The sequence below is a fragment of the Nymphaea colorata genome, chromosome 10 (assembly GCF_008831285.2).
Source record: "Nymphaea colorata isolate Beijing-Zhang1983 chromosome 10, ASM883128v2, whole genome shotgun sequence".
In the NCBI taxonomy this organism is placed as follows: domain Eukaryota; kingdom Viridiplantae; phylum Streptophyta; class Magnoliopsida; order Nymphaeales; family Nymphaeaceae; genus Nymphaea; species Nymphaea colorata.
In genome coordinates this window covers 8,877,832-9,022,010 of record NC_045147.1, presented here as the reverse complement: position 1 = coordinate 9,022,010, position 144,179 = coordinate 8,877,832, and the positions used below count along the sequence as shown (strand labels likewise).

At 38.8% G+C, this 144,179-nt stretch overlaps 5 protein-coding genes and 1 long non-coding RNA gene across 17 annotated transcripts in view; 2 read left to right on the top strand and 4 right to left on the bottom strand.

Moving 5' to 3' along the window:
* Positions 1-38,473: 38,473 nt before the first annotated feature.
* Positions 38,474-40,557, bottom strand: LOC116261959 (uncharacterized). Its single transcript, XR_004174383.2, has 2 exons — positions 40,309-40,557; positions 38,474-38,645 (listed from the first exon to the last, which is right to left on the bottom strand). It is a non-coding gene; the product is annotated as an uncharacterized LOC116261959 (long non-coding RNA).
* Positions 40,558-43,563: 3,006 nt separating this feature from the next.
* Positions 43,564-46,215, top strand: LOC116262335 (ethylene-responsive transcription factor ERF055-like). The gene has a single exon (XM_031641603.2). It carries the CDS (start codon positions 44,473-44,475, stop codon positions 45,712-45,714), a length of 1,242 nt encoding a protein of 413 aa, XP_031497463.1. The 5' UTR covers positions 43,564-44,472; the 3' UTR covers positions 45,715-46,215.
* Positions 46,216-46,764: 549 nt separating this feature from the next.
* LOC116262336 (probable UDP-3-O-acyl-N-acetylglucosamine deacetylase 1, mitochondrial) lies at positions 46,765-61,536 on the bottom strand. 7 transcript variants are annotated; one of them, XM_031641605.2, is made up of 7 exons: positions 61,164-61,536; positions 60,285-60,584; positions 59,538-59,744; positions 57,778-57,879; positions 49,966-50,030; positions 49,119-49,263; positions 46,765-47,143 (listed from the first exon to the last, which is right to left on the bottom strand). In XM_031641605.2, exons 1-7 carry the CDS (start codon positions 61,311-61,313, stop codon positions 47,087-47,089), a joined length of 1,026 nt encoding a protein of 341 aa, XP_031497465.1. In that variant the 5' UTR covers positions 61,314-61,536; the 3' UTR covers positions 46,765-47,086. The 7 variants fall into 7 exon arrangements, with proteins under 7 accessions (XP_031497465.1, XP_031497466.1, XP_049936003.1 ...); XM_031641606.2 differs by having other exon boundaries at positions 46,765-49,263; XM_050080046.1 differs by lacking the exon at positions 57,778-57,879.
* Positions 60,447-100,888, bottom strand: LOC116262334 (pentatricopeptide repeat-containing protein At4g18520, chloroplastic). Of its 5 annotated transcripts, none has more exons than XM_031641598.2 (3): positions 98,612-100,888; positions 65,566-66,079; positions 60,447-60,584 (listed from the first exon to the last, which is right to left on the bottom strand). In XM_031641598.2, the coding sequence occupies exon 1, from the start codon at positions 100,823-100,825 to the stop codon at positions 98,957-98,959; it is 1,869 nt and encodes a 622-aa protein (XP_031497458.1). In that variant the 5' UTR covers positions 100,826-100,888; the 3' UTR covers positions 60,447-60,584; positions 65,566-66,079; positions 98,612-98,956. The 5 variants fall into 5 exon arrangements, with proteins under 5 accessions (XP_031497458.1, XP_049935999.1, XP_031497460.1 ...); XM_050080042.1 differs by lacking the exon at positions 60,447-60,584 and adding an exon at positions 62,464-62,777 and having other exon boundaries at positions 98,595-100,888; XM_031641600.2 differs by lacking the exon at positions 60,447-60,584 and adding an exon at positions 62,464-62,777.
* LOC126410449 (uncharacterized) lies at positions 72,369-74,418 on the top strand. The gene is made up of 2 exons (XM_050080045.1): positions 72,369-74,044; positions 74,281-74,418. The coding sequence occupies exons 1-2, from the start codon at positions 72,964-72,966 to the stop codon at positions 74,322-74,324; spliced, it is 1,125 nt and encodes a 374-aa protein (XP_049936002.1). The 5' UTR covers positions 72,369-72,963; the 3' UTR covers positions 74,325-74,418.
* Positions 100,889-128,742: 27,854 nt separating the features above from the next.
* Positions 128,743-144,179, bottom strand: part of LOC116263440 (uncharacterized) — a 17,213-nt gene continuing 1,776 nt past the window's right edge. Inside the window, exons 3-7 of one of the 2 annotated variants that reach the window (XM_031643211.2) lie at positions 143,560-143,706; positions 141,848-141,956; positions 139,975-140,098; positions 130,312-130,585; positions 128,743-129,196 (exon numbers count right to left, since the gene is read on the bottom strand). In XM_031643211.2, the coding sequence (XP_031499071.1) occupies positions 129,089-129,196; positions 130,312-130,585; positions 139,975-140,098; positions 141,848-141,956; positions 143,560-143,706 (762 nt within the window). In that variant the 3' untranslated portion in view covers positions 128,743-129,088. Of the gene's footprint in view, positions 129,197-130,039; positions 130,586-139,974; positions 140,099-141,847; positions 141,957-143,559; positions 143,707-144,179 lie in introns of those variants that run through there. The other variant, XM_050080293.1, reaches the window with a different exon arrangement.

The window sequence follows — 144,179 nt, the reverse complement described above, 5'->3', positions numbered from 1 at the left end:
TTTTGACATCTTGCACATGTTTGTATGGAGGGTGCATGGGGAGACAAAATGGTTTGTCTCGGACTATTTTCTCCACCATTCAAGCATGTTTTAATGATTTTCATTACTGGAAGACCAACCCAGTTCATTTCTTGGTAGGGCATTAATTTCTTGCAGAGGGCTGGAAGTTAGGATCGTCCTCATTCTCTCCCAACACCCTAGTGCACAGAATGACATGGGTGTGTAATTTTATCTTTTTGGCTTGTTTGGGAGCCAAAGCAAGTTGTTACTCTCCATGAATCTAACTCAAAACTTGTGATAAATTCATGAATTATTATAATACACTGTCTTATAAACTTTCCCCAATTTCTGGGGCAAGTTCATAGAACAGTAATAACTTGTTCTTATTGCCAAGCGGGCCCTTTGGGCACTTGAATTGATTTGAAGAACAAAATTTATGAATTATCTGTTTGATTTTCATGGGACGTGGGCTTTTATTATCTTCACACAATTGTTTGGCCTTGTGATTTATAAATTCTTTAAGAGCGCTTATAGTTCTGCCGAATCAACGGTGATGGAGGAGTCCTCTTGCTTTTATTTCCAAAAAAGATATTTACGGGCGAAATAGACACAATACGGAAACGAAAGAAGCTATCACGTGAGCATTGCATGGTTTGAAGCATAGAGGCTACATCTAAAGCAGACTTTCAGACATATCCCGCTGTCAGTTGCCCTCCAAGCCTGGCCTCAAGCCATCTCAGTCATTTTCCACTGTTGTCAACCAAGAGTATTCGCCATGCTTGTATGTGGCTAAACAGATATCAGAATCTCAATGAGGACATTAGTCTATGAGTGGTTTCGTGAGCCGTGCTTCCTCAGCTCAAACCAGCTATTATTATTGCCACCATCTGATGCCAAAAGCCGTCATTGTTGTCAATACCTGTAAACCATGAGCACAACTCTTGACACTGAATGGTACATTGGAATACATTTTTTGGTTTTGAATATTTATGAGGTTCTGATATGAATTGTTGATTTATGTTCAGTACCTTGGAATAAATTTTTTGGTTTTGAATATTTATGAGGTTCTGATATGAATTGTTGATTTATGTTCAGCAATGCAGTTCCCTATATAATGCTTGTAGATCTCATTTAATCGAGCTTTATCGAGCTCGAGCTTGTATGAACATGCTTGAGACAAGCTGCATCTTGTTTAAACGAATTCGATGAGTCGAGCTGAAGTTGACGTAAAATACAGTGGTTTATTGAATGGAGCTACGGTTGAGTTCAAGATGAGCTCGAGCTCAAGGTTTTGTGAGTTGAGCCTAGCTGAGCTGAGCTCAAGCTGTGTCAGCTTGGGCTCGGCTCGTTTTCAAACCTAATCATGGTGAGATGTACATGATTATCAAATACTAGAGGCATGTTGATGGGAAAACCTTCTTTTTATGCTGAAGTTGTTGCTCTATGGAGGCCATTTTCATGTCTTTGTGATGTTCATTGATTTTGTTGTGATAGTTCTTAAGGCATTCCCTTTAAATGTGTGACGTTGGGTTTTTCACACAATTTTGTATGGTTCTTTGTTGAATTTGAGCTTTCAATTGTATTATTCTGGGTGGCAAGGCTTCACTGCCCTCATGCTTTACATATATGTATATTTGTTCTAACACTTGCGACAAATTTCTATATTCATGGGGGTGTCACGTACTCTTGATTGCTTCCTTTGGCAATTGGGCAAGTGCTTTGTTTAACTAACCGTAAACCAACTATCAACTATCTTTGCTTAACTAACCATTAACTAACTATCAACTATCATTCAGCTAACTAGAAACCAACTATCAACCATCATTCAGCTGAAATGATTTTTGAAAGTACCTCTAAAGCCCATTTTTGGTTATCCAAACATAAATTGGGTTTTAAAAAGTGCAAACCTGATTTTCAAAACCCCATGAATGCTGCCCTTAGATGACACCCTAGAATGGGGGGTTTCCTTTGAAACCTTGTTTTAGGAATGTTTGGATGACATATGTTGTCCTTGGATGACACCCTAGAATTCGTTTTGTCTTGGAAACCCTGTTTTAGAACTCCAAAACCCTGTTTTAGAAATGTTTGATTGACGGCATATGGTTGAAATGCAAAAAGCTGCCCCCTCCCAGTTTTTTCATCTATTATGGGAAGACAGTCTTTGGTGGATGGGTGTAAGGGTGTAGAGAACAGTTTCATTTGCCATTGCCTTGTAGCAATATGCATGGAAGAACTTCATCTGCAGTAAGGGCAAAAGGAATTCATCTTCTATATTGCACCATAGCAGCATGGACAGCCTAGACCGTGGACCTCAATCGGTAATTTTATTCCACCATAATTTTTTTCATTTTTTGCTTCTTGCTCGATATTGCTGTTTGGAGCTACAAAAGATTTTTGCATGTCACTTGGGGCCATCCATCAATTGGCCTACTGCTGCAAGCAGGTCGTCTAAATCATGAAAGCAGTTATTGCCTGTGGTACAAGTCCATACAACGCAAGTTAGCACCATGCTTGCTTCCTCCTCAATATTCCATTATGCTTCTCATGGGACCGGACCTTTTGCAGAGCCTTTTGGCATTCTGTCTCCCCTCCATGCACTACTGGATTTACCACCTTCTAAACCATCTGAGCTCTTGGAGGCGCACAACATGCCATGAAAGCTCCGCAAGCCATCCCATGCGAAACCCATGTGGTCATCATTGCTAACGTTGTGTTCTGCTTCATGACTTGGAAAATGTTTTGTATGGTCTTATTAATTTTGTCGCTACTTTATGAATTTATGATCAATCTGCAGTTATCTTGGAAGATCTCATGTGGTTCTTTTATGGTAGGTGAAGTTGTAGTTGACTTCTAGTATGTGTCTTACAAAGTGTTAAACGGTTTTTTTGAGGGATATCATTGGTAAAAGGGTATCAGAACACTCAGGCTTGTTGACATGATGCCGAACTGGGGCAATTGTTAGGGACCGGAACTTTTGTGCATCTAAAAGGAAAATCCGGTGTCTAATCAGATGCAAACAGAGGGTGTTTTTTTCCGTAGTCTAAGGTATAAGCTCTGTCTCCAGAGAGAGAGAGAGAGAGAGAGAGAGAGAGAGAGAGAGAGAGAATTCCTCTTTTAAAATTTTTTATTGGCACTTTTCTTTTTAATCATGAAGCTTCTGTGATAATTGGTGGTAGTTCTTGCTGTAGGAGACACTAGAGTTTAGGAATATCCAGCTTGGAGGGCTTGCCATGTTTCAGTTCTCATATGGTATGCCATATCATCTTTAAGGCTTTACGTGAATGTATATCTGTGGATTGTTCAGCTGCTTTGTGAAGCAAGATCAGCAGTGCATGCGTGCGTCTTGGTCTGTCCTCTTATTAAATCTACATTAATATGCATTAGGGAGAGGGAAAAGTTGTGTCAAGGGTGATTAAGCATGACTAAGGCCATGTTGGGCAATCCAGATTGAGAGGTGCAACGATCGCTGATTTAGACCTGTACCCGTCAACTGTTTTAGCAATAGACTGTTTTAGCTAGATCACCCAACAATCGCTTTAAAATTCAATTTTCTGTCATTATTTTTCAAAATCTTTTCTGCCGACGAAACTCAAAAAATTGACCTTGGAATAAAAATTTGAATGTGGAGATAGACGACGATCCTCTAAGAACAACACCCAACCACCGACCGTCGCATATAGGCCATCCAGTACAGGTTTCTCTTCCACAATGAATGCAGTGCAAGCAATTCTCTCATTTTCATATCGCGGCCATCTCCATACTCATATCATGCCGTCCATCATGGAGATGGATGGCGCTGAATATGGATCACGCAATATAATTCTTAAGCTGATGTATTTAAGTTACAGCGAGCCGTGGGCACCTGCGCGCACGGTTCATCGGGCGCTTTTGCGGGTTCTGTTGAGGAAGCATCCATGAGCGGCGTGTTGAAGCCTCTGCGATTATGCTACGCCTCCAATCTTTACCGAGGTAAGCAGCCCCGGTTGGTTCTATTCCCCCTCTCCGTCTGAATTTGTGATTGTGATTCTTTCTCCGATGCAGTTTAAGTCTTGCAGGTGCTCGAATCACCCTGATGCCAAGTTATTGTAAGCTTGTGTAGTCAATGCTTACTAATGCCAAAGAATAGCATCCGATAGCCAGTGAATTACAGGTCTATGTACTTTTGACCAACATACAGAAATATTGGCTTGCATTGCTCATCTTGTTGCAACCTTTGTCACATGGGTACTGCTGTAAACGCAGCGTACCCATATACCAGGCACCGGTATTGGTACTATCCTAGTTACTTCCTGTACCAGAAACGGTCAACATACCTAGGACCGTATTTGTCCCATTTAAGACTCGGTCAAAGTTGACCGGGTCCTTTCCTATCCAAAATTTAGGATTTCAGTTTTTTTCTCTGCACCATTTACACTCTAAACACATATAGATCTGCGCATTCATATTTTGTTCAATAATTTATTCTTTAGAATCTATAAATTTTGAATCATGAATGTGCTATTTTGTTTGAATTATTATTTTATGTTATATATATATATATATATATATACATATATGTATATATATATATATATATCGGCGCACCCCTGTACCCAAGTTTTTGGAAAATAGTCTGAACCCATGCCCGTACCAGCACCCACACTCCTACCTATGTGACATGAGTTACAACATTATTTGCGCTCAGTATGATATCTTGTAGATGAACTAAATGGCAAAGGCATTACTTTTTTGGTTGGCAGGCAAAAATATGTGCTCTTAGAGCCCTGCATTCGATTCTTTGGCCAAGCTAGTGAGGCTTACTAACAACCTATGTCACACGGGCCGCGCGGCTAAAGAGGCCACATACCCGTGTCGACTCGTCACACGGGCCGCGCGGCTAAAGAGGCCACATACCCGTGTCGACTCGCCGACACGGCGATTCTGACACGGGACTCGGCTAGGACACAGTAAAAAATATATATAAAAAAATTAATGTTTTTTTTTTCATTTTATCAATTTTTTGTGATGCATCCAATTATTTCCATGAACAATCCTTTCAAATATTCAGTACTTTTGTGATAAAACACATTTTCTCACAAGATTATAAGAGTGAACTATTAATTTAATGTATTTTTTAATTTTATCATTTTTAAGAATATTTAATGTAGCCGTGTCCACATATCTGAAAATTTTGAAAATTGTTGTATCCGCACCCGTATCCGCACCCATGTTGCATCCGCACCCATGTGACAACTAAATTATACCCTCAAAAATTCATTTTTTTCATATAAACAAAAAGGCAGGTTTTGAAAAGTGAATACTTGGTTTGTGCATTGTGACCCAAACATAGAAACTAGGTTTTAAAAATGGGTTAGAAACCAAGCTTTCACAAAACTTTTTTTTTTAAAGGACCAAGTTTTTTTTGAGGTGTCCTCTAACTTGGTTTTTAGAAACCCAAGCTTTCACAATACTTGGTTTTTAAAAGACCAAGTTTTTTTTGAGGTGTCAACCAAACGGGCCTTAAATATTTCATAGTAAAAAATGACAATAGTAAATTAAAACTTACTCAGCAGGTACAGTTGACATATGTTTGATTCTTGTAGAAACACACACTAAGATGGAGGGAAAGAGAAGGAACACACAATATACGTGGAAAACCTCAAAGAGAGGTGAAAAACCACGGAGAAGCTCTAACCTAGGGGCACAACCGCAACCCTAGGAGAGAGAAAATGTTATTCCACTTAATCAACAATTACACCATAAGTGGGATTAAATAAGAGGGAAAACCGCCTAGGGTACCGAGCCACTCTCGGTACCCGTGCCCATGGGACCGGGTCTGGATCCAGACCCGATTCCCTACACATGATATGTTAACACTCCCCCTCAAGCTTGGCATACATGTCAAACATGCCAAGCTTGCTTACATTTTTCTCGAATTGAGATGTACATAAGGCTTTGGTTAGAACATCTGCAATTTGATCTTCAGACTTCATATAAGGTAGGATCAACTCCTTTGAATCTATGCGTTCCCGTATGAAGTGGCGATCAATCTCCACATGTTTAGTTCTGTCATGCAAAACAGGATTATTCGCAAGATTAATTGCAGACTTGTTGTCGCAGTACATCCTCATCTTCTCTTCTATTTCAACACCAATATCTGCTAGGAGAATCTTTAACCATAACATTTCTGTAACTCCCATAGCCACAACCCTGTATTCAGCCTCAGCACTGGATCTAGAGCAAACTTCCTGCCTCTTACTTCTCCATACAACTAGGTTACCCCCCAGAAAGATGCAGTACCCTGTGGTAGACCTCCTAGTATCAGTACATCCTGCCCAATCTGCGTCAGAGTACCCTTCAATATTAAGTTGGTCTTGCTGAGTATAGAGTAATCCTTTTCCTAGGTCATTCTTTAGGTACCCCAACACTCTTTCTGCACTCTTCCAGTGACAATCAGTAGGAGCATGCATAAACTGACTCAACACATTCACAGCATAAGTAATATCAGGGCGAGTAAGAGTAAGATAGATGAGCTTACCAACCAGCCTCTGATACCGCCCTTTTCCTTCCTCATCTAGGATGTTGCCAGTTTTGATGCTTATCTTTGTACTAGACTCCATTGGAGTTAGAAAGGGTCTGCATCCAAGTTTGCCTGTCTCCTCTAGAAGATCCAGAGTGTATTTCCTTTGGCTCATAACTAGCCTTGTCTCTGACCGAGCAATCTCTATCCCCAGAAAGTACCTTAGTTTACCCAAATCTTTAAGATCAAATTCAGCAGCTAACCTCTCCTTCATCTTCTTTTTCTCTTCTTCATCGTCACCTGTGACTATCATATCATCAACATACACAAGAAGAAGACTCAGGCCATCTCTCTGCTTAATGAATAGGGTGTGATCACCATTTCCTTGTTTGTATCCATTTGTCTTCATCACTATCCTCAGTCTTTCAAACCATGCTCTAGGAGACTGCTTTAATCCATACAAGGCTTTCTTAAGATGACAGCATTTTTCGCTTTGAACATATCCAGGAGGCATACTCATATAGACCTCTTCTTCTAGATGGCAATTCAAGAATGCGTTCTTAACATCAAGTTGATCCATGCTCCACCCCTTTTTCACGGCAAGTGCTAATATGACCCTCACAGTTTTCAGTTTGGCAACAGGGGCAAAGGTTTCAAGATAATCAATACCATATTTCTGGCTGAACCCCTTTGCAACAAGCCGAGCCTTATACCTTTCCACAGTACCATCTGGTTTGTACTTCACATTGAACACCCACTTTGAACCAACTAAATGAGTCCCTTTGGGAATATCCACAACTTCCCAAGTGTCATTCTTTGCCAAGGCATTCATCTCATCTGTCATGGCCTGTAGCCATTTAGGATCCTCTCTAGCATCTTCCACACACCTGGGAATAACATACTTAGACAAGGATGTTATAAAGCACTTGTAATTCTTACTCAATTTCGCATAAGAGACAAATCTCTGAATAGGATGAGAAGTGCAAGACCTGGTGCCTTGCGCAGGGCTATAGGAAGCTCTTCATTGATTAGACTTGGGTCATCCGGGGAGCTCACAGGATTGGGATTGGTTACATCAACATTTTCAATCACATCTGTCTTCTTCCTTCTGTACACCTGGCCAAACAAATGATCACGAGCTGTAGGCTGATTATCAACAAGACCCTCGTCCATGTGACGGTCTCTATCATCTCTGACTTTGTCTGCCACACTGTCACTGGCCTTGTAATCCAAGAAATCCGTAAACTGAATCAACTGATTTGAGGAATACTTTTCACTACTGTGCCCTAAATACTCCCCCTGAAGAGGATTCACTTGAAAGTATGCCTCATGTTCATGGAAGGTGACGTCCCGGGAAACATAGACTTTAGAGGTGGTAGGATCAACACATTTGTATCCCTTCTGAGTGGAGGAATACCCCAGGAAGACAGCCTTGACAGACCGAGGATCAAGTTTCTTGACGGTGGGACTATGGTCATGAACAAAACAGACACACCCGAACACCCGAGGAGTAAGAGGCCAGGGATTCTGAGTAGGCCAAAGCATAGAGTACGGGGAATGGCCCTGCAACACACGGGTAGGCATACGGTTGATAAGGTGGGCACTAGTGAGAAGCGCATCACCCCAGTAGCGCTTGGGAACCTGTTGATGGAACAGAAGAGCCCGGGTGACATCAAGCAAATGGCGATTCTTCCATTCAGCCACGCCATTTTGGGGAGGTGTGTAACTACATGACGTTTCATGAACAATACCCTTGCTCTTCAAGAAATCATCTAGGGATTGAGAGACATACTCTCTAGCATTATCGGTGCGAAAGGCTTGGACAGACGTCTGAAACTGAGTCTCAACAAAGGCCACAAAAGTTTTGACAATAATGGGAACTTCACTACGTTCTTTCAACAGATACACGAACGTACAACGGGAGTAATCATCAATAAGGGTCATAAAGTAATAAAAACCACGACAAGTGGGTACTCCCGAAGGACCCCAAACATCAGAATGAACCAAAGCAAAAGGACGAGTGGTTTTATTGAATGAAATAGGGTACGAGGCCCTAACATGTTTAGCCAACTGACACACTTCACAGGTGAAGGAGTCCATGGAAGGAAACAAACTAGGAAACAACTTCTTAATCAATGGAAACGGAAGATGACCAAGCCGCTCGTGCCATCGCATAATAGTAGATCTGTCTTCCATGCCTGACAACTGTCCACTAGTGGCTGAAATAAGAGCGGACGCAACCTGCACAGGCAGTCTGTAGAGTCCATCAATAGCCGAATCAATCCCAATCTTCTGCCCCGTCACCAAGTCCTGCAGAAAACACCGATCAGCAGAAAAGATCAGATTACAGTTGAGTTCTTTAGTAATAACAGATAACAAATTCACAGGAATATTGGGAACATGAAGAGCATTATGAAGACAGTATTTATTTAACAAGGACAAACTCCCTTTTTCAGCCACAGAGATACAAGAACCATCAGCCATAGATACACGTTGCTGCCCCGAAGACAATTTATATTCTTGGAACATCTTAGGGTCCCCTGTCATATGATGCGTAGCACCACTGTCAACAATCCAATCACCATGTGAGGAATTACCTTGGTCACTAGTGGCCACGAGAGCTTGGGCTAACTTAGCCCCCTCAGACGTGGAAGTATCCTCCTGAGTAGTAGACAGCCGGCTGATATACGCTTGCAGTTCTTTGATTTGATCGGAGGAAAGCTTAGATTTGGCAACATTTGAAGGACTACTCTGACTAGGCTCAGGCACAGAAGGACTCCGGCGGCTAGAAGGAGGACGACCCCGGACAAGCCGCCTCTCAGGATGAAGATCCCAACAAAAATCAACAGAATGTCCTGATTTGTTGCAATGGCTACACCGCCGAACAGGACGCTGTCAAATCCCAGAAGCACGACTAACAAAGGCTGAAGGAGAACTCCCTTGACTGGTGTCAATATGCATCACCTGGCGACGTTGTTCCTCAGATTCCACACGGGCATACACCTCTTCAATTCCGGGGACCTCGTCACAATTGAGAATTTGGCTCCTAATGGATTCAAATTCATCGCGTAAGCCTCCAAGAAAAATAAACGTCCGATCCATCCATTCTTTGTCCCAGTACAAGGCATGATCAGACCCACAGTGCCAGTCATCATTCACATGGTAGTCAAGTTCCTCCCACTTAGTCTTTAGGGCTGCAAAGAAAGCGGCTACAGACAAGTCACCCTGTTTAAGAGAGTATATGCTACGTTTGATTTGGTACGTACGCAATACTCTCTTCTTACGGCCATACATCCGTGCAAGCACAGTCCACATGTCGTAGGCAGTCGATTTACGCAAGATCAAAGACTGAATATCTGCAGAAACAGAACTAATAATCCATACTTTAACCTGACTATCTTCCAACGCCCAAGTAGCCCATCGCGGATCGGTTTTTGAAGGTGCAAGCTTCTCCCCAGTAATGTAGGACAGGCGACCACGACTGGTTATCCCAATTTCTAGGGCAGCCGACCAAGAGAGATAGTTATCCTTGTTCAGCCGGATGGAGGTGACTTGAACAGGCAAGATCTCGCTCTTGGTATTGCTGCCCGAGTCTAGGGCATCATCGATCTTGAGGGACATCTCCTCGGCCATCACAATCACCAAGGAGAAAGAATACCCAGCGCCAGAGACGACAAACAAGATGCAGCGGCGCTAGACGACGGCGGCGCTGGATGGCGGCGGTGCTGAAGAGAGCGACGGCAGTGGGCAGCGGTGGCGCTGGACGGCGGTGGCGCTGGACGGCGGCGGCGCTGAAGTGGGCGACGGCGGCGCTGGACGGTGGCAACGCAGCAGAGAACAACCGCGCTGGACGATGGCGGCGCAGCTGGCAGCGCTGGACGGTGGCGGCGCAGCTGGCAGCGCTGGACGGCGGCGGCGCAGCAGAGAGCGACGGTGCAGCAGCAGCAGAAAAAACCGGCGGAAACAGTAGCGACAAAAAAAACCGGCGGAAACACGACTATCACACCAACAATCTCTCACGCGTTGGCTCTGATACCATGTAGAAACACACACCAAGATGGAGGGAAAGAGAAGGAACACACAATATACATGGAAAACCTCAAAGAGAGGTAAAAAACCACAGAGAAGCTCTAACCTAGGGGCACAACCGCAACCCTAGGAGAGAGAAAATGTTATTCCACTTAATCAACAATTACACCATAAGTGGGATTAAATAAGAGGGAAAACCGCCTAGGGTACCGAGCCACTCTCGGTACCCGTGCCCATGGGACCGGGTCTGGATCCAGACCCGGTTCCCTACACATGATATGTTAACAATTCTCACCTAGTAGGTGGAGTTCTAATGCGAAAAAGCAATTGTTTTTGTTATCAGCTTTGTTAACATTTTCTATTAGGCATTACTCGTGGAACATAGTATATATCAAGAAACCCTATGGCTTGGGGAAGCTCAATAAACCTAGAGCATGTAAACAAGAGCTTGACATTTTTTTTAGAATTTACTAATGAAATGCAAGGTCTTTACTTCTACTCTATTATGTTCTTATTCCTTACGTTAAGCAATTTTCTCTTCTGAGTATCAAATGTTTGAGTTTCCAAACAGGGAAGCAGAAGACTATCATGATTGTTGCAGACAATGGCATTTAAGCAAATGCATCTCAGATCCAGCTAAGTTGAGACCAGTTTTTATTAAGTATGGGAGCACAATTTCTAGTACTCATTTCTTGCTTATCTTTTATTTTCATGGTAGATCATATCTGTAGTGGAGTTTTTAATGTGGAACCTAAAAATAGTCCTGGTTTTATCTCTAGGCACTCTATCTGCTTGGGCACCACAGACATGTCAACATCAGAATTTAAATCATTCATTGAACATCTCGTAGGTAAATTCCAGGGAGACACGTATCATCAAATTGTGAAAGATTGCAACCACTTCATTGATGATGTGTGTATGTGCTTGACTAGAAAGTCTATTCCTGGCTGGGTGAATCGCCTTGTGAAATTAGGTGACTATCTGCCGCTTTTCTTTCTTGTTCACTTACCTTTTGCTAGAACATATTAGATCTTTGTTCTTTAGGCTCTTTGCGCAATTGCCTACTGCCTAAAAGTATTCAGGTTACTGCCGTTAGGCATCTACCAGATGTTCAAGAATATTTGGCTGAACCATATGCACCTCATTTCCACAAGTAATTCATTGAATCAGAGGTATCCTTTTCTTTATTTTTTGCCTCACAAACAGAGCAGTTTTGTTATCAATTATTGTCAATGTTCTGTTGTTACATAATCAATGTTAATATCTTTGCTTTCACCTTTGCAATGAAATGTTGGTAACTCTATTCCATGTTGAGGTCCAAGATCGTCCTGATGCAGAAAAAGTTGTAGCTGCATTGGGGATCAAGCTAGGCTATGTTTGGTGATGCTAGCAGGAGACCATGATTCAAGTGCATGGAGAGTTGCTAAAACTAAATACAGTTGGAACCTTTTCAAGGAATAGTGGTGAGAAAACTGTCATAGAGCTACTGACATGTTTTTCACATTGTATCATTTTCTGTCTATTTAAGTTGCCTAAACTAGATGTTCAACACCATCTGATCTGATCTGTGTCTTCCTTTCATGTGTACACATGCATGTTATATGTGCATGTCAATATGCACGTACATGTGAATGTGCGTGAATATTGATGTCTTCATGCATGCACATGTGAGGGTTGGTTGTGTATAAACTATAAATACTTCTTGGTACCTCTCTATGTCTCTCTTGTAAATTTCCTTCTCTCTCTCTCTCTCTCTCTCTATATATATATATATATATATATATATATATATATATATATATATATTGAAATTAGAGAGTTTATGTTCAAGTTTGGTAGTTTTCTAGTTTTAGAGAGTTAGAGTCCTCTTTAGGCATTTCTTATATTTGTGTAGTTCTCTTATGTAAGGAGGCTTGCAGACCCCTAATCTCTCTTTAGTTAGAGATTAGGATTGCTAAATTATAGCCTTTTGACTCTTTCTCCAATTGTGAGTTCCACCATGGTATCAGAGCCATCGGCCATGACAACAGTGGGCTTCCATTGGTGGTGACCATTTTCTGGCAAACTCTGACGATAGTGGGGAGATTTTGGCCACTGCATCTTTCTGTCAGTATTCTCTAATTGGTTTTTTTATCAGATTCTAATATGATTCAGATCGTCTGACTTTTCTGGAACGTCAGATCTGAGGTTCTTCCTTCTCTACCACAAGGATTATATCTATTTCAGATCTGAAGACATAATGTCCAGATCTGATCAAGTTCTAATCTGCTGATCACCCTTGTGTGTGGAGTCTAATCACGTTTTTTTTTTCTGATGTAGACGTGATGAGACTCTCGATGTGAAAATAAATAACATGAAGTAGGGAGCAGTTTCTTGATGTTTGTGGGATGTGGTTGTGGCATTGGCGACGTAAGTGTGGATTGTGTGATATGTTCATCACTTTGTGCTGGTTTTCTACTTTATTTTGATGAATAGTACCATGTATTGTTGTTGGTCAGAAAATTCCTTGAGATCTGCCTATTGTGGAACTCTATCTAAGTTGTTAGTGGTGTTGCATGTGATATGTCTGGCTTCTGTTTTGTTGATCAGCCTTTTGCGTGACTACTTCATTACAAGTTGGGCGTTCTTTGTGTGTCTACTTACTGCATTTTTGGGTAGTTTCTTTCCCCTTGATATTGCTTACTATTATGTTTAATTATAGATGAAAACAGTTAGTCAAATGGTGGAAATGAATACAAAGTAACCGGCAATCCCTTCTCCTATAGGTCTACGATCATGGTGGATGGACAGAACTATGAATTATGGTCTATATCTTTTATAATGTCAGTTACAAGGCATTGAAAGAGGCATATATTTGAAGCGGATGAACCTATTGCCAAGTCAGGGAAGTACATGACATACATGACATGGAAATAAGACAACAACATGGTTATTATGTCTTGGATTATGAATAACATCCCGCCACAGATTGCTCCCACTATTGCCTACCATACCACTCCTAAGGAGATATGGGAATTCCTTAGGTAGACATACTCAAAGGACAAAAACGTTAGTAAAATTCTTCAAGTTGAAGGAAATTTGCACAATCTTTGACATTGAGATTAGGATTTATCACAATACTTTGCATATGTTAAAGCAACCTATGAGAGGCTGAAATTCCTGCATCCCCCGTGCAAATCTTGTTATAAGTCACACTTTGAATCTACCATAGTTGCAAAGTTTATTGCTGGTCTGTCACATGAGTATGCAGTTAAAGGTTCAGATGCTCACTAAGAATGAAAGCCCTAACCTCTCTAACACATACAATAAATGTAGTCATCTTGCTATTACCTTGTCTAGTTGTCCCAGCTGGTTGGTGAGGCTCTCCCTTCAACTCTTATTGTGGGGGGTGGTCATGGTCAGGGCAGCATTTATAGTGCTAGAAGAAGAAGTACAAGTCATAGAACTGGTGGTCGTGGGAGGTTCCAATGCATCGATTGTGGGAAGATGTGATACTTGGAGGATCATTGCTGGGACAAACATGGTCGTTCATCCTCTGTAGCACAGGGCAAGGGTACCTTGACTAAACATGGGAAGAGCCTTGCCTAGCCTCTTGTGGGCTTGGCCCAGGTAGGCACTCCTACTTTGGACGGCTCTCATTGCTCAGTGTCAAAGACAATTACAGTTAGTATTCACAGATCTAAGTATGAGCAGTTTTTGGCGCACAAAGCCTCACAAGCTTCAGTTTACATAGCTTTGATTGATCGAGCTCTCTCTCTGCGTACATCCACACCTTATTCAGGTTTTCTTGAATTATTGACTCAGGTCATCGAGCCATTTTTATAGTAGGCCTGGTTCTTTCACCTCCTTACAGAGATTTCCCAGCCACGTCATGTCAAAATTCCAGATGGTAGAATGTCTCCTGTTTTTGGGTATGGAGATGTGAAGCTTTCTCAGTCCATGACCATTCCACATGTCTTATATGCTCTTGAGTTTCAATCTCATTTGCTATATATTAAACAGTTGACTACTGGTTTACATTGTCGAGTTATTTTTCATCATGGTTCATGCTCATTTCAGGACTTACAAATTAGGAAGACGGTTGGTGGCGACAATGAGAAAGGGGGCATCTACATCCTATCAAATCCTATGGAGTCTACAGCTATTCTTCTACATCGAAGTCTGCAGTACATCAGAGTCAACATCCTTTGAGTGGCATCTCAGACTTAGTCATCCTTCAGGGTCCAAGCTCCAGTACATCCTACCTCATCTATTAGTCACAAAGTCATTTCAATGTGAGGCCTATCAACTTGGCAAACTTACTCGTAGTAGGTTTCCTTTGAGTCTTAATCTATCGAGTTAAGAGTTGTTTGATCTTCTTCACGTTGATGTGGGGGACCTAGCAGGGTTGCTAGCCAATCTAAATTTAGGTATTTTCTGATTTTTGTCAATGATTACTCTCGAATTAGTTGGGTATTTCTTTGAAAGAAAGGTCTGATTTTGTTTATACTCTCAAAAACCTGATTATTGAAATAAAAACTCAGTTTTGATTTTATAGTCAAGTGTATTCCCACTGATAATACTTTTGAGTTCAAATCATCGATCTCAATAACCTTTTATTCTTAAAATTGCATCTCTCCAATTTACATGCCCCCATACTCGCAACAAAATGGAGTTGCGAAAAGAATTTGCATGTACTATAATGCTACATAATCATGTACATGCTTACTTATGGGGTGATGCAATGCTCATGGCTTGTACTTGACCAATCATTTACCGTCATCCTCAATTGACAACAAAGTCCCTATTAAACTTGTTTACTCTAATCGTCCATTATTTCCCATTGCACCCAAAGTATTTGGTTGTACTTGTTTTGTTCATATTCTTGGTCCTAAATGTGATACACTTGCTGCTCAAGCCATTAAGTGTGTATTCATTGGCTATCCTCAAAACAAAAAAGATTAAAAGTGCTTTGATATGTTAACTCACAAAGAGTTTATTCGTGTGGATGTCACTTTCTTTGAGTACCAGCCCTACTTTAGTGTTCATTTAGTGTCCTCTGAGATGTCTTTTCCTATTCCTTTACCTATTCCTCCAGTCCTAGTATAGTCTTTTCCTTCCTCTACTCTGACTGTGAATCAGTTCCTGGAGCCCTCATTGGTCTATACATGCTGACTTGATCCCTCTCATGATTGACTATCAGAGTCTTCTTAGGGTGTGAACTCTACTGAAATGAGTATACTTGACATTGATCTATCTCTGGACCTACCTATAGCTCTACGCAAAGGTATGAGACTATGTACCATGCATTCTATCTCACAGTTTGTTTCTACTGATCATCTTGGTGACAACTTACAATAGTTCATTCATGCTATGTTAGTTCATACTGTACCGACTAGTCATCAACAAACATTACTAATCTCACAGAGTCCCAGGGCATGGTTCCATAAATTATTTGAAGTTGTTTCATAGTGTGGATTTGAAAGATCTCTTGTGGATCATTCTCTATTCAACAATAAGACCTCCAAAGGTATAGTTTTGGTAGGATACGTTAATGACATTAGCCTAATAGGTTATTGTAATGAAGAGATTTCGACTACGAAAACTTTCCTTTAGAAGCACTTTGTCACATGAGATCTTGGTCACTTGTGATATTTTTTTGAGATTAAGGTTGCCCATAACAAGGAAGGTGTAGTTTTGTCTCAGAGAAAATATGTACTTGACCTATTGCAAGATATATGGATGTTAGGAGCCAAGCCTGCTAATCTTCCTATGAACCCACGTCTTCATCTTCACGATAATCAACCAGAGGTAGTGGATTCATGATCTTACAGATCTCTCATTGGCAAACTTCTTTATGTCATTTTGACTAGACCATACATTAGCTTTGCCATTGGGAAGTTAAGTCAATTTATGGAGAAGCCCAGAAAAGTTCACTGGGATGCTGCATTGATGGTTTTAAAATATCTAATGTCATCCCTAGATAGAGGCTCCTATTCAAGAAAAGTGACTCTCTACAGATTGTTGCTTATAGTGATGCTAACTATGCAGGGTCTGTTGACGATAGAAAATCCACCACAAGCTTCTATGTCTTTGTTGAAGGCAACCTCATATAATGGAGAAGCAAGAAACAAAATGTAGTTTCTAGGTCAAGTGCAAAATCCGAAAGAGAGAATGGCTCAAACGGCTATTGATGACTTGGGCTAAATATATGCTAACAAGTCTAAGTGTTCATGTTCCTCTTCCTATGAAATGTATTGTGATAACAAGGCTGCCACTTACACTGCTAATAATCTAGTGTTTCATGAGAGCACAAAACATATCGAGGTGGATTATCATTATGTTCAGGATCTCATACAAGGAGGTGTTGTTGTCTACTATTCATGTAGCTTCTGAATAAGAGGTAGCAAATATGTTTATGAAGGCCCTTCTTATTGGTGATTTTTCTAGATGTTGTAACAAGCTTAGCATGATTAATATCTGTGCTCAGCTTGAAGGGAAGTGTTGAAACTAGAAAGTTTATGTTCAAGTTTGGTAGTTTTCTAGTTTTTAGAGATAGAGTCCTTTTTAGGCATTTTTTATATGTTGCAGCGGACAAGAAGAGAGTGAGAGAGAGAAGCTGCCGTGAGATTGAACTAAAAGAACATCTTATTACGATAACCCTTATCTCTTTTATAAAAGAGATTAGGGTAAAAAGGGATTTACAAAATAACTCAATGGAAAATAAGGAAAATATTAAAGAGATCTTATAACTCTTTAATATTACAAGGAACCTCCTAAAACATAAAACTTTTTTTATTCAACAATCCCCCTCAAGCTGGAGCATACATATTAAACATGCTCAGCTTGTCACAACTTCTAGAGAAATCACCAATAGGAAGAGCTTTGGTGAAGATATCTGCAGCTTGATCTTCTGAAGGAACATGAACAGTGGCAATAGTTCCTGCTTGAACGAGATCCCGAATGTAATGACAATCCACCTCAATATGTTTAGTTCTTTCATGGAAAACTGGATTGTTTGCAATGTGTGTGGCTGCTTGATTGTCACAATACATCTTCATGGGAAGTGTGATTGACACACTTAGGCTGGATAGCATGGATCTAGCCCACGTCATTTCTGCTGCTGTTTGAGCCATAGCTCTGTACTCGGATTCTGCACTAGATCTTGACACCACACCTTGTTTTTTGCTTCTCCACGATATGAGATTGCCTCCCACAAATACACAAAATCCTGTGGTAGATTTTTTGTCCTCTACTGAGCCAGCATAATCAGCATCACTATAGGCTTCCACTTTCAGAGTCTTGCCTTTTGTGAACAAAAGGCCTTTGCCAGGAGACGATTTCAGATATTTAACCACCATCAAAGCAGCATCCCAATGAACTCTCCTTGGTTTTTCCATAAATTGACTTAGTTTTCCCACTGCAAAACTAATGTCTACTCTTGTCACGGTAACATAGAGAAGTTTTCCAATAAGGGATCTGTAAGATCTAGAATCCACTAATTCTGTTTGGTCATCATGAAGTATGTTCTCTCAATGGAAGTATGTTCTTGATTTATTGTAAGATGTTCTCTCCTATCATCCCTGTGTCCTGCAATAAATCAAGAACATACTTCCATTGAGAGAGAACAACACCCTCCCCATTGCGAGCAACTTCTATTCCCAAGAAGTATCGTAGAGGACCCAGATCTTTCGTCACAAAGTGTTTTTAAAGAAACAGCTTTGCATCAAAAATTTCTTGATCAGAATCACCCGTCAGGATAATATCATCAACATAAACCACAAGAACAGTTATACCTCGGGAAGCCTTCTTGATAAACAAGGAATGATCAAGAGGAGATCTCACAAAGCCACACTGTGAGACTACCTCAGAAAACTTGTGAAACCACGCACGAGGACTCTGTTTGAGTCCATAAATAGCTTTCTTCAGCTTGCACACTTTTCTACACTCCCCCTGTCGTTCAAATCCCGGTGGTTGTTGCATATAGACAGTCTCATCAAGATCACCATACAAAAAGGCGTTTTTGACATTCAGTTGATACATGTGCCAGTCATGGTGGACAGCCACAGAAATAATAAGACGAATGGTTCCCAACCGAGCAACTGGAGAGAAGGTCTCAAAGAAATCAACACCGTAGATCTACGTGTAGCCCTTAGCAACCAATCGAGCTTTGTATCGTTCCAAAGAACCATCAGAATTATACTTAACTGTGAATACCCACTTTGAGCCAACAATATCACATCGAGGAGGAGGATCAACAAGTTCCCAAGTGCCCCTCTGCACTATGGCATCCATCTCATCTTGCATAGCCCGTCTCCATTGGGTGTCTAATAAGGCCTGCTGGTGACACGTAGGAACTGTATGAGCAGCCAAAGCATGAATGAATTGTTGCATATTTTTACCAACCTCATCAGTAGACACAAAATGAGATATAGGATGTAAAGTACATTGCCGTCTGCCTTTGCGAAGAGCAATAGGTAAGTCTTGACAAGGATCAGAATGAGTAGGGTTATGCGCTTCAGATGTACTTACCTCCTGAGAAATGGTTGGCAAAAGATTATGAGAAGGGTCCTGTCGACGTGTGTAGACCAGCGGTGGATCACGAAACTTGGACACAACAGACGAAGGAGATTCAACAGGGAACGACTCCAAAGGAATAGGAGGAATAGGTAGTGGGTCTGGAGACCGTGGCATCTCAGTAGACATAGGAGTGAGGCTATAATAAGGTGGAGACTCAAAGAATGTGACATCCGCACTGATATACTCTTTTTGAGTCAAGGGATCAAAGCATTTGTAGCCTTTATGGTTTCTGGAATAGCCAATGAAAATGCATTTAATGGCTTGGGCTCCCAATTTGTCACGTGTGGGTCCAAGAATATGAACAAAGCATGTGCAACCAAATACTTTGGGAGCCACTGGAAACAAGGATCTTTGTGGGTGCACAAGTTTAATGGGGATCTGGTTATCAATGGAGGATGAGGGTAAACGATTGGTTAAGTAGCAAGCAGTAAGAATAGCATCTCCCCAAAAATATGCAGGGAGATTAGTATGAAGCATAAGGGAACGAGCCACATTTAAAAGTTGATGATGTTTTCGCTCAACTATTCCATTTTGCTGGGAAGTATGGGGACATGTAAACTGAGGAGAAATGCCATTATCTGAGTAAAACTTCATTAAAGTAGATGCCTTAAACTCAAAAGCATTATCAGTGCGAATGTTTTTAACAAGAATACCAAACTGGGTCTTTATTTCAATAATAAGGTTTTTGAGAGTAGATACGACTTCAGACCTTTCCTTCAAAAGGAAAACCCAAGTGACTCGAGAATAATCATCTACGATGACAAGAAAATAACGAAATCTTGACCTACTAGCAACTCTGCTAGGACCCCACACATCAACACGAAGAAGATCAAATAGTCCACAACTGGACGTATTAAGACTCGATGAATAACTACTACGAGTGTGTTTGCCAAGTTGACAAGCTTCACACTGGAACGACTCTGGTAAGGAGAGATGTGGAAGGAGATGACGGAGCTTGGAGACAGATGGATGACCAAGTCTGAGATGCCACTAGAACGAGGAGGACAACGATGTGATCGATGATGCTGCAATACCCACGGGATCCGATAGGAAGTAGATGCCCCCTTTCTCATAGCCTCCACCAATCGTCTTCCCAGTTGGCAAGTCCTGAAATGAACATAAACCAGAATCAAACATAACACGACAATGTAAATCATTAACCAATTGTCCGACAGATAACAAATTTGTGGGAAACTTAGGAGCATATAACACATTGGGAATAGTCATAGATTGAGAGATCTTGATATCTCCATATCCCATAATGGGTGAAAATCTACCATCTGCAAGTCTCACATGATGTATCTGAGGTAGTGAGTGTAGCACAGTAAACATAGAAGGCGTACTACAAAAGTGCCTCGATGCCCCTGAATCAATAATCCAAGTAGTACCTGTATCATGTGAGATAGTGTCAACAGACATAGCGCTGTCAGTCATAACTGTGGAGGCCGATGGCTGAGTAGATCTGTGTGCTAGAATGTCCTCATACTCTGACTTATTGATACTCACAGTCATTGTCTCAGGCTGAGAAGAAGATAAAGACCCATCTACTACTGATGACGCTGCTTGGGCCGCTCCAATAGAAGACTGTAAAGAGTTCTTCCCCAGCTTTGATGTAACATTTCTGCCTAAGGATGGCGCTGCAGTAGGACGACCATGTTTATCCCAACATCTGTCTTCCAAATGACCTATTCTCCCACAATAAGTGCACTGAAATCTCCCCCGACCTCCTCCTGACCCACGGCCCATGCCTCTTCCCCTGAATAAACCGCGTCCACGTCCTCCTGAAGCTGCTAAGGCAGAGGCATGGATATCACTGACAGGTGAAGAGAGGGTCACAGCAAGACGACTAAGCCTGTTGTAGGCTTCAGCTAGATCAGGGATTTCTGCTCCAGTCAGCATCTGAGCCTTTGCTACTGCATATTCAGAGGAGAGACCCTGTAGGAATTTCGCAACCATAGACTGTTCACCATGGGTCTTATAACATGTTGAACATGGAGGACGTAATGCTTTAAGTCGCTCAGAGATGGACTTAAGGGAAGCGAAGTACTGAGCAAGACTTTGGTCACCCTGTTGCAGATTAAGTAGTTTCTCCTCTACCTGCAATATTTTGCTAATATTCTTGTCATTCGAGTAAGTCTGTTTCAAAAAATCCCACATTTGCTTAGCCGAGGTGTAGTATGCAATAGTTGATACAATTTGGGGTTGCACACTATTAATGATCCATGACATGACAATATTATTATCTCCCTTCCATGAACTATATTTTCCACTCTTTTCAACAGGTTCGTTTTCTTCTATAACATGCTCCTTTTGATGTCCAATCACAGACATCATAAACACACGAGACCAAATCTCATAGTTAGATCCATCTAACTTTACAGTAGAACCATACAAAAATGGATTTCCTCCACTTTTAACTTCATGAGAAAAATCAGATTTATTACTTTCAGCCATCATAAATCTGTCCACAAGAGATCAACCACCAATAGCAAGAGAATATATATATATATATATATATTTCTATTGAAAAAGAAACTGATCAACAAGAACAGACGTCCCACACGGCAAAGTTAGATGCGCAGAAACAATCAACCTGCTGTCCAACTGTTGACAGCAATACCACAACAAAGAGGACTGCAATCTGAAGACAGAAAAACGCTGCTATCAGCAAGCCCACAACTGAAAACGAATCCCCACTGTTTGTATTGTTTGCACTGACCAACGACTTATCTATTTATGCATCTAACGCTGCTGTACCACAGTTTATCCTTCACAGATCATGAATAACGACAGCAAATAAAACCATCAACATAAACTTGCCATAGACGTCATAGATAGCAGTCCTCCACTTGGCTGCGTTGATCATATAACATATCAAATCATAGGCGATTAATCAGCGCAGACTCCCACACAGCTGCAATACTATATACACTTCTGAAAAAAAATCCACGGCTGGAGTCTATTCACGCATCTCTCCTAGCGTGAATAGACTCCTCCACACTGTTCTGTTGCTGGAAAACAGCAACTAGAACAAGCGAGAGGTGAAGGAGAAAGAAACGGAGGAAGTAGAAGAGATCAAGCCTGAAAGGAGGCGGAGGATCACCGACGATGTGCGTCACGTCCGCGCGCTGGCTGTGTGCTTCAAGTCTCCAGTCACGTCTGTAGCTCTGATACCATGTTGCAGCGGAGAAGAAGAGAGTGAGAGAGAGAAGCTGCCGTGAGATTGAACTAAAAGAACATCTTATTACGATAACCCTTATCTCTTTTATAAAAGAGATTAGGGTAAAAAGGGATTTACAAAATAACTCAATGGGAAATAAGGAAAATATTAAAGAGATCTTATAACTCTTTAATATTACAAGGAACCTCCTAAAACATAAAACTTTTCTTATTCAACATTATATTTGTGTGGTTCACTTATGTAAGGAGGCTTGTCGACCACTAATCTCTCTAAAGTTAGAGATTAGGGTTATTTAAATGAATAACTTTTTTACTCTCTCTCCAACCGTGAGTTCCAACAATATATATTCTAATATTATATCTTTCCTTGTATGGGAAAGAAAAAATTGATACTTGCTAGAAGTGAAAGGGTTGATTTCTTGGAGATGTTATACATGCTCTATCTCAAAAGAACTCTCATGTACCATTTAGAAACAGTTTGCTTACTCAGATTCTACAAGGTTCTTTAGGTACTATTTGTCAAGCAAGGAGAAAGAGGTAAAAATTTTTTTGCCTGTTAGGGCATTCACCATGCTGCGCCATCCGTATCCACCACTAACTTCTATGAGTGTAATGAGTAACACCAGTGTTGGTAAGTTTCTCTCTCATTTCTTCTTATTCTTCTTCATTGAGGTGAGATGCATTGCTCATGTGGTTTGGTGAGGTTACACCAAATGGCTCTAAGGTGGTTAGGCTTCCAGACACTAGAGAGCACACCAGAAAGGAGATGGAACACACCAAGGTGTTGAACACGAGAGAGAGAGAGAGAGGGAGGGTGGTTTCTTTGTGGTTTAAGACTTTAAGTCACTTTGCATGTTGAATTTGAGGACCAATTTTTTTTCATTTGCTCGGTTCATGTTTAGTATGGATTCAAGTCCTTTGCCATTTTTAAGCTAATTGGATTACAACTAATAATATGGTGATGTTATTAAGCAGGTGGTTGAGGAGGAAGCCTCATGCCAATTCATCATTTTGGGATGGAGTTCTACAAGCAGAACGCTGATCTCCCAAAACTACTGCAGAATGTGTGAGAGATAAGATCAATAAACTTGCAGAGGTAACTCTTTGCTTCTATTTCAATTTTAATCTGCCCCAATAAATTGCATTAGTTCTGCCATTTCAAAAAGTCTTGAACACTATATCAGCAGTAACTGTTTTTTTAACTAGAAACTTTTCACCTGCTCATCACATGTTGACGTTTTTCCATGAAGTTTATTTCTTGCAATCAAACATAGGGTAAAACAAGGTGGAGAATTTGCCTGTTCTATTTTTCTCCAGGTATTTATTTCTTGAAAAAAATTTCTTTGATCATCGATATTAATTTTTTTCTTTTACCAGCTCACATCTCAGGGAGAGAGCAGCTTGATTTAGTGGTTGTTTCTCAAGTGCATGACAGTCAAACAGTTTCTTGAAATTGGGGCAGCTAGTTTGTAATACTTTTCATTATTAGATTGCAGGGCTTTGTCTTTTCCTCAATTTGGTTGCCATTCTAGTAACACTAAGACACCATTTGTTTGTGTATGTATTTTGTTGCATGAAAATATATTTATCTATGTTATTCTATTGTCTTTATAATTCATGCTTAGCATGTGTTTTGTATGATGTGATTTATTTCCAAGGAAAGTCCTTTTACATGGTATTTCACTATATGTTTTGCCAGCTTGTAAAAATGAAAAACTGTTCCAAACTTCTGTTCTATACGTGACAACTGAAGGAGCTAGTTGCAAAGAAGGATGCAGAAATTTGAACAGTTGCAGTCTCTCAAAGATCAGAGGGTATTCTCACCTGGAGTTACCAAGGAAGTCTCAAAGATCATTGTCTTTGTTTCCTAGGTCAACTCTAGGAGGTTCCAGTAGTCGGGTTCAAAGATCTTCCACTGGAAACATAAATAGGCCCTTATCAAGTTCCTCTCCGTGTGATGCAGTGGCAGCAGCAGCACAAACAAAAGCAAGTTTTGATTTGGATAACTATTCTGAGTATAGCGACAAGCATTCAGAGGCTACTTCACAGCAGTCTTTTGATGACTTTAGAGGTCAAAAGGAATATTACCAGCAGCCCAAGCACATTGCCATGGATCAAACCAAATATCTTCAGCTCATATTGATCATTTAGGAATGGGTGATTATTGACTGATATATGGTCTTTTGGCATTTCATTGATATTTTAGGCAGGGCCGTAACGTACAGTTTGATATTCATGTATAGTTACTTTTAAAATTGAAGACCAAGTTCTACAAGGTTGTTTTCTTCAATGTTTATATGGAAATCTCTCTCTCTCTCTGCGTGTATATATATATATATATATATATATATATATATATATATATATATATATATAGGAATGATTGGGGTACCATTTCTAAAAAGTGATTGGATGAAGTATTAGGAATGACTGGTAACTGTTCTTAAATGTAATGAGAAAATGTAATTAAAAATTAAATTGTTAGGAACACATGTAAAAGCAGTCCTAGTGATTAGGAACTGACGTGACTGGTCCTAAAAGTAATTAGGAATGCTACTTTGAGGAATACTTGAAGAACGGTTGCTTGACTGTTGCTAATTATGTTTAGGAACGACCATCCCTACTTTTATGATCGGTTTTTTATTGTTCCTAAACGTATTATTTGTTGTTGTGTTTGGAGTCTAGTCAAGCTAAATTCAGCCTGTGTGCAGCCCTAAGCATTGAGCCTCTTGTGAATTGAGGCGAGACAAAGTGTTAATTGAAGTATAAGCTTAACAGACAAAACTGTGAATCATGTAATATTTATAAGAAAATGACAAATTTAAGAAATAACTAAAATATTAAGCATATCAATAAAGAACCATACAATATATATGCAAACCATAAAATCTTGTAAATTCGAATAGATGCAATGTTTGCTTATGTAATTGGCTTATGGCTCAACCTATCCTAACATGAGTAGTATGAAGAATGCTTGTATAATAGGCGCATAACACCGGTCTAATAGTTAAAATATTCTAATGAGCTATTTGAATAGACAAAATCTTGTTGCACACTACTAACATTCGCAAATGAATAATCAAAGCTAGAGAAACCAAGATTGCAATGATAATATTAACTGAGAGAACAAGTAAATAATGGATATTGGTGGATAATAATATAAACATATTGAAATATGCATATATAAAAAAAAAAGTGCAATTACCAAGTGATTTTTAACAAAGTTCAAATGTCTTTTGAAGACAATTGTTTAATTGTATATTCACCATTTTCTTTAGTGGAGGACAACTCATCTTCATTTAAATAATTCATACATTGAATAAGTTCATCTTCTTCTTAAGTTTCTCCATAATCAAAACTCTCATGTTTTAAATCTTTTAATATTACTTTACCTTTAAAAAAATAACAAATAAAAAAATACAACATTTAGTAAAGGAAAAAGATAGTTTTCTTATCTTTATTTCTTAAAGGAAAGGAAATTTTCTTATCTTTATTTCAAAAATTACAAACAACATTTGTCAACACTTCTCCTTTAAGAAGATTGAATCTTTTTTACGCTTTTTGTAAACCTTGATATATCTTCAAAAGGATGAATGTCAATGTCTTGTATGTCAAAAGAAGAGTCCGACCAAGAATCAACTATTGATTGTCTTATTGAATAACCCATTGATCATATGAATCAATAGTATCAATACATAATGGATCTTGAGTTCTTTTCTCTCTCATTTCTCTTTCATTCAATTTCATATTATACATGATAAAAACTAAATAATCTAGTTTTTTATGTTCAAAGTGACTTATTCTTTTTGTATGTATAATTGCATAAATTAATCATCTAACAATTATAAGAAAAACATTTGAATGGTAGCACAATAAATGATATGAAAGTTCCATTCATTTACCAAAGAAAATGAGCTCTAATTAAAATCACACCCTGATGCACTGCATGTAAGATTGAGATTTCATAGTAAAATTCTTCAATTTTGTTTTGTTTCATCACCAAATATGTCCCACCGTTCAGCTAACAAAAGCAAACCAAAAGAATAGTTTAGATGGCCTCATTTTATCCAATCATAAGTTCATAATATAAATCAAAACAATGAAAACAAAGTGTACTTGGATGTTTTTACTTTCTTGTTCCAATTGCTAATGATCTGCCAAACTCACCAACTCCTTTCTCGCATGAAAAAAGTTGAACTAGATTATCACATTGTTCATCTATAAAATGTTTGTCTATAGTATGAAAAAAGTTGAACTAGATTATCACATTGTTCATCTATAAAATGTTTGTCTATAGTATGAAAAAAGTTGAACTAGATTATCACATTGTAAGTCTATAATATCATCATCATCATAATGAAAATGTAGGTTGCAGTAATACTCTATAGCATGTGGACGATAATATCAATTGATTATCCCACCTATTATCAATTATTTCTTAAATTTTCAAATAATATTTTTTTCAAATTTTACTATATTGTCAGCTATTTCTTCTTTTGCCCTTCTTATATAATTATATAAAAATCCCATAATTGGTTTTCATTTGAATCATCAATTCTAACCACATTTACCAAAATAATGCGGCTTTAATAATATGTGAAATTATCTTCCACAAACTTTCATCTTGAGTAACAGTACACATTACATCTTTACCTTTGGGATTTTTAGTATAACAATTGTTACTTTGAAATTTTGAAAACAGAAACATATACTTCAATGCTCTTTTGTGTGTGTGTGTGTGAAGAATCTACAGAATCAATCAGAAATAAAAAAAATGTAACAAGTCATAAAAGTTTCTCGCCATTTGTACATTTTCTCATCAAATTTAATACCCATGTATGACCGTATATAAAACAATATTTACTTTGTCAATTACTTGTTTATGTATCATGGTGATGTCTTCAAAAATTAAATTTAGGCAATGGGTTGTACAATGTGTCAAAAACATATGTTGAAAGCCATCATTTTTTTTATTTCACACATACAACTTTGTAATTAGCAACCTCTATAACTTCCTACACTATTTTTCTCTCAACTTGTTTAGTTTTTACAATTAATTTTACCAAATGATCAGCTATTTTCTTCACACCACTAATGTCATAAGACTTTAAAAACAACACATATGAAAGAATATTTACAAAAAAAAAACAAATTTCTATTTTTACCATCATTCCAACTATCTACTATTATGATACAACTAGTCATCAATCATGTCTTTTTGTAATCTTCTAATTTCATTTGAACTTTGTCAATTCTTTTTTTAGAATCGAGGTCCACATCTCATTGTAATTTGTTGGTTTCGATTCTCGACCATAATTACCAACAACTTAAATCATTATCTCAAAATATGCATTGTTACATTAGTGAAATGGCAAAACATTTGCAAAAAAGAAACTGACCTATAACTTAATATACTTGCTTTCTTTCCTCTTTCTTGAAGACTCAATTGATTGTTAGATGTCGAGTATTTGAAGTTATAAATTGATCCACTAGGTCTTGTGGACTTTATTTCACTAACATTAGGAAATATAAGTCCACCACTGATTATTCCTTTTCCAAACATTCATTTCTAAGCAATTTAAGATTTTCCCTTTTACTTTGTCTTTCACTTTTTTGTACTTTTAGATAGTTTTTGAAAAATTGTACAACACTTTGTGGTGCTTTGTCACATGCTTTAGCAATTTTTTTTCAGTTTCAGCCAAATGTTGTTTCATTCTGCAAGTGCCACTTCTATAAATTTTCTTACAGTAATTGCATTTCAAGTTCCCTCTTGTCTTTCTATCATCAAGATATTCTACAACACATTGTTTTCTAAAACCTGAATAATGTAGTGCAAATATAATTCAATAATCATCTAATGAGATCAATTACATTATTTGCAAGCTCAAATTACCAAACATATCCAATTATTAACAACATGAAACGTAATACATATTAACGACATATGACAAACTGAAATTATTAACATATTACAAATTCAATGAAAAGAAACTATTGAACAAAAGCTTTTAGATATACATACATATATAATAATAATAATAATAATAATAATAATAATAATAATAATTAATATAATAATAATTCCACAACACTAATTTTTAAAAGAATAATAGGAGTTAGCTCTTAGGATGTGTTGCAATCCCTATGTATATTTTTGAAAACAAAAATATGAGAAGTGCATGACCTTCTGGCTTCCTTTAGGTCAATATGAAAATTAGTATAATTACAAACTGCTTGTTCTCTATTGAGCAATAGCAGGACATGGTGAGCACCTCCTCTTTTTGGTTGATTTTGTTTTCATAATCATCAAACTTCTTTCTTGTAATGCTGGACTGATCTCCAATGGATTTATGGTTTCCAGTGTCTTCTTTGATAAGAAAGAGCAAGGGCAGCCAGCCATGGCCAGAGAGAGAGAGACAGAGAGAGAGAAAAGGAGAGAGAGAGAGAAGGAAACCTGCAAGACATATTGAGAGACAGGGAGATACGTGACATTGAGAACAATGGTCGATTCCTGCTATTAATGATTCCAATGGCAACGAGGGTTGACTTGGTGGCTCCACCAGTAGTAGCTTCAGCCTCCAACTCTAGGTTCGCCGGTTACATATGAAATGAGGATTAGGGATTGAAATGGGGATTAAGGTGCATTTACTATTTATCATAAAGAGAAGGTGAATAGTGAATAATACAAACCATCGGGTGGGACTTTCACCCATCCGACTAGTTTTTTTTTTTTTAATTTGTTAATTTAAAATTATTTAAAAACTATCCCTGAGGTGCACGCCTCAACGCTGATCCATCTATTGAGACATAAAGAGTTTGAGACTCATGAGAGCCAAATCGTGTTAGTTCATCAAATAAGCACCATCCCGCACTTCAACTGTGCTAACTCCCTACTCTCGATTTTGAGGGGGCATTTGGATCACACTCTAATCTAACCTAATTTTATAAAAACTTTGGTTTATGAAGATTCCAAGACTTTTAGTGAGTTCCAAAAAAATTGGTTTGTTTGTTTAGGTGATATGTCCAAAACCTAGTTTTGTATGAATAGCATGAGGGTGTTTTTGAATTGCACAGACCTTATTGTAGAGCATGGATCATAATCCTTCACAATTTGCACTGCACCCCATCATGTGCGGTTAGCGCTCTATATTGAGTTTTCATGGATGTTTGTTTGCCTAAAAAGATCGGACATCAACAAGTCCAATGTTTATATGTGTAAAAAAAGACAAGCTGTTAGGGCTTCGTTCGTCTTCTCCTCTCTGCTTTATATCTCTCTCTCTCTCTCTTCTCTCTCTCTCTCTCTCCCCCTGACACTCATATCTCTTCTTCACCTTGCACCTTTAGATCACCGCCACAGCAAGTGTCGACCACCATTACCATTGCTCGTCTAGCTCCACCAATGTCGCCACTAGTTCCAGGTAATGTGCACCTCTCTCTATCCTCTCATCATGTCTTCCTCTTCATCTGCAGCTGCAACCCGTGCAATCTGACCACTGGCGTAACAAGCATTGACCACCATCACCACAGCCTCGTCAAGCTTCACCACCATTGCCACTCTAGGTTCCATGTAATGTACGTCTCTCTCTCTTTCTCTCTCTCTCTCTCTCTCTCTGTGGGTTGGTTTCTAGGTTTTTTCTTTTCTTCTCCCTCTCCCAACTCGTCTCCTTTTCACCAAGCAATAGCTAGTGCCTTCCAACCATTAGCACAACAAGCTGAACTCAACCTCCACCATTTCTGCCACTGGTCCGTCTCCACCAATGCTGTAAATTTGTTTTTCATGTAGTGCATGCCTCTCTCTTTGTGTTTCAGTGGCTTCCTCTTGTATTTTATGAGACTCGAGTAGAATGTTTAGTTATAGTTAGAAATGCTAAGTACTACAATCAGATTTAAGGCTGATTGGAATTGCGGTAGTGGCTGTTAGTGAAACTTATATGATACACACAACAAAATGGGTTTTTTGGTGTTGGCCGTTGTATTTAGTGCTCATGTGTCTGTTGGTATTGGTGGGAAACAATAGACATCATTTTTGTCACCCAAATTTTATCCTAGCTTTACCAAACAGAAAGAGAAAATCCAATAATATAAGTTGGCTATAAATCATGCACGACTACATTTTTTTGATCCATGAATTTTCATCTGTAGATTTCAATCCTTCAACATTTGTTTATGGCATTCAAACTTCACATGAGGGAAGTCAGGTTTTTCACTTCCTTTTACAAAATAATCCTTTGTTAAAATTGGTTTTTCTCAAACCTATTTTTTATGGCACCCAAACTCTCCAAAGCTTGTTTTTGGAGGCAAAACAAAGTTTTGAAGGGTTTAAAGTTTTCATCTAAACACCCTTGCATTTTTCTCAAAGAGGTCACCAACACCGTCCAACTAGATGAAGAAGAGTGCCATGTGGTAGAAACATGAAATCCAAAGTTGGTGGAGAGGGATAGTCTGGAGAAGATGTGATGGCACCATTTGACGAGCAAGGCAGTGATCCGCTCTTGATAAGTGCAGGTGATGGGGAAGGAGCCAAGCTATGATAGCTAAGGCTGGAACATGTGCAAGGTGGTGAGAGCCGATCAGGGATCGGATGAAGCCTTGCTGGTGCCTCTTTGTGGTGAAGGGCAGATTCTCATTTCTCATGTATCTAAGGATGTTATGGAGAGCGATCAGAGAGCATCCACTTGATGCTCATTCTCATTTATGCTACTTCTATTAATTTTTCATTCATGCGATGTCTCATGTGGATTGTTAAGAGGGGCTGTGAGATTGGAGGCCTAGAGGGATCTTCATCTAATCTTGCAAGAATAAAACCCTAAATTGTTCATGTTGCTGGAGACCTATTTATTTCTTGATCAGTTAGATTAACTGGTAAAACTCACTGCATGATTATGATTTGTCCTCCATTGTTGTTTTGTGCAATTGTGTCACTAGCATCATGTGTGGTTAGAAACCAGATTGCATGAAGTGCACCTGAAAGGTATAAATAGGGGCTGGATTTCCTTGCAACGTACTAAGAGAGATCCCAATTTTCAGTTTGTCGAGTGTGGAGTGTATACACCTTCAAATCTTCTGCTTAGAATTCATGCGCTCCAATAGCTAGGTGAGAAGATGTCTCAAGTATCCCAAACCAATGTTCCTATTAGGAGATATTAATGCTATGAGTAACAAAGAGGCAAGAGCTCCCACCCACGTCTCTTGTGAATCCTTCAACAGATTTGTTCACAATAGTGGTTTATTGATTATAGAAGATGAAAGAAGAAAGTTTACTTTGTGTAACAACAGGTGAGTGGAAGAGAAATTGTAGTGTAGACTAGATTAGGCCCTTGTCAACTAGGTTGGTCTTCCCTAGTTTCACTTCGCATTAAAAGTCTTGGCCAACACAACCTCAAACCATGGCCCACCGAACCTAACTACAAAGAAGGAAATGATTACACCGACCAAGAAAGACATCTTTAGGTTTTACTACTGCTGGACCACATGCCTAGATAGTCAACAATTGCTCCAAAAGGCGTGGGAGAGACCCCAATATGGATGCCACATGGTTTATGTTCTTAAGAAGCTCAAACACTGCCACTACTAGCTCTCTTGGTGGAACTCTAGGCGGTAAAGGAAGCAAGATGAGAAGATTCCCCATCTTAGGTGTGAGCTTGATAAAATTCAGTCATCAAGTCAAGATGATATGCTGGAGTGGACTGTACATAAGGAGATGAAATAAACTTTGTATGAAGACATGTTGAAAGTAGAAATCGAGAGTAACATGACTCTTTGAAGATGACATGAACAACAAAATTTTTCATGCCTTTCTTAACTACTAGAAGAACCAGAACCAAATCACTTCTCTGTTTATTAATGGGCTCATAGCTGATATCCAAGATATGATCCACTTGGAGTGTCCTCAGCTATTTGAGTCCATCTATGTAGATTCATTGGATGGTACCATGTGGGAGGGGTGTGTTAAGGTCCCAAACTTTCTCAAGCATGAGGTGGCCAGCTTAAGGAGGTAGCTTTTTGTTATCATTGAGATAAGGCACCAGATGCTGATGCATTTTTGGTGGGCTTTCACCAATGTTTTAAGACATTGTGGGTCTAGATATGGCTGCTGCCATTAGAGACTACTTTGCAACTGGGAAGATAGTCCATAAAGTGAATAGCGATTGCATTTGCTTTACTTTCCAAATTCCATAGAGTAGTGGATATAAAAGATTTTTGTCTTTTATTACAATAGTCTCTACAGTTCATATAGAAGGTCATGGTTAATGGAATGGGGAAAAACTTGAAGAACTAAATAGCCATGAGTAGGGTGCCCTGGTCCCCACCAAGCTTATCCAAGAGTGCAATGGTTCATGTGTTGCAGTAGATGGTCATAGTCTTGAGTTCAACAATGGCCATCTCTCTTTCTAAAGCTTGATATGTTGAAGCCATATGACATAAAATTGGGCATTCCTCATGAAGGCTATGAAGATCTTGGGGTTTAATCATAGACAGAGAGATTGGGTGATGATTTGTGCCTCCATGGCGTTCATAGGTAGAGTCAAAGCTATATGTGCAAACCAAATCTTTTCCCTTATTTAGAACCACAAGTTTAATATCTAAAAGTTTACATTTCAAGAATTTTACAACAACATTCCATGCTATCATAAGTTTATCCACGACTCTGCACCACGAAAGATATTACCTGCAAAAGATTTACAATAGTTAGTTCACAAATTACATAAATAGAATACTAAACACTACAAATTGAAGGAAATTTATTCTGATAATCATGCATTGGATCAACATTCCTTGTCAGCATTTTGCTCCGCATCATGATAACTATAACACATATTAATTTAAGCACGGTACAATGTTAATATGTAAAATAAATTAGATTGAACTATGAGCTTCTTACATTTTACACAAGTTACATTGATCATGAATCCAACTATGTATGCACATTAATAATTCAACATTTTCAGGAGTGGTTGAACATCGATAATCATTAAGAATTCTTTTTGATATACTAAATGTAGATTTTGAAGCAACTGTAGGTACAGGAATTGCAAATACATCTCGAGCAGTCTTTGTTAAAATTTTATATTAGTTTTCATTTGTCTTCCACCAAGATAATGTGTTGAAGTTTGTAGTATGTGTAATTTCTTTTATTGGATCAATCAAATATTTGTCTAGATCTGTGTCAGCCACTACATGAGATACAGAGCTGAAGTATGCTTTGAGCTCATATCTATCCACACTTCTATACTCTTCAGGTGCAGTCATGGTATTAGTAGATGCATTACTCCTTTGCATATTACTTGTGTTAGTGTAATTATGCATGCTTTTGTACTCAGCATATAATTGATAAAGGATGCTCTCTTTATAAATTTATATTTATCATTGCATCAGGTTTATCCAAATTGTCAAGCTAATACTTCAAATATGACAACTTGAACCTAGGATCTAAAACAACTACAATTGCAAAGAGAATATTGTATCTCTTGAAATATTTGTCAAAATTTTCTTGCATTTTGTACGTCAATGCCCTTATATTTTCATTTGTTGTTTCATGATGCATGCACAAATAATGGTAAGTTGATAAAATTTCTTCAAAAATAAGATTAGATGTTACCAGTTTAGTCGAAGCATTATAGAATAACTTTAAGAATTGACATAAATCAAATGCATAACACCATTTATCCTTAGAAGGCAAACATCCATAATTAGGATCACATGATGTCAAATGTTGGAAGACATCTCTTGAATAACAATGCATCTTTCATCATTATAAATGTAGAGTTTCATCGAGTATGAACATCATAGTTTAAACTTTTTTTCTCATTCAAACCCATTACCTTTATATATTGCTTGAAAGCATGTAGTCGTTTTGGTGATCCCCTTATATATTTGTCACCGTCACGAATATTTGAAATTGTATCATTTGTATCATTCGTACCATCTTTATATATGAAATTTATAATGTGTGCACCACAATGAATATGAAAGTATTCCCCTCATAATGGAAATGAAATATTATTTTTTCTTTCTACGGTCCTTCTTGGTAAACTTATTCCACTATCATTTGCTAAAGAGTTATCAGCAGTAAAAAAAATAACTTCAATTGAATTTTTCAATTAATAGTAATGCACTAAGATAAAATATCACATATACAACTTACATTATGTGGTAGAGACACATATATAAAATTAAGTATATAAAAGTTGCAATTTCAATCTTTATCAATATATTGGTTTGTCAAGCATAAGTATCCTAACGTCTGTCGTGAGGATCACATCAAATGTCAATGAAAAACCCGCTGCACATAATTATTTATAACTACTTAATATCTCATTTTTTCAGTATGGGTTGAACTTCTTTTGCAAGTGTTTTTTTAGAGAATGAAACAAACCTTGAATTGCAAGCCTTTAAATGATTATTATGATATTCATATTCTGCAAAACTGAAATGAAGTGCATGCATTATTATACACTTAGCCATACATTTTTTAAAAGCCTCCATACATAAAGAAGTGACACCAAATTCATTAACTTCAAATGATAAAGTTCGTTGTTTTTTATCAAGAACTTGTTTTTTAGCACATATATCTCTGTGTTGTTTTAAGTGACTAGTACCATTAGAACTATGTCCACTTAATAGTTCACCACAATGCTTGCAATTTGCATACTTTTTTTTCTTAAATTGTACTAATGCGAAGTCATTCCATACTATTGAAGTTCTTTTCATCTTAAATTCAACTTCCTTTTCAGTAGATGAAAAAGATTCATTTTCCTCCATATCTGCCATAGATGATATTCTTCATTCCCAACCCTAGAAGACATAACTTACTATTAGAAATGAAATTCGATCTGAAGAAAAGGCTAACAAGATTCATATGGCATCATGTATATGAAATCATTCAGTAACTATCATATAACATTTAATCACAAACTTATATTCAAAGTAAGTCACTATTTACCTAATTCCTATGTAGTGCCTAACTATTTTTTGTAACTAATACATTAGTTAGAAATCATTCCACAAATGAGATTGGCACGACTTGAAAGTCTTTGAGAAATTTCACAATTTTTGGTGTCTAATAATTGCAACCATGTTATTTTATGAATTTTTTGTAGTGGTTAAGAGAAGAGTTATGGCCACCAAAGCAAGAATACGTAATAAAAAGAGGATATCAAAACTAAATAAGCTAACATGCTATACTTCTAGTTACATTAGAAATCAACCCCTCCCTCATTAAATCAAGAAAAGGCATTCAAAAAGCAACAACGATTAAAAAGTAGTAAAATTATGCTCAGGCTAACTAGATTGTAGGCAGAAGTTGACTATGGTCTATATGACTACTCAAATAGAGAAGCAAAGAACATTTTGAGAAAAATGAGTGCAAACAAAAGGTGGCCTCATGACTAATCAATTAGAGTGAAAAAGGATTTGCAAGAAAAAGGAGAGACCGTGCTGCTCTTAACAACTTGGATGGTCCCAAAACATTCATTCACTATATCAAAATAGAAAGAATAGCAAAGTCAACACATTCAACACACACACAGGGGAGAGAGAAGAGAGAGAGAGAGAGGGAGTGGCCAACATTACTAAATAGTCTAATTAACCAACATGGAAAAGACCTACTTGATATAGCTTGCGTCTAGTAGTTGTTCTTGCCTATTTTCATAGCTGGGAGACAAGGAGTTTTAGGGGAGCGTTTGATGAGGAAAAACATTGTGCTGTTGAAACGCATTTCTAGAACATACACTTCATAACCACTACCTTCTTATATAAGAGAACATAGCGATTATGTCTAGCATCTGTTTGTTGAATTTAAGAATAACATTCATAACCACACGATGTTTCCTCAAATAAGAACATGAACTAGGCATTTAGCAAGAAGAAGACATGTTCTAAGCATTATTTACAAGCCCTAAAATGACCTGCTGCTTAGTCTAGCCGCTGTTTTCATAAGTTCTCTTTGTAAGTTCTTGCTTTCCAACAACACTCGTATGCTCAGCAGAGTTCTACTAACATAGCAAGAGGGCCAATTGTTAATATCACTTTTATCCCAATTCTCAAATTGTGTGCATATCCATTGGCATATTGCTGCACATTGGTCTTTGCTCCTTGGTAGCTAAGGAAGAAGGCCTCTAAGATCTTTACACCAATAAGATCAGCAGTCAGTGAAGTGGCTTTTGCATATGTTATCCAACCAAAAGGAGGAAGGAAAGGTCTCTTTGTAATGTAGTTCCCACTTTACAGATTATGTCACAAGGTATCCCTTGTCTATATGCTTTATAAATGTTGTTATTGCTTCTGTTAGAAAGATATTAAACTGAACATATTCAATGTTTTATCGTGGTCAGATGACAACCCAAAATAACTACTATCGTCTGATCTGACAAATGAAAATCATCATTAATCATAAATTCTTAACCTTATCTAACTCAATCTTGTCCGCATTATTTCAGATTTTTCAAGGCTGTGCCTCCACTACAAAAGAGAAAACTATGGTTTTTATGTGAAATTTGTGAATCTAAGTGTAGTAGTAGCTTTATTTCAAACATACATGCTTAAACAAAAGCCAAAATTTTGGGATACTTAGAAAAGGTAATCTGTATGGGTGCGTCTCCGCATTGAAAAGTTTGGGTCTAAATTGACAACATGCTTCCTTGGTGTGCGGTTCAGATTTTGTAAGAACTTTAAAATGAAATTTCATCTTATAAGATCCAAAAAAGTATGATTATGTACAAAGCTCCTAGCTTTCTTGACATGAGAAAACATTCACACGATTATCCTAATTATCTATTCTTGACTGAATTTGGTAGTGTAAACACAGTAGGAGCCTGGTAGAACACCACACAAAATGAGACAAAACCGGTTGAAAAGCATTACAAAAATTATAACATAAACCATAATAGGAACCATAAGAAGACCCAAAATAGAGTCCCACACCACCTAATCTTTATGTGATCCTCTACATTGAATCACATCACAAACACACCAAACATAATATCAAAGAACGTCTGTCGAACATGAGGTAATCTCAATAGCACAACACAAGCTACCAAAAAAAAAAAGGAAAAACACAAAATCATGTCGCAAATCCACCTCCCTTTCCATATCAATCATCGTTCAAAATTGAAACAGAAGAGGAGGAAACTTCTTAGTAGTGCACGGTAGAAAGCATTTCCAATACAAAAATTATAACCCTAATGTCTTTTTATGCAGCAGTGGTGATGGCAGTTTAGCGGACTCTCAAGTTTAAACCTGCACAACTCTCTCTTTCCAATGAAAAAGAAAAAGTGAAAAACCCTAACCCCTGTCGTGGGCTTACTAGGGCCCTGATGGGCTTGGTTGTTTGCTTTGTACCCGACTTCGATGGGCACTGGGCCTGGTCGTGCCTGTTCGAGCAGGCCTGATCTTGATGCTACAGTACTCGGTAGGGATGTCAACGGATCGGATTCGGATCGGATGTATCTTTTACCATATCCAATTTTTCGGATATTCATATATTCGAATTTGGATATGAATTCGAATTCGGATGAAAAAAACCTTACATCATATCCGAATCCGATTTTTAAGTTATTTTGAATCTGATCCAAATCCGAACTTCAAATTTTTTCCGAATTCAATCCGAATTTTAAATTTATCCGAATCCGATCCGAATTCAACTTTTTATATCCGAATCCGATCCAACTTTTATGCTATACCCGAATCCACCAGAAGGTATCCGAATCCGACTTTTATGTTATATCCGAATTCAAACCATATAAAATCTGATCCAAATCTGATTTATGTATCAAAAATATATATAGTAAACACCAAATAAACTACCAAAATTAACATTGGTGATAATTGTCAAGCTTATTAAGGAGAGAGAATATATATATATATATATATATATATATATATGTATATATCAAAAGCTGTCTTTGGGAGCTCTAGCCAAGTTATCAGCCAAGAGATCAAAAAGTACATAGCAAGAGCAGGTGCTGTCCCTCACGTTCTTGATTTATCAGCCTACATCTCTACCCTCATTAGGAAAAGCAGAGCCGTGATCCTTGAGCGGCTTGTGGCAAACATTGAATTCAATTTCTTGTTGATGCATGTGCTGTTGCTTTAAGCCTGCAACCTATAGTCACCAACTTGCTATGCTTTTTGCAAAATCCAATTTCAAACCATGTGATTAGGAAGCTAGCTTTAGGGGCATTAGTTGATATATGCAATCAACTAGAATTTAAAAAGAAAAGCTCAACTACATAAAAACTAAAAGTCACAATTCCTTTACAAATAAGAACTCTTAACAATAAATACAAGTTACAATTGAATATGCAGTAAACAAAGATAAAATGGTTTCTCTGTCAACAGAATGGCTCCTTCCATTGTCAAGAGATCCTTCACCTATGAACTTCAAAAAACAATTGCAGAACAGGAAAAAATGGTTTCTAAGAAAAAGAGAAATTTGTAAGAAATGGCAGTGTATTCACTTTACTGAATCATGCAAAAACATCCATCAAATGCAGATACGGTCCCTACCCTCATGATAAAGAGGTGAAATTCATGGAAATGGATATGCATTGGCAGAACTGAGTACACAACAACTAGCCATTATTCAAGCATATTCAACTCAATAGTGCTGCATGAGTAAGCATCAAGTCAGAAAACTGGCTTTTAAAAACCAGAAATTCACAGCAGCTTCCCTGACAATTGCTACCAAAGGATTAAAAATATCATAAGCTATAGTAATAAACTAAAAAATTAACACCAGTGAATATTAAAATGGGCAAGATTGAGCAGTTAGAACAAATGAGATAAGCCCATGCATAGGAGAACACATGACATGCATCTACATAGAACGAGAGTAACAACTTGAATCACTTACGGTGGAACATGTTTCAGATTAGCAAAAAGACAGGATGCTCAATTCACGCATGAAAGACTTGACAACTCATTCAAAAGGGGAAAAAAAAAAAGCTAAGGTGAAAAAGAAATTCAGGACGACAGGCAGGCAGTCAACAAGGTGATCCGTGTGATTTCATTAAAATGTCAAAACCAGTTATAGTTCAATTCCCGTTCTTCGAAGTCCCAACAAGGCCAACACACAGCATAAGAGGAAGACATGGCAAGTAAATGCCCGTAAACTAAGAGGAACACACTTAGAATGCATTTTATTGATAGGCTGATCATCTATGACATAACATTTGGAAAGCACCACAGTAAGATGTTAACACGGTCAGGGATACTTTAACAGATGCTCAATTCAGGAAGGCCTGTTTAGTAGTGGAAAAGGAAACTAGAGCCGACACAGACAGAGACATAGAGACACACACACATTCGAAATTGACCTTCAAATGGGAGGACAAGTGGTCATGCTGATCCATTATTTCCGAGCTCATTCGTGGAACAGTACGAAAGCGACAGCAATTTCTCAAGAGTTCCATATAAGAAGAATTAAGGCGTTCAATAGACCGTCCCTCGAATCGTAGATTTCAATTAATTAGTAGAAATGAAGCAGAACGCGGTACAACATTTCACTGGATCATTCTGTCGAATATTTGGTGCCCATTAGGCAATCAAGAAAAACTATTTCTCCCCAACAGAACCAAAAAAAAAACGTAACAGGAACATATCAACTAGAACTCAACCATTGGGCCTGAAACGGATAAGAACCCACCAGAAGAAGCCCTAACCAGAAGACGCGAGAGAGAAACATAAGAAAGGACGCAAGAATGGCAACGAAGGATTTACCGCTTCCCGTGAGAAGAAAGAAATGTATTAGGACTAAGTGATCACACACAGGAATGTATTATACAACTCTCTGAAACTTCCGAAACTAACTCTCACACACAGGAAAAAAAAAAAAAAAACCCCTACGTTACTTCACGAACTGCCCTAGCTCACTGGAACAGTACAAGCTTCGCTCAGTAGAACACAATCAACGATAAACAAGAGTGCAGACATCAAAAAGGCAGATTGCTTGAGCGGATTAAAAAAGGCTCCATTCAAAAGGCCTACTTGGAGAGGGGAACAAGAGAGAGAATGAGAGAGAGAGAGAGAGAGAGAGAGACTACCTTGCGAGAAAGAGAGGAACGGGAGGCTCGCGGCTGCATTGCTCCGGTGGAGTGGAACTCTGATGCGGAGAGGGAGAGGAGAATGGAGACGCGCCTGTTCTGCGTGTGAGACGACGAGAAAGAAGAGGGAGCAGCTGCGGCACAGGAAGGAAGAGAAGGAAGACGGGAACCCGGCGCTCGCGTGCCCTAACGGGCAAAAATAAATGTCCGAAAAAATTTCCGTTCCTCCACGTGGAATTTTCTTTTCGAAAAAAAAAATTCGGAATCGACCGGAAAGGGCCGAATAAATTTTTCTGCGTTTGTTAGAATCAAAAATTTTAAATTTTTGAATTTTTTTCTCAATCAACAGTAGATTTTTGGCGCATCAAACGCCCCCCTTAGCTTGCATTTGGAGGCAAAACAAAGAAATGCAGAAAAAGTTCACATTTGAGACAAAGGGTTTTGAAACCGGTTATTTTAATTAAAAAATGAGTATGTAAAAGTTGTAAACCATTTTACACCTTAATTAACAGTTTAAGTTTAGTGAACTCGAATTCAACTTAATTATTAAAATGAGTTTATCTTTATTTTTTAATTTTTTAAGATATGCTTGATTTCTTAATATTTTTCAACAAGCCGAGTTTTTTTTACTGAATTTGATTATAAATTGCTTTATATTTTGAATTTTTATATTTTTATATTTTCTTTTTATAAGCAAATATTTATTACTTAAATTTGAGATGGTTGGTTAAAATGTTTTAACTGTTAGCTTATTAATTTTCTCAATAAGTTCTTTATGCTCATATCTTATCATATTTGACTTTTATGTCTTTAAGTTGTTTAAGGACGTTTTAAACTATTTTCACATATATTTTTGATAAATTCTTTTTTTTTTTAAATACTTGTTGCAAACAAATTACTATTATGTTTATTGGTCTATTAAACTTTGATTGGTTTATTGAACAACTAGTATGTTTGTATTTTTTTCAAATTAACTATGCATAGTGAACATTGATTGGTCTATTTTAAATAATAGCATATTTTAATTAAGTAAATTATTATTTTGTGATGATTTCTTATTAAGAATTATTAAATCAGGTGATCCATATTATTTCTCATTTAAAAAAAGACATTATTTAATGTTTTTTTTTTCATTTCATTGAGTTAATTGAAATAGTTTGTGTTACATATGTAAAATGAATGTTCATTGATATATCAAATAATTTATTATTCTTCTTACCTCCATCAAAGTATGATTATACAAAGTAATTTACTTGATTGATTAAATAAGTAAATTGATAATTTGATAAATAAAACTTTTTTATAAGTTTAGCAGTTTTTTCATAGTGAGATTATGCACAATGAAGATGCTTTCAACTTAAAATGAATATCATAATGCGTTTAAGATTTCTATTTATTATAAAACATACTTTTTTTAAGTTGCTTTTTTTAAAAATTGTATTTTTTGCTATCAACTTTTTTTTTCATAGGTGAAGTACATGCCAATATTTTTTTTTAAACTTGTTGTTTTTTAAATATATAATATAGCTATTCTTGTAACCAATTTGACATTACGGTCCATTAAAAAAATTGCAGCTGTCTTTTTCATATTTTTTAAAATTCTCATTTTATTGAATTTCTTCATTGAAGTTTTCTTTATTATTTCAATTAAGTAAATAAGATATCATGCTTAATTGATGTCTTAACTATAATAGTTTACTTAATTAAAAAAGAAATTAATTAAACATAGTATTATTTAGTTAATTAATTATATATATTTTAAAATATTTTAAGTTAAATGGTGTACATGATTTCTAGAAAAATATTGTTACATGCAACTCCATGAAAAAATCGGCTCTTAATGAGATTATACCATATATAATATTTATGTTCTAATTCATTCATGGTGTTAAGTTAGTGGGTTTGGCTAGACCATTCAGATATCAGGTTGAAGTTCGGATTCAGATATCAGGTTACAGTTAGTATCCGATCGGATATTTACTTAAAACTGAATCCGAATCCGTATCCGATCGGATGTTATTTCTTAAATCCGATCTGATTTCTCAATCAGATGTCAAATTGGTTACCATATCCGATTTTGTAAGAGCATTTCGGATTATATATCCGATTTGAATTCGATCCGTTGACATCCCTAGTACTTGGGCCTACGCTCAGGTTCGGCCGTGTTTCAAGTACCCGATAGCTGCCCCGATGCCTAGGCCTAGTGTTGGCTAGGTATGTTTGAAATCGATGGAGGGCACTATGGCAGAGAGAGTCAAAGATACGCGAATGCGATGGCCGATGAGAGAGAGAGAGAAGAAATATTACATACGAATGGCGGTCCAGCATTTTAGGTAGCAAACCAAGAGAGAGAGAAGAAATATTACATACGAATGGCGGTCCAGCATTTTAGGTAGCAAACCAAGTCAAAAGTCAGTTTAGACCAGTTGAGTTCTTAGTACTCGAATTTGACGCTGGAGTCTTTTTTTTTTTTTTTTTTTTAGTAAAGTTCTAGCTGGCTTGACTCATTTACTTGTCTTATCACTTTTTAGCCGTCATTTGAGTTGGATTTTAATAAATAATTAGTTTCAACATCATCGGTTTTGTAAGAGGAAGAGAAAACCTTATCCCTCATCGGTTCTTAACAGACAACTAGGTTTATTAATTATGCCTTTCAAAATTCATTAAAAAAAATTATTTTCATAAACGAAACAAAACTGTGTTAAACGAGGGATACCTCTACCATAACCACTTAAGAAAACCCCGAAAAATCACATCAACAGCTAACTACAAGGACCATGAATATTGAATATAATTACATAAAACTTCTACCCTACATACCCAACTAATGAGCTGGACGGACTTGGCCTCCCATTGCGCGGCTTCTCCCCACGTCTGACCAGAAGCAAGTCAAAACAGTCGAACCTTCCATTCAATCTCCTGCCTCGAAGTTGCGCGTTTATTTAAAAAGTTAAAAAACATTTTCACCGGGAAAAGACCAGCCCTTTCCAATTGGAGGACACCACGTTTCAGGGAAACCGTCACGTGTCGGTGTACCAAGGGGCAGGTGTCCGTCGGCATCTGCTCCGTCCGAGAGATGGGCTCTGTGATTGGCTCAGGCTGACGCCATGGACGTTGACAACTCCCCCGCGTTCATTGAGAGTCCAAGCAAAGGAGTTTACTACCGTAGGAGTAAAGAGAGCCAGCGCCTTTAGTGTGAGAAAGAGATGGACGGCCAATAATGGCTGTGGCCATACTGGCTTGCTGTCTGCCTTCCATTCCGACGATGAATCAGATGAGATCTGCCAGCGCTAGCGGCCATAATACTCCTTCCCCTTGGTGTATAAAAGAGATGGGGTAGCAGAAGACTGGACAAATCATTCAAAGAGCCGAAAAAAGTAAGATCCTCCTGTGTCTCCTCTATTTCTCCTTCCTCTTCGCTTGTTGTCTGTGCGTGCGGAGTGAGTGCTGCCAAATCTCTTTCACTCTCCCCCTCCCCTTCTGTGTTCCCGCTTCTCTGAATCCCTATCTGTAATAATCTGTCTTCTAGAAAGGATGTTCTTATGTGAGGGTTTTTGGTGACTGCACTTGATAGAAGATCATATGGAAATCAAAGCTTACCAAAGAGGGAGTTTTCTGGTTGGCAAAAGATCTTTTCTTATGGAGAACAGATGTTTCAGAACAGAGATCCAGGTTTTCTTTAAATTTTTCCCTTCAATTTAACAAGACCGGACCCTTTTTTCTTTTTCTTGCTGGGTTTGCTTGTTTAGGATCAACTGAGGATTCCCCTTTTTTTAAAAAATCCTCGGTTTTCGAATTCATTCCCGGTTTCTTCTCTTTTTTCATCCGCCAAAGCTTAGGTGGGAACGGAGGCCCCTTGCTTTTTTAGTTCATGAGGGCACCTCTTTGATTCCAGGTCAGAAAGAGAAGAAGAAGCAAAAAGGAGGGAAAAAGAAAGTTTTTGTTTCTCTTTTACTCTCAGTTGTAATTATTAAGAATTTTGATTTTTTTAACTTACAACCTGGTAGTTGGTTGTGATGCTTGTTCTTTGCTTTTGATAAGAAACAAGCATACATCTTCTTTTCCTTTTCTTTCTTTTCATTCTTTTCATTTTGTTTTTCCAAGGTTCCAAAAGACTGTTTAGCTTGTTAGGCTGTTTCACTTTTATTTGCTTGTGATTGAAGTATGGCAGCAGCAATAGATCCCTACAGCATTTGGTCTTCAGCTTCAGATCACCCTTCTCCCAAAGGGGAGTTGATGGGAGCACTTGAACCTTTTATTAAAGGTGCTTTACCATCCTCCCCCTCTGTGAACTCATCACAGGGCCTACCCTCCTCTTCCTCCTTCCCCTCCTCTTCATTTAGTTCTTCTTCTCGTTCTTTCACTAGCGGGGGCGGTTCCCCTCAAGCTCCCCTTTTCTCTCCTTCATCTACCACTTGCCTGTGTTTTTCAAATCCTGCTTCTTTCAGTTTGCCCAATACTCCATCAACCCCCATGTTCACCAATGGGGTCGATGCTGCAGAGCCTAATTCCATCCCTTCCTTGCAGAATTCTGTTTCTGCAATTCCTACTCAAAGGGTAGCCTTTCAACAGCTCCCCTCTTACCACATGCAGTGGATCCAGGCCCAGTACCAACAACAGTGCCATAATTTGGCTGCCGTTCCCACCGTTCAGCAGCAGCCACAGCAGTACTTGAACGGAAGGGAGAGCGAGGTCCTCCACTTTCTGGCCCCAAGAATGCAGCCGATGAAGCACGTCGCAGCTCTCAGAGGCGGTGCTGTCGTCCACGCCAACGCCGCCAGTCCCTCAACCAAACCTGCCAAGCTCTACAGGGGAGTGAGGCAGAGGCACTGGGGGAAGTGGGTGGCCGAGATCAGATTGCCTAGGAACCGGACAAGGCTCTGGCTAGGTACCTTCGATACCGCCGAGGAGGCGGCCATGGCTTACGATAGAGCAGCCTACAAGCTCAGAGGGGACTTTGCAAGGCTGAATTTCCCTGGCCTCACTCGCCAGAATTTCAATGATGCAAACATGATCTTGTTGCAATCCTCTATAGACGCCAAGCTTAAGGCAGTATATCAGGGATTGGCTTCTCCGGCGGCAACTCGGGGAGGGCCGTCCTCCACCCCTCCTGCCGATCACAAGTCTATAGCAGAGCAGCCTGCTGCTGATCTCTCTCTTCAGGGTTGTCCTGAAAACAGGAGCAGTGAATCGGCAGCCGCAACGAAGAAGCCTGAGATCTCTTCGCCGTCGCATTCTGGCAGCGACTCCACGGCTTCCGCCTCACGGCATTCTCCGGCCCCGAATACCAACCTGCAGGACGATCCCACCAGTCCATCAGGGAGCGAGTTCGAGAACTTGCTGTTGCAGAAGCTCCCTTCTCTGGACGTAGACGTGAACTGGGAGGCGTTTTTCTCTGACTGTTGATGGTTGACGTTCCTTCCTCGTCTTTTCTTTCATTGCCAGGCCGTGTCATCTTCCTTCTTCTCAGCAGCTACTGCAATGTGTTTTTTGTAATTGCGGAGCTGCTGTATCTCTTCGTTCATCAACCTTTTGTCCCCAACACGTGGAGGTGGTGAAGGTGGAGAAGAAGAGGATGGTGGAATGGTGAACTACTATGTGATGCGGGGGTTCCAGGCTTCCAGCCACTTTTTTCAGAAGAAAGCAATGGGTAAGACCATGCCCGTGCAGCTCTAAAACTGTTCCCATTGGGAAATCCCTTTGTTTAGAGAAGGGTTATTATTCTATTTGTGGTGCTGCTGCTTCTCGTGTGGACCTGGTTTGCTGTTTTTATTTGGCATCACCAGGTCATTGTTTTTTTTCTTTTTATTAGGGTGATTGGGGCTAATCGACGTAGTTACTGTTAGGGATTCATGCTGTGGAAATGTCTATTTATTCGTGTGAATGACAATTGAATTTGTTGTCCAAGGATACTTGCTCTTCTTGCACTTTCAACTTCTTTGAGCAAAGTAGATTGAGATGTTCTTGCCGTATGACGGAGGAGGGGAGGAAGATAGGAAGCAGAAAGAAGGGGAAATGATAATGGCGCTCAATCGATCAAATGGAGGGAAAGGAAAGGAATACCCCAAGGATGGGATTTCCTTGACCTAAACACAATTTTTCAATTTTTTCTGTTTTCACGATGCTGTTGCATCACACTAAGCTCTCTCTATCTGAGAGGCGTGCCATGGACCATCACCAATGTGCAAGTTGCCACCCCGAGATGTACGAGGGGCAAAACGCCTCCTTTTGAAATAAACGTGGGTAGTGGGTTCGTCTGGGCTGAGATCTTTGACCCTGCACTGGCATAAACCCCGCGTAGGTAGTATAACAGGACGGCTGTTTACAACACTTTCGAATAGGATATGAAAGTGTAATTTTTAAATAGAAACTCTGAGTGGCAGGCATGTGTGTGTTTGTGTCTCTCTGCGTGTGAGAGAGAGAGAGAGAGAGAGAGGGAGAGCGAGAGAAGGGCAATTTAGTTCCCAATAATGACAGTTTGAACTTTAGATGATATCGAAGTATAAAACAATTGGAGCTACAGAAATTAGATTCATTCACATTTGATACTTTCACAAGAAATATCACAGCTAAATAAAAACACAGAATTGGAAGGCCCTTATGTCGACTGCAATCTGACGTCTCACCACTTCTGATCCTTAACAAACTCCCACTGATTTGAAAAGGCATGTTGACTAACTCACCATTTCAGATCCTTGACCAACTCACTCTGATTTCGTAAAGGTAGGATTGATGAACATATGCTAGCATGAAATTCGTGAGATGTTTCTGGTACTTGTTATTTCACATGGCCCAGAAGGGCGCAAGAAAGTTTATGATGCAGATCATGGCCACCCTAAAATTCCCACATTATGTCATTTATTTAAATCTCCAAATTTTTAATGAAAAAATAATAAACAAAAGTCACACTGAACAACCAACCGGTCAATAGAGAACGTCATGACAATTAGAGAAGGGGAGCAATAGATGACTTTCAACTTCCCCACAAAAAAAAAAATCCATCTCCAAAGAAAAGAAAGCAGGAAAATGACCGTAAAAACTGAAAGGTGTTCATGAATAAAAGAGTTTAAATATAATAGGCCTAATCACGTATATATTATGTCATGCGTTCACAAGGTCAGAAATAACACAGTGCTAAGACAATCAGAAGCATCATCAAGGAAAGAAAGCAGGTATGCATGCAAGAAATAGCAGAAAATTCCTCACGTTCAGATAGAGCAAGTGTATTAAGGGCATAACTTTCTGACAACTTTTGCCAACAATTTTAAACCTAAAACAATGATCAAGCATATGAAAACTGTATTACTGTAGATGCCAAACTGTCCAAACCATAGCAGGTTCAAATTGGCAATAAGTTTGCCTATGTGGAAATAGACGACGTTGTATCTGTTTACATTTGAAGGTTCAACGTACTGATCTGTAATCTACGGCATGTAAATTGCACATCGTTTATCAAGAATAGCCAATATCTTGATCATGTTTAGCAGGATTTGTTTACTATTTTCATGCATCAAAAATCAATATGATCATGTGAACTACCTTTAAGCACTCCATCTTCATTAATTGTGAACTATTGATTTTCAAAGTCACAATTTTATGATGCATTGGTTTTTGTCCCAATGAATGGCTCCACAGGTATGATGCATTCATTAAAGTTAAGTAAACAAACAAACGTGGTATGTATATGTTATGCTAAATAAACCCACACTGTTCAATAAAAAATTGAATGCCCAAATAAACACAAACAAGAGAGCCCAACGTACCGTATCATGGACCACTTAAAACATAGTAGCACAAGTTCTTGCTTAATCCAACCTTGTCTACGTAATCTTTATTCAATTTTTAGTGACAACCATGCTCTAAATCAGGCATAATTCATGCTTAAGTATGCTTTCTGTGCAGTTTAAGAAATCAATGGTTATATATAATACAAACTTGATGGAAGAAGATCTAAGATTGAATTTTTACTTGAACATAGTCATGGACCAGAATAAATAAGCAATTTTGAGTGCATTAAAATATATTCAGGCAAACTAAAATATAAGGACTACAAATTTTTTGAGGTGCCTGATCCCGAAGTTGCCTGGAAACAGTGTGTCTGTGTGTGCATTGTCTAAAATCATGTCATAGCTGATAGAAATCTAGCACCAATATCTGTAACCAGAAAATAGTACTCACGCAGAAAGATAGAGAGAGAGAGAGAGAGAGAGAGAGAGAGAGAGAGAGAATGAAAACAAGAAGAAACTGAAGAGAAGAAGCCGTAGCCAAAATGGTTTGCACAGCCTCTATTTATAATCCCATTTCCAGAATTCTAAGAGTCTCCAATCGTAGAATCCTAGGAGATTTCACAAGCTCCAAGGACATTAATTACATCATAGAAACCTAAGAGACTTCACATATTACAAGGATATTAACTACAACATAGAATCTTAGGAGACTTCACATATAACAAGGATATTAACTACAACATAGAATCCTAGGAGACTCTTCACATGTTACAAGGATATTAAATATCTTAACACATTTTACAAGGAGGTGGAATCCTAAGAGACTCCTCTTCAACGTGTTGGTGAAGGATTTATATTTTAACAATAGCCATTTCCTAAAATGAACGGATGCAAATGCCATCCATCAATCATGATACAGTATAGAGTTAGAAAGTCTCTTCATAATCAATACCATGCTTTCCAAAGTGCTCATATGTGGTGCATGTTGTCACATAAACAAGATCCATCAGTGTCGTCTAAACTTCCACAAGATGTTGTACTTTCTATATGCTGAAATTGTTAAAATACAAAAAAGTAACCCACCTTATAGACAAGTATATGTGCCACAGGAAGCCCTTGATTGCCATATTGTGCAAGAAGAGAGAGATCCCCTATGAGGTCTAAAACTTTATGTCGGCAAGGTTCATTTTGGAAATGCAAGGGTGGGTTGAGCCAGCCTCTATGTGCACTATAATAAGAGAATGTGCAAGCAACAATTAATTTATTAAAAAAGAAAGGAAAGAAAGAAAGCAAGGGTCAGCATCCACATGTGTGTGAGCGCAGCATGTGTTCCACTAATAAATTATAGGGAAATTTTCATTTTCAGGCCTACCTTTTGCCTATAACTCCAAAAAAAAGGCCACCCTTTCAGCTTTTCCAAAAAAGGACAGCATGCTTCATTTAAATTTTAGACAGTCAAATAGGGGCCTGGAGTGCATTTTAATTTGAAACATAGCAAACATTAGTTGCAATTTCTTTTAGTACTTTCTACAATTACGTTTTTACAATTTTATCATTTTTTTTTTGTTTTGTTTTTCAAGTTACCGAAAGTTCACTCCAGGCTCTTAGCTGACAGTTTCCATGAAATGTATGGCCCTTTTTCAGGAAATCTCAAAATGTGGCCCCAATTTTCAAAATTATGGCGAAAAATTAGGCCCAAATGGAAATATTCTTAAATGATAATGCAAATATACACCATGGTACTGCATGGTTTGCAATGAAAAGCCTTTGTTGTGAGTTCTTCTAGTGAATCACCTTGCAATGAGCTAAGAACAATTGCAGATTTCAGAGAACAAAAGTTGCCCGTGAAAACAAACAGTACCGCACCAAGCATGGCCAACTGACATTGCAAAGACACCATCTGAAAGTTAAGAAAAGAAAGCTAGCTAACCTACAGATCATGGAATTTTGACGTGAACCACCCTTTACAAGGCCATGACTCAACATTCTTTTGATCTGCAATAAGAAGACAAATAAAACCAAAGTGAAACAGTTGAATCACATATCATCTATGTGTGATTCTTTGCCAACAAAGCTTGCACTATAACACGACTCTAATATCTTCTAGTTCAAAGGATTAACATTGCAACCAACAAAAAGAAAAATACTGAATACACACGTTCTGCCTCAAAAATATGCTGATTGAAAGAGCATGGTCTATCTTAATCAAACAGCTTTAGATTTGAATCCCAGAGAATAGACCAGCTTGGACCAAAAAAGACGACTGATTAGAGGCAGAGCTAGGGTTTTTCCCTTAAAGGGGCCAAACAGTCTAGGAACCGACTGCCATTATATATATTTTGAAAATCTTTACAGGGACGAAAACAACACATTTGAAGGGGTTGGGGGGTGGGTTGGGGGTTTATGGGGGTTGGTGTGTGGCGGGGTGGAGGCCATGGCTCCTGCCAACCCCACTTACCCCTTGGCTCCAGCCCTGCTGCAGATATAAGAATTCAACAAGCAAGAAGCAGGACAAGCCAAGGTCCACCTAACCTGGGCTGGCTCAAACTCGGTTCAAGCACTATAAGCCAGAAATCGAGCTTGTCGAGATCAAGTTGGCTAGCTCCAGTTCTGCTCAGCTTGAGCTTAAAAGCTCAAATTCGTCTCGGTTAGGCTTGAGCCGAGGTTTGGCTTGAGCTTAGCCAAGCCGTTCATTAACCTCGGTTGGAGCTGAGCCAAACCATTCATTAAAAAATTGGTTTTAATATGACTGAAGATGCCCATGTTGGAACCTTGAACGTCAAGGTTGTCAGCCACAAGGAAACCCATTGGGGTAACTTTCCACTTGTGACAATATGGTGCAGCGTGTTTTATATATTTTCTTTCTGCAAGCTTAATCAAGCTTAGTCAAGCTGAGCCTGCCTAGCTCGCGCTCAACTTGTTAAGTTAATCGAGCTCATTTTTCAACTCAAACTCAAATCTTTTACTAAACGGGCTGAGCTCAACTTGAGTTTAACTGAGCGGGTTCAAGTTGAGCCCGAGCTGCCTCGAGTCAATGAACATCCTTAACTAGAAATTTACCAAATTAGCAACAATACCAATAATGAGAAAAGACTGGGGACAATGAGAAAAACTTTTATCTCTATGAGAAAAAATAAATTGCAAAAACATAAAAAATGGCAAGTATATGCTATACAACATGCACACTTTCGTTAAACAAAATCAAATTTGACAACTTAAATTACTCCCAATAGTTAAATGGATAGAAAATCAATAGCTCTACATTATGCATGACTTAGTCCTTGACAACTTCTTATAGTCATAAAATTTGCCTTTTTAATTTTTGAAGACAAAAAGGCCCCTTACAAGGAAAACCATGTAAGCTCCCAATTTGTTAAATGGAATCAGCCCTAAATTTTATTTTTTTTTGCTTTAAATGTATAAGAAAGCCTTTCACACAGTAAAGGAAAGACCTTTTTGACATTCTTTTATGTTTCCAAGATGCAACATAAGTTACATCCTGTATCATACCATAAGGTAAGAGACAAGATGGTCTATCAAAAGTTACAACCTATATGGTATAGTTGTACACCCGAAACTAGTTTCAAGGGCACATTGTATTGTTTTTGTTACAGCCGACAATCTTAGAGAGAGAATAACTTGTTATTTACTAACCCAAATCTCAATAATAAAGAGATTAGGGCAGAGGTAGAGGCTTGCAAATATTAACAACAAAAAATATAGAAATGTTTAAAGAGAACTCCTAAATATTAAACATTGCAAAGAACCACCTAGAAACTTAAAGTCTTCTAATTCAGCACTCCCCCTCAAGCTGGAGCATACATATTAATCATCAGCTTGTCACAACATCTAGAGAAATCACCAATAAGAAGAGGTTTGGTGAAGACATCTGCAGTTTGATCTTCAGATGATACACGAATAGTGGCTATGGTTCCTCCTTGAACAAGATCCCAAATGTAATGGAGTTCTCAAATGGAAAATTGGATTGTCTGCAATGTATGTGACTGTTGGATTGTCACAATACATCTTCATGGGAAGAGGAATTGACACACTTAGGCTAGATAGCATGGATTTATCCCAAGTCATTTCAGGGGCAGTTTGAGTCATAGCTCTGTATTCAGATTCTGCACTAGATCTTGACACTACACCTTGCTTTTTGCTTCTCCAGGATATAAGGTTGTCTCCCACAAATACACAGAATCCTGTGGTAGACTTCTTGTCTTCGACTTAGCCACAACATAGTCAGCATCACTATAGGCTTCCACTTCCAAAGTCTTACCTTTTGTAAACAAAAGTCTTTTACCTGGAGACGATTTCAAATATTTGACCACCATTACAGTTGCATCCCAATGAACTTTCCTAAGTCTTTCCATGAATTGACTTAGCTTCCCCACTGCAAAGCTAATGCTTGGTCTGATCATAGTAACATAGAGAAGTTTCCCGATAAGAGATCTGTATGATCGAGAATCTACTAATTCTGATTGGTCATCATGAAGATGTATGCGTGGAATCATAGGTAGATTGGCCAGTTTAGCTCCTAGCATCCCGGTGTGCTGCAATAAATCAAGAACATACTTCCGTTGAGATAGAACTACACCCTCCCTGTTGCGAGCAACCTCTATTCCCAAGAAAATATCATAGTTGACCAAGATCTTTCGTCACAAAGTGTTTTTGAAGAAACAACTTTGTATCAAAAATTTCTTGATCGGAGTCACCTGTCATGATAATATCATCAACATAAACTACTAGAATGGTCATACCCCTGGAATTTTTCTTGATAAACAGAGGATCAAGAGGGGATCTCGCAAAGCCACACTTTGAGACTACTTCAGAGAACTTGTAAAACCACGCACGAGGACTCTGCTTGAGTCTATAAATAGCCTTCTTCAGTTTGCACACTTTTCCACACTCCTCCTGTCGTTCAAACCTGGTGGTTTTTGCATATAGACAGTCTCATCGAGATTACCATACAAAAAGGCATTTTTGATATCAAGTTGATACATGTGTTAGTCATGGTGTACAACCACGGAGATGATAAGACGAATGGTTCTCAATCGGGCAACAAGAAAAAAAGTCTCAAAGAAATCAACGTCGTAAGTCTGCGTGTAGCCCTTAGCAACCAACCAAGCTTTGTATTTTTCCACAGAACCATCAGAATTATATTTCACTGTAAATACCCACTTGGAGCCAACAATGTCACAATCAGGAGGAAGATCAATAAGTTCCAAGGTGCCTCGCTGAACTAAGGCATCCATCTCATCTTACATAGCTTGTCTCCACTGGGTATCTAATAAAGCTTGTTGGCGACAAGTAGGAACTGTATGGACAGTCAGAGCTTGAATAAACTGTTGCATACTTTTACTAACACCGTCAGTAGAGACAAAATGAGATATAGGATGCAGAGTACATTGTCGCTTGCCTTTGCGAAGAGCAATAAGTAAGACCTGACAAGATCAGAGATACCTATAGTGGGCTCAGATGGACTAGGTATACTCACCTTTTGAGAAGAGGTTGGGGAAGGATTATGAGAGGGGTCCTATCAACGTGTGTAGACCAACGGAGGATTATGAAACATGGAAACCACATAAGGAAAATCACTAGAAGGAGACTCACATGGGAATGACTCTAATGGAATGGGAGGAATAGGTAGTGGGTCAGATGATTGTGGCATCTCAGTAGAGGTAGGAGTGAGCCTATAATAAGGCTGAGACTCAAAGAATGATATCCGCACTGATATACTCTTTTTGAATCAAGGGGTCAAAGCATTTGTAATTTTTATGATTTCTGGAGTAGCCAATAAAGATACACTTAATTGTTTGAGCAACCAATTTATCACGTGTGGGTCCAAAGATGTGAACAAAGCATGTGTAACTAAATACTTTGAGAGCTATTGGAAACAAGGGTCGTTGTGGGTGCATAAGTTTAATGAGAACCTGGTTGTCTATGGAGGATAAACAGTTGGTCAAGTAACAGGCAGTAAGGATGGCATTTGCCCGTAGGTAAATGAGTATGAAGCATTAAGGAACACGCCACATTTAAAAGTTTGCGATTTCACTCAGCTACTTCATTTTGCTGGAAGGTATGAGGACAAGTAAACTGAAGGGAAATGTCATTATCAGAGTTAAATTTCATTAAGGTAAATGACTTGAACTCAAAAGCATTATCAGTGCGAATGCTTTTAACAAGAATAGCAAACTGGGTCTTTATTTCAATAATAAGGTTATTGAGAGTACATATGACTTCAGACCTTTCTTTCAAAAGGAAAACCCAAATGACTCGAGAGTAACCATCAACAATGACAAGAAAATAACGAAATCTAGATCTACTAGCAACTCTGCTAGGACCCCACACATCAACATGAAGAAGATCAAATAGTCCACAACTGGACGGACTAAGACTTGATGAATAACTGCTACGGGTGTCCTTGTCAAGTTGACAGGCTTCACACTGGAACAATTCTGGTACTGATAGATGAGGAAGTAGGTGACGGATCTTGGAGACAGATGGATGACCAAGTTTGAGATGCCACTAGAAGGAGGAGGACAATGAAAAAGTCGAGGAAGCTGCAACACCCACAGAATCAGACAGGATGTAGATGCCTCTTTTCTCATAGCCTCCACCAATCATCGTCTTCCCAGTTTGCAAGTCCTGAAATGAACATAAACGAGAGTTAAATGTAACACGACAATGTAAATCATTAGTCAATTGTCCGACTGATAAAAGATTAGTGGAAACTTAGGAGAATATAACACATTAGGAATTGTCATAGACTGAGAAATCTTAATATCTCCATAACTCATAATATGAGACCACCTGCCATCTACAAGTCTCACATGACGTGTCTGAGGTAATGTGTGTAGCACGGTAAACATAAAGGGTCTACTACAAAAGTGTCTCGATGTTCCTGAATCAATAATCCAAGTAGTACCTATATCATGTGGAGCAGTATTGACAAACATAGCATTGTCTATCATAACTGTGGAGGCCGACGACTGAATAGATCTGTGTGAGAAAAACTGTTCATACTCTGACTTGTTGATATTTCATAGTCACAGTCTCAGGATGGGAAGAAGATAAAGACCCTCTACTACTGATCAAGCTGCCTAGACAGATCCAATATGAAACTGCAATGAATTCTTGCCCTTTAGATACAACACCTCTTCCTAGGGATGCAGCGGAAAGACGACCATGTTTATTCTAACATCTGTCTTCCAAATGCCCTATTTTCCCATAGTAGGTGCACTGAAATCTCCCCCGACCTCCTCCTGACCCTCGACCTATGCCCCTCTCCTTGGAGAAACTACGTCCATGACCTCCTGAAGCCACCAAGGTTGAGACATGAACATCACTGGAAGGCGGAAAAAGGGTCACAGCAAGACGACTGAGTCTGTTGTAAGCCTCAGCTAGGTCAGGGATTTCTGCTCCAGCCAACATCTACGCTTTTGCTACTGCATAATTGGGAGAGAGACCCTGAAGAAACTATGCACCCATAGACTGTTCACCATGACCTTTGTGGCATGTTGGACATAGGGAACGTAAAACTTTAAGTCTTTCATAGATTGACTTAATGGAAGCGAAGTACTGAGAAAGACTTTGGTCGCCCTGTTGCAAATTAAGTAATTCCTCCTCCACCTACAAGATCTTGCTAACATTCTTATCATTAGAGTATGTTTGTTTCAAAAAATCTCACATTTGTTTAGCAGAGGTATAGTATGCAATAATAGAGGTAATCTGTGGTTGCACACTATTCATGATCCATGACATGACAATATTATTATCTTCCTTCCATGAACTATATTTTCCACTGTTCTCCATAGGCTCATTTTCTTCTATAACATGCTCCTTCCGATGTCCAATCACAGACATCATAAACACACGGGACCAAATCTCATAGTTCGATCCATCTAACTTTACAGCAGAGCCATAAGAGAATGGATTTCCTCTAATTTTAAACTCATGGGATGAATCAGGTTTGGGATTTTCCGTCATTGTAAATCTGTCCACAAGAGTTCAGCCCAAAAACAAAGAGGAATATATAGAGTAAGACTGATCAGAAATAAACAGTCTGCCAACACCACACAACAGGAGTAAACAATATCATGTAGATGTCTAGCACTTCTTCCAAACAAAATTATAAATAACCAGACAGCAGAAGTAACGATATTGTGTGGATAAAGCAGCACTCCTTCCAAGCAAGTATAAATACCTCCGCAGCAGCAGATTACTGTCCACCTGCTAACAGAACGCGCAACACTCCATAGCAAATTTCTGTCCACCTGCTAACAGCCACACCACGAATAACCGTGACTAATCCACAACCACTTGAGCTATCTCCTCCAACAAAGACTTGCTTTTTAATGCATCTAACACTGCTACATCAGCAGATTATCGTTTCCTATCCTCCACGAATCATCAAATAAGACAAAAAAAATCTACAGCATTGACTACCGCAGCATTCATAGAGAGCAGTCCTCCACTTGGCTGCTTTGATCATAGAACAACGGCAGTCCATAAGATGTTAACCAATGCAGACTCCCACACATCTGCGCCAATATATATTTATGTTGATATCCACGGCTGGAGTCTATTCACACATATTTCAGAGCGTGAACAAACTCCTTCACACAGTTTCCTTGTTGATGGATCTCGACCAGCTCAGACGACAGAGGAGAGGGGGAGAAAGAAGAGAAGAAGGAGAAGAAGAGGAAGAAATATCGCCTGAGAAGAGAAGGATGGTCGCCGGCAGCCTGAGTCACATCGCCCGCTCTGATACCATGTTATAGCCAACAGTCTTAGAGAGGGAATAACTTGTTATTTACTAACCCTAATCTCAATAATAAAGAGATTAGGGCAGAGGTAGAGACTTACAAATAACATCAACCAAAAATAGATGAACGTTTAAAGAGAACTCCTAACGATTGCAAAGAACCACATAGAAACTTAAAGTCTTCTAATTCAACAGTTTCTTTTCATGGTTATGTTACGTAACTTAGTACATCATATTATATGTTGTGTTATGTACCATGCTGCTCATAAGCTGCTTTCTATCATGATTTGCACCAAGGCTGATCCCTATCCATAACAAGACTTAATTGAATAAAAAATTGCAGACTATGAAACGTCTATAAAAATTTGCATGCATGCATTCACCCAAACTGTTCCAACATATCGTCAATATTTTGTTACCATTCCAAGATTTCATAACAAGACATATAGGTTGTAAATCATAGAAGCACACATACATAGAGAACTACATACAACAGAACTATACCAACGTATCCTCAATATTGTGTTACCATCCCCAAATCTCAACAGCATCTATAATTAAAGTATTAACAGCAACCCCCCAACCCAACCCACCCCCACAACAAAAAAAAAAAGAAGAAGAAAAAGAAAACCACACACCCTACTCCAGTAATTATAAATAAATGTAACAAGAATTAGGTATCAACTCATGGAAGCACATGTGTACACACTCACTCATCAATATATGCAACTCATAAACCCTAACGTGAGGCAGTTGAAATGAAACTATCGGCCTCATCACGTTGGGGATGTAAAACACGTTGATGAAAGCATACCCATTTTAAACATCTTGAGAAAGAAAAGGACATAATAAAAAGTATAGATCAACTTAGTAATTGCTGTTACACAGCATGAATTATTTTGTTACAGGAAAATCATAAACTTTTGGATGGATATGATGGCGGAGAAACAGAAGCATAAGCACTAAAATATAAACCTCCTCATAAATGCAAAATGTTCGTGCACTGGAGATGTCTTTCACATAAACAAATTTGTCCATAGGGAAGCAAGAAAACCACTGACAGCCAATAGCAGACACCTGAAACCACAAAATATTGAATGTCTACATAAGCATCATTCAGAATTTCCTTGGTTGCTTGCTAACAAATATGTATACAGCTTTAATCTTTTTACCCTGTTGCAGGCTTTCAAATATCATAAGAAAAGAAATATTAAAATGGTCCAGACAGAAAAAAGAAATGGACTTAATTGAACAAATTAATTTCCTCGACTTGAAAGTAAGTCTGGACATCGGGCCCGGCCAGGCCATATTTAGCTTGGACACAGCCCGACCGGCTGGTTTAATTTTTGGGCTGGGTCAAGTATGGGATTAAATGGGTAGCAGCTGAGACCTTCTGTCGAGTATCCACCCATATAAATTATATAAAAAAACATTATTATTAAGACAATAAAATAATTTAATATTATCTTGCACATGGACAACACATCAGATATTAAATTAATAACAATGTGTACAATAGTTGTTCTTCGCTGAGCATCTCATCCTTTTTATAACTTCTTCAATATATAGGGACCTGGCTTGACCCAATGCAATAACTAATTGGGCCGAGCAAGGCCCCAGTAGTTTGGGCCCATTTGTCACAAAAGTGATAATCCCATGCCAGGATTCACTCACATGACATGGACCATGACAATAGCAGCCACATGTAATGTGGATGAACTGCACGGTTTTGGATAAGAAGTCAGAGGGGCCGTGGCCACTTGTAGTGCATGTCTCTCAGATGGATGTCGCTGATTCTGGGCCGCAGGTTGGAGTGCCAACAGGAAGCATCAACGGCTGGGAATCCCCCAGCTCAACGAGCGAACTGGGATATGCCCCATAATATTCTCCAACACACCTACAGTATTATACTTTATCCCATGGCATCCCTCTTTCTTTGTCCTCTCTTTTTCTCTCTACTGAGATCATATGCTGCCAAGTGCAACCCGGCGTGCTTATCTTGTGATGTATTCTGCACTGTTAATTTAGACTGAGATAGGGTCCTGTGCACCAATTATTCGCATATAGAAGGAAAGCCTATACGGTTGGAATGTTTTCTGCAAATTAGGCTGATCAAGAAAATGCTTCTCCAGCACAACTCAGTGGTGCACAGGAAACCTACATTAAAAAATACATGCTAATAGTGTATGATTAAGTACGAAAATATCCGTGTTAAACTGCCCCTATGATGTAAGACATTTTTTAGTGCTCCAAGTAACTTTGATCTCTGGAGCCCACTTGGTTTTAACTCCTGTGCTCCTAGACTGTTGATATCAGATCAGAAGAAGGAATTATATACAGAAGATTTGGAATCTATACCGAATGTACAAGAAATTTGGATGTCCTGATAAATGGTAACTATATGAAATTTTGGTAGAAGCATCAACAAATTTTCGAATACCTCAACCATCAGCAGGTCTTGTAAAAGCTTCTGAGGTACCTACCTCCCTAGGAGCTTTGTGCATTACCTAGAATCAGGTGCTTGGTTCCTCCCCTCCCCCTAAGGCTATGAAGTCTAGAGTCTATCTATAATATTGTAAAAGGAAGGAATGACCCTTTTGGAATGTACCAAAGTTATTCTTACAATGCTTCAGAAAGATTCTGGAGGAATAATTATAATTATGTATAGCAGAACATCAAATGGAATAAGCCGGCAAATCACAAGCCAATTAATAAGCCAAAAGAAATCACTTTGCCTGTGGAAAATTTATCCCATATGTAATGTGAATCTTTTCTGAAGGATATGCAGCTATGAAGGAATCACCATACAATATGTGAACCGGCTCAACAACAAAGGGTGCCAATTTCTCTATACATCTGCCGTAGTCATCAACAGCATCGCATAGAGTAGCTTCTTCAACTGCATCTACCCATCTTCTTGCTGAACCATCCAATAACGGAACCTGCAAAAAAGATTTACGTTTCTTTTTTTTCCTCTTAAAAAGAAGATAGGCAACCATTATGAATTTCAGTTTAATTGCAGCAAGCAATGGGTATATTATGAATGCTAGCAATCACTATTTCCTCATCTCAGAAAGCATCCAAGACTATATTTGTTGCATGGATCTACAAGGACAACAATTGCTGCAATTTCAAGAAATAGTGGATTATCTTAAACGAAGCATCATTATATTCATATGAATATGCCATTTGCAAACTCCTCATCTGACTCCGTATATACAAAGCTTAAACAATGCATGGACACTTCATAGCAACTCTAACTATACTTTTTCCAAGAAGAACTCGTGTCTACTTTTCTTGCACTCAAGTGCATCACAATCATAAGCTAGTTCTCTAGTTTCAAGTCTGATTTCCATCTCCATAAAAGAAAATATACGAATAGAAGTATTAAAGGTGGCAATAATAGTAGTAACGGCTTCAATACCTGTAACTACTACTTCTCTAAAAAAATGGTAAGCCAAACAACAACATGTCTCCCTTACCTCGTCACCACCCACCATCTCTATCCGACAATTGTCGACTCCCATGGCTTCTAGTGCTGAAAGTAAATGTTCAGTTGTTCTGACTTTCATCCCTTGGCGGGATAAAGTGGTGCAAAGTGCAGACTCCACAGCAAAATTGATGCAGGCCGGAATAACGATAGACAAATTGTCGCCAAGAACGAAGTACTTTCCTTCACCCGCCTTAGCTGGAAATAATCTTACCACCACGTCGACTCCTGAATGTAGACCCTTTCCAGACATAACAATCTCCCTAGCAAGAGTCTTTTGCGTCTTTCCAGTCTATCATCCCCCAAGAACAAAAAAGAAAGAACAAATGTTAAAAGTACCAAATACTTTTAGACTTCAGAAAAGGACTCGGCAGAAGGTCTCATGATTTTGCTTTTGTTTTAAAGGAAGGAGCAGAAAGAGATGAAACTTATACTAGAGAAAAGGACTCCAGCAGAAGGTCTCATGATTATGTATCCATGCTCTAACTAAAGTTTTTCTGGCCTTCGAAGTTCAAGAGGAAACTTATACTAGAGCAAAGTATCTTGACGTTTTCAACAATAAGGATCTCCAAGAACCACTGGAAAAATCAGGAACTGGAAAATGGTCACTCGCAATTTCACCAAGGCTGCCAAATCACGCTAGGAAGATCACCCAAGCTTTGCAACTACAATATAAGTTTTTCGACATTGATCCACAAAAGGCATGCTCATAAGGACCAATGGAATCCCCATAAACTCTCTTGAATGAGCATTGGAACAAAAACAATGAAGATTTAAGTTCTTTAAGGAGACCTTTTCCCCTACTTTTGGGTTATATTCTTATATTGCTTACAGAACGCACGGCACCCCAGTGGCAGAGCTGAAGAAGTACCCGGAGCCACGCGATGGACGATGTCTCGGAAGAGATGGGCACTGGCGAGGATGCTTCTCCGGCGACCGAGGAAAAGTGACAGCCGAAGAAAGTGATAGCATGCCTCACGGAACGAGGCAAGAGAGTGCGGAGACTCTGATTTAGCAGCATCACGAGAATGCTGGCATATCCGGGAAGACCTTGGACCAACTACACGACGAAAATGGCTTCGTGAAAATGAAAGAAAGGATTCATCTCTCAGACTGCAATCCCTTTTTCTCTCCCTCACACCGTCTCTGTCTCTTTGCAAGGCAGGCTTCCTGTAGAGGGCAGGATTTTTTAGTCACCGTCACAGGGTTCGGGGTGAGGACGTTTTGTTGTCCACCACACTACTTCCTTGTTGTCATGTTAGTGGAGTTCTCTATCCATTATTTGATCGTTTTAGAAATGCTGTCCAGTGTTTGTTTCACATCTATTTATTTTTGTCTGTTTCATTCAATGTTCATCGTATATGTTCTATTTGATGTTTGTTTTTTTGTTCTGCTTGTTCTATTCATTGACATTTTTTTTGTATTTTCAACAGTTGCTGTTATTGGCAATTCAATTGAGTTGGCAACGTGGAAGGCAGATATTCTCAATGTGGATTATCGTTGAGAAAAATGTGGAACAAGGCAGTGTGGATTTACAAGAATACTCAATGAGAACAGACTTAGAAATGGCCTACCACCGCACCATGTTGGGTATTAGATAAATCAATGTGAGTGTGCATGTCTATATGTGCATAAGGGTGGGCAACTCACAAAGCATAGTTGGCAAATCCATTGAGGCTACTCCAAAATCACCTGAGTCAACTCGAGATCGAACAAAAATTGGGTCATGATCCAAGCATTGACCTATTTAACCCCGAACTCCAAAAGAGTCGAATTGAATCGTTCAGATCGTTGTTGGCTAGTCGAATCAAATTGGGATCAACGGATTATGGTCCAACCAATTTCTTTGCAGCAGTAAAACTATCAAATTTCTCTATTGGTTCTCTCGATGCAGTAATACGTTGTTGATGCAGCGATAGGGAGGGTTTTCTCCTTCAAATCCCAAATCAACGACGTCTCAAATAATATTGATGAACAATGTTGTAAGCAAGATGTTAAAAAGTCATAAGCAACAAAAAGGAAAAGCCAAATCTCAAAACTAGCTTTCGGATTTCTCTCTCAAAAAATAAACTAAGAAAAACCTAAAACTCCTCGTGAGGCATTTATACTTCAATGTAACAAAAATAAGAAATGGATCCAATAAGGATCCAAACACTCATACTGGATCCAAGACAACCCACTAAGCCCGAGAAGGGCTGAACCTGTGCCTTTGCCCCCTTCGTCGTGCATGCGGACCTCCTCACGTGCACCTCATCTGGTTTAGAGTTTCGACCTATACATGGATTCTCGTTGGAGCGCTCGATTGGCGCACTCGTTGGGGATGGACCCCCAGATCTATCAAGCCAGTCTAGAACTATCGGGTCCTTTTGGGTCTCCCATGCATCATTCTCCATTGGCTGGAAAGAATTAGACTCCAACGAATTTGAAGGCTCATGATATGCCGTGAGATGAGAAACATTAAGGATAAGTGATATATTCCAATCACCTGGCAAATCAATCAAATATGCATTGTGATTGAACTTATGAGGACCTTAATGGACCACTTAAGGAGACTCAATTTATGATACGTGTCGATAGGGAAATGCTAAGGACGTAAGTAGACTATAAGTATATCCCCAACCTCAAAATTCAGGACACAACATGACTGGCCGACTCGAGCCTTGTAAACATTGTACATAGCTTGTAGCTTTCATCTAGAGTCATTTTCACATGGGAATGAATTTCATGCATATACTCAACAATAGAATTGACGGCACGTGGTGGCTGACTAACCTGTGGGGTGAAGGCATGAACAACAACATACACAGGAATTTGACCATAGGCAATTTTCATACCTATTAACACAATTATTATAGGCAAACTTGGCCTGTGACAACATAATATCCCACGTCTTGACATGATCTTCGACAAGGAACGACAAAAGATTCCCCATATGGCGATTAACCACTTCAGTCTGCCCATCCGCCTAGGGATGATAGGCACTAAACCGCAACTTCATTTTCAATAAAACCCACAAAGAATGCCAAAAAGGTAAGTCAGTTGGCCTGATGGGCACTAACCTTGTTTTTACTATTTAAAAATTGTAATGCTTCATAATCAGTATAAAGAACAATCTCTTTGTAAATTAAGTAATATCTCCAATACCAAAAGACTAAACAACAACACAAAACTCAAGGCCATAAGTAAAGTAATTGCGCTTAGCTGCCAATAGCTTCTCACTAAAGCAAGCAATAACCGATGGTTTTGGCTGAAAACTCCACCTATGCCTACATTTTACGCATCACATTCAACTTCAAGGGCTTGAGAAAAATCAGGAAGTGCCAATATGGGCTTGTTCATTTTTCTCTTGATCATGTTAGATGCTCGATCTGCCTCAAAAGTCCAAAGAAACTTAGTACCCTTGAGGCACTCTATAATGGGTTCCATAATAGTACTAAAATTTCGAATAAAGAAATAGTAGAAGGTAGCCAACCCGTGAAAACTTTGAGCTTCCCCTATTGTTTTTTGGGTTGGCCAATCTACAATTGCTTGGACTTTTGAAGGGTCAGCCTGTAGAGCATTTGAGGAAACCATAAAACCAAAAAAACAAGACTAGGAGACAAGAAAGCACACTTATTAGCATTTACAAAAAACTTTTTTTTTTTAGAACTATTAAAACCTATTTTAAATGTACCAAATGTGTCGACTCTATGGGACTATGAACAAAAATGTCATCAAATTACACAACTACAAACTTTCTAAGAAAAAGTCATAAAACTTGTGTCATGACATGCATAAATGTGGTAAGTGCATTGAATAATTTGAAAGACAAAACTAACCACTCATAAATACTGTGTGTAGTTTTAAAAGCAGTTTTACATTCATTCCTTTCTCGAATAAAAATCTGATGGTAATCACTCTTAAGGTCAATCTTAGAAAAGACATGGGAATTGGCTAAATGGTCTAACATGTCATCTAGCTTAGAGATAGGAAACTGGTACTTGATCATGATTTGGTTTATAGTTCTACTATCTACACACGTGCTTTGATTCGTCCATCTTATGGGTAAGGAGGGCAGGCACAAAACAAGGACTGACACTTTCTCTAATAAACTGTTTTCACAATAACTTCACTACCTGATGTTGTATCTTTGCCTTATATGTTGAGTTCAAACGATATGTAAACAAGTTTGGAAGATTAGACCCTAGGATAAAATCTATGGTGTCCTGCACAGACCGTAAGGGAGGGAGGCCATCTAGAAGGGCAGATGGCAAGATATCAGCAAACTCATTAAGGAGCGGCTGGGAACTTGCAGGCACGTCTATAGGAACAATTAAAGTATGCTTTGCCACAAGGGTTAGACAAAAGCCATCATTCATGCAAGAGTCTAAGAACTCTTTCCAGGAAAGACCAGCAAACCCTATTGCCTTAACTAGATTTTTTGAGATGCAGTACCCTAAATCTTTAAAGTGAAGTAGTTTAATATTCGTCCTATGCATCCTAAAGGAGTAGGTATTGTTGCAACCATTATGGATAGTTTTCCTACCATATTGCCATGGTCTCCCTAACAATACATGACACACATCTATAGGAACTACATCACACCATAGACTACTCACAATAGGACACTCGTTCTACTTCTTGAACCATGACATCCTATAGGGATGAAGGTGCTTCTCTACCTTGAGGTCTAACAGCTCAACTAGGGAAGCGACACCATGTTTACACATGCCCCACTATCAATCACCACATCACAAATGTTACCCTCACACTTGTAATGTGTGCGAAATATGACATTTCACAACCACTTGCTATTATCTGGGCACGTGGAGTAGACAAAACAAACTTGATGAAAACTAGATTATTAACATCACTCCTATCAAACTTTAAGAAGGCACCATCTTTCCGCAGGATACTCACTTGCAAACAACAGTGACTGCCTATCCATGTCATGATCTTGTGCATGCTCTTGGTATGCTAAATTGGTAGACTTGACAACTGTAGGACACTGAGAAGCAATATGGCCATACCCATGACAATGGAAACACTTAGTGTCAGAACTCGTACAACAAGTTTTAGACATAATGTTAAATGCAAGATCACTGTCATTCTTGTTCTGACTCTTGGGCTCAGGCTTTTTTCCTAGCTTTAGGGAGCTTGCTATGGCTGGGGAGCTTGACTTATACAACTTTTCATCCACATTCAATGCATATGAGATAGCCTGATTTAGAGACATAATAACATAAGCACAAGCAAATTCATCAAAAATAACAGGGCGAAGTCCAGCGGTATACCTGGTGATCTGCTGCTCTAGCGTCTCATGGATCTGAACCCAAAAAGAGAGTTGGTGGAACTCCTTTATTTTCTCATGCACGGTGCTAGAACCCTAATGCAGATAAATGTACTGGTGATAAGCTCGTTGTGTGTGATCAGAAGGAACAAATTTGGCATTCATCAACCGCTTCATCTCCTCCCAAGGATGATTATTCTGCTGTCCCTACCACTCGTGTGCCTTCTACAGCTTTGTCCACCATATCTGCGCCAATACTCAAAGACGTGTAGCTGCAATCACCACATTCTTCCTCTCTGCCACATCATGTAGCTCAAAGTAGCTCTTTACCGGCTACACCCAACTATAGTAGAGCTCTGCATCCACTCTACTTGTAAACTCAGGGAGATCAATCTTGAGCCCATAAGTGTAGGCTTGGTCTAGTGCCCCGTCATGCTGGTACTCTGCATGGTGGGTGGGTATGCCAAGTTGATGCAGCGACAGGGAGGATTTTCTCCTCCAAATCCCAAATCAATGAACTGTCAAATCATATTGATCAACAAGTGAACAAAGTTGCAACCAAGATGATAAAAAGTCATAAGCAACAAAAGGGAAAAGCCAAATCTCAAACTCAAGTTGGGATTTCTCTCTCAAAAAATGAACTTAAAAAAAAAACCTAAAACTCCACGTGGGGTATTTATACCTCAATGTAACAAAAATAAGGTATGGATCTAATAAAGGTCCAAACACCCACATTGGATCTAAGACCTCCAACTAAGCCCATGAAAACCTGAACCTACACCACCTTTGCCCCTACATCATGCACACAGACCTCCTCATGTGCACCTCCTTTGGTTGGAGCTTCGTCCTGTACATGGATTCTCGTTGAAGCTCTCAATCGACACACTCGTCAAGAACAGATCCTTGGATCTATCAACGAATCTATAAGTACTGGGTCCTTCTGGGTCTGCCCTGCATCAATTGTGTTCATTGTTAGAATATATTGTATTGGGAACCGGGTCCATATATGGACCCGGCCCTATGGGGCACGGATACCGAGGTGGGCTCGGTACCCTAGGCGGCACTCTTTCTCTCCCTCCTATATATTCTTCACTTACATGTAATTGTGGAGTTAAGTGAATATTATTTTCTCTCTCCTAGGGTTGCGGTTTGCCCTTAGGTCAAAGCTTCCCCGTGGTTTTTCACCTCTTTCTGAGGTTTTCCACGTATATTGTGTGTTCTTTCTCTGCTCTCTCCTTGTGGTTCGTGTTTCTACATGGTATCAGAGCCACCGCGTGTGAGATCGTTGGTGTGCAAGTAGTGTTTTTTCTGCCGTTCACGTGCCTCCGTTGCCGTTTCCAGCACCGCCGCCGACACTGTTCCCAGCGCCGCTGCTGTTGCTGTTTGCAGTGCTGACGCCGTCCAGGAACGCCGCCGCAGTCCATCGTTCCCAGCGCCGCCGTCGTTTTTCCGCCGACCAGGAACGCCGCCGCCGTGGTTCCCAGCGCTGCCCTGCCCGGGTGCCGTCGCTGCTCCCAGCGCCGCCGTCGCTGCTCCCAGCACCGCCGTCGCCTGGGTTATCGTCGTTGTTCCCAGTGCTGCCCTGCCGCCGTCGCCTGGGTTAGCTGCGCCGCCGCCGGGTGTCTTGTTTCCGCCGCCGTGGGTTGTGCCCTCTCTGTCGCCGGTTGTGACCTTCTTTGGGGATTGCGATGGCTGATGCAGCGATGCCCAAGCTTGATGATGCCCTCGACACGGGCAGCAATACCAAGGGTGAGAACTTGCCTGTTCATGTCACCTCCATTCGGCTGAATAAGGATAACTATCTCTCGTGGTCTGCTGCCCTAGAAATCGGAATTACTAGTCGTGGTCGCCTGCACTATATCACTGGGGAGAAGCCTGCACCTTCTAAAACTGATTCGCAATGGCCGACCTGGGCGTTGGAGGATAGTCAGGTAAAAGTATGGATTATTAGTTCGGTTTCCGCAGATATTCAGCCTTTGATCTTGCGTAAATCGACGGCGTATGATATGTGGACTGTTCTTGCCCGTATGTATGGTCGTAAGAAGCGTGTTTTACGTGCCTATCAAATCAAACGTAGCATATATGCTCTTAAACAGGGAGATTTATCTGTTGCCTCCTTCTATGCCGCCCTGAAGACCAAATGGGAGGAACTTGACTATCATGTGAATGATGACTGGAAATGTGGTGTAGATCATGCCCTGTATTGGGAAAAGGAATGGATGGACCGCACCATTATCTTCCTTGGAGGCCTGCGTGATGAGTTTGAAACCATTCGAAGCCAGATTCTTAACTGTGATGAGATTCCTGGAATCGAAGAGGTGTATGCCCGTATTGAGTCTGAGGAGCAACGGCGCCAGATTATGCATATTGACTCCCATCAGGGGAGTTCTCCAGCAGCCTTTGTGAGCCATACTTCTGGGACGGGGCAGCGTCCTACTCGACAATGCAACCATTGCAACAAAGTGGGTCATTCTGTTGATTTTTGTTGGGATCTTCATCCTGAGAAGCGTCTCGTCCGCGGTCGTCCTCCTCCTCATCGCCGAGCCTCTTCTGTGCCAGAGCCTAGCCCGGGGTCGTCCAATGTTGTCAAATCCAAGCTCTCCTCAGATCAACTCAGAGAGTTGCAAGCCTACATTAGTCGGTTGTCTACCCAGGATGATGCTTCTACTTCTGAGGGGGCTAAGTTAGCCCAGGCTCTGGTTGCTACTAGTGATCAAGGTAATTCTTCTCTCGGTGATTGGATTGTTGACAGTGGGGCTACTCATCATATGACAGGGGACCCTACGATGTTTCAAGAGTACAAGTTGACCTCTGGGCAGCAGCGTGTGTCTATGGCTGATGGTTCTTCTATCTCTGTGGCTGGAAAAGGGAGTTTATCACTACTGAACAAATATTGTCTTCATAATGCCCTGCATGTTCCCAATATTCCTGTAAATTTGTTATCTGTCAGCAGTATTACGAAAGAGCTAAACTGTAATCTAATTTTCTCTGCTGATTGTTGTTTCCTGCAGGACTTGGGGACGGGGCAGAAGATTGGGATTGGTTCGGCTATTGATGGGCTCTACAGACTGCCCGTTCGAGTTGCTTCTGTTTTGATTTCAGCTACCAGTGGTCAGTTGCCTGGCATGGAGGCCAGATCCGTCATTATGCGTTGGCACGAGAGACTTGGTCATCTTCCCTTCCAGTTGCTTAGAAAGTTGTTTCCTAGGATGTTTCATTCTGTTTCTTTGGACACCTTCGCCTGTGAAGTGTGTCAGTTGTCTAAGCATGTTAGGGCCTCGTACCCTATTTCGTTCAATAAAGCCACCCGTCCTTTTGCTTTGGTTCACTCTGATGTTTGGGGTCCTTCGGGAGTACCCACTTGTCGTGGCTTTCACTATTTTATGACTCTTATTGATGACTACTCCCGGTGTACGTTCGTGTATCTGTTGAAAGAACGTAGTGAAGTTCCCGACATTGTCAAAAACTTTGTGGCATTTGTCGAAACTCAATTCCAGACCACTGTTCAAGCCTTCCGCACTGACAATGCCCGAGAATATGTCTCCCAATCCCTTGATGACTTCTTGCGAAGCAAGGGTATTATTCATGAAACATCCTGTAGCTACACCCCTCCTCAGAATGGCGTGGCTGAAAGAAAAAACCGTCATTTGTTGAATGTTACCCGGGCAATTATGTTTCAACGTCATGTCCCTAAGAGGTACTGGGGGGACGCACTTCTCACTAGTGCCCACCTTATCAACCGTATGCCTACTCGTGTGTTGGATGGTCATTCCCCTTATTCTGTGTTGTGGCCCACTCAGAATCCCTGGCCTCTAACCCCTCGAGTGTTTGGGTGTGTTTGTTTTGTCCATGATCATAGTCCCACTCTCAAGAAACTTGATCATCGGTCCATCAAAGCAGTCTTCTTGGGATATTCCTCCACCCAGAAGGGATACAGGTGTGTTGACCCTAGCACTTCCAGAGTATATGTCTCCAGGGATATGACCTTTCATGAACATGAGGCATACTTTCCTGCGAATCCTCTTCAGGGGGAGTGTTTAGGTGACAGAAGGGAAGAGTATTCTTCGCATCAGTTGATTCAGTTCATGGATTTCTTGGATTATACGGTGAGTTCTCCAAGTGTGGAAAACGTTGTCAGTGAGGACAGAGACAGTCAGATGGAGGGGGCCCTGTGGAAGAACAGTCTCGAGATCACCTATTTGGTCAGGTTTACAGCAGGAAGAAGAAGGATGTGATGGAAGATGTTGATGTTACCAATCCCAATCTTCCCAATCTTGTGACCTCCCCGGATGATCCAAGTCCAATGAATGAAGAACTTCCCATAGCTCTGCGCAAGGGCACCAGGTCATGTACTTCTCATCCTATTCAGAGATTTGTTTCATATGCAAAACTCAGTAAAGACTACAAGTGCTTTGTTACCTCTTTATCTATGGCTGTTATTCCCAGGTCAGTGGAAGATGCAAGGAAGGATCCTAAATGGCTACAGGCCATGACAGAAGAGATGGACGCCCTGGAAAAGAACAATACGTGGGAGGTTGTTGATATCCCCAAGGGAACTCACTTAGTTGGCTCCAAGTAGGTGTTTAATGTGAAGTACAAACCTGATGGCACTGTAGAACGCTATAAAGCTCGTCTTGTTGCTAAAGGGTTTAGCCAGAAATATGGGATTGACTATCTTGAGACGTTTGCTCCCGTGGCGAAACTGAAGACCGTAAGGGTCATCTTAGCTCTTGCAGTGCAAAAGAAGTGGAGCATGGACCAACTTGATGTAAAGAACGCCTTCTTGAATGGTCACCTTGAGGAAGAAGTCTATATGAGCATGCCGCCTGGGTATGCTCGGAACGGGAAGTGTTGCTATCTCAAGAAAGCTTTGTATGGTCTCAAGCAATCCCCTAGAGCTTGGTTTGAAAGACTAAGGGTTGTAATGAAGACTAATGGGTATAAACAGGGAAATGGTGATCACACCCTCTTCATCAAGCAGAGAAATGGTCTGGTGAGCCTTTTACTTGTATATGTTGATGATATGATTGTCACAGGTGACGACGAGGGGGAGAAAAGGAAGATGAAAGAAACGTTAGCTGCAGAATTCGATTTCAAAGATCTGGGTAAACTAAGGTATTTCTTGGGGATTGAGATCGCGCGATCTGAGATTGGGCTTGTTATGAGCCAAAGAAAATACACGTTGGATCTTCTAAAAGAGACAGGTAAACTGGGATGCAGGCCCTTTCTTACCCCAATGGAGTCTGGCACAAGGATAAGTATCAAAACTAGGACTATCTTGGATGAGGAAGGAAAAGGGAGGTATCAGTGTCTGGTTGGTAAACTTATTTATCTCACTCTTACTCGCCCAGATATTACGTATGCTGTGGGTGTGTTAAGTCAGTTTATGCATGCTCCTACTGATTGTCATTGGAAAAGTGCTGAAAGAGTATTGGGATACTTAAAGAATGACCCAGGGAAAGGACTACTCTACACTCGGCAAGATCAACTAAGCATTGAAGGATACTCTGACGCCGACTGGGCATGATGCACAGATACTAGGAGGTCTACCACAGGATACTGCATATTTCTTGGAGGTAACCTTGTGGTATGGAGAAGTAAACGTCAAGAAGTTTGTTCCAGGTCCAGTGCTGAGGCTGAATACAGGGCGGTTGCTATGGGGGTTACAGAGATGTTATGGCTCAAAATTCTTTTAGCAGATATTGGGGTTAAAATGGAAGAGAAGATGAGAATGTATTGTGACAACAAGTCTGCGATTAACTTGGCAAACAATCCAGTCATGCACGACAGGACCAAACATGTGGAGATCGATCGTCACTTCATACGGGAACGCATAGATTCAAAGGAGTTGATTCTGCCCTATATGAAGTCTGAAGATCAAGTTGCAGATGTCTTAACTAAGTCTTTATGTACATCTCAATTTGAGAAAAATGTTAGCAAGCTTGGCATGTTTGACATGTATGCCAAGCTTGAGGGGGAGTGTTAGAATATATTGTATTGGGAACCGGGTCCATATATGGACCCGGCCCTATGGGGCATGGATACTGAGGCGGGCTCGGTACCCTAGGCGGCACTCTTTCTCTCCCTCCTATATATTCTTCACTTACATGTAATTGTGGAGTTAAGTGAATATTATTTTCTCTCTCCTAGGGTTGCGGTTTGCCCCTAGGTCAGAGCTTCCCCGTGGTTTTTCACCTCTTTCTGAGGTTTTCCACGTATATTGTGTGTTCTTTCTCTGCTCTCTCCTTGTGGTTCGTGTTTCTACATTCATTAATGAGTTTTAGCATTCCATACAATCATTGCCAACCTTTTGGATAAAAGTAGATGACGTTTTCATATTGTTAGTTCACTGTAAGCATTTTCTTGAATTATGTTTTGATAGGTTGTGACCTGACCTAGCCAAATCAGCTCGCCGACCTAGTGTCCCGGTCAACAGATGATCCGACTCCAGTTTTTGGGTTTACCAATAGTGTCGATCGTCCGTTTGCTTTGGTTCACTCTGATGTTTGGGGTCCTTCGGGAGTACCCACTTGTCGTGGTTTTTGTTGATAGATTATGTGTTTCGGGTCCGGATCCATACCCGACCCGCCTTGTAGCCCGTTTTTGGGCTCTACTTAAGTCATGTAACCCTAATCCTTATGAGTTAATGATAATCTTAAGAGAGAGAGAGTCTGGCTGCTAGTGGGCACCAACTCCTCCTCATTCGTGGTTTTTTCTCCCTCGTGTTGAGGGTTTTCCACGTTACATCGTGATCATTGTTTCTCTTCTTCTTCGTCTTGTTCGTATTTCTACATGGTATCAGAGCCGTGAAGTTTCGGCGTTTCTGGTTTGTCTTTTGCCCGTGGTGGAGGAGGATTTGCCCGGCACTGTTCATTGACTCGCCAGGCACTGTTCATCGTCTCGCCCGGCACTGTTCATCGCCCGTGCCCGACGCTCGTGCCCGAGCTTCGTCCGTCGCCCCGCTGCCGCCTCCGCCTAGCGCTGCCCTGATCAGCGCCGCTCAGCGTCGACCTGCCCAGCGACGCTCTGTCCAGCCGCCTCCTCCCAGCACTGCCCTGATCAACGCTGCTCAGCGTCGCCCTGTCCAGCGACGCCCAATCCAGCGGCGTTCCTGTTCAGCCGCTTCCGCCCAGCGTCGGCCTGCCCAACGACGACCTGCCAGCGGCGTTCCTCTCTGTCATCCGACGCATCGCCCAGTGCTGCGTTTTTTTTTCCGTCCAGCCCCGTGCCGCTCTGCCTGGTTCTCGCCGTTCTGCCTGTTTCCGCCCAGCGCCGCTCCCTCGTGGTCCTTTTCCGGCGCTGCCTTCTTGCTGTCTCTTCCACCGTGAGGCCTAGGCGTTCTCTGCCTTTTTTGGTGTTGTTTTTTGTGCTGTTTCTCCTTGCTGCCTACTGGTTTGTGATTATGGCAGCCTCTTCCTCGTCCACCGTCAACACTAATCCGACTGAAATAGGGGCTTTTAGAACTGAGAATGTTCCCATGCAGGTCATTACTCTTCGCCTTACCAAGGAGAACTATTTCTCGTGGTCACCGGCTATGACTATGGGGATTGCTGGCCGTGGTCGCATGGCCTATATTGATGGAAGCAACCCTGAACCAGCAAGAACAAGTGATGTGTGGCATACGTGGTTTCTTGAGGATAATCAAGTGAAAACTTGGATTATCAACTCCGTTTCCGCCGATATTCAGCCCCTTATCCTTCGGAAGAAGACTGCTAGAGACATGTGGGTGGTTCTCGAGCAAATGTATGGCCAAAAGAAAACGGCAATTCGTACTTACCAAGTAATGAAGACAGTCTATGGCATTCGACAAGGGAACTCGTCTGTTGCAGAGTACTATGGGGCTTTGAAAGCTAAGTGGGAAGAGCTTGACTATCATTCTGATATTCCTTGGCATTGTCCCCATGATCAGGCGCTCTATGTTGCTCATGAATGGGAAAACAGGGTGTTCCTCTTTTTAGCAGGTTTAAATGATGAGTTTGAAGGTGTTCGAAGCCAGATTCTGAATTCAGGGGAGGTGTCCAGTATTGAAGATGTGTATTCCTGTGTTGAAGCGGAAGAACAGAGAAGGCTTGTTACAAAAGAAGGGAAGAGGGAACTTGTGCCCTATTACGAGAGATCTGCTCTCGTGAGTCGTGGTCCTGACGGCCCGTCTAGATCTCTTCGCCGGTGCACTCACTGCAAGAAGACAGGTCACACCATGGATTATTGCTGGGATCTTCATCCAGAAAAGAAGGGAACCAAAGGGAGATCGTCAATTGGGAGAACACCTGTGTCTGAGGTGCAGGCATCCAGTGGAGAAAAAGTCTCCATTTCTGCTGACCAGCTTCGTGAACTAAGGGCTTATTTGGGCAGGATCGATGTCAACAAGATTGAGACCTCAGAGAGAACTACAGCTAATCAGGCTCTTGCAGTTATTGGCAATCAAGGTAACTCTTCTGTGGGGGAATGGATTGTCGATAGTGGTGCTACTCATCACATGACAGGTAATCCAAAATTGTTTCATGAGTATAAGTTGGCTTCGGGAAAGGAACGTGTTTCTCTTGCAGATGGTTCCTCCACCTGTGTGGCAGGCGAAGGCACTCTGTCCTTGTTGGACAAATTTCATGTGCAGGGCGCTTTACATGTTCCCCAGTTTCCTTTAAATCTCTTATCCGTCAGTAGACTTACTAAAGAATTGAATTGTGAACTTATATTCTCTGCTGATCGTTGTGTTTTGCAGGACTTGGTGACAGGGAAGAGGATTGGGATTGGTTTAGCTTCTGATGGATTATATCGTCTTCCCATACGTGTGGCTACTGCTCTGTTGACAGCGATCCGCAAGACAGATAAGAGAAGAGAAGATTGTCTTCAGTCTTTTATGTACTGGCATGAACGTTTTGGGCATTTACCTTTTGGGATTTTGAAGCATTTGTTTCCAGACTTGTGTTCCTCCTTTGATTTGTCTTCCATTTCTTGTGATGTTTGTCAGTTTGCCAAACATGTGAGGGCTTCGTACCCTCTTTCTTCTAGTTGTGCTAATGAAGCTTTTTCCCTGGTTCACTCTGATGTATGGGGACCCTCGGGCATTCATACCCGTCAAGGGTTCCAGTATTTTATCACTTTCATTGATGATTTCTCTCGTGCTACATTTATATACTTGTTAAAAGACCGCAGCGAGGTTCCTCGCATCATCGAGACATTTATTCTTCTTGTGCATACCCAGTATGGTGCGAATGTTAAAACTTTCAGGTCCGATAATGCCCGTGAGTACATGTGTCAGCCTGTTGAGGAGTTTCTTAGACAACGGGGGATTGTTCACGAGACATCCTGTAGTTACACCCCCCCTCAAAATGGGGTAGCTGAAAGGAAAAATCGTCAACTTCTTAATGTCACCCGGGCTCTTTTGTTTCAGAGAAATCTTCCTAAACACTATTGGGGTGATGCAGTTCTTACTAGTGCCTATCTTATTAACCGCATGCCAAGTCGTGTTTTGAATGGTAGGTCTCCCCACTCGTTGCTTCCTGGCAATCGTCCACCCTTTCCTCTTCCCCCTCGTGTTTTTGGTTGTGTATGTTTTATCCATGATCACAGTCCAAATGTCAAGAAACTTGATCCTCGGTCTATCAAAGGTGTCTTTGTTGGATACTCCCCTACGCAAAAAGGATACAAATGTATTGATCCTATTACTGGTCGAGCTTATGTTACGAGAGATGTTACCTTCTTGGAACATGCCTCTTACTTTGGTGCGAATCCTCTTCAGGGGGAGCAGTCTGTGGGCAGGGAAGAGTATTCTCAGAGACAGGAACTTCAGTTTATAGACTTTTTGGACTACAAGAAAGCAGAATCACTTAATACTGTTGATGTGCCTGAGAAGGAGGAAAGGTGTGACAGACCCATTGAGAAGGAAGGGCCTCAGTTGTTTGGACAGTTTTACTCTAGACGAGGTACTCGGACAGAGATGATGACTGGTGATGCTGGACCTACTTCCAATCCCAATGCCACTCCTTCCCTGGATGAACCAAGTCCTACCGAGGAGACCGTGGAGACTCATGATGAGGTTGAAAAGAAGAATGATGATCTTCCCATTGCCCTGAGAAAGGGTGTCAGGTCATGTACTCAACACCCCATTGGTAATTTTGTTTCTTATTCCAGACTTGGGAAAGATTACAAGTGCTTTGTTTCTACTCTTTCTTTGGCTGTGATTCCCAGGACTGTAGCTGAGGCTCAAAGTGACTCCAAGTGGGCAGATGCAATGAAAGAAGAAATAGATGCCCTAAGAAGAAACTTGACATGGGAAGTGGTGAAGATTCCTGAAGCCGCTCACTTAGTTGGATCCAAATGGGTGTATACCATCAAGTACAAACCAGATGGGAGTGTTGAAAGATATAAAGCTCGACTTGTGGCCAAGGGGTTTAGCCAGAAATATGGAATAGATTACTTGGAAACCTTTGCTCCTGTTGCGAAAATGAAGACTGTGAGGGTGGTTATATCCCTAGCTGTGATGAAGGAATGGAAGATGTATCAACTGGATGTTAAGAATGCATTCCTCAATGGTGACCTCGAAGAAGAAGTATATATGCATATGCCTCCAGGATATGAAGAACCAGAAAAGTGTTGTAAGCTAAAAAAAGCCTTGTATGGCCTTAAGCAATCGCCCAGAGCGTGGTTTGAACGACTGAGAAGAGTGATGATATGTCATGGATACAAACAAGGAAATGGAGATCACACTCTGTTTGTGAAGAAGAAGGAGAGCAGGGTTACTCTCCTGCTCGTCTACGTTGATGACATGATTGTTACTGGAGATGATGAGGTGGAGATTATCAAGCTAAAAGGGTTACTGGCTACAGAATTCGATCTCAAAGATCTTGGCAAGCTAAGGTATTTTCTTGGTATGGAGGTTGCTAGGTCTAGTACTGGACTTGTACTAAACCAAAGGAAATATACTCTAGATCTGCTGGAAGAAACTGGTAAATTGGGATGTAGACCTACTCCTACCCCTTTTGACACTGGGCACAAGTTGAGTCTTAGAGATGGAGAGCCTCTCTGTGAAGAAGACAAGGGGAGATATCAACGTTTGGTTGGGAAGCTAATTTATCTTACCCTCACGAGACCTGATATCACCTTTGCGGTGAATGTTTTGAGCCAATTCATGCATGCGCCAACCGATGCACATCTGAAGGCTGTGGACAGAGTGCTATGCTACCTGAAGAAAAATCCTGGCAAGGGACTCCTGTATGTGAAACAAGAGACTGTGGAAATTGAGGGCTACTCTGATGCGGATTGGGCAGGTTGTGGTGATACCAGACGATCCACTACAGGGTACTGTGTCTACTTGGGAGGAAACCTTGTTGTATGGAGGAGCAAGAGACATGATGTTTGCTCTAGATCCAGTGCAGAGGCAGAATATAGGGCAGTTGCTATGGGAGTGTCAGAGTTATTATGGTTGAAGATATTGTTGACTGACATTGGAATAGAGATTGAAGGACCTATGAAGATGTACTGTGATAACAAGTCTGCAATCAACTTAGCCAACAATCCTGTTCTTCACGACAGAACAAAACATGTTGAAATTGATCGTCACTTCATTCGGGAAAGAATTGATGCGAAAGAGTTGATCTTACCTTACATGAAGTCTGAAGACCAAACTGCTGATGTTCTGACGAAAGCTCTTCCTTCAGCTTCATTTGAGAGGAATGTATCCAAGTTGGGCATGTTTGATATGTATGCCCAACTTGAGGGGGAGTGTTGATAGATTATGTGTTTCGGGTCCGGATCCATACCCGACCCGCCTTGTAGCCCGTTTTTGGGCTCTACTTAAGTCATGTAACCCTAATCCTTATGAGTTAATGATAATCTTAAGAGAGAGAGAGTCTGGCTGCTAGTGGGCACCAACTCCTCCTCATTCGTGGTTTTTTCTCCCTCGTGTTGAGGGTTTTCCACGTTACATCGTGATCATTGTTTCTCTTCTTCTTCGTCTTGTTCGTATTTCTACAGTTTTCATTACTTTATGACTCTTATTGATGACTACTCCTGTTGTACGTTCGTGTACCTGTTGAAAGAACGTAGTGAAGTTCCTGTCATTGTCAAAAATTTTGTTGCATTTGTTGAGACCCAATTTCAGACATCTGTTCAGGCTTTTCGCACTGATAATGCTCGAGAGTATGTCTCTCAATCCCTAGATGACTTCTTGAGGAGCAAGGGTATTGTTCATGAGACGTCTTGTAGTTACACACCTCCCCAAAATGGCGTGGCTGAACGGAAAAATCGCCATTTATTATATGTCACCCGGGCTATTATGTTTCATAGACACGTTCCTAAGCGCTACTGGGGTAATGCTCTTCTCACTAGTGCTCACCTTATTAATCGTATGCCGACTCGTGTGTTGAATGGCCGTTCCCCCCTTATTTTGTGCTCATGCCCACTCATAACCCTTGGCCTCTTACTCCTCGGGTGTTTGGGTGTATTTGTTTTGTCCATGACCATAGTCCTACCCTCAAGAAGCTTGACCCTCGGTCTATCAAAGCTGTCTTCTTGGGGTATTCCTCAACTCAGAAGGGATACAAATGTATTGATCCTGTCACTTCCAAAATTTATGTCTCCCGGGATGTTACCTTTCATGAACATGAGGCGTCCTTTCCTGTGAATCCTCTTCAGGGGGAGTGTACAGGCAACAGTGTGGAAGAGTATTCTTCAAACCAGCTGATTCAGTTTATGGATTTCTTAGACTACAAGGTTAGTCACAGTGTGGCAGACACAGTCAGAGGTGATAGAGACAGTCATGTGGAAGGGGGCTCTGGGGATGAACAACCTACTGCCCGTGATCATTTGTTTGGCCAGGTGTACACCAGGAAGAAGAAAGATGTGCTTGAAGATGTTGATGTAACCAATCCCAATCCTATGAGTTCTCCGAATGAACCAAGTCCACTAAATGAAGATCTTCCCATAGCCTTGCGCAAGGGAACCGGGTCATGTACTTCTCACCCCATTCAGAGATTTGTTTCATATGCAAAACTCAGCAAGGATTACAAATGCTTTATTACTTCCTTGTCTATGTCTGTGATTCCCAGGTGTGTGGAAGATGCTAAAGAGGATCCTAAATGGCTACAGGCCATGACAGATGAGATAGATGCCTTGGCAAAGAACAACACTTGGGAAGTGGTTGATATTCCCAAGGGGACTCACTTAGTTGGTTCCAAGTGGGTGTTTAATGTGAAGTACAAATCTGATGGTACTGTGGAACGGTATAAGGCTCGCCTAGTGGCAAAGGGGTTCAGCCAAAAATATAGAATTGATTATCTTGAAACCTTTGCTCCTGTTGCTAAACTGAAGATAGTGAGGGTCATCTTAGCACTTGCAGTGCAAAAGAAGTGGAGCATGGACCAGCTTGATGTCAAGAATGCATTCCTGAACGGCCATCTAGAGGAAGAGGTCTATATGAGCATGCCTCCTGGGTATGCCCAAAGCGGAAAATGTTGTCATCTCAAGAAAGCCTTGTATGGACTAAAGCAATCTCCTAGAGCATGGTTTGAAAGACTAAGGGTAGTAATGAAGACTAATGGATATAAATAGGGAAACGGTGATCACACCCTATTCATTAAGCAGAGAAATGGTCTGGTGAGCCTTCTTCTTGTATATGTTGATGATATGATTGTCACAGGTGACGATGAAGAAGAGAAAAGGAAGATGAAGGAGAGGTTAGCTGCTGAATTTGATCTTAAAGATCTGGGTAAATTAAGGTACTTTCTGGGAATAGAGATTGCTCGATCAGAGACAGGACTTGTTATGAGCCAAAGGAAGTACACTCTGGATCTTCTAAAGGAGACAATTAAACTGGGATGCAGGCCCTTTTTAACTCCAATGGAGTCTGGTACAAAGATAAGTATCAAAACTGAAAATATCCTGGATGAGGAAGGAAAAGGACGATATCAGAGGCTGGTTGGTAAGCTTATTTATCTTACTCTTACTCGCCCTGATATTACTTATGTTGTAAATGTGTTGAGTCAGTTTATGCATGCTCCTACTGATTGTCACTGGAAAAGTGCAGAAAGAGTGTTGGGGTACCTAAAGAATGACCCAGGGAAAGGGTTAATGTATACTCAGCAGGACCAACTGAATATTGAAGGATACTCTGATGCTGATTGGGCAGGGTGCACAGATACTAGAAGGTCTACCACAGGCTACTGTATCTTTCTGGGGGGTAACCTGGTGGTATGGAGGAGTAAAAGGCAGGAAGTCTGCTCTAGATCCAGCGCTGAGGCCGAATACAGGGCAGTTGCTATGGGGGTTACAGAAATGTTATGGCTAAAGATTCTTCTAGCAGATATTGGGGTTGAAATAAAAGAGAAGATGAAGATGTATTGTGACAACAAGTCTGCAATTAACTTAGCTAATAATCCAGTTCTTCATGACAGAACCAAACATGTGGAGATAGATCGCCATTTCATACGGGAACGCATAGATTCAAAGGAATTGATCATGCCTTATATGAAGTCTGAAAATCAAGTTGCAGATGTCTTAACTAAAGCCCTATGTACATCTCAATTTGAAAAGAATGTTAGCAAGCTTGGCATGTTCGACATGTATGCCAAGCTTGAGGGGGAGTGTTAGAATATCTTGTAATAGGGAACCGGGTCCGGATATGGACCTGGTCCCATGGGCACGGATACCGAGGCTGACTCGGTACCCTAGGCGGGCTCTCTACCTCTCTTATAATCTCCACCTATGTAAATTCGTTGATTAAGTGGATATAATTTTCTCTCTCCTAGGGTTGCGGTTGTGCCCCTAGGTTAGAGCTTCTCCATGGTTTTTCACCTCTTCTTGAGGTTTTCCACGTACATCATGTGTTTCTTCTCTGTTTCTCTCTTCTGTTGCATATTTCTACAGTGGTCAATGGAGGATGATGGCAAATGATTGGTTAGGTAACAAGCCATGAGTATGGCATCACCCCATAAGTATGCAGGTACATGATTATGAAGCATGAGGGTACGAGCAACAGTTAGAAGTTGCCGATGCTTTCGTTCAGCAACTCCATTCTGTTGTGAGGTATGAGGACAAGTAAATTGGGGAGAGATACCATTTTCAGCATAAAAGGTCATTAAGATAGATGATTTGAACTCAAGAGCATTATCAGTACGGATACACTTAACCACAGAACCAAATTGAGTCTTTATTTCAATAATCAAGTTTTTGAGAATACAAATTACTTCAGACCTTTCCTTCAAAAGGAATACCCAACTGACTCGAGAATAATCATCAACAATGACAAGAAAGTACCTAAACTTATTTCGGCTAGCAACCCTGCTAGGCCCCCACACATCAACATGAAGAAGATCAAATAACCCTTGACTAGAAGGATTAAGACTCGAAGGAAAACTACTACGTGTGTGCTTGCCAAGTTGACAAGCCTCACATTGAAAAGACTCTGGAACAGAAAGATTAGGAAGGAGAGAACGGAGCTTGGGTGCTGAAGGGTGGCCAAGTCGGAGATGCCACTGGAAGACTGTAGACTCTGATGTAGAAGAGGTAGCAGCAAGGCCCATAGGAATCGACAGGATGTAGACGCCCCCTTTCTCATAGCCGCCACCAATCGTCTTCCCAGTTTGCAAGTCCTGAAATGAGCATGAACCAGGATAAAAAATAATACGACAGTGTAAATCAGTAGTCAACTGTTTAACCGAGAGTAAATGAGATGGAAATTCAGGAGCATATAAAACATGTGGAATAGTCATAGACTGAGAAAGGTTCACATCTCCATAACCCAATATGGGTAACAGTCTACCATCTGCAATTTTGACATGACGTGGCTGGGGAAATTTATGCAGAGTAGTAAAAGACCCGGGTCTACTGCAGAAATGTCTCGATGCTCCTGAATCAATAATCCACGAAGTACCTGAGTCAGACGTGGAAAGACCCGCTGAGAAGGTTCGATCAATCACCGCTGTAGAAGCTGAAGCCTGTGAGGCATTGTGTGCCAAAAATTGTTCATACTCAACTCTGTCAATGCTAACTATAACTGTCTCTGGTGCTATACTAAGCGAAGAGTCCTCCACTGTAGGAGTGGCAGTCTGTGCAGAACCCATAGACGAGTGAGTAGAGCTCTTACCCTGTTTGGTGACCATATTTCTTCCCTGTGACAAAGAGGATGGGCGACCATGTTTATCCCAACAACGATCCTTTAAATGTCCAATCTTACCACAATAGGTGCATTGGAACCTCCCACGGCCCCCAGTTCCACGACCTATACCTCTTCCTCTTGTACTATAGGAGGAGCGATGACCACGACCACCCCCCACAGCAAGAGCAGAGGCAGGCGTCACACCAGCTGGTTGAGACAAGTTAATAGCAAGACGGCTAAGTCGGTTGTATGCATCAGAGAGGTCAGGAATTTCACGTCCAGTGAGCATCTGATCCTTAGCAGCAGCATATTCAGGAGAGAGACCAGCAAGAAACTTTGCAACCATAGTAGGTTTGAAGTGTGACTTATAACACGATTTGCACGGAGGACGCAAGAATTTCAGACATTCATAAGTAGCTTTAACTGTTGCAAAGTATTGAGATAAATCCTGATTTCCCTGTCGAAGGTTGTGCAACTCTTCTTCAACTTGAAGGATTTTACTCACATTCTTATCTTGAGAATATGTCTGTCTAAGAAATTCTCACATCTCCTTCGCAGTAGTATAGTACGTAATGGTAGAAGCAATTTGAGGTTGGACACTATTCATAATCCAAGACATTACCATGCTGTCGTCCTCTTCCCAGGTTATGTACTTCCTTGACTTGTTAATAGGCTCATCCTCTTCGATTATGTCTCTTTCGATGACCTTTAACTGATAACATAAAGGATCTGGACCACAGTTCATAGTTGTGTCCATCTAATTTAACTGTAGATCCATAGGAGAAGGGATTTCCACCTCCTTTGTGATCGTTACCACCCTCGGAATTTTGGTTCTCAGCCATAATAAATCACAACAAGGATAAGAATACCAAGATAAAATGTATATATGCAACAACTTCACGAGGACAACAGGAATAAAAGAAAAGACAAAGAAACACGCATACGTTTCTTTCACATCCCCAAACAGCAAAGAAAAATAGCCTGCTGAAAACACACTAGAAACGGATAGGGAATAACTTGCTGAAAATAGCCTGCTGAAAACACACCAGAAAAGGACAGGGAATAACTTGCTGAAAAAACCTTACAAACAAGGTTTGCCGCTGCTTCTTCTATTCCCAACCTCAACTCTCAAACAACACGTCCACATCTTGCGTAGACAAATTTTGCAAAAAGTATTCTGCGTCACCAGAACTTCTGATCATACCTTAAACCGCAGCCACTAACAGCATAACAGCTTCAGTTAAATATGTTAAAATATAAATCCTTCACCAGCACGTTGAAGAGGAGTCTCTTAGGATTCCACCTCCTTGTAGAATGTGTTAAAATATTTAATGTCCTTGTAACATGTGAAGAGTCTCCTAGGATTCTATGTTATAGTTAATATCCTTGTTATATGGGAAGTCTCCTAGGATTCTATGTTGTAGTTAATATCCTTGTAATATGTGAAGTCTCTTAGGTTTCTATGATGTAATTAATGTCCTTGGAGCTTGTGAAATCTCCTAGGATTCCACGATTGGAGACTCTTAGAATTCTGAAAATGAGATTATAAATAGAGGCCGTGCAAACCATTTTGGCTACGGCTTCTTCTCCTCAGTTTCTTCTTGTTTTCATTCTCTCTCTCTCTCTCTCCTGCGTGAGTGCTGTTTTCGGGTTACAGATATTGGTGCTACATTTCTATCATGGTATCAGAGCGCCAGGTTACGTTATCTCTACCAAACGAAATGCCCAAACAGGTCTGATCTGGTTAGAACTCTTTTCTCATCTTGTCTCTATCCTGAATTTACTTTTCTCTTGCGCAATTCTTGTTCCTTTTTCTTCTTGCTTACCAAGGACACATCTTGTTATATCGTGTCTTCTTTCCCTCTCATCTTCTACCTATATACAATTCCTTTCTGCTGTCATGGAAAACCTTTCGCATTCTGGCATGTCCTCAAGTTTTCTTCCTCACCTTATTACCGAAAAACTCAACCATGAGAATTATCTGATTTGGAAAAGGCAAATCATGCCTTTCATAAGAAGTCAAGGCCTCTTTGGACATCTCGATGGTTCAACAAAGGCTCCACCAATATCCGTCTTACAGGAAATAAAAAATGAGGCAGGAGAAGTTATTGCTGTTCATGAAGACAACAATCCTGAACATGTTATGTGGATGAGACGTGATCAAAGTCTGGTTGCGTATATTTTGTCCACTTTATCTCAACAAGTGTTACTTTCAGTTTCTGATGATTGTACTGCAGAAGAATTATGGGAAACCCTTGCTAATACCTTTTCCCAAATATCAGAAGCTCGAATTATGTACTTAAAGAAAGAATTTCAGAATTTGAGCAAAGGTTCAACGTCTATCATGGATTATTTGGGGCGTATTAAGGCCGTCGCAGACCAACTTGCTGCCTCAGGGAATAACATTTCTGATAAGGAAAAGGTGCAGCAAACCTTGAATGGACTTGGGCATGATTATCATGCTTTTATTACAGCTCTTGAGGTCCTTCCTGTTCTGCCTTCCTTCAACGAACTACAAGGTAAACTTCTCCAACATGAAATGAATATGAAAAGAGTCATTGAAAGGACTGATCAAGGGAACTCCCAAAATGTGTTGGCTATGAATGTAAAGTTTGGTAAGAGCCATGGGAACTCCAACCATGGTGGTCGTGGCATTCTACCAACACCACATAACCAAGGTATGTCTCCTTTGGATACTTCAAGAAAAATACCAATTTGTTTTCAGTGCAACAAGAAAGGACACATGAAGGCACAATGTTGGTTTAATCCTCAAAATAAAAACAAAGGGGTAAGACATGATTATAAACAAGGAAGACAAAGTTCTAAATCCACCGCTGAAGATATGCAACAGCTATTGATGGCCGCATTCTCAAAGATGACTATAAAGCAAAATGAGCAGGGAGAATGGTTCTTGGATTCAGGTGCAGCTACCCATGTGACAGGAAATGCAGGTAAATTGACTAACTTATCCCCTCATTACGGTAGAAGTTGCATTATAACAGGTGATGGAAAATCTCATCCTATTACACATATTGGAAATGCACATATTCCATTGTCATCCTCGTCTCTATCACTGTCTAATGTTGTTCTTGCTCCCAATATCAAAAAGAACATCATATCCATTTCTAAACTCATTGATGATACAAGCTCTTCTGTTGAATTCACACCTTCTTCTGTCTATGTCAAGGACCTCCAAACGAAGAAAATGTTCGCTAGAGGGGAGCGTCAAGGGAATATGTACGTCCTCAAGGAATGTCTACCCAAGGATTCATCCACTTTTGATATAGGATTGAAGACATTTTCTCTTTCTCATAATGCGTCATCAGTGCCAAGTTCTTGCCATTTTCAATCAAAAGTAAGGGGCCCTAACCAATTTTTGGAGTCTGATTTGTGGCATAGTCGGCTAGGACACTGTGGTCGACATTTCATTGAAAAACTTGTCACAGATAGTCTCATTCCAAGATCAAGTTTACCTCTTACTTCAAGTGTCAAAAAAATGTTCAAGTTGTGGACTTTGTAAGAGTCATGTTTTACCTTTCCATAATATAAATCAAAGGGCTTCCAAACCTTTTGAAACTATTTTTTCTGATGTATGGGGGCCAGCCCCTATTGATTCCATGTCTGGGTCAAGATATTATTATGTCTTATTCATTGACTCTTACTCACGTTTCACTTGGATTTACTTCATGAAACACAAATCAGAAGTACCTCACATATTTCGAAACTTCTATGCCATGATTCAAACTAAATTTTCATCCAATGTGGTGCATTTTCAATGTGATGGAGGGGGAGAATATTCCTCGCTTGATTTTATTGAATTTCTACGTGAAAAAGGGATAACTAGACAAATTTCCTGCCCTTACACACCACAACAAAATGGTGTGGTTGAGCGGAAACATCGACATATAGTTGAAAGCGCCATGAGCATGATGCATGATACTAATGTGCCCATTTCCTTGTGGACTGAAGCCTTCCATACTGCTGTATACATAATAAATTGTTTGCCTATGACACTCTTGATGTCTAAATCGCCATATTTTACACTCTTAGGCAAACAACCTGATTACAAAAACTTGAAGGTTTTTGGTTGTGTATGCTATGTTCACGTTGATGCTGCCTTGAGGAACAAGTTTCAAGACAAAGCTATTCAATGTAGATTCGTTGGATATGCTGATGAATATAAAGGTTTTCGATGCTATGATCCAACAACTAAACGTATCAAAACTTCAAGAAATGTCATTTTTGATGAACATAGTTTTGATAATACAAATGAAATGCCTATGACCATTGAATCTTATGATCCCTGGACCAGTACACAGTTATTCAATGCAGATCCTGTTATAGAAAATGATGTGCCTCAAAGTGAAGATTCAGAGAGAGCAATACAACCGTCGGATATGGCTCAAAGTGAAAATCAAGAAGATCCAACACAGTCATCAAGTCATCACGAAAACAATAATGAACAGAGCAACGATGCACATCGGTATTCGGGTCTTATCTACAGTCGACGACTAAGGGACAGAGATGCTCACAATGAAGAAGACAACATGCCCCACCTTAGAAGATCCCAACGCATTCGTCATCCCATTCACAGGTGGGTTAGCTATGATTCTTTATCACTTGATTTTCAGTTATTCATGGCAAAAATTGGCAAGGAGGAAGAACCTACTTCATTTGATCAAGCATCAAAATCACATCATTGGAGAAAGGCTATGAAAGAAGAAATGGATGCCTTGCATGAATGTGGAACATGGGAGATCGTTCCGAGGCCACACGAAAAGAACGTAGTGGGCTCCAAATGGGTATACAAAATTAAATACAAACCTGACGGCAGCATAGAAAGACACAAAGCAAGGTTAGTAGCAAAAGGGTTTACACAACAATATGGAGAAGATTATGATGAGACATTCAGCCCTGTGATCAAAATGGGAACAATTCGCGTGATTATATCATTGGCAGTTGAATATGGATGGAGACTACATCAAATGGACGTGAAGAATGCTTTTCTTCATGGTGATTTAAGGGAGGAAGTATATATGGAACAACCTCCAGGATACACGAAAGGAGACTCTCATGCATGGGTTTGCAAACTAAGAAAATCTATTTATGGACTTAAACAGGCCTCACGTTCGTGGTTTGACAGTTTCTCTTGCAAGATTCAAGAATGTGGTTTTCGGAGATGTCCTCTAGATCACTCTCTTTTCATTTATCGAAAGGAAAACATATTTACTTTACTTCTTATATATGTTGATGATATTGTTATCACAGGCAATTCAGAAAAACACATAGAAGAAGCTAAAGTTTTGATGATGCAAAACTTCAAAATGAAAGAGCTTGGTGATTTACGATTCTTTCTTGGAGTGGAGATTGATAGGCACAATAATCGCCTCACATTGACACAACAGAAATACACGTTGGATTTGTTGAAAAAGTCAGGTATGTCTGATTGTAAGCCTGTTGGAACTCCTAGTGTTCTAAATCAAAGACTAAGTGCTCAAGATGGGGAGTTATATGAAGATCCTACGCAATATCGAAGTATTGTTGGGGCACTTCAATATCTTACATTTACTAGACCAGATATTATATATGCTGTGAATCAAGTATCCCAATTTATGCATGCACCTAGAGATACTCACATGGATGCTGTCAAAAGAATATTAAGATATCTTAAAGGGACAGCAGGAGATGGCTTAGTTTATGGTAAGAGTGAAAATATAACTACTGGACATCAACTTATGACATTCACAGATGCAGATTGGGCTGGAGATCCCGATCAAAGAAAGTCCATTTCTGGTTTTTGTATTTTCATTGGACGTAATCTTGTGTCTTGGAGTTGTCGAAAGCAAAAGGCAGTAGCAAGATCCAGCACTGAAGCTGAATACAGATGCATGGCTGCAGGTACTGTTGAAGTTACATGGGTTAGACATTTGCTAGAAGACATTGGAGAAAAGATTAAAACATCAATGTTAATGTGCGATAATCAAAGCGCTATTAACATTGCCTTTAATCCCGTACAACATGGTCGAACAAAGCACATTGAGATTGATCAACACTTTGTTAGACAAAAGGTGGAAGACAAGGAAATTCAGCCTATTTATGTTCGTACAGATGAACAAGTTGCAGACTTATTTACAAAAGGATTAACAAAGGAACGATTCTGGTTTCTAAAAGGCAAGTTGTACATGGTGCAAAACCATGCACAACTTGAGGGAGGGTGTTAAAATATAAATCCTTCACCAGCACGTTGAAGAGGAGTCTCTTAGGATTCCACCTCCTTGTAGAATGTGTTAAAATATTTAATGTCCTTGTAACATGTGAAGAGTCTCCTAGGATTCTATGTTATAGTTAATATCCTTGTTATATGGGAAGTCTCCTAGGATTCTATGTTGTAGTTAATATCCTTGTAATATGTGAAGTCTCTTAGGTTTCTATGATGTAATTAATGTCCTTGGAGCTTGTGAAATCTCCTAGGATTCCACGATTGGAGACTCTTAGAATTCTGAAAATGAGATTATAAATAGAGGCCGTGCAAACCATTTTGGCTACGGCTTCTTCTCCTCAGTTTCTTCTTGTTTTCATTCTCTCTCTCTCTCTCTCCTGCGTGAGTGCTGTTTTCGGGTTACAGATATTGGTGCTACATTTCTATCAAAATACTCTCAACAGCGTCCATCAACAGCCCAATACCTTCTCCACACACTCCATTTGAGGATCTGATCACGCCTTCCACATAGGCGAGATCAGGACATCTTCCACGCAGCAAGAAAAATAAGGGAAATCAACGATCACGCCAGCAATAACTTGAGATGCACACGTACGAGAGGTCTGAGACGATACAGCAAGGTTCACACCGGCAGAATGAGTCACTACCGCAAGGAAGGCACGAGAGGATCACGCCAGCAAACTTGAGTCGATCACGCCAGCGGAGGCTTTGATACCATGTTACGTGATGAAGAAGGGGAGAACGAGAGAGAGAGAGAGAGACGGAAAAAATATATTTAATCTCGTGCTCTAATCTCTACTTAAAGGGAGATTAGGGCACGGCTGAGGCAGTTACAAGAGAAGGACAAATAAAACAGTAAAAAGACAAAAAGGAACCCTAACTTTTAAATAGTCAAATAACTACCACATTTAAAACCAAACTTTCTAATTTCAACAATTGTAGAAAGCATTATTTACTCTACAACTACATATGAAGTTTGGGAAGACTTAAAGGAGCATTTCACTCAAAGCTCACCTCTACACAATATCAAACAGTGTCAATTATAAATAAATCATGTGCAGGAATCATCATCTGCAGCAGCTTATTATAGAAAAATTAAATCACATTAGGATGAACCATTGCCATATGATCCATTGCCTATCTACACATGTAGAGCCATAAAAATTTTTTTGATCATCTATAGTTTGATGAGATTGAATTCATATAACTAATTTAGAGGGCAACTATTATTAATCGATCATCTCCCTTCAATAAATAAAACATACTACTATCTAATTCTACAAGAGGAGAAAAAAGGGAAGTAAGACTTGCACCGTTGATCGACAGTATGGGATTAGTAGTAGTCAACTATAATTCACACAATCAGAGAGGTAAGACATTCAAGAGATCTGTTATAGGTCATTTAAAAGGATTGTTGTTTCAAGCTACATAGATGTCTACTTGGATTTAGATGAGCAAATTCAAAACCAACAAGAGCAAATGTTGCAAACTCTACTACTATGGAATACATGCACTCAGTTCTATGATTATTCAATAATTAATTCTGCAACTCATGCTAAGGAACCCAATAAAGATGTTGCTCCAGCATTAACTATGGAAGAATATCAACAGCTTATTCAGCTTTTGAGAGATAAACCATTATCTTCATGTCCTCAAATTGACTTTGCTGATATGTTAAATTCTTACCTGTCCTTGTAGATAGCTACTGCAGAGCTAGTGAACAGATAACGGCTTAGTTTGTGTGACACATAAAGATGAAGTAAAACTGTGTGATTCTATGACTCTTAAACCAGTCTATTTTGTTTAAGCTTTAAGTTTAACTTTCTTTCAATAAGTCAAATTACAAAGTCATCCAATAGTGTTATAACGTTTAATTCAAATGGTTGTACATTGCAGAACTTGAAGCTTAGGAAGCTGATTGGTGTGGGTGATCTAAGAAATGGCTTTTACTACTTTAGAAATCCAAACAAAAGAATTTTGTGCTTTGATTTTAGCTTTACTTGTTGTTTCTTCATCTTGAACATCTATCTATATCTAGAAGAAACTCTTTTCAGCATATGACTCAACCGTGAAAATGAATAGGTGTCATTGTGATGTATGTTTTATCTCCAAACAAAGTCAAATGTCTTTTGGTTTAGCAGAAATTTAAACTAACTCACTGTCTAAATTCATCCATTGTGACATTTGTCGCAATGTTTCATTCAATCATTAACTGGGCCGGGCTCATTAGTATCATGGATGACTATTCTCGAGCTGTATGGGTAAGACCATTTGGTAAGATCCCCTTTGAAAGACCATTTGGTAAGAAATCTTCTTATTCACATGTATTTAGCTATCTATGTTACACCGCAAATTTGACTTCCAAAGACAAGATTGACTAGAGCTCCTAAGTATCTATTTTTAAAGCCTAGACGTTATCTGTAAACGATACCCATAGACTGTTACACAACAGACATTTAATCTTCCAAGAGAATATTTTTCTATTCTAGATAAGAAATGCTCCATTGTCTACTTCTGTGTATCCATTGCTAGTTGAGGATTGTATTGCTGAAAAGACAAGAATACTAGATAATGGAAAAGAAATACCAAAAATGCTTCACTCATCATTTCACCTAAAACTGGCTGTTTTATTCAACTAAAAACCATTGACAATATACCAGACCAAACTAAAAATTATCCAAATGTGATGCCATTAACCTTTGAACCTGCAATATACCTAACCATGTTATTGTACCAAACCTACATCCTTGACACTCTTCAAGACAGCACAAGCTCTTTGTCTTAAATATTTTATACCTTGCCACAGTCAGCCACAACAACAAGGTCAAGTAAATATCATGTAAACAAACACCCTTTAACCAAGTTTCTGTCATTCAAGAAGTTTACTCTGTTAAGATGTGTTTATATTCAGTTTTAGGTTTAAGAGGGTACTTTTGTAATAACTTTTCCTTTAGATGGTTCTCTTGTAACTTTTCTCTCTCCTCTAGTCTATATAAAGAGGAGTTAGGGCAGATTTCGAGGTTAATCAAATATTATTCTTTCTAATCTTATCATGGTATCAGAGCTGCAGCCGTCTCCTCCTCCTCGGCGCGCCGATTGAGCGGCGCAACCCGCTGCCCGACCGCGCCCATCGCTGCGCTTCCTCTGCCCGACGCCTCCGCCAGCCATTGCTGTCATCTTAGCCGCCTGACCACGACCATCATCGCCCTAGCGTCATCGCCTGCCGCCGCTTGCTCGCGTCTCGCCACAGCATCGCCCGCCGCCACCGGCTCGCGTCCTCGCCCGCCGCTGCCTGCTCGCGTCTCGCAGCATCTCCGCCCGTCGCTGCCATCTCCGCCCATCTTCGCCCGTCGTTTCTGCCTGCTCTCGCAGCATCTCTGCACCGCCGCTGCTTCGCTGCTGCCCTGCACCGTAGCTGCTCTCCACCGCTGCTCCGCCGCTGCCTGCCACCGCTGCTTCGCTGTCGTCTCTGGTATCTCTCTTCATTCTTCTTCGTCGGCTTGTGTCTGATCAGCATTGTCAGCTTCGTTCCAGCCGATCAGCCTTATGGATTACTTCGTGCGTTTGACTGCTATTGCTCGATGATCAGCATGTTGTCTTTACATATCTGATTAAATTCCTTGTTGCCTGCACTTCTTATTCCGTGGCTCGGTGTCCTCCTTTGTGTTGAAAGATGTCTGAAATTAGCAGTGGAGCTAATACCTCTTCCTTTGCATCGTCGGGAGAGATGAAGAGTTCCCCATTTTCTAGCATTATCACCAAAATGGAAGGGGGAAATTACGAGATGTGGGCCATGCAAGTAAAAAGAACCTTGATCGCTCATGAGAAGGAACATCTCATATTGGAGCCCGAGCCCGTACAGAAGGTAGGCAAATATACTACTTGGTTTAAAGATAATTTGTTGGTTATGGTATGGATTGTTGGTACTCTTTCTCAAGACATTGCAAATGAAGTCTTGCATAAGGAAAGTGCAAAGGATATGTGGGATTCCCTTGCAGCCACCTATTCACAAGCAAGGAATGAAACAAGAATTATGCAGCTTCATCATGATATTCATCAGATGCGACAAGATGGTCGACCTCTTCATACTTATTATTCTAGTCTCAAGTCCATGTTTGAGAGACTAAATAGCTACTTTCCTGCATGTAAGTGTGAACAACAAAAGGCATATAGAGATATGCTTATGGTAGGGGTATTTCTCTCTGGATTAGACTCTGTTTATGAATCAGCAAAGAATCAGATGCTCACTAGTCCCTCGATTCCTCCTATTGATGAGGCTTATAGTAGGCTAAGCAGAATTCCAATCCCTGCGTCGACTGTTCTTGATACCACTTCTGCTATGCTTGCTACTCGTGGCAGAGGTGGGTCCCTCTTTGCCAGAGGACGAGGATACCGTGGTCGTGGCAATACCACTTCGCGCCCAGTATGTCAGTTTTGTCATCGCATTGGTCACACTGTGGATAAGTGTTGGCAGAAACATGGTCGTCCAGCTGTTGCAAATCAGACTGTATTTACTGATTCTCCAGAGCAGCCTAAGCCTCAGCATACTGTTTCCTCCAGTGATTTACGTGCAGATGATATTATCTCTCAGTTGAGAAACTTGATTGGTGATAGAACTCAACAAGCTCCTGATCCGACCACCTCTACTATCACTACTGCTGCCAGTGCGTCTTCATCTGGTATGTATTCTGACTATACTCCTGCTACTGACACTACAGATTGGCTCATTGATTCGGGTGCATCGACCCATCTCTGTGGAGACAAGGCCCAGTTTACTTCTTATGTCCCTACTCCACCTGGTCGCTCGGTTATTCTAGCAGATGGCAAATATTCTCCAGTTGTTGGACATGGAGAGGTCCAACTTACTTCATCATTGTCGTTGCAACATGTTCTTCATGCACCAGAATTCCCACATAGCCTACTGTCTATCAGTCAGATTACCAGAGATTTAAACTGTCGTGCGATATTTGACTCCTCTTCTCTTGTGTTTCAGGATATACTGACGGGCAGGGTGATTGGCAGTGGCCGTGAACAGGGAGGTCTTTACAGGCTAGTGCATCCCTTTCCCTTTGCTGGGTCTACCTCTGCAGGGTCGTCCTCATCCTCGGCTTATACTTGGCATTTACGTTTTGGACATCTACCGTTTCCGAAACTGCTGCATGTTCTTCCTCAGCTGTCTCCTAAGTCTTCTTTCCAATGCGAGTCTTGTCAGTTGGGCAAGCACCATCGGTCATCCTTTCCTCCGCGGCCCAGTAGAAGTAGCCATTCTGTGTTTGAGTTACTTCATTTTGATGTTTGGGGTCTGAGTCGTACACCTGATCTTCAAGGTCATCGATATTATCTTGTTGCTGTCGATGACCATAGTCGTGTTAGTTGGGTTTTTCTTATGAAGCATAAATCTGAAGTGGGTCATGTAATCAAAAATTTTATCAATGAAATTCTGACTCAGTTTGATACTTGTGTCAAAATTGTGCGCTCTGACAATGCTCTTGAGTTCTGTGCTTCCTCTTTAGAACAATTTTTCAGGGATAAGGGTATCATCCACCAAACCTCTTGTGCCTATACCTCCCAACAAAATGGGGTTGCTGAACGGAAACACCGTCATATTCTTGATGTTGCCAGAACCATTATCATACATAGCCATGTTCCCCATTCTTACTGGGGAGATGCTGTTCTCACAGCATGCTATCTTATTAACCGTATGCCGTCATCTGTGTTGGGAGACCTTATTCCTATCTCTGTCCTCTTTCCTGACAGAGACTTGTTTTCTGTTCCACCTCGTGTTTTTGGATGTGTTGCCTTTGTTCAGTTGCTTGGTCCTGGGCGAGATAAGTTGTCTCCTCGGGCCATCAAAACGATCTTTGTTGGTTATTCCCGCACTCAAAAGGGATATCGATGTTATGATCCTTCTACTCGTCGGTATTACGTGAGTGCTGATGTTACATTTTTTGAATCAACCTCTTTCTTCTCCCCCAATGGAACTCAATTAAGGGCGCCTGAATTGAATGATGAAGTCCATTTTCCTCTACCTCTCATGAGTTGTCCAAAACCAGTAGATCCACGTTTTGGGGCTGTCTACCAACGTCGTACTAAACCTGTTGCGCCTGTTCCATGTGCACCTGTGCCTTCACCCAGCAAGCCCAAGGTAATTCCTGACACAAACTCAACTGACAATTTTTTATGTAATGATGACATAGGAGAATGTCACGAGCATGTTCATGCTCCTCATGAACTTGATATGCCCATTGCTCAAAGGAAAGGCAAACGCAGTTGCACTTTGCATCCTATCTCTGGTCATTTATCCATGGATAGACTCACCCCTATGTACCGACAGTTTGTAAAGGGGTTGTCGGCTATTGCTCTTCCACAGAATCCCATGGATGCTCTCTCTGATCCCAAATGGGCCGCAGCTATGCAAGAAGAGATGGATGCTCTTCAGTCTAGAGGCACCTGGACACTTGTTACTCCTTCAGCTGATGCAGCCATTGTTGGTTGCAGATGGGTCTTTACTATCAAATACAGAGCGGATGGCAGCATTGACAGATATAAGGCTCGTCTGGTTGCAAAAGGCTATACCCAAACTTATGGGGTTTATTATTATGATACCTTCTCTCCTGTGGCACGACATGCTTCTTTACGGATTCTCCTTGCTGTGGCCGTCAGCAAGAATTGGTCTCTATCACAGCTTGATGTCAAAAATGCCTTTCTCTATGGTGACTTACATGAAGAAGTGTATATGCAGCAACCACCAGGGTTTGTTGCTGAGGGGGAGTGTCAGAAAGTGTGCAGATTGCGAAAGGCGATTTATGGTTTGAAACAGAGTCCTCGAGCTTGGTTTCAGAAATTGTCAGAGAATATTGAGAATGAGGGCTTCAGACGCTCTTCGGCCGACCATTCCCTCTTTGTCAAGAAGACTTCTACAGGTACGGTGATAGTTCTTGTCTATGTTGATGATATCATTGTTACAGGGGATGATGATCAGGGGATTTCCAACATCAAGGATGTCCTTGGACAACACTTTGTCACCAAGGACCTTGGTGAACTACGTTATTTCCTCGGTATTGAGTTTGCCAGAAATCAAAAGGGCCTTATCATGTGCCAGAGGAAATACGTTACTGATGTTTTGCAAGAGACAGGGATGCGGGGGTGTCGTCCTGCATCCACGCCTATGGATATCAATACCCGCTTGTATGATGATGATACTGAAGATGTTGATGCGAGACAGTATAGAGGGATTGTTGGGAAGCTCCTATACATCACTGTTACTCGACCTGACATTGCCTATGCTGTTAGCAGAGTGAGTCAATTTATGGATAAGCCCAAGAAAGTTCATTGGGATGCTGCTATGATGATTCTTAGGTATCTAAAGAATTCACCAGGAACGGGACTCTTCTTTCAGAATGGTACCTCACTCACTATATCTGTGTATGTTGATGCCGACTATGCAGGATGCCCCTCGGACAGAAAATCCACTACTGGATTTTGTGTGTTTATTGGATCCAACTTGGTTACATGGAAGAGTAAGAAGCAAACTGTGGTTGCCAGATCAAGTGCAGAATCTGAGTATAGAGCTATGGCTCAGGGTACTGCTGAAGTTATGTGGGTTAGATCTCTGATGTTGGATCTTACTGTCGAAGTGCCTCTTCCTATGCAACTGTTATGTGATAACAAAGCTGCACTGTTTATTGCTAATAATCCGGCTTTTCATGAAAGAACCAAGCATGTTGAAGTAGATTGTCACTATACCAAAGACATGATTCAAAAAGGGTTTGTAAGTACCTCACACATTTCAACTACAGGGCAAACAGCTGATATCTTTACTAAGGCTCTTGCAAGGGGACCATTCCAAAGCTGCTGTTCCAAGTTGAGCCTATTTGACATATACGCTCCAACTTGAGGGGGAGTGTTAAGATGTGTTTATATTCAGTTTTAGGTTTAAGAGGGTACTTTTGTAATAACTTTTCCTTTAGATGGTTCTCTTGTAACTTCTCTCTCTCCTCTAGTCTATATAAAGAGGAGTTAGGGCAGATTTCGAGGTTAAACAAATATTATTCTTTCTAATCTTATCATACTCCATCATATAAATCATTCTCCTCTCAAAATTCTGAACCATCTTCCTATATTGAAGCTAAGCAAAACATTTCTTGGCAACAAGTCAAGGCCAGAGGTGGAGCCGTAGATGGGCTGGTGTGGATAGTTGCCAACACCAGCCCCTCAAGGTTTCTTTATTTTCAAGTTAATATCTTTAAATATTTTCTATGTTGTGTACATGAGTGTCCCATCAAATATGAAAATCAGTGAAGAGTGCCCTCTCCAAAAATTTTTAGTGCTGCCACTACCCAAGGCTATAGAAATTATGGCTCTTGAGCAAAATAAAGTCTGGTCATCATTCAATGCCCTCCTGATGTCGCTCCTATCAACTATAAATGGATTATGAAATCAAGTACATGGTTGATGGCTCAATAGAGAGGTATAATGTGCATCTCATGGAGAAAGGTATGCGCAAATTGAAGGACTAGATTACCACAAAATATTCACTCCAGTTGCAAAACTTGTAACATTAAGATGCTTAATTTCAATTGCCGTATACAATTGGGTTGTGTATCAAATGAATGTATATAATGAATTTTTATGCAGAGATTTACATGAACCAGTGTACATGATTCTTTCACTTGGGCATGATAGTGAGAGGGAGACAAAAGTATGCAAGTTGAATAAATCTTTATAACAAGTGCCTAGAAATTGGTTTCAGAAGTTCTCTACAGCACTAACCAATTATGGATTCAAGGAGTCCAAGGTAGATTACTCTCTTTTCACATACAATGAAGGAAATGTCATCATAGCAGTCATAGACTAATGTTGCTGACCTAATTATGGCACGCAACAAAGAGAGTCACATAGACAAGTTCAATAAATACCTCAACAACACATTTCATATGCAAGACTTAGGTAATCTGAAGTACTTTTTGGATATTCAGTTAGAAAGATCTAAAGAAGGTGTCTATCTTTCTCAGCGTAAATATGTTTTGAATATCATTGAAGAAACATGTTACTTGAACCCGAAACCAACTGAGATGCTAATGGGATAGTATCAAAGCCCCACAAGCTCAGATGGTGAAATGTTGAAAAATCCTTCGAGTTACCATCGTATAGTTGGCCATCTGATCCATCTTACAATAACTCAGCCTGATATCATGTACATTGTTCATATTCTAAACTGATTTATGCAAAAATCCCAGAACCAGTCTCAACATGAATGCTCAATGCGTGTTATAAGATGTCTGAAAAAAAATCCAGGCTAGGGGATAATGTTGTAAAATCAGCTACAAACAAAAGGATCTGCGACGTTGACTGGACAACATGTGAGGAAATTAGGTGGTCAGTACCTGAATATTGCACATACTTAGGGAGGAATTTAATTTCATGGAAGACTAAGAAACAACAAGCAATCTTGAGGTCGTGTCCAAAGGTTGAATATCGTTCAATGGCCAATGCAACATGTGAAATATTATGGTTGAAATCATTCTTGTCAGACTTAAAAAGTTTCTCATTCTGCTCATGTTGAACTGTATTATGATAACAAAGTTACGGTGCATATTGCAGCCAATGCTGCGTTGCATGAGCGTATGGAACACATAGAGATTGACTGCCATGTAATTCAAGACTATATCAAGGCTGCGATCATTCAGGCTGCTCATGTTTCAATAAACTTACAAACTGCAAACCTGCTCGCTAAGGCATTGGCTAAGGACCAATTTTTAATGCTCAAGCACAAACTGGGAATTCTAGTTTTTTGCTCCTAATTTGAGGGGGAGTGTAAGAAAAGAAGTCCAGAAATTTGTAATTAACAATAGAAGCTTCTATTGCACAGAAGTTGGAGTATAGAATCATCATAGAATCGTATTTCAGTCTGTTATACCTTTGGATTATGATTTTATTGAATTTTGTAATATCTATAAATTAAACGGATAAAATATCAGTCATATAAATATATCCATTTATTACTGTCTACTTTTTGAGCCAACATTTTTCTCTGCAACTCTCTGTTGCTCTGTATTCTGTTTCCTCTTTTCTCTATTTGCTCTCGTTCCATATTGCAGTCTTCTACACTTATATTGTCTGATCTTTACCTTTATCCTTGGTAGACTTTCTTGTTTGTAGTCGCTGAACACACCAATCGACCTTTGTCAGTAATTAATGCAAAAAAGAGAATGGGAGCACAATCTAAATTGTGTAGAAAAGAACCTTTCTATTGATAAAATATTTTCTTAATAAGAAATTACCATTTCCAAAGACTTTGGTCGATTCAAGCTACTCTACATAGATTGACTCGCATGACACTTGCTGTTCAAACATCTGAACATTCTTGCAATTTTACATAGTACACGAGATTCAGACAAAATAAAAAGTTTGATCTATTATAGGTACACGAAGTCTCATGATATAGAAGCACAGAAAATCAGTGGCTGATCAGAGATACTTGTCACGGGCATGTGGCTGCAAGTATGGGATTAGATAATCTCTCTCTCTCTCTCGAGTTTCCATTATTGCTAGTATACAGAAGGACAAGCTCCTGACATTATAAATTTAATGTCGGCACATCAATCATAGTAAATAGCTGTCATGTAATCAGAACCAGAGAAGAACATAAAAGAGCACCTGATGTTGTAGCTAAATGAGAGGCATAAGCTATACAATCTCAGAAGTGACAACGGGTTACCAGTATTAGAGGTTTACTTTGTCTTGCAAGCAGAGCAACTTAGATCTTCACCCTCCAAAATGCCGAGTTATGGTGAAGAAATCACTACAAAAAGAGGATATTTGGGAGTAAACACCGTACTTGCAGAAGATATAGCAGTATAATGATGGCTTCAGGACAGATTCTGCTAGCTGCATTATAAGTGGAATGCTCCAACGGTTGAACGAGCGGATTTGTAAGGCTAAACTTTTTTTAATATAAATGAGTATAAAATGAGACAGGACCAAATAGGAACCACATTCAGCACTTGCGATGAAATGTCTCAGCAACTTATTGCTCAAATTACTTTGTAAGCAGACAAAGAAAATGTGGAGATGGAAACCTTATGATAAGCATTGTAATTTATTGCATTCATTTTCCCACTGAGCTTCCCCACATGCATTTAGAACCTCTGAGATGACAAACTCATCTACTTTCATACCTTCTGCTTCCATTCGGTACATGAGTTTCAATGCTTCTTTGCAGAGCCCGTTTCTTGCATATCCCAAAATAAGAGCATTCCAAGATACAACGTTTTTCTTGGGCAATTTGTCAAAGACTTGATACGCATCATTCACGCAACCACATTTGGCATACATGTCAATAAGGGCACTGCCCACAAACACATTTAACAGAGATCCATTCTTGTTCGCTGATGCATGGATCCATTTTCCTTTCCTCAGAGCTTCTATCTTTGTGCATGCTTTGAGTGCAGTTGAATAAGTAAATTGATTTGGCTCTACACCTTCCCATAACATATCATTCAAATATTTTAGAGCTTCAGATCCATAGCCTAGACGGCTGCATCCAGAGATTAATGCAGTCCATGAGATTACATCCCGGGAAGGCATGAGCTCAAGCACCCTTGAACCGTAAACATATTCACCACATCTGCTGTAAAACCAAATAAGTGTGCTGCACACGTATATGTTGCTATGCATTGTATTCTTTAGGATTTGTGCATGAACTTCCTTTCCCTGGTGCAGCAACCCAACTGCCCCACAAGCACTAAGAAGGCTAACAATGGTCAAACTGTTGGCAATTATCCGGCGGCTTTTCATACTCCTGAACAAGCTTATGGCCTCAATTCCAAGCCCATTTTGAGCATATCCAGCAATCATAGAAGTCCATGTAACGGTGTTCCTCTTTGGCATGCCATCGAATATCACTCTAGCATCTGTCACTTGACCACATTTTACATACATAGACACTAATGAACTGCCCACGTAAACATCATATTTAAACATTCCCTTGACCACAGCAGCATGAAGTTGCCTACCACAATCCAAGGCCTTCATATCACCACAAACCTTCAAAATGCTACAAACAGTAAATTCATTTGGTCTTAAACCAGAGGACAGAATGTCATTAAACATTTCCATAGCCTTATCACCATCCCCACTTTGTGCATACGCAACAATCATTGTAGTCCAACAGACAACGTCACGCTTAGACATCCTATCGTACACAGAAACCGCTCCTGCTAGATTGCCACTCTGCGCATAAAAGTAGACCAACGCGCTTTCAACAATCACATTACTCCAATTGCCTTTCACAACACAAGCATGAACCTGACTGCCAAGTTCAAAAGCTGAGCACCTAGCACAAGCATTTAGCACATAAACAAAAGTGGCACCGTTCGGACGAATTCCATTCACCAACATCTCATTAAAAAGCCGAAATGCGTCCTGCAGTCGGCCAATTTTTGTATACCCACCAATGAGCGCAGTCCAGGAAACAACATTTCTTGCGGACATTCCATCAAACACTTTTTGGGCCTCCCACAGTTTGCCAAAATTTACATATAAGGAAATCAAATTGTTCCATATGAACAAAACGGACTTCCCGAATCCCTTCTCAACGAAAGAGTGAATACGTCGACACTCTCTATAGGTAGAACAGGAGCTAAGCAACGAAGCAACAAAATCAACGTCGACATTCGCATCATAATCAGCATCATAGTTATCACTACACTGCTTAAAGGAACAATGAACAACCCGTTTCGGTCGGCAAACGAGGTTCGTATTTGGTTCTTCTGAATATGGTGTCTCCAGCACTGCAACTCTGCGAGAAAATAGCTGACGTCTGCCGAGAACGTTCTTGGTCGCCTCCCATTTACTGCTGCTGGAATTGTGATACAGAAGAGAGAATGGAGATTGTTGCTGCTTGACGGAGATAGGCGCAAAAGAGCTCAGCAAAAGAGAGGCCAGCATAACGAAAAAGATTGGAGAGGCCAACGTTCTTCGAGTACAACGACTCCTAGGATAATCGAGTGCATATCGATATAAAAGGCTGTGAAGTCCCACATTTTTCAAAAAGAAAAAACTTGAATTAAAGTTTGTTTTATATGAAAATAGTTTTGATAAAATCTATTAAGATGTTTATATTTTATTTAAAATAATTTTTAGCAAAAATAAAAGTGTCTGAATCTTGTCCATGGCCCCATTGTTCGGATATTCGTCAGGTGCCAAAGAGTGAATTTTATTTTGTAGAAATTTAATGTCAGTAATTGGTGTGCGACGGCCCCTTTGTTAGGATGTTAGGCAAGTACCAATGAGTGACATTCATTTTTTAAAGAGGTATGAACAGACTAGTTGCGGCATTACTGTTTCAAGGAAGCCAGATCTAATGTTTTTCATGGAAGACTCCACGGAGGCTTCTTTCTTTGTTTTATTGCTTCTTCAAGGCCGTTAATAAGAAGTTGAGTCCAGTTTCATGGACGAAGCTCCTTCTCAAAACCAATTATTGCTTTCGTATTCTTTTTTCATCCATAGCTTTCATTTTTTTTTCTTTTACCTTGCCAGTGGTTGTAGTAGAGAAGTTGAGGATGCCTTCATGAATATTTTCTCCCTCTCAAGACCCAAGATACATGGTCTTAGTCATCTTCATGTTTATTTCCTTTTGTGTTGCATGTTCTTGTTGTCATGGCTATTAAGAGATTGAGACCACCTTAACCGATGTTGCACTCTCTTGGCCTACATGAATTTATTTTGTTTTCCCTCATTGCATTGCATCTTATGCATGGCTCTCGATAGATCTACAAGTTATGATCATTATATGATTAAATTGATTCATTCAATCTGCTTTAGCACATTCATGTTTCCTTTCCTAGTCTTTTATGTGTTATGCTTATGTTATTTTTTGTTTTTTCATGCATACATGCATTGTATTGGTCTATTTCAGGTATAATAGGTTTACACATGTTTATTCCAATGGTTAGAAAGTTTTCTACCTGATTAGTAATAACCTTCATTAGATTTTTCACGTTTTGGGAACCTAGATTCTTTAGTTAAGGTGAAAATCTGTTTTTTGAATAATCCAGATTCTCACATAATTTCAGAAACCTATTTCTCCCAATCCATGTGTTGATTCAATGAACCGTAAAAAGGGCTAGTTTCTTTCATGTGTCTAGTAAATTCCCACCGAATTTTGTGAGAATCTAAGTTATTTTGGTTCTTAATTTGAATGATTTCTTGGAAACTATTTTCTGCCTTTTACAGGTTGTAGAAAATCGATTCTGAAATTTCGTTAACTTGGAAACTCAACAAATCGAGCTCCACAAGTCTTTTTTCTGTTTTGTAAAAGCATTTGTTTTCTAGACATGTCCTGTTTGCAGACACTAATTTTTTTACATCTTAAGACATTCTACTTGATATGACTGCTGCAAACTTATTTACAATAAATTATGATTTTTTGTCATGGCATGCGTCTTCATGTTATGACTTTCTCTGAAGTAATTTGTTGTAATACATAGGCTTGCTTGTCTGATGTATGTAGAGTCTTAGTACCAAATTTTAGGTTAGACCAACCATGTTAGGTAGGCTTTTAGAGGCATCAAAGTAGGTACCCGAGTCATGTTTTCTATTTCTTTGTTTTGCAGAAAAGTATGTTTTTGACATACTGATTCGTCGTCCAATCTTTCTTTAGGTTAGATATGCATTGTTCAATGTGTGAGTATTCTTTGTTCATGTATTTAAAATGTTAACATCAGATTTTGTGGTCCATTAAGCTCGTTCTTCTTGTATTCCAAGTCATTTTCAAATTCAAGTTTCATAATGTTTTGTTTTTGTAACAAGTGGGAAGTACGCCTACTTTCCTTTCTCTATTGCATTTTAGATGTGATTTTCACATGCTATCTTTGGAATTAGTGTCTACAATGTGGGTAAATAGATCTCACCAAGTTTTATGTGGTTTTGAGTTGATTGGTAGGTTGTCTAGACCAATTTTGAAGCATGTTATGCTATGTTCCATCCCAATAGGTTTTGTAACAAGTGTAGCTTGGATTACCTTATTCATCATTGCTTCTAAGTATAATTTTAGTTTGTCATCATTTACTTAAGTATTTCACATCTATTTTGAGGATATTCTTCATGTTTGACATATAATCCTTGATTGGTAGCATGTCGTTTTAAGTTTCTTGCATAATGTTGCATTGCATCTCACATTCATGTAGATATTTGAGGTCTCGTTGGGGAAAATGAATTTGTAATGAACGGACACTTCTCAACTACTTTTTCATATATTCGAACAATTTCGTATTGTGCATATGTTCCAAGTTTTAGTTCTGCTTGTTATGCTCTTGTTTTGAATTAGAATTTAGTGCATATACTTTACTTTCACATTCTATTTGTGTGAATCGTTTGTCATATATGCATACATTTTTTTATTTCTTGTTTCTTCATATGTTGGTTATACACAAATGCCATCACATAACATCATCTTAAAAGCCAATGTGGGTTTGGCACCATGTAGTTATGTGGAGACTTTTACTGGAGAAGATGGAGTACCTTGGCATATTTTTGGGTACTATCTCTAAATGCGGATCATGATTTTCATCATTTTTCAAATTGGCTTTCAACGCCGTTGACTACTTAATTTTCAAATGTCATTTTCGAATTTTGTTCTACGTTCATGTTCAAGCATCCAGTTTCTTTTTCAAGTGATATTTCAAACTTGCATCCTAAATCCGACTTTCATACTTGATTTTCAAGGTTATTACAATTTTCAACTCATGTTTGAAATTGTTTTCTAAAAAATTTGGGTGTAAGCATAATATTTGAAACATTTAGTCATTAAACATGGTTGATTTAGACTTTGGATTGGTTACTTTTAGTAAAGGTGCTAGGAACGACCAATTCTTGTACCAACAGGGCATGTCTTGTCTTTTTTTCATGAAATAGAAGCAAGTATCTATTATTTTTCCACTAAAGTTGCATAAAAGGTTTTTCTCCAAAAATTTTGCATGTAAAAAAGTGGCAACTATGATGGGATGTTCAAAGATGTTTACGACTTGAGCGTAATATTAACAATATTAATGTTTATAGTGATGCTAATTAGGTAAAATGCCCCAATGAACGTCACTTTGCGTCTAGCTATGTGGTGCTTTTAGGGTTTGATACGGTTTCATGGAGTTCGAAAAAGCAGGTTGTAGTGTCTTGATCCGGCGTAGTGGTCGATGTAAAGCTATCACTAATGTTGCCAAGTGTCTTGGCTAGTCATCTTGCTCCACGACCTTGGAATAGAGCCAGGTGTTCCTCCTATGGTATGTTGCAATAATATGATTGCAACCTTCTTAGTTGCCAATTTTATTTTTCATAGCAAGAGCAAACATATTGAGTTTGACATTCATTTTGTGAGGGAGAAAATTGCACAAAGATTATTATATGTCCAACATATATATTCTAAAAAGCAGCATGTTGATGGTCTGACTAAATCCCTCAGTACAAACCCTTGTCATCAAAATTGGGTCAAGCTCAAATGTTGAAGAACCCATGTTCAGCTTGAAGGTCTCCGTTGGAGGTGAAGATAAGAAGGCGAGTCACAATAATGCTGGAGCTGGAATAGGTGGCGATAAAAAGGCAATTTCTCCGGTTAAGAAAAATTTCTCTAGCTTTTAAGAAGGTTATAAAGTTGGCAATTGCACCAACCACTGATATTTCCAGCATGGTCAATTTGGCAGTAGAAAAGAAAACAAAATTTCCAATTTCTTAAGAGATGAAAAATGTGATCTCAATCCAAATCTGTTTATCAAATTTCCGTCTTGTAATCATCATGAAGATCATCAACAATATCTATAACAACTAAAGTTCCTCTTGCGGTGATCAAACAAGTCAAGAGGGTTAGACCTCTATTTGTCGTCATGGACATATATTCTTAGTGATCAAACCATGTTAAGAATGAGCATTTTTTTCTTTATGATTTTGTCAGTAGGCTTCTCAGAACAAGACCTATGGCATATTCATATGCCAAGAGCATTATTTCTGTATACATCCTTGAGGTATGTAAGATAGTCACAAGCAATTATTTGGTGTGGGTTTCTTCAAAAACTTGCTATGATTTTATAAATCAATGACCAAAGCCTATTTGAGAAATAGAGACCCTGAGTTGGAATGGAATGCAAGTCTGAGATCTTTGTCACTTTTGAGAATGGTATAGTTAGAATACAGGTTTGTGACTAAAATGAGATCCCTTCGTTTGCTGGTTCTTTCAAAATAAATTTTGGTGTATTGATCTTTATCTAGAGATCTAGATTTGGAACCAAGCCTTCATCCACATACTGTTGTTTTATATATATATATATATATATATATATATATATATATATATATTAAAATAGTTTAAGAAAACTTATGATTATTTGAAGTCAAGAAAGGATATTTGCTTTGGGTTCAAATTTTGGTTTTTAAAGTTCATTTGAATAGGATTTAGATTTTGTTAGAATTATTCCACCCTCCAGGACTGAGTTCACTGAGCTATGTGAGATGACCTAACCTAATCCAAAAAACTACAGAAGGGTGGCTTGAGATAGTGCATTTCAGCACAGCAAACCAGCTTGGCTTGTGCGAGTTGCGGTTATGTTTAAATTACAGTTTGTCAATTTGTCTAGATCCTAGCATTTGGTCTATATAAAGTAGAATGTATTGAGTCCATAAATTGGAACCGAAACAGACGACGAGTACACCATCTGACGGGATGTGCAACCCATCTGTCTAGACGGTCTACCCACCATCGGCAACCAGCTCTTTTGGTGCAGTGATTATGGATTTTTTTATCTGGATGTTGAGAAATCACATAACTCATGAGGATGATGGTAATCCTAACATAGGCATCGGCGGCACAATACGGGCAGACATAAAAAATATTGTCCATGGATCTTCATGTTCACAGGCATTGAATCATAGGGAGGCGATCTGTTGCTGGTTTGCCTCAGCCATTAGACCAGATCCATGGCCATTACTCAATAACTGGGCCTGTGTAGTTCAGACTGCCATTTTACCATGGAAAAACAGAATGGTTCTTAGGTTGGTGGTCAAGAGCAGAAATGTTGAAACACTCCATTTAGAGAGACATTGCGTCAGTCAAAACCATCATTGGGAAGCAGAACAATTATTGCGATTTATAGTCCACATCTCTCCCTAGAACGAAAGGAAGATTGCTATCGTGGTTGCACTAAATAGATGGAGATCCCTACTCCAACAAGTTGTAAAAACTCATAGTCAGAAAGGATTTGGGTACTTTAAATTATATGACCATGCGATTAGATTTCACTTTCTCTGATGTAATCCATCTTTTCAAAACTTTATGGCTTGACGCCATAAGGTCAAGGAATTAGAAGGCTTTGTATTTTGGGATACTCTGATCGCCTACCATCCTAGACACTTCTGTCTGCTATCCTGGCAATCCATTTTTGTTTAGAATTTCATGTACTGTATCTTTACCTTCTTTTTTTTTGGGTAATAAAAGGGTTAGGGGGCCCTTCTGTATCACAGGTTGCATCGACAGTAGGACTATCTAGAAAAGAGGGAAATCATAAAAGAGACCATTATATTGAAAAATGGTTCTAAAATTTCATGTTTGGTAAGTAGACAAAGCAGAATATGCCTTGTCGCATATTAATATGCCCAGAGCATTATTTCTGTCTATGGCCTTGAGGTATGTAAACTAGGCCAAAGCAATGATGGTGGTTATGTGTTTGAAAAAGGAGTAGTATGGCTTTTATAAATCAGTTGTCAAATGCTTGTTTGAACAGAGACCCTGAGCATGATTTGGATTCCAAAACTGAGATTTTTGTCATATGAGAGAATGATGCAGTTAGATTCTTATGATTAAAGCAAAAAGGATCCATGCATTTGGGGTTTGATAATACTCTGGTCCTGAGCCCCAGATGTATCCAGGGAACTGAGCCTTTATTCACAAGCTATTGTAAAAAAAATAGCTTAGAAAGTTTATGAATGTTTTCAGTCAATGAGGGATTTTGTTTTTTATTCAAATTTTGGTTTTAGGCGTTCATTTGAAATTCTTTTCGAATTTGACACTCTAAGACTGAGTCCAATCAGTTATATGAGATGACTTAACCAATAAAACCATAGAAGGATGTTTGAAAGAGTATATTTTGGCTTCATGAACTGATTTGGCTGGTGGAGACTAAGGAAATATTTAACTTAGTATTTGTTAATTTGTAGGTTTTTGTATTTGGTCTATCTAAAGGTTTCGAAGGGGATCTTGGGCATCCACCAAATAGTTCATGTTTTGAAGCTTTATGATTATATTGGTATAAGTTTTGAGATGACTTTTAGTCATTTGACATACACAAGACCAAGTTTGTTCAAAAAAGATTTTGAAAACATTTTGGGTATAAAGGCACCTCAGAGTAAGCTCGATAGCTAGGGCTGCACATGGAATAGGCTCGAGTTTGACTCGACAAAACAACTTCAAGCTCGAAGTAGACTCACTTAATGCTCAACTTATTTATCTTAAGTTAATGTCTCTCGTTTCTTTTAACTTGTTTAACTCGCTAACTCATTCAGCTGATTTCTTTTAACTAATTCAACTATGAAAGACTATCAAACAGTGAGTGCTAGTCAAGACAAGACAAATTTAAGCGAGTCGATTTTTTATAACTCTAATTCAACTTGTTTAACATTTTGAGCATAAATTCAAACTCAATTTCAACTTGTTTATAAACAAGTCTAGCTCCAGTCAAGTTTGTACGAGAGAGTTTTGAGTTGGGCCCCAGTTGGCTCTGCTTGTTCCGATGCAAGCCTATAGAGATAGGTCTCCTGACCTTTATTAGTCAAAATGAGAGCTGTAGAAATCAGGCCAACCAAAAAATGACAACAATTGCTGCACAAAAGTACAAAACCAGCAAGAAATTGCGTTAAGGGACAGGGCACCTAAGAACCAAGCAAGAGGTGGACACATAAAATGTCAGCCAAGAGATGACAAAGGAGTAACAGCTGTACGGATGGTTACAAAACAAAGTTAGCAAAATGATTGGGGACTTCCTTATGAGATAATCAAATATGAGAGGAAATTGACCAAATAGATTGAAATTGCTGAGAAATTCTCATCCTGCCTTGCCAAAAACGACAAAAAGATCCTCATGCTTGACTGCTATTTAAGGTGAATCTCAACCTGGTAATCATTTTTTGATTGGCTAGCATAAGCATCTTTGATCTCCTATATCTTTGGTTCTCTTTCTTCTTTACCTTGAGATCTAACTTAAAAATCTATTGAAAATTCTTGCTACTAATTTCACTTGAATGTGTAAGTTACTTTGAAAGAGCATTGACATTGTTATGAAAAATGAGGATAGAAAATCATGCATATATTAGAAATAGTTTATGACATGATATAGACTCAATGACAGTAATCCCACCACTCCATGTATACTTTAGACCTAGCAGATTCCCCATATACATAGATCTCTTTCCCCATAGATGACCAGCTTGCAGTAGCCAGACTACGAACGTGGTGCCATACTTTGTTGTCCAAGTCAACATCTACCACTATACTGAAATCTCTCCCAATGGTGTATGTGTTCATATCCCGTTTTGAGAACTAAGTCATGCATCACTCTAGATGATAAGGGGATACAAAAATGGTCTCAAAAGAAGAATGTTTGTCTTCTTATCATGAAATGTATATCAAGCCAAATGTGTCTTCTTGTAGAAGTAATCCTAGATAATAAACTCCTCAGCAAGCACATCCAACTTTTGCCTGTATGAGTGAACGAAAGAATATTGTCACCTATGAACCTGAAAGCTTGACCCTCTTGGATGTTGTGCCTATAGAACCTCTCCTACAAAAAACATAACCAGCCCTCTATCCTATCAGTGTTCATCATGGCAAATAATGTGAGTCCTCTATATAGGAAAGTGAGACCAACAATGGCAAGTGAGAGACATTGGGTTTTATGTTGACCCACATCCTAAAAGGCTGAAAGGGCATGTACGTCCATGGTGCCCTATCCATTGGCAAAGATCGTGAGTCCTCATGTGCAAGCAATCATCACATCTATGGTCCTATGCTGCATCCTTTGGTGATCTGGCTTTTATCTCATCTTCTGAGCCTCAAAATATGCGTGGAAATCAACTAAGTGGATAAAACAATAGTCTCATTCCTTCTTTAAAGTCTAAACAGTAAGTCCTTATAGTTGCAGGCCATGAAATTGGTCACAAACTGATCATCAATAGGATATCTAGGTTGTCCTGCTGGCTTTTGGTAGTCCCAAGATGTACATGAACTCGTCCATGAGTGGCACAATCTCTTTAAAAGGAGAACCAAAAAGTAGATGTGAATGGGTTCTACCTCTCTACTAAGGTATGAATGAGATTGTTGTTCATCAGTTGGACAAAACGAAGTCATCATGTCCAAACCATAGTTATCTAGATGGTGAGTAACATCTGTTCAAACTGAGGGTACCAGCCTGGCATGATTCCATTTGAGGGAATGTGTCTAGTATTTAGGTCACCTTTGAAAATAGAGTAGACAACATAGTTGCAAGGAAACATCCTAATCATGGTGACTAACCAATGACATGGTGGGGGTCTGAATAGGCACATAAATCAACACAAAATCAAGGATGGCTAGACTAGGTGAAGTGACTGTGCCTATCAAGGTTCACCAATTGGAGTTTTAGACATTGTACATGTCAATTTTTTATTTTGATAGGTTGAAGATGATCTAAATGATGGCACAAAGAGCCATGAAAATGTTAGATGGTTTTTTACAAAGGAAATCCCAATTTTTTTTTAAATCCATGATAGTTTTGAATGAAAACATTATACCTTGTGTAGTGCATACACATATTAAATGTTTAAACAGCACTCCCTAATAACAAGGCTCCATCTTGAAATTGTTTGAAAATCCACTTGGTCACCTATGCTGGATATTTGGAGATCTAAGATCATCAGTAGCTCCACACATCAAGCATGCCTATATACTTGGATGAGAGCTCCAATGTATGTGATATAGACTCCTCTAAATATGTTCTGAAGTTTATTGATTCTCCTTGATCATTCACCAATATATCAGGCTACTCCCTTAGTACATGTGAGGGGAGGGCCAACACCTACCTTCAGTAAGCTAGTCCAGCCATTTAACCACTCCAATCTTACAAGAAGTATTCCTCGATGTAATGACCAGGACATGTAGGTGAAGGGAGATTTTAAAATATCTAATAACATGCACGATTAGTTGGCTTTAAAGAAAAGTGGCCTAAGATGGGGGTTAAAATAAAAAGGAGAGACAATCATTGTTATCAAACAGCTCCTAAATTGATAAGGGTAATATGTAATCTTATGTCTATATAAGCATGAAAAGTTTCTCTCAATTCTAAGTCCTAATGCATATGAGAAATATGTACATATCAAGTCATAACTAAGTCCTAATGCATGTGAGAAATATATACATATCAAGTCATAAAGGAACCTAAGTGGCAGTAAGGGTGAGATGACATTAAGAACTTAGAAAATTGGAATACTTGATCTAGTCAGATAGTGACTGGTCCCATCATGATCGCTACTCTTAACCATAGACTGTATAAATGAAATTTGTTGACCCTACTTGCCCCCATTTTTCCATATTCGGGAATCCAAGATATGAGAATTGACTCATTGGTTTGAGGTCTAATCATTCATGTAGTCTTTATTAGGGGTAATCAAACCAAGGACTAGAATAAACGTTCCAATATCTATGCTTAAATGTCATGCAAAGCCTAAGAAGGCAAACAGGCCTTGATTTTATAATGGGACTTATGACTAAAGAGAGAATCAAATTGACAGCAATTCATGTTTGGATCATCATAAATCCATGCAAAATGTTAAACTAGATTTAAAATTATGCATGCAAGATTAGATCATATAGATTTGAAATATGATCTCTAATGGGGTTCAATTAAAGAACATACACTTATATTTGGGGAAAATTGGATCCAGATCCGAATATTTGATCTTAATCCTAGAATTTTAATTCAAACCTTCTTGTTTATATGAGATTATGCTTCTAACTTTGAAATGGGAGATACTAAAAGATCCAAAATATTCCAACTTGACATTGAGGTTGAGATCTATAATCAAAACTTTAAGATCCAAAATCCAATAAATTTGAACTTTCATTCATGCCTGATCTGTTGAGTTCCAAATCTGAATATAGTATATTTGAATCCAACATTTGTTTGACTTGATTTGGAATTCAAATTTGATGCTGTTTAAATTGACTAATATCCATTTGGAAATTTTATGATCAAGATCTGATGATCGAGATTTGAAATCCAAATAGGATAGGAGTAGGCTGATCAAAGGGATTGGACTGTAAGAGATTGAACCTAGCTAGATTGGGTTTGTGCTAGCAATGAACCTAGCTTTTATTAGACCCTTTGTTTATTCTTAAATCAGATATGAATGTCCTATAATTGAACATAAGTAACCTAGAATTGGCCTTAATAGAGGTCGGCTAGAACCTAACTTTTCAGTTCATGGGTGTGAGTTGCTAGCTTTAAGGCGAGTCTAGGTGTGGTTTTAGAGGATAGATCTAGGGTTGGACTTCATGCCTGTATGATCTAAGGTTTTTTAAATTATTTTAAAGAGTTTGATTTTGAAATCACTTTAAGAAAACTATGTTTCTGAAAGTGATCCTGCATTAGACATAAACTGTGTCTAGTTGTTCATATATGAGGGGTACCAACTGAAAACATGCAACTTGAGTTAAACTGAATATTTGGGCGCATGTGTGAGTGGTGACTAATGTGCATGTTTAAGAAATTGTGCTATGTATGATGAATTAAACAATGGAAACCAATTGCATGTGCAAGGCATGATTGATCCAGAAAAAAAGAAATTGCCTAGACCTAAAGATCTGACTAAGTCTGTTCCCACAACCTCCACATAAGTGCTACTATAGCTTGAACTCAAGAACTTAAGCTGAGACTCTTAAGAAAATTCAACTTGAAATGATACAATCTTTTTAAGCAACAAACTGGAATTTTACCAAGTTTATTGGGCCTTTTTAGCAGCTTGAGAATTGTACCATGGAGTGGAGTGTGACCCTTTTTTATAGTGTGTTGGGGGTCGATCCTCTTTGAAAGGATTGATACGTGACTAAACTTTTGTTTAGTCATGCCATCTCAAAAACACAAAACTTAGTATTGAAAATATTTGTTCTGCTTTCAATTCTAATCTGAACTCATTCCATGAAAAGCAATGTGTGTTCGAAGAAATGCTGGTTGGTTCATGATAAAGGATTTTGATTAACATCTAGCATGGAGCACGAATGATGCATGAACATTGGTGGGGGAGAGAAAACACACATTAAAAACATATATTAAAACTAATATTTGAAAGAAAATGCTCAATCTGACTTCATACACCGATTCAGATTTTGTCTATGTTGGCTTGTTCAATGAAGAACATCGCATGATTCATGTCTATTCGTATGAGTTGCCATTAAGCACAAAGTGAGAAATTAACAATGCATTAAATGAATATCTTGTGGATTGTGCTTACATGTGGATTTTGTGTCTAGATTTTATCCTGGGATCTAGATTCAAAATTAGATCTGGAGAAAGTTTTATAAAATAGATCTAGATATGATATGAAGATCTAGATCATGATCTGATAATGAAATCTGAAAATTGAAATAATCGATCTAGATCTATAAAAGGCATATCACATATCTGAAATCCAGATAAAGATCTGGATATGAGATATGAGATCGATGTGCACTGGACCTAGTTGAATCTGGGCTAGGTGGGTTCAAACTCAAGCAACTTGTGCTGGATCTAGAATGGGTTCAGTTTGAAATGGGTTTAGACCTAGGCTGAATGTAGGGTCTACTAGGCTCAAACTGGGGTCTATTTTTTTTAAATCAGCTTCAGCTGAATTTGAAGTGGGCTGAGGATGGGCATGAGCCTACTAGGTTCATGTGGACTTGTATGAAATGCAAACATACATTCATGTGACTCCTCAGTTAAGTGTTATGAAAAATATAAATATATTGGCAAAAACAAGTAGAATACCCTTGGCATGGAAATCAAGCTTGGTGGGTTTTGTGGGCAAGTTGACCACATTGGATGGTTGAACTAAAAATAAAGTTTGAAATACTCAAGTTGGATACAAAAGAATACAATCCTAGCTCCTGCAAGCCAAAATGTCTTAGACTGAGAGAGGTTTATCTTGGACCTACCAAAGCTAGTGAGAGAGTGTCACTCTGATTTTAGGACAATCACCCCAGAACTCAAATCTGAATCCAGAAATTGAAAGTAACTCAGGAAATACTTTGTGGACACTGAGGAGAGCATATGTTGAGCTCAACGAGGTCTGACATGGTTTTGGTGATCTAGAAATGGCAGTGAACGGCCTCAGTGAGCTGATCAGATGAGAATGACCTGGCTTTGTGTTGGGAAAATGATAGCAAGCTGATTCTAATGACTCCTAAGGTCTTGTAAAGGTGAGGATGATCCTAAATTTTTAAAGGTTAGACAATTCTCAGACTTTTGGTGAAAATCTCCAACTAGGTTAGGGTAATAGGATGTAGGGACAAAATGATCATTTTATAGCAATGGTGAATTAGATTATCATGATCTCAATGATTAATGCTAAGACGAAATGTGCTTGTTTGGCCCAGTAACAAAACTTTTTCTTGAGATATGATTTCAAAAGATTGATTTTGAAATCCTTCTAGTGAAGGGTAAAATGGTTGTTTGGACTTATGCAAATTTGGTGTGGTCACAGTTGTCACAGAAGTTCAGTTAGTTCAAGAGAAAGAGAATCTCCACACTCACTCATTTATTCATTTTCTTCACAGAATGTGGGAAATTTTGAGATAACGATAGAGCATGATTCTTTTATTTCTCATGAAGCAAGGAGGGAGAAGCCATTGAATGGTACTTAGAAGTCATTGACTCTATGCAAATGAGAGACCTTAATGGGGTGGTCAATGCATTCATCAAAAAATATGAGCCAAATCTTTCAATCATCCCAACAATTGACACCCTCATGAGTCTTCGACAAGAGCTTGGAGAGTCCTAATGGAAATATATACAAAGATAGCTGTAATCACCCCAATTTTTTCCAAAATTTTTGAAGATTCAAAATTGATCCAAAACCCAAGTTCAGATCCAAATCGAACATTTCATATCCAAAATTTGAATCGCATTCGAAACGACAAAATTTGAGTGTCGCGCGTGCATAGACCTTCTATTTGTTTTAAAAACTCATTTCTCACGCCAAAATGTGTTTTTAAACCCAAGTCGCGCACTCGAACGAGTCGACAAACGACTAAACCAAAATCGGATTTGGAGTGAGTTCGGAGTTGCTCAAAATGGAGTCGACCGCCCATTTTTCTTTAACAAAGAACTTTTCTTTTACATATTTTAAATAAAAATGATCGTTTAAAAAATATATTTTTATTTCATATTTATTTCATTACGTTTTATTAAATTTCATTGAATTTTATTCAAAAAAAAATTATTACGTTTTTGCGCGTCCCGCAATGCGCAGTCGCGCAACACACAATCGCGAGACCGCGCGTCGTGAAACGCTCACACACGCACACAAAAGAGCAACATGCACGATCCCGCAACACGTGAGCGCGACCGTGCGCGACAGCACGGTCGCGAGACCAGCTCTCGTCGCCCGACCGTGCGGTCGGGCAATGGTGCCCCTCGCATGACAGCGCTTGACGCTGTTGCGTTCGGGCATTGTTGTCTCTCCCTTTCACCCCTCCTTTTTGACAAAAAACCTCCCTTTAGGGGGCGGTTTTGGTCTTTTTAGGTGGGCAAAGACCCAACCCACTTCTGAAAATGTTTTTGCAGGCCTAATGGCCTATAAATACTCATTTCAAACCATTTCTTTTTCAAAATAATTCAAAATTATGTGAAATTCTGATGAAAATGTTATAAAATTTAAAAAAAATCAAAATTTGGGTTTTGGCTCCAGAATCCTATATAAATAACCCCACAATCCCCCCTTCTTGGGTAAGAGTTAGCCCTTGGGAGAAACTCTAGAGTATTCTCACTTGAAGACTTAGAGTTTCTCTTGAACTTTCTCTTTCTCACTCTTCCTCTTTCCATTTATCCTATTCCTCTTCAACTTGGAGCAAGCTACAACTCTCTTGGAGGCATCATCTTGGAATTTCACTCAAGGGGATCTTCAAGTGAAGGTGTTCATCTTCCCTAGGTCATTTCTCATTAAAGATATGTAATCATCATCTCTCTCATTTCTCTCTTCATTTTCCTCTCTTCTTCATCTCCTCATGGCCAAAGAAGATAGCACTCAACATCTTTGTAGAGACAAGAAGCTATGCTCAAGTGCACCGAGAGCATGAAAAGATGAGATGATCTTTCATTTCATGATTGAATCATGTTTTTCTTTTATCGAATATAGCATTGTCTTTCTTTCTTTATTTTCTTGTCATCTTCATCTTTCTATGGTAAAAGGAAATAGCACTCAACCTCTTTTTAAAGACAAGAGGCTATGCTCAAGTGCACCGGGAGCATGGAAACATGAGATGACTTTTCATTTCATGATTGAATCATGTTTTCTCTTTTATTGAATATAGCATTTTCTTTCTTTCTTTATTTTTCTCTCTTCTTCATCTCCCCATGGCCAAAGGAGATAGCACTCAATTTTTCTTAGAGACAAGAGGCTATGCTCAAGTGCATCGGGAGCATGGAAAGATGAAATGATATTTCATTTCATGATTGAATCATGTTTTCTTTTTTATTGAATATAGCATTGTCTTTCTTTCTATATTTTCATCTCTTCTTCATCTCCTCATAGTCAAAGGAGATTGCACTCAACTTCCTTTTACAGACAATAGGCTATACTCAAGTGCATCGGGAGCATGAAAAGATGATATGATCTTTCATTTCATGACTGAATCATGTTTTCACTTTTATTGAATATAACATTATCTTTTTTTTATTTTCTTCTCATCTTCATATCCTCATGATCAAAGAAGATAGCACTCAACCTCTTTTTAAAGACAAGAGGCTATGCTCAAGTGCACCGAGAGCATGGAAAGATGAGATGATATTTCATTTCATGATTAAATCGTGTTTTCTTTTTTATTGAATATAGCATTGTCTTTCTTTCTTTATTTTCATCTCTTCTTCATCTCCTCATAGTAAAAAGAGATATCACTCTACCTCTTTTTAAAGACAAGAGACTATGCTCAAGTGCACCGGGAGCATAGAAAGATGAGATGATCTTTCATTACATGATTGAATCATGTTTTCTCTTTTATTGAATATAGCATTGTCTTTCTTTCTTTATTTTTCTCTCATCTTCATCTCTCCATGGCCAAAGAAGATAACACTTAATCTCTTTTTAGAGACAAGAGACTATGCTCAAGTGCACCGGAAGTATGGAAAGATGAGATGATCTTTCATTTAATAATTGAATCATGTTTTCTCTTTTATTGAATACAGCATTGTATTTCTTTCTTTATTTTCCTTTCTTCTTCATCTCCCCATGGCCAAAGGAGATAGCACTCAACCTCCTTTTAGAGACAAGAGATTATACTCAAGTGCACCAGGAGCATGAAAAGATGAGATGATCTTTCATTTCATGATTGAATCATGTTTTCTCTTTTATTGAATAGAGCATTGTCTTTCTTTTTTTATTTTCTTGTCATCTTCATCTCCCCATGATCAAAGGAAATAACACTCAACCTCTTTTTAAAGACAAGAGACTATGCTCAAGTGCACCGGGAGCATGGAAACATGAGATGATCTTTCATTTCATGATTGAATCATGTTTTCTCTTTTATTGAATATAGCATTGTCTTTATTTCTTTGTTTTTCTCTCTTCTTCATCTCCCCATGGCCAAAGGAGATAGCACTCAACCTCTTTTTAAAGACAAGAGGCTATGCTCATGTGCATTGGGAGCATAGCAAGATGAGATGATATTTCATTTCATGATTGAATCATGTTTTCTCTTTTATTGAATATAACATTGTCTTTCTTTCTTTATTTTCTTCTCATCTTCATCTCCCCATGACCAAAGGAGATAACACTCAATTTTTTCTTCGAGACAAGAGGCTATGCTTAAGTGCATCGGGAGCATGGAAATATGAGATGATCTTTCATTTCATAGTTATATCATGTCCTCATTCCTAGTTAAATCTTTCTCTTTCCATCATCCTCTCTCTCTCTTCTTCTTTGAATATTGTCTACGTATTACCCATGCATAGTTGCTTGGTTTTCTATTTATATGTGAATGTATGATGAGAATGAGAGTGTAGTTTGAGGTTCTTTATTTTTATCTTCATATTAATTTTTGAGGTTGGGACTTGTCCAACCCGGGGAAACCTTCACGAATATGTACATATTAAAAATGCATTCTCATGTCATTGCGTATAGTTTCCCTCTTAATCACCCAATTAGAAACCCTAACGAGTGTCTCGTTATGTTGTTTGATTTTCTTCCATACCCAACGGTGGAAGATTTTTCCTTGTAACAATCCAAATAATAACATTCTATGCTTGTATATAAATCATATTTTACAAAAGATTTTTAAAAGCAAATACCATCTCTAATGTGGCTTTGGAGATTTAGCTTAAGCTCTTGCGTGAGTCAAAGCTCCCCTCCGGCCCACATCAAAACTTGAAGTTGGTTATTTTTCATTTCTTGATTTTTAATATCATGAAAACATGTATGTATGTACATGTTATATACATATATGTGTACATGAAGATTTTCTTTTTTCTTTTTCTTTTTATGTTTCCACACTTTATTTTACAATTTTTCATATACATATGAATGCATATATACATGTGTTCCATTTTCTCTCTCTAGAACCTTTTGTTCATCTTTTCAAGATAAATGTCTTATCCTACAAATTTCTTATATATATATATATACACACATATATATATATCTTTTTCTTTCTCTCTTTATTTAAGTTAAGACTTCATTTTTAAAAAGCTTATACAAATATGCATACATACATATGGAGAATATATATATCTCCTTTTATTTCAAAATCATTCATCTAATGATTTTTGAAGTCTTTTTCTCTCTCTCTTTTTCTTTTTATAAGAATGTTGCATACCCTCCATTCCTTTAAACATTTTCTCATGATCTTTTATTTACCGACTTCACTAAGACCAAAAATCAAGTAATGACCTAATATTGGATTCATGCTTGATGGTCTACAACCCCAATCCATTTTCAAAAACTTTTTCTTCTTAGATATGATATTTATCAAAACAAAAATCTTAGATGAATGTTATGATAGGAATGCTCTTAGATGAATGTTATGGTAGGAATGAATGATTTTTCTTTCCAATCATATAGGATCAATGCATTCATGTATTCTCACCCTCTTAATTTCACTTATGATCACAAGCACCTCTCTAAAAGAACTTAAGCAAGATGAAATTGAGCTCTAACTAGGCGGTAACTGAATTAGAGCAAAATCTCAAACTTACTTAAAGTCTTAATAGAACACTAAAGTGATTCGAAAATGATTTTCCAAGCTTATCAAATGATATTTACTAATTCTACTTTTTCCCCAAAACAATTCACATTGTCAAGCAACCCTTCAAGAATCTTTTCAAAAGTTTGAAACAACAAACTTTCAATATTTTTTCTACACCGCATATATAATCAAAAGGATGTTTAAGTTAAAACGAAATGCATCAATGATGAACATAACCCTTGGATTGATTACCCCCGGTAGAGGCACCGGAAATGGTCGATCCTCGTACCGATGGGTGAGTCCCTTTCTTTCCTATTTCAAAACAAAACATTATTTTTCTGGAGCACTCCAAAACCAACCAAAAACTTTGGGATGCAAACTGTGGCAAACCCTCAAGTCTTAAACTTAGAACTCTAATGCTAGAAGTATACACACTCACCATGGTTCTTGGAGGATTTCGAGTGCATTTATATCATCATCTTGTATAGCATGAGTGCAAAAATTCTTATGAAGTGACCGAAAAGGCATAATGTGAAACAACTAGGAAGTGAACATTAGGACTGCTAAATATCCCAAAACGTTGCAAGCTGACACCAACCTGGACCTGGAACAGGAAAAAGAACCTATCCAATTCTTAAAGAACTATAAGGAGCTATTTGCTTGGACATGCAAAGACATGTCAGGCTGGATTCAAAGCAGGTATAATAGAGGTTGATTTTGAAGCTTGAGAGTTTCCCCATTAAGTAGAAATTGAGGAGGCTATACCATTCAAGTTGAAGAACAAGTCAAAGAAGGATCAGAAATTCTACTAAAACCCAAATTCAAGTAAACAATATATTATCCAGAATGTTTAGCCAATATCATTGTAGTACCGAAAAAGAATGGAAAAGCCCAAATATGCATCGATTTTGAAGATCTTAACAATGTCACACCCAATGACAATTATCATTTGCTTAACATTGATCTACTGGTTAATAGCATGACAGAACATGCAATGGTCTCCTTCATGGATGGGTATTTTGGCTACAATCTAATCAAGCTAGCTCCAAAAGATCAACCCAAGACATTTTTCATTATAACTTTAGGAATTTTTTGCTACAAAGTGATGCCTTTCAGGTTAAAAATGTTGGAGCAATGTATCAAAGAGTAATGGCCACCACTTTACACAATCAAATGCACAAGTTTATGGATGCCTATGTAGATGATATTCTTGTAAACTCAAAACTCATTAGGACCATATTGGGGCATTGATAGAAGTTTTCAACCAGTTGCTTTAGTGCAAGCTCAGGTTAAATCCATAGAAGTATATATTTGGCATTGAATCAGGCAAACTCCTAGGGTGTATGTTGAGTAAAAGAGGAATTGAGATGGTTCTTGCCAAAGCCAAAACCATTATAGACATGCCAATCCCGACTAATCTTAAAGAGTTACGGAGTTTGTAAGACAGAATATAAGCAATTTACCATTTTTTTTTTAGCATTACCCTTATGTGTGAACCGTTCAACCAGCTACCTAGAAAATGCATCAAGTTCAACTGGGACTCGAAATGCCAATAAACATTCAATCACATCAAAATATCTATTGAAACCACCAGCCTTGGGATGACACTTGCCGCTCTACTTTTTGGCGAACAACTCCACCTATGGAGGATTTTCAAGGTGAGCATTGGACATGATGGGCCCAATTAACCAATTTGCATCAAATGGACAAAAGTATTTTCTAGCTGCAATAGAATACTTTACCAAGTGGGTGAAAGCTATCACTATGAGAATTGTAGAATGCAAACATGTAATTTCTTTCATCTACAAGAACATTCTATGCAGATTTGGGGTGCCACATGGTATTTTGTTTGACAACAAGACCCATTTCAAGAATGAAATTATGTGTGATTAATGCTTCAAATTCAAGTTCAAAGATCATTTTTCAGCATGATTTTATTATGAGGAAAATGGTCAGACATAAACAACAATCAACATCCAAATCCAAATCATAGAAAGAACCATAGAAACTGACCAAGATTGGCATGAAAAGCTACATGATGCCCTATGGGCTTATAGGATAATGACTAACACACCTACAACTGCCACTCCTGTAGAACTAATACATGGGACAAACATGGTACTTCCCTTGCATGTACAGAAGCCTATCTATAGGTTCACTATCTCTCATTAAATTTTCAATAAATCAATATTAGAAACAACAATTATATTTAGATTTACTAGATGAAAAGAGATTAGAAGCATGTCAACAAAGGGTAGCCCGACACTATGCTAACTAAGTGATAAAATGCAACTTCAAAGTCCATGAACTAGTGTTCAGATCTACAATCCCTTGGAAGCATTCCTCTCATGGAAAGTAGACTCCCAATTGGAATGGACCTTATATCATGAAAGAAGTCTTGTCAGCCAACTCATACCAGTTGATTGACACTAATATGGTTGAACTGTCTAATCCTGTCAATGCCTAACATTTAAAGAAGTTTTATATCATAATCATGTTGTATCCAATATTTTGAATTAAATATAATGATCTTTGATGACCAGACTAGTCTATAATCTCTATTCATGCATTCTCTTAACCACCCTTGGTATTGGAGCATCTTTTTTTAAATAAAAGGAGCAATATAAGCTTCATCCCGACATGGAGGAATGAACGCTAAAGTTCAAAAGAGAATTTCAAAAGCCATAAAAAATCTCAAGTATAAAAGCATAAAACTGTGGGCAATCCAGCATAGAACCCCATAAATTTCAAGACTTTAAGGCCCTCATACATGCCAATCTTTTAAGCTCCATGCCCTTGGCGGACCATTTCACACTCTGCACATGCAAGGGCCTTGAGTTTTCATTCATATGATACATATTTTTGTGCTTAGACACACACAACCACCCATATTTCACACTTTAATGCATACAAGTTTTCTAATAAAAATTTTGAGCTTTGGCACAGTTAAGTTTTCTATCATGCATTTTTAGAGTTCATGCTTTGGCACATGATTTTGTGCTTCAAAACTCGCAAGTTTTCCAATTTTGTCTTTTGGCACAAATTTTATGTTCAGGCACACACAAAGTGCTCAAAGTTTGTGCTCTGGTACATGATTTTGCACTCTCGTGCATACGAGTTTTCAAATTTCATGGTCTTGTAAATGATTTTTCACATCCATGCAACTTTCCGTGCTTCTGCACATGATTTTACCATTTCAATGTGTCTTTTCATACCACATGATTTTGTGCTTTCACACATAATTTTGTAATTCACTACATGATTTTGCACTTCGCCGCACATAAGTTTTACAAGTTCGTGCTTTGGTATACAATGTCACACTTCAGTGCAACTTTTTATGCTTTGGCACATGATTTTGCACTTCGATGCACACTTTTGTAGCTCATCATATGATTTGTGCTTCAGCATACACAAGTTTTCATGCTCATGTGTGTTGACATATGATTTCATGCTCACATCTTTTTGTGCTTTGACACATGATTTCATGCTTCAGTGTACATTTTTTACACATCGACACATGATTTCACACTTCAGTACACATTTTCATGCTTTGGCATGCACAATTTTTAAACCTCTACAAGCACTACAAGCAACAAAAGTTTAACTAAATATAACTGATGATTTACTATGATGTATTCTAAAAGCATTGAAATAATTTTGGTATCCCAAAGAGGATGAACAAGAAACTTTTTAGCCAATAATTTGATAATTGTTGAAAGATAAAAATTGTGACTTAACCACATTATAAGCCATGAAGAAAGTTCGATGGGATATAGAGAATCCAAGTCTAGGAGATGTCACTGATTTCGACCCCTTGATAGCTCATTAAGAATGATCAAAAGAAAGAAAACAAAATTGACAAGAGCAATACAAACATGACACGACAAAATGAGCTTTGAGAGATGGGCTCGGGGCTAGCATAATTGTTCTTATTAGATCAGTGCTCGAGAATACCATGTAGGGGTAAAACTTGATTTATGTTTATTTTATGAAGTTATGTGATCTATGAACATTTGTTTGGTTATATGTTATAAAACCTTATGAATATGAGCAAGTAAGTCCAAAAGGTGTTCCACATTTGACACCCTAAGACCGACATGTCTAAGAGCTACTGACTCAAAACTCATTACAATGTTTTAATAGAATGCCTGATAGATATAACATTATACATGACAATCAAAGTAATGGAGCCTCGTAGTAGCCTGTGGAGTAATGAGGTATTTTTCTTGCAGGTGAATGTCAACCCAAAAGAAAAATCAAAGAAAAGCAAAGAAGGAAAAGACCCAAATGGTCATATTCAAGAGAAGTAGAAGGAAAAGAAAGCAAGAAAAGATGTCTGCCTAAAAAATCGAAGTCTCTCAAGTCAAAAACGCTTTGATGGTAAAAATGTAAGTCTCGTGATTACAAAGAGAGTCAGGATAGCGATGAGTACTAGTCCTATGTGTGAAAGGGAAAATGATTCTTCTAGGCTTATTTTTTTGGAAATCAAAGAATGATTATTTTAGGCAAATCTTTCCTACAAGAGTTTTTGATCTCTAAAGGAACAAAATCATGCGAGTCCTTGTAGAATACAAAATGCAGAAAGGAATCTTTATCAAACAACAAGTTTCACAAGCATTTCCAAGTGATATATATATATATAAGGGTTTTCTTCTTGAAGGCTTGGTTTGAAAATCTCATCATCAAGTTTGGTGTATTTTGTCTTTGCCACTAAACACGACACCCCTAGCTTAGTAGCAAAAAGGGGCATTGTGAACACACCAAATTTGTAAAAGTCTAAATGATTTTATCCTTTACAAGGATATTACAAAATTGACTTCCAAAAACCAGATTTCAAGAATAAGGATCACTACTAGAATTAGGCCAATTCTCACCTTTGCAATACCTCATGTGTTGGTTGATGTTTTCTCAGCTTAGAACCAGCTCACTATAACCAGATCAGCTCACTGAGACTGTCCACTTGCCATTTCTGGATTGCTGCAACCATGTCAAACCTGATCGAGCTCAACATATACTTTCTTTAGTGTCCATAAAGTATTTCTTGAGTTACCGTTAGTTCCAAGATTCAAATTTGAGTTCTGGAGCAGTTGTCCTATAATCAGAGTGACACTCTCTCACCTGTTTTGGCAAGTACAAGCTAAAATTCTCTCATTCATGGCGTGGTAGCGCACACCAAGATAGGATCATGTTCAATAGTGTTCAACCTGAGTATTCCGCCTTCAATTTCAATTCAGTCATACAAATTTATTAATATTTGTGCAGTTCCAGACATCTCCTTTTAGAGCAACTTAATCTTCCAATTTAAATTCTGATCAATTTGGAAATTGTTTTCCCAACTTTGTTGCACTATTGCAATCAGATACTCCTTGGCATACTATTTGCAGCTTCAGATCGGACTGATGTGTTCCAAATTGAAAGTTCTCATTTTGCCCTTGCACACCACTCAAAAAAGGGTCATTTTACATTCTGTAAAATTTGAAAAATTGAGTTTTGGAGGACAAATGAGGTCATTTTTCAAAAGTTTCACAGGTAGATTCTTTGTCACCTTGTGCACCTTTGTGTATGGCCAACCTACCCACATGATCCACCAAGCTCATTTTCCATGTTTGGAGCATTGTTTTTTCCCACTATGTGCATATCATTTTCACAAACCTAAAACAGCTACATGAACCTAAGTTAGTGCATTATTCAAGTCCACATGAACCCAGTAGCCTCACGCGCAACTCGAGCCCACCTTGGAGTTCAGCAAAACCTGGTTTCCAAAAGAGAACCCAGGCTGAACCCAGCTAGACCGTGTGCCTAGCCCAGGTTTGAGCCCATTTCAAATTGAACCTAGCTGAGGTCCAGTACAAGTTGGCTGAGTCTGAACTCACCCAGCTCAGATCAAAATAGGTCCAGGTTCACACCAGTCCAGATCTGTTATTCAAATTTTAGATATGTGATATGCTTTTCATAGATCCGGACCCATTACTTCAAATTTCAGATCTTAGTATCATATCACAGTCCAGACCTTCACACCATATCCAGACCTACTTTCTAGAATCTTCTTCAAATCTAGATCCCAGTATTAAATCTAGATCCAAGATCTACATGTCAGCATAATGCACATTATATTTTTTAATGTGTCATTGATTTGTCACTCTGTACTTAATGTCAATTCATATGGAAGCATGAACTGTGTGTGAAATTGTTCGCTAAACAAGTTGGTACATATGGAATCTGAATAGATATTTGTACAAAGTCGGAAGTCTTCACTATTTTTGGACATTGAGTCATCTTACACAAAGGAAGGATTTCAACTATCACAAAAGACATATATTTTGAACTACTTAAAAGGACAACATATACTTGAAGCGAAGCACATGCCCACACCCATGGCTACTTCCATCATGTTGTATGAGAGATAGTCAAACTATGGATAATGCCCACGAGTACAATTGGAGACATACAATAACAATGGGGAGCTATTAAGTGAATTTTAAGATATTTAAAGGAAACCATCACTCTACCTCTGGATGTGTTACATATCTTGGCCCAAATTTGGTATCGTGGAGCTCTTGCAAACAAATGGTCGTCTCCATATCCAACATAAAAGCTGAATACATAGGTATTGATGATGAAACCACAAAGATTTCTTGGGTTACTGCTCTCTTATCAAAACTGAGAATTAAAATTCTCGACGTCCCAACCATCTGGTGTGACAATTTGTGCGCCATCTTCTTGGCAAATCACCCGGCATTTCACAATAGAAGCAAGCACATCGAAATAGATGTGCACTCTGTTCGAGAGAAAATTGCAAAGATATTCAAGTCTGTCATCTTAGTGCAAAGAACAAATTGCAGATATTCTTACAAAGGACCTTCACACAGTCAATTTGCCAAGTTCTAGTTCAAGCTGAACGTCAGCCCATAGATGCTCTTCTTGCGTCCTGGGGGAGGGGGTGGTTGTGTTGAGGGGTGGGTGTGAAAACAGAAGGTCATGAGATGACACGGAGCAAGGAAGGCTAGCAGATCGGGTTTCCTGAGATCAAGAAAGGTACAGATGACGAGAAGGTGGTCAATCATAATATTGGTGGACCATATCAAAAAGGCAGTCAATTCACCATGCACAACTGACATTCAAAAGGAACTTTTACTGACACGTGTTCTTCCATGCGCCAGTAAATATTTTTTTTTTTATGATCATATATCAAAATCGATTCAATTCTTGAAAGCTTTTTTTGTTGTCTCCATTGCTCTATGATAAAAAAATATGTAAACATAATGAGCAAGGACCAATGCAGTAAGTGGTGAAAGCATTGAGCCATTATTCATGGATGTAGGCTTAATAGCCGAACCACATAATTTTGGTGTGTCTGGCTTTGTACGTGCACTCTTCTTGCTGCATGATTTTTTTATAACACCGAACCTTATTTACCTATGTATTCCTTAATTTGAAGTGGATCTTATCAAAGTCCAAACCTTAGAAGTGCCGTATCTTGTGCTTAATGCTATTAACCCCCATTATTTTTGTAACTTAATGCCATTCAGTTTGCTCCTAACTATTAAGTATTTTTGGTAGGTGCCAGTTTCAACTATATGACAAAAAAAGTTGGCTGCTTAACAACATGAAAGGAACTTTGCTATAGGATGAGTCATAAACCTTGTTTCAGTTTATAGAGTTGCAAAGGGTGGCAAAAGCGAATTTGGGAGCTGTAATTATGCACATTTGAAGTTATTAAATAATATATATAGATGTAGTGTGATAACCACTGGCTTGTTTATGCTCATTCTGGTTTATAACTGAGGCATGATTTTTGTGATCAGACAAATACATTCACTTACGTATACTTGCTTCCATTGGGCAAAGATATCTGTGCATGTATAATGTGGGTATGCATGCGATGTATGCGTTGTTGTTTAATAGTACATATGCACTGGAATTCAGATTATATGTGGTTGCATGAGAAGTATTTGAAATTGAAGATGCTGACATATTTAATGCACACAAATTAAAAAGTGTTTAAGATAACATGTAATCTTGATGATTGCACGTAAACTTTTCTCCAGCACAGGACACACTGGGTGGTATTGAGCACTTTGTTTATGTATGAATTGGTCTAATACCTGAAAGATTGAATATCCTTAATAATAGAATAGATTGATTAGATAGGCCTGTAGAAGGTCCAAACTATTTGGAGGAACAAGGTGAGAATCTGTTGTGAGCAAGAAGAAGTGTTTTTGTGGTGTTGCCCTTTTGATTGGACTTTAGAATGAGCTTGGAGTTATCCAGCTCTTCTGAGGAAAACAGTCTAAAAAGTTACTCTTAGGTAGTGAGCCTGTTAGGAAAAGATCTTTTAGGAATTACTTTCCAACTTATTTTTTGAAGACATATTCAATAGAGGAAGACATTGGTCCTATATGGATCTAGTGAAAGTACTGTTCGATAGATAGTTGAACTAATGTGCAATAAAAATTGAGTATTACATGTATAAGAAACTAAACACTTGAATTTCCTGTCATCTGTGTGCTTGATCGCATGTATGCTGAGATATGCTTACTAAAACTAAAAATTATTTGTGCGCCAATTGATGCACTGCAAAATAGTAAAAGCAATGAATGCAAAATTAATCATTCTCATGCATATATGTATGTATACGTGTGGATAGCATGTAGCAACTGCTTTCCTGTACTGCATGCGCATTTTAGCTATCATTATATCCCAACTTCTGAATGTTTTGATTGTGTACAGTGTATACGTTTAACGTAATAGTTGTTGTATAACTGAACAGCTGAGAGCTTTTAGTTCTCACGCCTTTGGAAATTTATTTCCCGGTCTCGATGTGGTAGAAGTGAAATACTATGGCTTAGTTGGTGGGTTTGGTAGCACCCTAGTCTTTATGAACTCCAAATGTATTAGTTGTCAAGTTTTAAAGTTTTAAAATTAATTGAAGTTCATTTCTTCGATTTAGATGCATGAAATTTTTACTGATATTGAGCAAAGATTTTTGTTCATGTGGTTTGGTGTGTCTGTGATAGATGGCAAAGTGATCTTAGTTTCTCCTTATTAAGAAAATAAAATTTCGAAGGTCGTCACAATCGTGGTCATCATCTTTAGTCCTCCAGTGCTATAACGGCAGCAATGAAAAATATTAGAATAATCTTTGAGAGATCTACCCATAGGAATTTTAATAATTAATGTAACTGCAATATGCTTCAAAATGCTCAGGTGCTATTCTATCCTCCAATGCAGCTTGAAATAACTTGGTAGAATCCTACTCAGCGGATGTCTGCTTAGTGGGAAAATAAAAAGAGCTGATGTACCACAATTAATTAAGTGGAGCACCAAGTTGATGTAATGTCAGATATCCAAACAAAAGCGGGGAAGAGGTCATGGGTGGTTTTACCGAAGCAAAAGCCAGCCCATATGCAGATGATGATAGGGGCTTTTTGTTGGACTACCATTTGGAAAAAACAATTGGCCTACTTTTGTCATTAAAGAATGTTCGCCAGCAGACACGAAGCCTCACGATTCCTCATACGGCGTTACATAATATGAAATGACCTCAGCCTATATACTTTAAGATTCCTTTAAGCAAGTTCTAAACAAGATACATCAAGAAAATAGAAGAATACTGTTATTCATATCGTAAATAGGATGGCCACTCTCGATTGTCTTTAGGGGTTCTTTGAAACAAGGTGCAATGTGCAATGACAAGTACACTCTTGGCTTCGGTATGGGCTCTCTAGAATTTGGAAGTGTCGATGCGACCGATACATTCATCCTAGACAAAGTTACATATGTCTGGGCATCAGGCCGGCACAACACCCAAAACCCGAGCTTGGCCCAATTAAATTATAAAATATATAATATAAAACAATACATAAATATTAAAAAATTATAATAAAAAATTATAATTATATATAAAAATATATTAAAAAACTGCTATCAGGCCCACCCGGGCCGGCCCGGTGCCCTTTTTTCCGAGCTTGAGTTGCGCCAGGTACCTGGCCGCAGCCCGACCAGGTGCCCAGCCTTAGTCACATTGTCCTTAAAGTCCCATAATAAACAGAGTTCTAAATAACAGTCACTGACAATACAATATCTATGTCATGCATGCTTCATGATGATACATCATTGATTCTTAAAGAAGCAAAACTACTTAAAACCAGAAGACGCTTCCACAGCACCTGTGAGGCTGTAATTCCATAAATCTGAATTCATGCTTTACCGATGCACATATTCATGTTCCATCTGAACACGAAGGCCACAAAAGGTCCCTCCACAACATATGTTGGGAAAAACGTGGCAGTTATTTCTGCGAATTCGAATACCATAATCACGCACCACATTCAGCTTATTTACATGTTCAATGCCCTATCCTGCCTTCGTTCCCCCTTAATTTACTACAGATAACTTAGTCCTGCACACAGATGACCAAAGGATGGATGACGGCAAACCCACATGCAAGTGAATTACACAAGTTAACTGTTTGTGATTCATATGTGGCACATTTACAAAAGACAAGCCCATTAAATATCAAACGCACGCTTATCAGACGGGAGCCACTAGATGTGACATTTTTTACATGATTGATTGACACCTTGATAGTATCATTTTAAGCTGTTTCATCAGCTATAAATGGTACCAATGCGACAGATACCATTAGTGATACAGTCACAGATATATCATGCATAAAATATTAGTGCACCTCATGGTCGATCTACAGAACTACACCAGGGTAAGACTTGATTTCCTCGACGAAGAAAGCCTCAAACTGATCATAGTAGGAATTACAGCAATCCAAGTGACTTCAACTGTTGAACATGTTCAGGAGGAAGTGTTGGGGGACACCAATCAGATCCTGTCTGTTCACTGTCTACGTCTTCCACTACATATTCCTGTAGTGCATTTAAAGTAAAAAAATATATATATATCAGAACTTCCCGGCATGCAAAACAATAAGCGCTGTAGCAGGCTCACTTAGAAAGCATAAAGATCAGGAAACCATCTGATCTTTTACATGACACTGATAATATCACTGAAGTAAAACAGAATGGCAAGAAGGTGTTTGCGCAATCACAGGGACATCATGAAGATACTTAAGAATCTGCAAAAAAAAAATTACTTTCCAAATGTAGAATTCTCCACAGTTTCTTCGTGGATCCATATCTGACATACTTGCAATCCTAACAGTGGTACATTTGTGTTACATATATTTGACCTTCGAAAAGGATGACTAACCTTTATTATGGCTATGAGGACCTATCATTATTTTCAGGTCTTAATTAATGTTGAGACAAACATCACTACTTTCATAACCCTCATACTCTTCAATTGGGGGGTGTTAATTCTCACTGTGTCATAGCATTGAAGATAATTAAACCTACAACATTTAAAAGCAAAAACATTGAAACCCACAGACTGAATATTTGATGCCTAGGTCTATGCAAGCAAGAGCATAATGCACCATAGTAGGGTGTGTTTGATTACAAAGATCTCTTTCACTTGAGGATGTGTTAACTCCATTTTTTACCACAAATTAGTCCCTCTCTCTATCTTAAACGTCAGACAAAATGTTGGACCCCAAGGGATCCAATTTTTCAGGATCTCTCTCTCTCTCTCTCTCTCTAGCACATAATATGGCAGAAGGCAACTTTCCCCTTTAAACGCGAACACAAAAAAAGAAATAATAAGTCAGCCACAGATAACTTTTTCAGACATGTAAGCACATCTTAAGGCACCATATGATTTGCTCAGATTTGCAACAACAAAAGAGTTTTACAAATTTCAGCCTTTTGAAGTAAGAGATTTTCCATTGTCAGAAGTCCTGAATAGGGATATCAAGGTCCCAAATGTTGGCCTTAGCAGTCATGGTGCAATGAAACTAACAACTGGCAGGAGGGGCACTGGAAGGAGTTGACTGAAATGAGGACTCACTGCCCATATTTCGCCTATGAATGCAATCAAACAACAAATCAAGAGACACACAGGAGCTTTGATAACCATAACTCACTTTTGTTAGCATTCTTTTGGCTAGTATATGATAGTGACGCTGCCAGATCCTCTGGCCAACCATTGTCGCAACAAGAACACTGTAGAATATGCCAATCACTGTGAATAGTCCTAAAATAATTATTCCCACAATAATCACTATGGGAAGACCAGCTTCACCAGCTCCTCCTAAGCATGTTCCACATTCACCAGCTGTACTTGCACAGCTTTCAAAGCAAGTAGCACAATCAGTCCACATGCACAGCGTACCCGGCAAATGGCAATCTGTACAAACTCTGCACAAGAAGACTTTGTTAGTCAAAGTCCTGAAACATAATAGAAACTACATCACAGGTAATACATTTTACACATCAAAGATGAAATAAAGGGTAAGAATATCACTGCAAATGTATCTAACAAAAAGATAAAGAGAGTGCCACAGGGTCGTTTGACATTCTCATTTGCTAGAAAACTAACCAAAGAACCGTTGCTTTAGTTGAACAACCTAGCCAATAAGAAGGCAAAAAGTGAAAGAGTTGAAATCTTTATAGTAGCTTATGGGAAACAGGAAGATGTTACCACACACAGGAAGATGTTACCACACATCAGCATCAAATGTAGGCAATGTCGGCAGTTGCTTGACATCCGACTTGACTAACCTTTATTTTGCATGATCTTACACAGATTTTGGTGGATGAATGAGTATTTTTTTAATCACATACACAAAATGAAAAAGAGTAACGGGTACAGGTGCCGGCACAGGTATGAGTGTGGGTACGGGTACAGACCATTTTCAAAAAACTTAGGGTGCAAGGTTACAGCCATATATATATATATCAAAAAATTAGAATTCAAACACAGAGAATAACATATTCACAAATCATGATCCAAAATAAATTTATAGATACTACACATAAGTACACAGCATGCACTTATGTGATGCACCTCCAACGATGTTGACTGAAAAACGCACAAATCAGGTTATCTCCAGCAGACCAAAAAAACACACAAATCAGGCGAAAACGGAAAATGGCTTATCTTCACTGTGTGAACCGCAAACAAAGCAGTTCAAATAGAAGGGAAAGTGGCAGAAATAAAGAAGTCGACGAAGGATGAAAATACTTGCTGCCGGTCGATGGGAAATGTTGTCGGAGGTGGAAGAAGCTTAAACGTTGGATAGAGAAAAAAATGGCCAAATCAGGCGATGGAAAAGCAGATGACGTCTGAATACCACAGCAAAGGCATCGCCCTTCACCCGAGAAGTTGCCATTCACTGGAAAACTCGTTCACGTGCCGGAAAATGATGGACGGAGGTTGCCGGAGTTGCCCTTACTGTTCACCTGAGCAGTGGGCACCACTGATCGCTGTGGGAAAAACGCAGATGCTGCGTTTTCTTTAAGTTAAAAATAAATAAATAAATAAATAATAAAAAAAGTTGAAAACATAAACCCTAACCTATGGACAATTTTGGACTCGGTTAACTTTGACCGAGTCCAAAAATTGACGGATACATACTCGGGTACGTTGACCAGACCTAGTACCCTCAATGATGTTGTAAATCAGGCCCAAGTTAGGCAAATACTTCAAGAATATCACTCTTGAATCTCTCACTAACTCAACAAGGCAATACACAAGAATCCTCTAACAAGAGGATAAGGAAAATATATTGATCTTCAGCCAAACAAGGCAAAATACTACAAGATGTGGCTTAACAAGCCATGACCTAAAAGGGGACAACAGTCCCTTATTTATAATACAAGGGAAGAAGAGAGGAGGAGGGGAAATGGCTGTTGGGCCATTTCCAACGGCTAGAATTCTAGCCGTTGGAGAGAGGGCCATAAGCTAGTTTCCCTCTTAAATAATAATAAAGGTGTAAAAAGAAATAGAAAAATACATAAAAGAAAAAGGAAAATTACAAGTATGACCTAGGTACCCTAAAATATACACATATCTATATATGTAAGACATATATTAGCACACTAATATATGTAATGTACATGCACATAGATATATATATATATATATATATAGGAATACATACATTCTAACATCCCCCCTCAAACTTACGGTGTGATAACCGAAAGTTTGCCAAGGAGAAATTGAAACCTGGCAGCAGCAAGAGCCTTGGTAAAGAAATCTCCTAGTTGATATTCAGAGGGAACATAGGAGAGATCTATGTTTTTTTGAAGGAACTCTTCACGAACATAATGACAATCCATCTCTATATGCTTTGTTCTTTCATGAAATGTGTGATTGCTAGCAATATAGATTGCACTTTTGTTGTCGCAACAAAGCTTGACAGGATTCATGATATGAATTCCCATGTCCTTCAATAAGCTTTTAAGTCACACTATCTCCATTGTTGTAGTTGCCATCGCACGATACTCAGCTTCTGTTGATGATAGTGACACCTTATTTTGTTTCTTGCATCGCCAGAAGATCAAGGAATCACCTAAAAACACACAAAAACCAGTGGTGGAGTGCCTATTGTTGGGATCTCCACCCCAATCAGCATCTGTATAAGCAACTAATTCTAATATAGAAGAGGAAGACAGAAATAGTCCTTTGTTGATAGTGTTTTTCACATAACGGACAATCCGCATTGCCGCTCCCATGTGCACTGAGGTGGGTCTTTGTTGAAATTGGCTTATCACATGCACGGCATGAGCAATGTCAGGTATGGTGATAGAGAGATAAGAGAGAGCGCCAACTATTTGCCGAAAAGGAGTGGGATTCTCCAATATCTCTCCATCATCAATTTTCATTTTTACTCCCAGTGCCTCTGGAGTATCAACAACTTTGTCATCTGCAACTAATTCACTGGCAAACTTCATTTGAGAAAGAAGATAACCCTATTTGCTATAAGCAACTTCAATTCCAAGAAAATAAGTTAGTCTTCCCAAATCAGTCATCTGAAAACATTTGTTAAGAAAATGTTTAACCTCTATAATCCTTTTATCATCACTCCCAGTAATAACCATATCATCAACATACAATAATAAAACAATTACACCTACGGAGGTAGTTTTTACAAACATGACAGTGTCAGAGTAACAAAATTGAAAACCTTGATTAAACATGACACTACTAAACTTATCAAACCAGGCCTTGGGAGCTTGTTTTAAACCATAAAGGGCTTTCTTAAGACATAAAACTTTGTTTTGAGGTACATCAAAACCAGGGGGAGCACTCATGAAAACTTCTTCCTGCAGTTGACCATTTAAGAAAGCATTTTTAACATCCATTTGAAAAATAGTCCAATGTTTAACAGAAGCAATGGCAATAAGAGTTCTAACAGAAGTCATGCGAACAACAAGAGCAAAGGTTTCTTCATAATCAATCTCATATTCTTGAGCATATCTCTTGGCAACAAGTTTGGCCTTGTATCTTTCTAAGGTTCCATCACTTCTAGTTTTGATTTTGTAAATCCATCTACAACCAATAGTCTTTTTCCCTGTTGGTAGAGGCACAATATCCCAAGCCTTGTTGCTTTCAAGAGCTTTAAGTTCAAGATTCATGGCTTCAATCCAATTGGGATCTTCCTTAGCTTCAAGGTAAGAAGATGGCTCATAAAAAGAATGATGTGTCATAAGACAAGCTCAAAATTTTGGGGAAAAAGACTCATAAGAGATAAATCTTTGAGGAGGTCTAGTGTGCCTTTGGGATCTCCTAGGGAGAGATTGATTAGTTTCTTGATTTTGGGTATCTCTTCTTCTATAAACTAAGATCTCTTTTGGAGGAATCAAATGAGTAGAATTGTTATTGTTGACTTCTTCAATTGACACTTCTACAACTTTATCGGTTTCATCATCATCAATATCATCATCATCATCAATATCATTAGTCCAAAGAAAAGTATAATCTTCTAGTTTCTTGGGTTCATCTTTGAAACCATCTTCATTTTCTAGAAAGATCACATTTCTTGAAACATAAACTTTATCTTTTTCAATATCATAACATCTATAACCCTTTTGAGTTTCGGAATACCCAATAAAAACACAAGAAATGGCTTTGGAAGAAAGCTTATCATCTTTGTCACTTAACACAAAACATTTGCATCCAAAGACTTTAAGTCTATTGTAATTAGGTTTAACATGGTGAAGTTTCTCAAAAGGAGAAACATGTTTCAAAAGTTTGGTAGGCATTCTATTAATTAAATAGGTTGAAGTCAAAACAGCCTCAGACCAAAAGTTTTTGGGAACATTTTTAGATAAAAGAAGGGCTCTAGTAGTTTCAATAATGTGCCTATGTTTACGCTCGGCCACTCCATTTTGTTGTGGAGTGTTAGGACAAGATCTTTGATGAACAATGTCTTTTTCTTTTAGAAATTGTTGAAATTCATTTGACATAAATTCTCCTCCCGAATCACTTCTAAAGACTTTGATATTTGAGCCAAATTGGGTATAGATCATGTTGTAGAAATTTTTAAAGTTTATGAAAACCTCCGATTTGTGTTTGAGAAAGTAAACCCAAGTATGTCTAGAATAATCATCAATAAAAATCACATAGTACACTAATCCTCCTTTCGACATAATAAAAATCACATAGTACACTAATCCTCCTTTCGACATAATAAGAGCGGGTCCCCACACATCCGAATGCACTAAATCAAAAGATTTTTTGGCAATAAAGTTTCTATTATCAAAAGGTAAGGCTTTCATTTTAGCCTTGATACAATCATTACAACAAAAGTTCTTTTGACAAAAATTCTCCATGAAGGGAAGATGAGACATTTTTTCTATATTGAAATGTCCAAGTCTTTGATGCCAAGTTTGAATGTCACATTCTTTGGAGATATTGCAAGATGGTCTTGAAAGATCCAAAAAGTCTATGTAGTAGAGATCTTTTGTTCTAAAACCTTCCCCAATCGTCTTCTTGGATACTTGGTCATGTATCAGACATTTGAATTGTGAGAAGATTATATCAAAACCAAGGTCGGCTATTTGAGAAACGGACAATAAATTTAAGCTTAATTTAGGAATGTGTCTTACTTGAGGACCTGAGGTACTTTTAAAGTTTTGGATCCAAAATCTAGGTCAAGATTTCCAATAAAATCAATTTCAAGAGAAGTACCATCCGCCGTTTTCACAAAGGAATAAGAATCATTTTTAGTGCATTCGGTGAGAAGGGATCCACAAGGCGTCATATGAAAAGATGCACCCGAATCAATAATCCAAGAATACTTACTTGAAGAAGTAGATGCCCCGGTAGCTCCCAAAGTGGAAGGTGTGCCTCCTCCCTTTAGAAACGGTTGAAGAGCACTTATGAGTTGATCAAGTTGGAATGAGCTTGCTTCTTTTCTTTCTTCTTGGATTGGAGCCGCAACATTGCTTCTTTTGTCAAAAGTTCTAAGTTTTGGACATCTTGACTTGGTATGTCCTTCTTCTTGACAATGATAGCAAATAACTTTTCTTCTTGCTCCTTCATTTGTACGATTGAAGTGAGGAGGTCTATAAGGTCTCAAACGGGCCCCCGGCCTAGATGTGGCAAGCACATTGTTGATTTTCTCTTTATCAAGACAAAGACGATTTTCCTCCATTTGAAGCTCCGCAATAGCCTCATTCATAGATGGTGTTTTAGAACGATGAAGTAAAGCGGTTTTGACACCATCAAATTCCGGTCTAAGACCTATGATAAACTTATAAAACTTCTCACGTTGTATTTGCTTTTCTCTAAGAATAAGATCTTGTGTCCAATGTGGTTCAAAAATACTCAATTCATCATACAATTGATTCATTTCAGCCACATAATCTTTAATGGATCTATCTCCTTGTTGAAGATTGTGAATTTTGAGTTGAACATGATGCATATAAGCAACATCTCTCATGGTATGAGTTTTCTTTAGATATTCCCAAGCTTCTAGGGCAGAATCTAATTTAGAGATTTGCCCGCTAGTAGCATTGTCAACACAAGTCAAGATCCAAGTAATAATTTTGTGATGTTTTGTGATGACCAACACTCCATTCATCCCATTTCTTGTTGTATTCAGCCATTACCTTCTCTTTTTCGGTTGCATCCAATTCCATAGCCCTTCCATCAACAACTTTCGTAAGGACTAGTTGTGGTTCAAGTTTTGTCCCATCAACTAGTCCCCAAAGGCTTTTACTACGAATAAAGTGTTCCATAGTTCTAGCCCATTGTATGTAATTTGTTGACGAGAGTTTGGGAAAAGGAAGAGAAGAGACTTTGTCATCCATGGGCATAATCAACAAGGTAGATCCACTTACAAGTTATGAAGAAGATGGCAGCCACGTGAAAAGAAGTCCACGGCAAGGATAAAAACTCAACAATAATAGAAACCAGTCACCCTTCCAACAGCCACGAGCTCACCACCAAGGGAGCTAAATTTCTTCAAGAAATCACCAAAAAGAAGCCAGCAAAAACACTCTTCTTCTTGTGTAAAACTGCAGCAAGCAATATCTCGAACACTTGGAGTGCTTCACAGCTCCAACGTAAGAATAAAAACTGAACCTTCAATCTTGAATGGCAGCAAGACAAAGAGCCAAAGACGAGACTCTGATACCATGTAAATCAGGCCCAAGTTAGGCAAATACTTCAAGAATATCACTCTTGAATCTCTCACTAACTCAACAAGGCAATACACAAGAATCCTCTAACAAGAGGATAAGGAAAATATATTGATCTTCAGCCAAACAAGGCAAAATACTACAAGATGTGGCTTAACAAGCCATGACCTAAAAGGGGACAACAGTCCCTTATTTATAATACAAGGGAAGAAGAGAGGAGGAGGGGAAATGGCTGTTGGGCCATTTCCAACGGCTAGAATTCTAGCCGTTGGAGAGAGGCCCAACAGCTAGTTCCCCTCTTAAATAATAATAAAGGTGTAAAAAGAAATAGAAAAATACATAACAAAAAAAGGAAAATTACAAGTATGACCTAGGTACCCTAAAATATATACATAATTACATATCTATATATGTAAGACATATATTAGCACACTAATATATGTAATGTACATGCACATAGATATATATATATATATATATATATATATATATAGGAATACATACATTCTAACAGATGTACCCTAGGACGTACCCAAGTCCGTACCGGTACCCATACCAGTATCATACTGGTATGGTACGGAGTGGTACCCGTGCTACATAGAGTATTGGGAACATGAGAAAAAAAAATGTACAAGAGAAATAATTTCTCCATCACTTAAACAAAAAAAATCAGTAATTGGAAGACTAATAATAAAGACGAAATCCTAAATGATTTTTAAAAAATGCTAAAAGCCTAAACTGATCTACATTACAGCTGGAGATCATCAAGCCCGAACAATTAAATCAGGTTTTAGCATATGCCTAATAGTTTATGCGGCATCAATCAATGAAACACATGATCATTAATTGGAAGATGGTTTTTCAATACATATTTCTAGAGAATACTACCATATGTCCAAGAGTTGTGCAAGACATATGTTAAGCAATACAAGATCAATAATAATCACATAATTTTTCAATACGTACTCTTGTTTGAGATATTAAAAATGGACAAAAGATAGAAGTATATCCTAATTTCAAGCTCGTTAAATGTGTCATACAGGAGTTTCATAAATATGTATCTGACAAACATTTTCAAAGATAACAAAAATAGCAATCTACCAACAGTGCATAAGATAATTTCTTAGATACACAATACAAGATTGACAATAACTGCACCTTTAGATTACAGGGGAGAGAGAGAAAGAGAGATCTAGAACCATATCACAAGTATCTGCATAGTCATGATTCGTGTGAAAGGAAACAAAGTTTTTCAGATTAAGAGAAACATCTTTAAATATTGCTTATTAATAATTTCTAATGCTTATTCTGTATTTTATTTAAAAAATTCGTAGCCTTTGTCAGTTCACTGTGGTGTGCATTTTGACAATTATCACATAGACATAGAGAAAGGTCTGTAGTCCCTCGACCATATAAACTTTCCATTCCAGCATTAAAACCAATTAACTGCCTCCATGTATTCTTAGCAACTAAAGCTTGCAAAACATTAAATTGTCATGCCTTCCAGTGGTGCTATGTCACATGGGTACTGGCATGGCTGTGGTACAGATATGGGTGTGACACAGGTACGGCAGTGCAAGTGTGGACACAGAAATTTTATAAATGTAGGATGGGGGTACAGAAGGGTATCAAGCCAAATTTATTATCATATTTTAGAGTTTTTAAAAATTTGTCAAGTTTTGCTAGCATTTCTTTTCAAGTTTTAAAAAATTATAAGTATTTATTTATAACATAGATGATAATCAACAGTTAAATCTTTTCTTTTTTTTAAAAAAAAAAGAAAAACTACTTTAAAAGGGGGCAACAACCACAACCAAAAGGGAAGAAACTCTCTCTCTCTCTCTCTCTCTCTCTCTCTCTCTCACACACACACACACACACACATGTTCATTCCCCTCTCTCTCCTGCATGTTCCCACCAATCTCTCTTTATTTTTCTCTCTCTTGCCTGCATAGCCACAAATACCATTCTCAGGTTTTTATTGGCAAGGTTCTTCTCATGTATTTTTCGGCAAAGTTTATTTTCAGGAAAATCTGGAAGAGTTCTTTTAAATAAAAAAAGATCAAAATGTTAGGTAAATATATAATAAATGAGAAAATAATAAGAAAACTTAAAAAACATGTAGTTAAAATGATAAAAATTATAAAGAACTCTCTCTCTCTCTCTCTCGTGCTCATTCCCCTCTCTCTCTTGCACATTCCCACCAATCTCTCTTTTTTTTTTCTCTCTCCTGCCTGCATAGCCACAATATTGTTCTCAGGCTTTTATCAACGATGTTTTTGCATGTGTTCTTCTGCAAAGTTTATTTTCAGGAAAATCTCGGAACTTTTTAAATAAAAAAATCAAAAAGTTAGGTAAAAATACAATAAATGAAAAACTAATAAAAATACTATCTAGTTAAAATGATAAAAATGACAAAGTAATAAGCAGTTTATTGCATCTAGGAGGTCACATTAAATACCTAAAACAAGAGGAAATAAAACAATAAAACAGTAAAACAAAAATTGCAAAAAATGGAAATAGAAAATGAAATAAATGAAAAAAATAGTGAAAAAATCGGGACAAAATCATGATAAATTGATTTTTTATTTTTTTTCAAAATATCATGATTTTTTCCATTTTCTTCATTTTCATGATATTTTCGAAAATATCATGATGTTTGTGGATATGCCTGCCTGAAAACCCTCTGTCTCTGTCTCTCTCTCTCTTGTTTGCTTTCAGATTTAGACACAGGGAACTGCATCTATTTTTTTCTTTCTAGGAAACCCTGTCAGCTTTTTAACTTTTCTTTACATTTCCAAAGGAAACTAATGTTGCACGGCCATACTCAAATGGTATGCTGTACCCACACCAGTGTACCCATGCATCGATGTAGGTACGGGGCCAATATGGCGTACCCCTGTGACATAGGTGGCAAGGTGACCATGGCAAGCCTCCAACATAGGTTGAGCCAGCATATGTCTCTATTTAGAAAATAATGAGAACCCAATCAACTTTTTACACGTTGAAGTAAAAGAATTTTAAAAAAGCCAATGTGGCCAATTCACCTCTTGATGTCAACAAATCCACACACAGGTCAAGAACTGATTGCAAGTAGACTTGCCAAATATTTTAGTACCAATATCTCAACCAAAACTGTAACAGAGAAAGACAATTACCCAGGATGGCAGCAACAGAGGCACAATTCCCTACATGGTTGGGCAAGATCATTGCGTACACGTCGGTCATAACAAGTTATGAAGCAGCCAGACAACCCCAACAATGCAAAAAACAATAATGCACCTACATAAATTAATGTCAGGTTACAAATAATATCTAATGTAAAAGCTGAAACAAACCTATTCAAACATTGATCCATAAAAAGGCATTCAGCTTGTAAGACAAACTTCACATCGTCATGTGCAATTCAGGAACTATTCATGAAACAGACAGTATATTGTACATTCACAGCCAGAGTTTATCCAATTAGAACATGGACTACCTTTACAAGCATTAAAAAGGAAAAAATACAGGAGGGGAAAATGCAAAGTGCAAGATAACTGAACTAGTACACTTGGATAGAAAGAACAATGCATCAAAACAACAAACCAAAAAATGAATTGCAGAAAAAATGATCTGTAGAAAGAAAATGTTAAACACCATCAGTTGCTATTACTGAACCATTTAAGTAGTAATTAGAAATTAGAATGGGGAGGAAAAAAGGAAATTCATCCTTCTCCAGCTACAGGAATCCAGGCCAAAGGTCATAGTGCTCCATTAGTGGTGTGCTAAATGCTCTAATGTATACAAACATTTTCATGATATTCTCATGTACATAAACTAGTTTTTTCTTTTTTCAAATGGCTGGCAGTTGAGCCAGGCATGGATTCATGAGTCCAAGAATAACCGGGGCCAGACCCAGCTTTCTTATCTTATTGGGCTGGGGTACAAGCAGTGTTTAAGGGCATCGGGCCTACCAGGCCTTTATGAATCAGGCACCGAGCTGTGACCCAGCGCAGCCCTACTTCCAACACTAAAGTCAACAGTTGATATTCTTCAAATAACCTGAGGAGTCAGCTAATGTCCCTTATGTGCTGAGAAACAACTAGAACAAAGACAGCAATATTGATGAGTGGAGGGGAATGAAAAGCCCTGTGTTGCCACTAAATTGTTGGCTCCTCCTTTCCTTCAATAAAGGAGACTTACACAGGAGAGGGAAACACCCACCAGTGTAGCTCCAGTATCTGATGTTGACTTCCTCCCTAAAGGGGTCCCCAATGTTTCTTAGGACACTAGATTGAAACAAAGAATTTATTTCTATCATTTAAGGACAAACACATTTCATATTGTGTTTAATTTGCAGAGTTGCGCATGCAGTGTTATAATGTATGTGCGATAGTGTAATGCATTATGACATATAATTCTCTTTGAGTTCTGTCATCCAAGGAAGGATATGTTCTTTATGGCATTTCATTTGAAGAGTCATGCATGCAATACTATGTAGAATTATAAGCTACATGTTATCCATTTCCAAACCACAATTATGTTTTTCTCATGTTGTATAAATTGTCAAGCAGGGTTATGATCAATGTGTCAGAAAAAACTAGCAGAAGACTAGAAAGAACACATTATAAGGTCCATCTAATAATCAAGATAACAATAAACAAAAAATAAGTTAGGAAACGATGCTAGCACTTTTCAGATTTTCTAGAACATCCTGAAAATCACAGAAGATCTAAAATTAGTCAAGAAAAAATATAGAGAACTATCACAAATCAAATACTTCAGACCTATCCCCATGCGTGCTATTGTTTATAAAGTAGCTGACTAGCTGCTAAGATTGCCATGGTAAGTCTGAAACTGGTGAGAAAGGAGATTTGAAATAATATTCATAAGATACACACAAAAAAATGTCAAAAACGCTTAAAAACAAGATTTGCCATATTATCCAGATTATATTCTCAAAGGATACATAATGCATCTGGCTTCTTTTTCTGTTGTTGGTGAACTATAACATCACATAGTCTCTGTCAAGAAACTTTTGAGAATTACCACATATGTAATAGAAGCTGATTCTGCTATCAAAATGCCAGGTCAACCGCAGCCATTCATGCTCATGGCTATCAACAAAATATACAAAATATGATAAGGAAGCGATTACCTACATAAAGACAAGAATGTGTCAACTGCTTTGTCTACAACTTTAGCGAAAGAAAAAAGCACTTCTTCAAAATAGCAGGAAAAAGAAGATGCTAAACCATTGTACTTAGGCTCTATCAACTGTTTACCCATTTGACACTTTTGAAGAATAATACAGCAAGCAGATTCTCAACTTCTTTAGTTTTTTGAGCAATAGTTGCATCCTTATCAAACAAGTACCCACCGATCATGCATTTAACAGAATCCTCCAAATATGGGCACAGAAATATCAGATTATCACTTGGAAAAGTGTCCACAGCAGTGTTGTACGTATCGTACGATACAGGGCCATATCGTATAATACGTATCGTATCGTTTTCAAAATACGATATGATACACCCCCTTTATCGTAAATAAGGATGTATCGTGCCTGTATCGTACGATACGTACGATTACAGGCCCCCGTATCGTACAATACGGTGCGATACAGACTGATTTCAAAACAGGGGGGCTCGAATCCCCCTTTTCAAGTTTTCTTTATAAAAACCCGCCCCTTCTTCATTTCTAACCTAGAGATTGTGCCACCGTAGAGGGAAATCATCGATTTCCATCGTTAAATCATCGATTTTCAAATTGAAACCATCAAGCGTGGGTGGCTGATTCCCGTTGGGAGAAAAGGGATTTTTTTAAATCGTAAAGATGAAGATGAAGAAGAAGATGGAGATGAGGATGAGAATGAATATCATGAAGATTATGAATGAAAGTCGAAAGTGCTTTCAATTTATATGTATTGACATTAAACATTTTCACAATTTCATTAACATCTTGTGATGTAATACATAACATCTAAAACTTGTTTTTTGATGTGGCATCTCATAGACCTATGGACCTTATGACTTATGAATCTATGGTTATGAAATTATGATATACGTTATATAATTGTTGACTTGTTGTGTTTTCTAGATTGATATTGTTATGAATTTTGATGATTACGAATGATGAACCGTAACTTTATAGCAATAATAAGTCTATCATTCTGTAAAACATGTTTTTTATGAAGAACATATTATTCTTGATTTTTACTGATTTTTTATGAATTTTTCGAATTTTTTTCCTATTTTTTATGATTTATTAAAAAAAACGATACGGTTACGATACGTTACGATATTTTACGATACGGCGTATCTTAAAGCCAGACCGATACGACTTATGATACGCTTTTTACAACATTGGTCCACAAACCATCTTATCCTACTTCCCTGTTACAGAAATGGTCCAACTCGATCTCTACCCTTTTCTCCCATTCTTCTTCTCCATATATTGTTTATGATCTCAAACAATTTCCTGGGCATCCCCTAAATTTGGAATCAATTTTCTTCCAGTTCTAAGCAAGAGGGACTATACTCGTGGTTAGGATAAATGAATCATTAAAGAAAGAAGCAGCCCCATTATCTCATTCTTGAAGTTGTCTTATTTGATCAAATTTAAACATGAGTTCAACATGGATGGTGTTTGTCAAAATAAATGAAATGAGAGGGATCACCTAAATGGAGGCATTTTTTTATTAATTTTAAGCTGAAATATAATGGAACAAACACTAAGTAGTTGAATCAATGAAAACTCACAATTTGAACAGCAACAAAGATAAATAATATATCTCTGGTAACAAAGAAACGAAACTTCAAGGTTCGCCATTTCCTATCTGCAGGAACATGCACTCTCAAGTGATAAGGAGCCTTGCACGTTGTACAATGAGCAAAGGCAAATCCTTCCTGCAGTAGAAGAAATAGAAGAGAGCCACCTCAGCAATGAAGAAAGAGAAAGGCAACCATAAGAGGAAAACAGATGCTTATGACAAGAGTGATGACATTACTTGGACCATAAGCATATATGGCTGTGCAATGCACACATACATGGAAGAGCCAGTGACCTTAAAAGTCATAACACATGAAATTTTAACTTTGGAGACCGCCTTTTTGTTTTATACTTTTTTATCAATGAAAAAGCTGCATGTATATTAAATTTTTAACTCTTATAGTTATAACAACCACTCGACATTAAGAAATCTAATGCTTGTTATCAGCAAGTATGAGCCCTAGGAGTATCATTTAGATACTAAAAAACACACGTATGACTTGAAAATGTTACTTTGACGTTATGAAATGATTACTAGTTTGAGGCATTGTTAATGTTTCTTGGTTTTCTAACTATAGTTTGCAGCAACAATTTATACCCATGAAGAACA

Coding starts and splice junctions, on each gene's coding strand:
- LOC116262334 (XM_031641598.2), bottom strand. CDS start 100,825: ATGCTGGCCTCTCTTTTGCTGAGCTCTTTTGCGCCTATCTCCGTCAAG.
- LOC116262336 (XM_031641604.2), bottom strand. CDS start 61,313: ATGCTGCTAAATCAGAGTCTCCGCACTCTCTTGCCTCGTTCCGTGAGG. Junction 59,745..60,284: donor AGATGGTGGGTGGTGACGAG/GTAAGGGAGACA, acceptor TCTTTTTTGCAG/GTTCCGTTATTGGATGGTTC. Junction 56,312..57,777: donor CATTTTGCATTTATGAGGAG/GTTTATATTTTA, acceptor GGCTGTTAGCAG/GTGGACAGAAATTTGCTATG.
- LOC126410449 (XM_050080045.1), top strand. CDS start 72,964: ATGGCAGCCTCTTCCTCGTCCACCGTCAACACTAATCCGACTGAAATA. Junction 74,045..74,280: donor TGCTACTCATCACATGACAG/GTAATCCAAAAT, acceptor TGTGTTTTGCAG/GACTTGGTGACAGGGAAGAG.
- LOC116262335 (XM_031641603.2), top strand. CDS start 44,473: ATGGCAGCAGCAATAGATCCCTACAGCATTTGGTCTTCAGCTTCAGAT.